This window comes from Callorhinchus milii, unplaced genomic scaffold (assembly GCF_018977255.1).
Source record: "Callorhinchus milii isolate IMCB2004 unplaced genomic scaffold, IMCB_Cmil_1.0 Scaffold17, whole genome shotgun sequence".
Taxonomy (NCBI): domain Eukaryota; kingdom Metazoa; phylum Chordata; class Chondrichthyes; order Chimaeriformes; family Callorhinchidae; genus Callorhinchus; species Callorhinchus milii.
Window position 1 is genome coordinate 4,090,668 of NW_024704758.1, and position 140,518 is coordinate 4,231,185.

The 140,518-nt window shown below is 49.8% G+C and overlaps 7 protein-coding genes across 15 annotated transcripts; 3 read left to right on the forward strand and 4 right to left on the reverse strand.

The window, feature by feature from the left end:
• Positions 1-759: 759 nt before the first annotated feature.
• On the reverse strand, positions 760-14,468 carry LOC121850337 (bestrophin-4-like). Its single transcript, XM_042341564.1, has 12 exons — positions 14,256-14,468; positions 8,942-9,057; positions 8,429-8,610; positions 7,242-7,336; positions 6,615-6,848; positions 5,327-5,481; positions 4,994-5,071; positions 4,330-4,482; positions 3,502-3,582; positions 2,901-3,052; positions 1,884-2,328; positions 760-1,851 (listed from the first exon to the last, which is right to left on the reverse strand). The coding sequence occupies exons 3-12, from the start codon at positions 8,578-8,580 to the stop codon at positions 1,168-1,170; spliced, it is 2,229 nt and encodes a 742-aa protein (XP_042197498.1). The 5' UTR covers positions 8,581-8,610; positions 8,942-9,057; positions 14,256-14,468; the 3' UTR covers positions 760-1,167.
• On the forward strand, positions 10,467-24,290 carry LOC103174857 (guanine nucleotide exchange factor for Rab-3A). Of its 9 annotated transcripts, none has more exons than XM_042341359.1 (11): positions 10,467-10,680; positions 13,078-13,262; positions 20,342-20,561; positions 20,703-20,798; positions 20,912-20,989; positions 21,291-21,500; positions 22,627-22,755; positions 22,882-22,973; positions 23,491-23,558; positions 23,796-23,862; positions 24,089-24,290. In XM_042341359.1, exons 1-11 carry the CDS (start codon positions 10,630-10,632, stop codon positions 24,237-24,239), a joined length of 1,347 nt encoding a protein of 448 aa, XP_042197293.1. In that variant the 5' UTR covers positions 10,467-10,629; the 3' UTR covers positions 24,240-24,290. The 9 variants fall into 9 exon arrangements, with proteins under 9 accessions (XP_042197293.1, XP_042197294.1, XP_042197299.1 ...); XM_042341360.1 differs by having other exon boundaries at positions 10,468-10,680; positions 23,487-23,586; positions 24,089-24,233; XM_042341365.1 differs by having other exon boundaries at positions 10,468-10,680; positions 23,487-23,558; positions 24,089-24,174.
• A 2,764-nt stretch (positions 24,291-27,054) lies between these two features.
• On the reverse strand, positions 27,055-37,952 carry LOC103175078 (eosinophil peroxidase-like). The gene is made up of 16 exons (XM_007887841.2): positions 37,905-37,952; positions 36,551-36,656; positions 35,038-35,131; positions 34,308-34,483; positions 33,670-33,802; positions 33,108-33,237; positions 32,362-32,568; positions 31,246-31,585; positions 30,885-31,045; positions 30,065-30,323; positions 29,387-29,557; positions 28,414-28,651; positions 28,135-28,346; positions 27,527-27,691; positions 27,270-27,363; positions 27,055-27,184 (listed from the first exon to the last, which is right to left on the reverse strand). The coding sequence occupies exons 1-16, from the start codon at positions 37,950-37,952 to the stop codon at positions 27,055-27,057; spliced, it is 2,664 nt and encodes an 887-aa protein (XP_007886032.1).
• Positions 37,953-52,910: 14,958 nt separating this feature from the next.
• Positions 52,911-92,012, forward strand: myrf (myelin regulatory factor). Its single transcript, XM_007887442.2, has 28 exons — positions 52,911-53,030; positions 58,596-58,658; positions 69,226-69,313; positions 69,643-69,966; positions 71,871-71,932; positions 73,361-73,595; positions 73,924-74,024; positions 74,431-74,554; positions 76,867-77,062; positions 77,898-77,974; positions 78,089-78,199; positions 78,407-78,497; positions 79,080-79,091; positions 82,651-82,851; positions 84,220-84,328; positions 85,307-85,416; positions 85,554-85,714; positions 85,871-85,943; positions 86,345-86,433; positions 86,707-86,772; positions 87,396-87,484; positions 87,760-87,942; positions 88,315-88,551; positions 89,336-89,423; positions 90,333-90,407; positions 90,837-90,945; positions 91,419-91,493; positions 91,926-92,012. Exons 1-28 carry the CDS (start codon positions 52,985-52,987, stop codon positions 92,010-92,012), a joined length of 3,282 nt encoding a protein of 1,093 aa, XP_007885633.2. The 5' UTR covers positions 52,911-52,984.
• A 4,863-nt stretch (positions 92,013-96,875) lies between these two features.
• tmem258 (transmembrane protein 258) lies at positions 96,876-100,862 on the reverse strand. The gene is made up of 4 exons (XM_007887443.2): positions 100,724-100,862; positions 98,886-98,995; positions 97,486-97,635; positions 96,876-97,104 (listed from the first exon to the last, which is right to left on the reverse strand). Exons 1-3 carry the CDS (start codon positions 100,724-100,726, stop codon positions 97,509-97,511), a joined length of 240 nt encoding a protein of 79 aa, XP_007885634.1. The 5' UTR covers positions 100,727-100,862; the 3' UTR covers positions 96,876-97,104; positions 97,486-97,508.
• A 2,636-nt stretch (positions 100,863-103,498) lies between these two features.
• Positions 103,499-113,233, reverse strand: LOC103174860 (acyl-CoA (8-3)-desaturase). The gene is made up of 12 exons (XM_042341506.1): positions 112,988-113,233; positions 109,521-109,631; positions 108,736-108,933; positions 107,842-107,943; positions 107,217-107,345; positions 106,869-106,929; positions 106,047-106,123; positions 105,606-105,703; positions 104,785-104,881; positions 104,549-104,628; positions 104,161-104,286; positions 103,499-103,770 (listed from the first exon to the last, which is right to left on the reverse strand). Exons 1-12 carry the CDS (start codon positions 113,171-113,173, stop codon positions 103,719-103,721), a joined length of 1,317 nt encoding a protein of 438 aa, XP_042197440.1. The 5' UTR covers positions 113,174-113,233; the 3' UTR covers positions 103,499-103,718.
• A 6,141-nt stretch (positions 113,234-119,374) lies between these two features.
• Positions 119,375-137,121, forward strand: LOC103174861 (acyl-CoA 6-desaturase). The gene is made up of 12 exons (XM_007887445.2): positions 119,375-119,603; positions 124,836-124,946; positions 128,169-128,366; positions 129,759-129,860; positions 130,138-130,263; positions 130,389-130,449; positions 130,926-131,002; positions 131,446-131,543; positions 132,790-132,886; positions 134,044-134,123; positions 135,192-135,317; positions 135,925-137,121. The coding sequence occupies exons 1-12, from the start codon at positions 119,397-119,399 to the stop codon at positions 135,974-135,976; spliced, it is 1,335 nt and encodes a 444-aa protein (XP_007885636.1). The 5' UTR covers positions 119,375-119,396; the 3' UTR covers positions 135,977-137,121.
• The last annotated feature ends 3,397 nt before the right edge of the window (positions 137,122-140,518 follow it).

The window sequence follows — 140,518 nt, forward strand, 5'->3', positions numbered from 1 at the left end:
GCTGTCTCAGTCTGTGCTAGAGCAAGGACAGATCAACACTGAAAAGCACCTAGAACATAAGAATTTGCTGGGCGAATACACCTCACAGTGCATCTCACTCCATCTTCAAGCCTTTACCTCTTTCTCCCTCTGTCCATCTCTGTCCTTCAGGAACTCTTTCTCTCCCTCTTGGCATTTCATTGTCTTTCCATCTCCAGCCTTCAGTCTCTGATTTGTTACTGTACAATGCATTGACCATTGTGCTGCTAACCAGTGTCTCTGCTACATCAAAAGTGGGTCTATTTCTCCTAGCACTTTGCTTCCCGTGGTCAAATTTGCAGTCAGTATTTAGTGAGTGAGTCTAAGTAAGTGGGGAAGCATGTTAGTGTGTCAGTTAGTGATGGGAGGACATAAGTGGACATTTTGTTTTGGTGTTTACGTTGAAGGACTGTGTTGGGGTTTATTGTGCTGCTTTGTGTGGGAGTGAGCGCTTGCCAATTCACTGAGCACCCAGGCTCTGTCTCGGCCTCAAAACCACCTCCTCATGAACTGAAGATAAAATGTAAGATGGTGCCAAATTTTGGAAAAAAAACGTTTTTAATCCGGGAGTTGTTTTTCTGCAGCTATCACTGTCTGCCAAGGTTCCAGCTGCTTGTCCAGCTAGGACCACCCTACCTACTAAGGCTTTGGCTTGCAGAGTTAACAGGAACTGACAGGGAGGATTCCCTGCCATCAGTGCATGTTGTAGTCTGATAGCTGAGATCATTAAGGTGGGTGAGGGGAGTGGGGGGAGTGGAGTAGTGACAGGGAACGGACCCTTGATTGAAATGAGCCTTGAGACTTTAACCACCACGAATACTGTAAAACCCTCAACAGTATTCATGGTTTTACTCTGGCTCCTCTACTCTCTAATGAACTCTCCCATCAATGGTCTTATGCTATTGATCGGTGAAGCCGATCAATAGCATAAGACCATTGAAGAGAGGTGAGCAGCGGCGTTCTGATACCATGACTCACATTTTGAACTGGAGCTTCACTAAGGCTGGGTATTGGAGACCTTGTGACAGTCCTGGGGTGGGGTTGGGGGACGAGGGACAAGTGAGTCTACACAGAACGGAATCTTGCCCGAGTCCAACTTCCCAAATCAGGATGATGGTGGACAAGCAAGGAAAGGCACGGATGGAATCCTCAGTGTTTTGTCTCCGCTCCCTGAGAATCAGTAAGCTGATCCATCTCGGTCTTCCCACCATCGGGGCTGTTCTCTGCTGTCTCCATGATAATCTCCATGAAGTTGACTAGGTCTCCTTCGATGAGAGAGACTCGTGTATTAGTTGAGGATAGGGGCTGGCTCTGGCTGGCCAAGGGCGACTTTGTGTTGGCATCGGTGGGGCATTCTGAGGTGAGTGTGGGCAGCCCTGGCATACTGAAGGTCTTGGAGGAGATGCCCGGTTCGGTAGTGCCCGTTACCCTCTCGTCGCCAGTGAAGACCAGCCCACTGTGGCTCCTTATCGGGGCTCGTTCCAGCAGAGGGGAGGCCATGGGGGTGAAGGAGAAGGTGGAGCTTCGCCCCGGGGTGTTGATGGCAGAGGGGATGAGGGCTGGGCTGGGCAGGTCACCACTGCTGATGTGCCGGAGGGACTCCAGGGTGAGCCGCGGGTGCTTGCGGGCGCGGAACCCATCCCCCATGGCCAGGTTGGGCTTCACTGTGTCCGACAAGGCTTCCCCGGAGGAGAAGCCATGTGGACCCTCGGGAAGGAGGGGGTAGTTGCTGTTGCTGGTGGAGATGCCCAGCTCCCCGGTGGGCTGGGGTTCGGCCCCAAGGCTGGCTCTGTCCGGCTCATCTGCCCTGGCCAAGGTCAAGGGCTTCTTAATGGGGAGCCGCTTGGGGGGAAAACCATGGGCACGGAGTGGATGGGGGTCTGTGGGGCGCTGTAATAGCCCGGCCGTTCGTAGAACGAGGAGGAAATGAAGCCGTCGTATTCGGGGACCTCGGGGTCACCCAGGGGCCCGCAGCCCTGAGTGGAGCCCAGTGGGGAAGTAGAGGAGGAAGACGCTCGGTGAAGACGGGCAAAGGGCCGGTTGGGGGGCAGCAGCGCCCCCCCTGGCTTGTGAAAGCCGTTGGGTGTGGAGTCGGAGCTGAGGAAGCTGTACAGGGGGCTGGGGGACAGGGGCCCCGCTCTCTTGCGCAGGAGGTTGATGCGAGGTGTGGATCGGGAGATGTTCTGCAGGTTGGCTGTGGGCACCCCCAGCAGTCGGCCCAGGTTACTGAGCAGGGGCGTGGCGTGATTCACTGCCTCGTTCTCGTTGATCTGCTCCAGGGGCTGGAACTCCATTTCCTCTTTCAGCATGCTGTAAGGTACACACACACAGCACAGAGTAACCTCACCCTCACCTGATACACACTGACACTCAGGGCTGCTGTCCGCTCAGCAGGCTCCGGCCTGCCCCATATCCCCCGCCCTGCCCGCCCCACCATGGGTGGCTGGACCTTCAGCCTCCACCCTTTGGATCTCCATCCCACAGTCCCTTCGGCTCGCCCCTTCCTTCGCCTCCTTCAAGGCATCAAGACCTTCCTCTTCAACCGCGCCTTCAGTCACCCTCCTATTTCCACCCTCCATGTCCTCCAGCCCTCCTGATCCCAAACCCCAGCTCGGCAAATCCTTGACTGTCCAGCGCCTTGGGACGTCCTCCCGATGTGAAAGGTGGTTGTGTATATGTAATTTATTGTTGTTGTTGCAGTGAGGACAGTGAGACTGAATTCACCAAAACACACTGGAGAAGTCGGGAGAAATGTTTTACGCTCAGGGATATTAGGACATGGAACATCCGACCTGAGTGGAGCAGAGTCAACAAGTCACTCAGACCCCAGCCTGGTCACTGCCCCCGGTCCCTCCCCCCAGTAAGTCTCTCAGACCGCTGACCTGATGTCGAAGGTGGAGCCCAGGAAGGAGGATTTGCGGTGCTCGTTGGCTGCAGCTGTGTACGGTGGTTGTGGCTCATTGTTGTTCCAGTATTTATCCTTCTCCAGAGCCGGAAGGTTTTGGTGCATCTGATCCACGGCCAAGAGAGAGACCTGGAGAGGCAAGAGCATTGTATACACAAGGAGTGACACTCACTGTGACTGCGGTCACTACACACACACCAACACATACACACTACACACACACACACACACACTACAAACACACACACTACAAACTCACACTATACACACACACTACACACACATGCACATACTATATACACACACTCTACACACACACATATACTATACACACACACATTTCATATACACACACACTACACACACGCAAACACACACACCCTCTCTTTCTCTCTCTCTATATATATATTTGCACACGCACACACGCATACAATCCCCCAGATAAAATTAGACACTCACTCCATGGTTGTTTGTGGGACGCTGATGGTTGCCGCATTTCGCTCACAAATACAGAGACACTACACTTGACAATATATATATATACTAAATACAAGGATTATTATTATTATTGTTGTTACCTGCAGGTTTCGGTCAATGAGCCAGTTTGCCTCAAAGTCATCATCGTCCTCACCAAAGGGATTAATCAGCTGTTCGGCCACCTGAGGTCCAGATGTCATAAGAAAAATTCTCAGCTGTAAACCACGTTAGATATACAGACCTACTTCCTGGTGTCTGTCCGAAACCTTTCCATCACACCCTGAACTTGTGCCCTGTCAGCTGATCTGACATATCTGACAATATTGATCTGGATTTATTTTTCTCTATCCTGATCTCTATCTCACTGAGACGTCTCTTTTCAAGCCTGATGAAACATGATTTATCTAGTCTGCTCTGTCTCGAACACTGTGATCAGCCTTGTCGCTCTCTCTGTCGCTCCTTGACCTCTCTGCTGCCTTTGACAACATTTGACCACTCCAACCTCATCCATTGCCTCTCCTCTCACCTCAACCTTCACGGTTCTGTCCTTGAATGGTTCAGATCCTACCTCTCACACTGCCTACATTTCATCTCTCCACAAATGGTTTTGCCTCTGGCCCCCGGTGTTCCTCAGGGTCCTGTCCTTAGTCTCCTCCTCTTCAAAATCTACCTGCTCCCTCTTGGCGACATCATCTGCAGACATGGGGTCAACGTCCACATGTAATCGGATGACACCCAACTCTACCTCCACCGCACCAGACTCCGTGACCCGATCACCCTATCCTCGCCCGACTCCACTGGCTTCCCATCACACAGAGGATACAGTTCAAGCTCCTGGTCCTCACCTTCAAAGCCCTCCTTCATCTTGCCCCCCCCACCTCTAACATAAGGTTGACGATGTCTCTGCATCGCCTCTGGGGAGTCCATACCTTCAGCCAGCCGGCATAGAAGAAGAACTGGAGCAGAGTGAAGGCTGGGATGTACAGGTCGAGCTCATGGCCGGGGTAACCTTGACTGGGATCCAGGAACTGGCGACCAATCAGGCAGGCGAGGAAGAAACTGTACACTGCGATCGTCACCACCTGGGAAAGAGAGGGTGTGGTATACAGCAGCTGGATCCTGTCTGACATTCTAAATCACTCTCAAATAATGATTAGGTTGACGATGTTTGAAGGGAAACATAAGAGTCATTTGCATGTCCATCAAACAGCGATGACGTGAATGCCCGATCTTATCTGTGTTCATCACTGTGTTCGGGCTAGTGTTGAGTGGCTTCGGCTATAGTGTTGAGGTGGCTGTGTTTCAGGCTGTAGTGTTGAGGTGGCTGTGTTTCGGCTGTAGTGTTGAGGTGGCTGTGTTTCAGGCTGTAGTGTTGAGGTGGCTGTGTTTCAGGCTGTAGTGTTGAGGTGGCTGTGTTTCAGGCTATAGTGTTGAGGTGGCTGTGTTTCAGGCTGTAGTGTTGAGGTGGCTGTGTTTCAGGCTATAGTGTTGAGGTGGCTGTGTTTCAGGCTGTAGTGTTGAGGTGGCTGTGTTTCAGGCTGTAGTGTTGAGGTTGCCAGTTGGCGAGCTTGGTGGAGAGCGGGCAGCGCTTACCTGGGTGTAGACCAGCGGCACACTGATCCAGTCATAGCTGTAGAGTCGCTCACACTGACTCCGCAGAGTGTTCACCTCCTGCAAAGAGATGCAGCCATTGTTGAGTATCACTGCGATCCTCTGCAGTGACCCCAAACCCTCCCTGTTATCACAGGGTCAGAGGGCCCTGTTTATCACCAACATGCTGTTGGCCCCAGACACAGAGAGGTTAAGAGCCAAGGACAGAACCACAGCCTGTCTGAGGCCCAGATTCATACTCTCATCACTCTCTGCCTTACACACTCCTCCTGCCAAACCCTTTCACCTTCCAAGAGCTATCCAGAGATCACTCACTCGAAAGATGTGGGCCAGGGACACGTAGTCACTTATCCGCTCTTCCTTTTTTGCTTTGACCGCCAGGTTCACAAACCAAACGCATGGAATCCAGAACTTGTTGTGCGGCGATTTCAGACTCTCAAACTTCTGGTACTCATCCTGCGTCATGAAACCTGGAGAGAGAGGGAGAGAAAGGAGGGGGGGCGGAGAGAGGAAAAGAGAGAGAGAGAGAGAGGGGGGGAGGAGACGGGACTCCTTTTTTCAGAGGTGCACTCCGAGAATCTACCCCTCATACAGCCTTCTCCCGTCTCGCTCACCCACCCACCCAACCCTAGTGAGCAGTCACTTTAACTCAGTCACACTCAGCACCACATACGCTCTGAGACACAAAATTCCTCGGATCATAGATTCCCACCCCATCAATGTGAGGAGAAGCAACTCCTACATGACTCAAACATCGATCGCAGAGACACAGGTTCACGGCCTGGCCTGGCTGAGCCCAGACCGGGGACATGTCTCTAAGCCCAGTGACTCGTTGGCTCAGGGAAACACGAATTTGGCTCAGGGTAACCTGGCCTCAGATCACTTGACTGCACTTCATTGGCATTTTTTTCTACACTGTTACGTAAAATGAGTTAATGTGTGAGGGACACAGAGCCTGAAGTGCCTCGGTCTCTGCCAGTCAGACCAGCTTAGCTCACAACGAAAGGTGCCCCCACATTGTGAAGCATTCTTCAATTCAACCTGAATTTGGAAGCTGGTTTGTTTGTAAGATGTGCGGAAAGCCACCCTTTCCATATTATGATCCAGCTGACATTTTAATTGCTGATAGGCTGAGACTAGTTGGAATTTTGGGCACCTCAGGGGATTATATTACGTGAGTCTTCAGACTCCCTGCCCCCACCCTTTGGAATCCATCCCACACTCCCTTCGCCTGGTTCCCTCTCTTGCCTCATTCAAGGCTCATCTCAAGACCCTCCTCTTCAACCGTGCCTAGGCTCACTCTCCTACCCCACCCTCCTTGTCCTTCACCTTCCCTGATTCCAACCCACAGCTCGGATCCAAATCCCTGACTGTCCAGTGCTTGGGACTTTCTCCCGATGTGAAAGGCGCTGTGTAAATCTAATTTGTTGTTGTTGTTAGTCACTAGGGAATTTCAGGATGACCCTCAGGAACATCACTCCAGGCTCTGGGAATTCCAGAGATTCGGTCCCATCTGGGAATTCTCCAGTTACAAATCTCGCGTGTGGGTTGTTTTGCCTGCGGTGTGGTGTGGCCTGGACTGTGCGTGGGGCTGGCTCCTCACCTGCCTGCACCAGGTGCCTGAGGGTGGGGAATCGTTTGTAGACGGCGGTGCTGACCGAGCGGAAGATGAGGACGGACGACAGGTTGACGTAGCGCATCAGTGTGCGGCGCAGCATGCGGCCATACTCGTCTGTGCCCTGCACATGGCAGGAGATCACACACATCAAGTGGTCTAACCACGGCATGCTCTGGTACTGATTCCACCATCGGGAAACCACCAGCGTCACATAAAAACCTACAGGGGGTGGAGAGAGAGAGAGAGTGGCGGGAGAGACAGGTGTGTGGGGAGGTGGAGGGAGAGGTGTGTGGAGGAGAAAGAGGGAGGGGGGAAATCAAATTCAACATGTGCAAAGCAAATGGAAGCTTGTGTGAAGACTGTCATAATAATAATAATAATCCTTACATTAGATGTAGCACCTTATCTCATTATTGAGACATCTCAAAGCACTTCACATATCGTAAAGTGGATTGACTGTGTGTATTGTGGGCGAAACGCGGTAGCCAATTGCACACAGCAATATCCCACAAACAGCTATGTTCTCTCCCCTGTCCCTGTCCCTCACGTCCTGTGGCTTTCCCCACTCCCATCCCTCCCCCGGCCCACAACGACAATGTGTATGAGTCTCACCCAGCACAAAGGACATGGGGATCAGGTCAGCGTAGTTGTTACAGTTGATGGCAATTTGCTCAAAGACTCGTTTCTGGCTCTGATTCAGCAGGAACCTGAGAGAGGAGGGAGCACAGAGCATTAGATCAGCAGGAAATGTTCTGTGTGGTCTCAGTGGCCCGATACCTGAGCCAGACTGGCTGTGCTGTCATCAGGAATTATAGTACCTGAGATCTTAGACTAACACACGTAGGGGTTATGGGTGTTTGATCATTTTTTAATGTGAGGTTCACACTGAACGTGTCCTCTACCACACTAAGCTCCGTGTGTCGATCACCCCCACCCTCGCCCAGCTTCAGTAGCTCCCTATCCCCCAAAGGATCGAGTTCAAGATCCTTGTCCTCACCTTTAAAGCCCTCCACGGTCTTGCTTCTCCCCCTCTGCCACCTACTAAAACTTCACCAACTTGTCCGCTACCTCTGTTCTGCAGGCACTGCCCTGCCTGCTCCACCTTCAGCCTCTCCGCCCCCACCCTCTGGAACTCCATCCTCCTCGGAGCCTCCCTTGCCTCCTTCAAGGCCCATCTCAAGACCTTCCTCTTTTGACCGTCCCTTCGGTCATCTTCCCTCCTCCACCCCCCCCACCCTTGCCCTCCATGCCAACCCACAGCTCTGTATAAATGCAATGTGTTGTTGTTGTAATGCAATGACTGATCAGAAGATGGCATCATCTTCTGCTCTGATATAACATTTCTCGTCTGCTTTGCGATGTGATCCGCCCAGTGATATAACATTTTCGGGCCGGGCAGAGAGTGGATTTTGACGTTCTTCTCACGATCCAACCCCAGAAATGAACTATTAAAATCAAAAGCAACTAAACCGCAGCCTGTAAAAAAAATAATTCCGGATTTAAACTAAAAAAAAGCCATTCCAGGGCCTGAAATGTGTATAAACCATTTTTTTTTAAAAAAAGGTCGGGGACGGGCACACTGAGATTGGAAAGGCAAGAAATCCAGAGGATTGTGCTGCCTCCTACAACAACAACAACAACTTGCATTTATATAGGACCCCTCACGCAGGGCAGTGTCCCAGAGCGCTTGACCGAAGAGTGACCTAGTGATCGATACAGAATTACCCCAGAATTAGAGGTGATCACTGCCCGCTCGCTGCCCGAGGGAGGGCAGTGATGGGCTGTGAAACGCCTCTTACCTGTAGATGGAGCTAAGGCTGAAGTAAAGCAGCGTGAAGATGAGGAACTCCTTGTACAGGAGCTTGTAGATGCTGCCCTTCCAGCGCAGCAGCAGCTTGGAGAAGCCACACAACCGGGCATTAGCCACTCGGCTAGTGTAGGTCACCGTCATCCTCACGCCCTGACCCCCAGCGAGGGTACTCTGTAACACACACACAATGTGAGGCTGTAACATACACAGCGTGAGACTGACACACGCTGAGTGTGAGGCTGTAACATACAGATAATAACACACAGGCAGTGTCGGTGTGCTACAGTCTGACATAACCCCAACTCCAGCCCCAGCCCCAAACCTAGCCCCAGCCCCAACCCAACCCCAAACCCAGCCCTAACCCCAAACCAGCCCCAGCCTCAACCCCAAACCCAGCCCCAGCCTCAACCCCAGGTCCAACCATAGCCCCCAGTCCCAGTCCCCAGCCTCAACCCCAGCCCCTGGCAAGTCCCCACATATCTACTGCCAATCTGGCTCTCACCTCCCTACACTTGCCGAGCTTGCACTCTCAGGCCTAAGACACCGATTCCTTCTTTCCGTCCAAACTCCGGGCTCCAGAATGTTTTCCACGGCTCATTTTTTCCCGTCGTGACAACTCTGGTAACAGAGAAGTGAATGGAATTTCCTAACCTTTCCAAGAGAGGCGGTCACTTGACCAGCTAATCCACACAATACACAGCGCCGCTTTGTCTCCGCGTTAATCTCTCCCTCAAATCCTGTTCACTTTGCTCCGCACTGGGGGGTAGGGGGTGGGGGTGGGGGGGGGGGTGGGATGAGGCAGTCAGACAGCAATACCTAGTCCTGTGCCTTGCTCACCTCACCCCTGCTTCATGACAACTACAGCAGGGGTTGGGGTTGGGACGGGGAAATGGAATATAATAATAACAATAAACCTTGCATTTGATATAGCATCTGACCACATAGCCCCAAAGCGCTTCACAGAATATATTGTAAAGTGTATTCACTGGGTAATTTTGTGGGTGAAACATGGCAGTCAATTGCGCACAGCAGTATCCCACAAACAGCCGTGGATTGAGTGACAAAATTTCCTTTTGGAAGGATTATTTCCATCCTAAAGCGTTCTGCCAATCGACTAACAACTGGGTTCCTATTTACTGCTGGGTAAACAGAAGCGTGTAGAGAAGGAAATGTGCCTAAGGTTTAACCCCACCTGGGAATCAATAGTATTGGCTGATAGGATGGCCACTGATAATGGAGTGGAGGGGCTGAGAGGCATACAGGAGGCCAGAGCCAGCCGAGCGGAGGTGGCGGGTAGAGGGAGTAGGGAGTAAGGAGATTCAGAGAAGTGCCAGGGCGTGAAGAGATTAATGCATAGACGTGTGGATGAAACAAGGTGCAGTCTGTCTGCTCAGGTCACAAAGTTGCTATGACGCCTTTAGAAACGGCATTCATCCCGGAATTTGGAAACTGTTTATTTTTCGAAGCTCTGGAAACAAAACAAATTCCGAAATGGATTTTTCCATCTCCGAATTTTGCGCCGTTTTACGTTTTAGGACGAAATGCTCTGACAGCCTGAGACTGGGGGGACTTTCAGCAATTTTTTCGCTCGGCCTCGCTGTGTCAGCAGATTAACAATAACAACAACAAATTGCAGTTCTGTAGCATTACCACAGGAGAGTAGCAGTGAGCAGTGAGACACCCTTACAGCACACGGTTTGTGTTAGTAACAGCGAACTTACACGTGCCTTCACTCACAGGCACAGACGGGAGGTTAAGGGTGTAAAACAAACACAAGTCAGAGATTTTTTCCAGGGGATTTGGAGGCAGGGCGCGAGGGCCCGAGGCCGAGGGATTTCGGGAGCTTGTTGTGCCCCAACCTCCTGTAAATTGTGATTACGCCATTACAGCAACCACAAATAATAACAATAATCCTTGCGTTTGGTATACGCCGTTATCACATCTTCGAGACCTCTCAAAGAGTTTCACGGAATATCCTCTCTCTATCTACATTTCAGGACCTATTTATATTGATGGAGTTTTAGATAGTGAAAGGGTGTGAGACAGGACACATGCTGAGGAAGTGTTTCCGCTGATGGCTAATTTGAGGACAAGAGGATGGGAGGTTATAATTATCATACAGAGCGTGAAAGGGGAAGTTAGAGAGAGGGAGGGAGTTCCTGAGGTTAGAAACTGAAGCTTCCGACACTGATGGTAGTGGGGAGAGGGCTTGGAACAGGTCATCGCCTGGTTTTATTCTCAGTGAGTTGTGGAACTCTGGAACACTCTCCCCCAATCCCTCCGCCTTTCCCTTCTCTCCCCTTTTTCAAGTCCTGCCTAAAGACCTTCCTCTTCGACCGTGCTTACGGCCACCACCTCCACCCCCACAGCCCCCACAGGCGCGGAGTCTGGCTCCGCCACTGTTCAGTGCTCTGAGACACTACCTGCGTGGAGGGCGCTATGTAAGTGCAAGTTGTTGTTGTCCGGCTGTGGGTGTGGGATGATCTGCCTGGATCAGAGGCCTGTTTCAAATGGGGCAGAGTCTTTGGCCCTGAACCTCGGGAACTCCCTCCATCTAACTTCCCCTTTCATGCTCTGAATTATATAATCTCACACTCCCGTGGGTTTGAGGCCAGGATACTGGCCACTGTGATGTAAGAGGCTGCTCGAGGCAGTGCAGAGGAGAGCAACGAGGCTGATCTCCATATTTGTGAAGTCCCCAGCATTTTACAAATGTGATTTTGCTGTTGTTGTAATAGAGAAATGAGCTGTGAGCAATGATTATACAAGCAGCTGGGGCTCTTCGGTCTAGAGAGAAGACAACACAGAGGGAACAGTAGAGGTATATATAATTGTTTTTAATGGGAATGAAAAAGTAAACCCAGATCAATCCTTTAGGATATATCATGACAGTAGAACAAGAGGACTCAGGTTTAGAGTTGTAAAAGCACAATTTTAGGACAGGCAATTTTAGGACAAGTATTTATTTACTCAGAGGGGAATTAATGACTGGAACAGTTTGCCAGGAAGTGTGGTTGAGGCTGGGAAAAAAGCAGTTTGATGCTGTGATGGGGATGGGGGGGGTAGCGGTGATAGTGTGGGTGTTCTGGAGGGATGGGATCAGATGAGTCGAAGGGCCTTCTTCATCCTAACAGATGTGGAGAGCCCTGGTAACACAGGATACACAACGCGGGTTACACTGTGGGCACGAGTAATAATAATAATAATAATCCTTGCATTTGATATAGCGCTTTTCATGTCTTCTCGACGTCTCAAATTGCTTCGCAGAATATGCTGTAAAGTGAATTGACTGTACACTTATGGGCAAAATGCGGCAGCCAATTGCGCACAGCAGTGTCCCACAAACAGTCGTGGATTGAAAATGACCAATTTATTATTGTTTTGGAGGGATTATTATTAGGCTCTGTGTGGAGTAAGTAAACTTGCCCAAGGTTTCGTCTTGCCTTGTGTGGTGCACATCCACAGATATGAAGAGACATCAAGGGACCGTGTTGTAAGGAGGCACATGGTCAAGATGCCTGCCTGGACGTTACTTCTTGCCCAGGAAATGAAGTTAAGAACGACCATCTTTACTATGAGTATGGGTGGGTGGGGGTAGGGTGTGAAGCTGGAAACGCTGCTGTGATTGGGTGTATCAATGTGATCTTTCTGATTCAGAGTTTGAGACCCTGATACCTGGTTGCTGACCTCTGCCAAAGGAATTATGTAGTAATACGGCACGGAAACAGGCCATTCAGTGTGTGAGCCTGTCCGTGCCGGTGCTTTTACTCCACCCAAGCCCCTGCCCCCTTCTCAACCCCTCTATTGCCTCCCCTCTTTACTTGTGCAAGAAAGCAGATACTGAGGGAGAAGAGGAAGTCCTGGGGATGAATCCAGTATTATAATGTCGTGTGTTGCAATGTGTGGTTTCACAGGATCACTGTGACAATAGTAACTGTGTTTGTAGAGAACTGTAGCAACCACAAGCCGGCATGGAGGGAGTGACCCATTTTATCTGGAAGATTGTAGGCCAGGACAGGCAGGGCGGGTGGGGGTGGGGATGGGGGTGGTTGCTGTACACCAGCAGATAATTCCCCATCAGCCCCCGCCCCCCCACCCGGGGCCCCCTCGCTCTCTCTCCTCGCCCCGTGCCGCGTTCTCTTGCTGCCCCAGGGTTAATCATTACAGGACACAAATTCCACTGAGTCGGCTTCTTGGAGGAGAGCGTGGCTGGTTCCAAGGGTCGAGCAAGTGCGAGTGAGTCCAAGAACCTGTGCCTGGCCCAATCTAACGGCCAGTGAGAGGGAAGGGAATAGAGGGGGATTAGGAGGGCTGGGGGCTTGTGGAGAGTATAAACACCAGCACGGAGTGGCTCACACACTCACACACTGAATGGTTTGTTCAGAGGCAGGCGATTGCTGAGACGGTGAGAACCTACCCCCACCCCCCATCCCCCCCCCAGGGAGGGGACTAGGCTTTGCTGTGTGGAGTCCTAAGCCCCTGCTTAGCCGGGGTGGACCTTACCCTGTGAGAGGTTCACCCTTCAAGAGCTCTCTCTATCTTACTCTCTCTCCCTCTCCCCTATCTCCCCCCGCTCCCTCTCTCTTTCTCCCTCTCCCTCTCCCCCTCTCTCTCTCTCTCTCCCCCTCCCTGTGGGAGATGGAGTCACTTGAGGGAGTTTCCCAGGTGACCGGGACCGCTATGACATCCCAGAGGAAAATCTCGGATTGTGAGCTGCCTGTAACCGGGAACACGCAGACCCCGGGGGACATGGACTCCGGCACCGACAGCCCCCCGCCTGGGGGCAGCACACAGCCCAGCACAGGGGGAACGCTCATCGAGAGGTGAGAGATGAGGGGGTTTTGAGAGCGAAGTGGGGGTGGGGAGATGGGTGCAGCAAATTACCACAGACACAGGAGGAGGTCATTGAGTGCGCTGCTGTGCGCAAGTAGCTGCCGCGTTTTGCCCACAAAATATACAGTATACTCTGTGAAGCGCTTTGAGACATCTCGAAGACATAATGAGTCACTATATCATTTATTATTATTGTTGTGGCCTGTCTGACTCTTCGAGAGCTCTCTTTCAGGGCCCATCCTGTGAAGCTCACTGTGTTACACCGCACAGTGTCTGAGCAGCACATCCCCAGAGCAGCCCACATTGTCAACATTGACAAGCTCCCAGTCTCAAACCAGACAGAAAATAATCCTCCCATTTGATACGGTGCCTTTCACATCACACGGATGTCTCAAAGTGCTTCACAGGATCTACTGTACACACGACAGCCAATTTGAGCGCAGCAAATGTCGCACAAACAGCCACGAAGTGAGTGACCGATTTTATTTGGGGGATTGTCGGCCAGGACACCGGGAGAGAGAAACTCGCTTCTCTTTCTGAATAGAGCAGTGGGATCTTTAACGTTCACCTGAACAGGCAGACGGGGCATCAGATTAAACGTCTCATCTGAATGACAGTACCTCCGACAATGTAGTGTTCCCCCACAGTGCTATCCTGGAGCGTCAGCCCAGGCGGAACCTACAATCTTCTGACTCGGAGGCGAGAGTGTAACCACCCGAGCCAGGCTGACAACTGACAGAGCAGCTCTACGGACAGAGTAACTGATCTGCGGACGTGAGATCCAGGGCATTGTGTGTGACACTCATACTGGCACAGTGATTAATAATAGTAATTATAATAATCCTTGCATTAGATGTAGCGCCTTATCACATCTTCGAGATATCTCAACGCGCTTCACAGAACATACTGTGACTTTACAATTCATTTAAATTAATTTATTAACCCATGTTGTGAGGTGTAAGTCATATTAAAACTCCACCAACCTGTCTGCTCTCTCTGCTCTGCAGGCTCTGGCCTGCTCGACGTCCCCTGCCCTGTGTGACTGTTGCCTTTTCCCACGGGTCATCGTGTGTTCCTCGCCTGTGTTTAATGTTTCTGTTCTGTGCAGTGTTTATCTCTGTGGTATCAGGAGGTTAGATTAAGGGTGAGAAGTGGCTGACACGTAGGTTATTTCCGCTTCTCCACACTCCTCAGTTACACAGTTGCTCCTCCAATGACCTATTTGCTTTTCAAACCAATCCATCGCTTTTACGTGACTTTACTGATTGTTAGCTGGACTGTGGCCAACAGAGAGAGACAGAGAGAGATGTCAACAGTGTCCCAATCGTTCCCTCTGCCAGCCAATATTTACACACACATCCATCACTGCCCTGGGAGTGCGGACGGGCAGTGTAACGTCAACGACAAACTGTATTTGTATAACACCTTTCACATCGGGAGGAAGTCCCAGGGTGCTGGACAGGGAGTTCGTACCTGAGCTGGGGCTCGGGGTGGAGGAGGGAAGATGACCGAAATGCACCTTGAAGGAGGCATGGGAGGGGGCGAGGCGGAGGGGCTCTGGGAAGGAGTTCCAGAGGGTGGGGGCAGAAAGGCTGAAGGCCTGACCGCCAATAGTGGAGTGGGCCAGTGCCTGCAGAGCAGAGAGAGCAGACAGGTTGGTGAAGTTTTAATATGACTCAAAAGTAGGGAGGAGCAAGACTGTGGAGGGCTTTAAAGATGAGGACCAGATTTTAGACCCTCTCTCCTCTGGGGGATGGGGAGCCTGAGAAGCCGGGCGAGGATGGGGGTGATCAGCTCAGGAAGCTTAGTGCGGGTATAGAGGGAGCTTTACTCTGTCTCTAATCTGTGTTGTCGCTGACCTGAGAGTGTGGACGGTCAGTTCTATTTGATAGATAAAACACAGTAGCTACATTTTCATATAGCAACGTCCCTTAAACAGCCACAAAGTGAATACCCGATTGTTCATCTGGGGGACTGTTGGTCAGGACATCGGGAGAAATTCCCGTCTCTTTTCCAATAGTGTTGCGGAATCTTTAACATCCACCTGAATGGACAGATGGGAGGGGGGTGGTGGGGGGGTCAGGGAGCTGGCCTCACTCTGTGTCACACAGCCAGTGTTTATACTCCACACCAGGTCTTGGAAGTCTATCCTCTGAGGGGGTGGGGGGGAGGGGGGGGAGACAGTGGAGTCGGGCGAGGATGGGGGTAATAGGGTCACGGAGCCTGGTACGGAAGAGGACAGGATCTGCAGAGTTCTGGATGTTCTGCAGCTTGTGGAGGGAAGAGATGGGACGGCCGACAAGCAAAGGGTTGACGTCGTTGAGCCCCGATGTGTGGATGAGGGTCTCATCTGAGGAGAGAGGCAGTAGCAGAGTCGGTCGATGTTGCAGAGCTGGGGTGGAAGGCAGAGTTGTGGGGGGGGTTGCGGGAGTAGTGCTTACATTTGATAAAGCGTCTTTCATATCAGGAGGGAGGGAGATGAGGGAGGGGAGCTGGTGCCCTGTGTGCGCATTGGTGGGGAGAGGATGGGGGTGTGTGATGGGGGCTGAGGGTGATGGGGGCTGTGTGTGTTGGTGCTGTGTTTGGGGGGAGGGAGAGGATTGGGGTGATGGGTGTGTGTGTGTGGTGCCCTGTGTAGGTGGTGGTGGGAGGAAGAGGATTGGGATCATGGGGGGCGTTGGTGCTGCGTGTAGGGGGGGGGGAGGGGAGAGGATTGGGGTCATGGGGGGTATTGGTGCTGAGTGTAGGGGGGGAGGATTGGGGGGGTGTTGGTGCTGTGTGTAGGGGGGAGATTGGGTGATGGGGGGGTTTGGTGCTGTGTTTGTGGGGGGGGAGAGGATTGGGGTGATGGGGGGGTTGGTGCTGTATGTAGTGGGGGGAGAGGGTTGGGGTGATTGGGGTGGTGGTGCTGTGTGTAGTGGGGGGAGAGGGTTGGGTGATTGGGGGGAGAGGATTTGGGTGATGGGGGGCAGAGGGTTGGGGTGATGGGGGGAGGATTGGGGTGATGGGGGGGGTTGGTGCTGTGTGTGTGGGGGGAGAGGGTTGGGGTGATGGGGGTTGTTGGTGCTGTGTGTGGGGCGGAGTGGGTTGGGGTGATGGGGGGGTTGGTGCTGTGTGTGTGGGGGGAGAGGGTTGGGGTGATGGGGGAAGGGTTGGGGTGATGGTGGGGGAGGGTTGGGGTGATGGTGGGGAGGGTTGGGGTGATGGTGGGGGAGGGTTGGGGTGATGGTGGGGGAGGGTTGGGTGATGGGGGGTGGTGGTGCTGTGTGTGGGGGGGAGAGGGTTGGGGTGATGGGGGGGTTGGTGCTGTGTGTAGGGGGGGAGGGTTGGGGTGATGGGGGAGGGTTGGGTGATGGGGGGAGGTTAGGGTGATGGGGGGTTGGTGTTGTGTGTGGGGGAGGTTGGGTGATGGGGGATTGGGGTGATGGGGAGTTGGGTGATGGGGGGGTGGGGTGATGGGAAGGTTGGGGTGATGGGGGGGTTGGGGTGATGGGGGTTGGGGTGAGGGGGTGGTGTGGGGGGGGGTTGGGGTGAGGGGGGGGTGAGGGGGTTGGGGGTGTGGGGGTTGGGTGAGGGGGGGTGTGGGGGTGTGTGGGGGTTGGGGTGTGGGGGGATTGGGGTGAGGGGGATTGGGGTGAGGGTGTGTGTGTGTGGGGGGGTGGGGTGAGGTGTGTGTGTGTGGGGGGGTTGGGTGAGGGGGGTGTGGGGGTTGGGGTGAGGGTGTGTGTGTGTGTGTGGGGGGGGGGTGAGGGGGGGGTGGGGGTGTGGGGGGGGTGAGGGGTGGGGGTGGGGGGTGTGGGGGGGTGAGGGGTGGGGGTGGGGTGTGTGGGGGGGGGGTGAGGGGTGGGGGTGAGGGTGTGTGTGTGTGTGGGGGGGGGGGTGTGGGGGAGTCATGTGAGTGAGTGTCATGCGGCACTGTGTGGCTGTGGCTGTGCTGATCGCGGGCGGAGCCGCTGCGGAGCGGAGACTGTGTGGTCGGTGTCCGCGGGAGGAGAGCGGAGCCGCGATGTGGTAATGTCTATCCCTTTGCTTCACCGTCAATGTCAACTACACATAGCCCTGTCTGTCTGTGTCTGTCTGTCTGTGTCTGTCTGTGTCTGTCTGTCTGTGTCTGTCTGTCTGTGTCAGTGTGTGTGTCAGTGTTTGTGGGTGTCTGTCTTTGTGTCTCTGTCTGTGTGTGTCTCTGTGTCTGTCTGTGTGTGTCTCTGTGTCTGTCTGTGTGTGTCTCTGTGTCTGTCTGTGTCTCTGTGTCTGTGTGTCTGTGTGTGTCTCTGTGTTTGTCTGTGTGTGTCTCTGTGTTTCTGTCTGTCTGTCTGTCTGTCTGTCTGTCTGTCTGTCTGTCTGTCTGTCTGTCTGTCTGTCTGTCTGTCTGTGTTTCTGTCTGTCTGTGTCTCTGTGTCTGTCTGTGTGTGTCTGTGTGTGTCTCTGTCTGTGTCTCTGTGTCTGTCTCTGTCTGTCTGTGTCTCTGTCTGTCTGTGTCTCTGTGTCTGTCTCTGTGTCTGTCTGTCTGTGTCTCTGTCTGTCTGTGTCTCTGTGTCTGGCTGTGTGTGTCTCTGTGTCTGTCTGTGTGTGTCTCTGTCTGTGTGTGTCTCTGTCTGTGTCTCTGTCTGTCTGTGTCTCTGTCTGTCTGTGTCTCTGGATCTGTCTGTCTGTGTCTCTGTGTCTCTGACTGTGTGTGTCTGTCTGTGTCTCTGTGTGTCTCTGTTTGTGTCTCTGTGTCTCTGTCTGTCTGATGGCGGGACCTGGAAGGACAGACCAGTCACTGGGAGCAGAGAATCCCCCCCTCAGCTCCTGTTACCCCTCAAGCCAAAGCCCTATGGCGTAGGGTGGTTCTAGTTGGACAATCCGGGGGAAAGCTTGTCGGGGCAGCTATGGCAAGCCATGTATTTTTGCTGGTTACCCTCCAGCAGTTACCCCAGCGCACACCTAATTCTTTCCGGAATTGGGTAAGACGAAAGTGCCCCTCCAGGGGGAGAGAGAGAGAGCGCATTCCATTCCAACAACATGTCCGGGATTTCCATGTGTCGGTGGGATGCATGGAATTTGGTTCGGATGCTGTTAAGCACGGTGATGGGTTTCCGATGTGTCAAGACGCCCACCCGGCTGACAAGAAAAAGTACCCTGTGCCAATGTGTGGTGTGTCAGCTTGGCTCAGGCTCTCGTCTCTGAGCTAGAAGGTTGTGGGTTCAAAAATGGGACTTGAACTCGCGTGCTCTGAGATGACACTCCAGTGCAGCGTCGGGGGGGGGGGCCCGGGTTGTGTTGCTGGATTGTGCCGTGCTTCGGATGAGACGTTGAATCGAGGTCCCACATGTCTGTTCAGGTGGGACGTAAGGATCCCATGGAAAAAGAGAAAGGAGTTTCTCTCTTCCGGTGTTCTGGTCCACGAATAAAATTGGTCACAGTCCACGGCTGTTTGTGGGACATATGCTGTGTAAAAGGGTGTAACAGAGCCAGTCAGCGCTGTGCAGCGAGAAGGGCCCCCAGCACGAAGCAGAGGAATGTGGAAAACAAGGGAAGGCAGCCGTGGTGGCTGTTGCTTTTGGCTGGGTTTTACTTTCACCAAATCTCCTGTTACATTGAAGAAGCGAGGGTGTAACAGTCAGTCTGGGGCAAGCAATGGAGATAAACAGAGCAGTCAGACTGTGTCGCTGGCAGCCTGGAACAGCCTGGAGGGTGAGGGGGATATAGGCTGTGGTGATTGGGGGGGTGACGGTCTTGATAGACCCGTAGAGTAGTGGTTAAATCTGACTACAAGCCCAATGTTTGCTAACCTTGTGTTGTGGGGCTGTCTGTGTGTGTGGTAATGTGCTGTGTGTGTGTGTGTGGGTGTGTGCATTGCTACTCACTCAAACTGTGTTGATGGACATTGGGCCTGTGTTCAGTCAGGAGGTGATGGAGCGTGGAGACCTGCAGTGTAATGGTTTGAGCACTCGCCTCACAAGTGAGAGGCCCTGGGTTTGATTCCCGAGCAGGGCAAAATGTTGGGCAAATTTCCTTACTGTACACACTGTTCGCCTCGCAGTAAGTAGGAACCTGCCTGTTAGTCGAATGGCGGATCGCCTTTCCGGGGATAATTATCCCTTCAAAAAAATAAATTAAAAAATAATTTGGTCACTCAGTCCACAAGTGTTCGTGGGGAGCTGCTGTGCACAATTGGCTGTGCGTTTCGTCCACAAAATATACAGTCAATGCCCTTATTTGACAACTCACTTACAGTATATTTTGTGACGCGCTTTGAGACGTTTCCCCCCGAACCCCCCCACTCCGCGCCCCCCACACCCAGCCCCCACCACATGGATTCAAACCCCTTGTCGGGAGTTGGAATCACATAGTCTAAGCCTACATTCCAGTGCAGTACTGAGGTTGTATTGCATTGTCGGAGGTGCCGTCCTTCGGGGGAGACATTAAACCATTTTCCGACTGCCTGTTCAGGTGGTTGTTAAAGATCCCATGGCTGTTTGTGGGACCCTCACTGTGCAAAATCAGCTGCGTTATTCACCCACAAAACAGTTACTGCACCTTGCAGGATAACCTGGGAAGTGCTTTGGGATGTCCTCTAGTGAAATATAAGAATTATTTTTAATTTCAAGATCCTCGTTCCCACCTTCAAATCCCTCCACGGTCTCACCCCACCCTGCCTGTGTGACTTCCTACAACCCTGCCGATCTCTCTATGGTGTGGACAGTGTGGCGCTTCACTCTGTCTCTAACTCGGGCTGTCCCTGACCTGGGAGTGTGGACGGACAGTGTAGATGGAGCTTTCCTTTATCTCTAACCCGTGCTGTTTCAGACCTGGATGGACAGGGTTCGGAGCTGTGTGAGCTTGCACGATCTGTTGACTGATTTTTGTTATCACATCTCCACAGTTGTACATGTTGTGTATCTTTTCATTGTAGTTTTCCCTACTTCCTCTCCAGTTTTGGAGGTTACTGCTGTTTGTGATGGTGTGACAACAGACGTGTGCATGTGTGAGAGAGAGAGAATGTATGTGAGAGACTCTCTCTGGTCAGATGGTGTTACACGGTCTCTTTGGATGGTGTTACAATCTCTGTCTCCCTGTGTCTCAGGAAGCCGGTGGCCATGGGGAGCCAGTGTGAGGGTAAGGTGCCTCTGGATGTTTGGCCTTTGCCGGGGTCCGGGCCGGGCTCGGAGCTGGAGGCCGCGGGAGCCATGAGCCAGGAAATGCTGAGGAACGCCTACCACCTGTCCCGCCTGCGCAGCTCCTCCCTGGAGATCAGAGAGAAGGGCAGCGAGCGGCTCCGAGAGGAGCTGGCCAAGGCCCAGAGCGTGAGTCACCATGGGGGTGGGGGGGGGGTGGGCAGACGTGTAAGCGCGGTGGGGATGGGGGCGTGCGAGGTGGGGGGAACGGGTGTGTGCAGGTGGGTGGGGGCAGGCACGTGTGAGACTGTGTCTGTGATGCTGTTGCAGGAGCTGAAGCTGAAGGATGAGGAGTGCGAGAAACTGTCCAAGGTTCGGGAACAACTGGAGCAGGAGCTGGAGGAGCTGACGGCCAGTCTCTTTGAGGTACAACTCGACTCCGGGCCCCAAACCCCTCCCTGCCGCCCACACTCATCCCCCCGCACTCGTACCCAGTGTGTCGGCCTGTATTTAGCCGGTGTCTATTCTCCTCTTGACAGGAAGCGCATAAGATGGTGCGAGAAGCGAATACAAAACAGGTCGTGGCTGAGAAACAGTTGAGAGAGGCCCAGGGCAAGGTGCGTACGCGCTCCCTCTGTCTCTCCGTCAAACATTCTCTCTCTTGTTCTGTCTCTCCGTCACACATTTTCTCTCTTGTTCTGTCTCTCCGTCACACACTCTCTCTCTCGTTCTGTCTATCTCTCTGTCTGTCTCTGTCACACATTCTCTCTCTCGCTCTGTCTCTGTCTGTCTGTCTGTCTGTCTCTCTGTCACACATTTTCAGGCTTGCTATCTCTCTTGCGTCCTCTCTCTTGTGCTCTCGCTCTCTTTCTTTCTCTCACACACACAGATTGATGTGCTGCTCTGTTACACACACAGATTGACGTGTTGTTGGCCGAGGTTAATGCTCTGAAGACACTGGTGCTCACCTCCACCCCGTCCTCCCCCAACCGGGAGCTGCACCCTCAGCTCCAGCCGGTGGGGCGCCCCGTCTTCCGCAAGGGCCACGGGCGACACCGGAGCACGAGCAGTGCACTGCCCCCCGGCCCCCCCACCCCACTCCAGCCCGTTAGCAAGGAGAGTAGAGAGGTAAGTTACTCAGCAGTGCACCCCCCAACCCCCACCCCTCCGTGATGGTCTCTCGCCCGGTTCCTGAGCCAGGCGGGTCCACAGTATTCCAGAGCACTGCTGATGACAGCACAGCCTGGGTCATTGGCTGGACTTGAAAGGGCAGACCAGTCCCCGGGGGCAGGGAATCCTCCCACTCAGCTCCTGTTAACCCTGCAGCCAAAGCCCTAACGGGTAAGGTGGTCCTAGCTGGATAAGCAGTGGGAAAGCCTGCCGGGCTGTGCTCTCAATGGCACTTACGGTTAGCTATGTGGTCTCAAGCTATGTGGTTTTAGCTGGTTAGACTCAGTTCAGCAGTTACCCCAACGCACACTCTGGGGTCCCCGAGTCTTGGCTCTTGTCAACCTGCACCTAATACTTTCTGGAATTAGGTAAGCAGGTCTGTCCCTCCAGGGAGGGAGTCCACATTTCTATTCCAGTAACCTATCTCTGGGATTTCCGTGTGTTGGTGGGATGATTGGAATGCTCAGATTGGTTTGGATACTCTTAAGCATGGTTTTAGCTCTGCCTTTGCTAAGCAGTGCAGCGTAACTGTGCTGTGTGCGTCGCTGTGTAATCTTTTCCGTGGTGTGTTGCTGGGGTGGGTGTCCTCGCTGTGTGTCTGTGTCTCTTAACACTAACACTGATCTCTGCGTGCTCTCTGCTCTCGGAGGCTGATGTTCCCACTCTCCTCTCTCTGCTTCTCTGCATCGTGCCGGCCAGAGCTGTCTATGTCACCCCTGAGCCCTGCCGTCTCCTGGGCAGGTCCTCGCTCTCTCCTCTCCGCCAGGTACGCTCTCCCCTCCGCTAGATCCGCTCTCCGCTCGCCTGCTCCCCAGGCCACCCCAGTCCTCCTTCGCTCTCTGCACAAAACATAGGCGTCTCTTGGGATTTGCTGCTCAAAAATTCCTCCTGAATAATAATCAGCATCTATAACTGACTTATAAGCTCTAACATGCCTCGGAGCCTGCTCAAGTAGTTACTGTGAAGTGTAGTGACTGTGTGTTTTTATAGGCAGCCAGTCGGGGTGGGAGGTTGACTGATTCTGCGACCCCCTGATGGCTGACGTTGCCCCCTGATGGCTGACATTGCCCCCTGTCCCCTGCAGATGGACGCTGTGTTGCTGGAGGAGTTCCAGTCGTGGCGGGAGGCCCCGAGCCTGGCCAGGGGCTGCCCTTTCCTGGAGAGAATCTATCGCGAGGACATCACCCCCTGCCTGTCCTTCAGCAACCCCCAGGTGAGGGGCCGCCGGAGGTGGGGGGGTGTTGGGGGAGCACCAGCAGCGAGGGCTTGTGTGTGTGTGTGGGGTTGTGTGGATGTCAATATCACACGCTCTATCTCTCACACGCTCTCTCTCTCTAAGCTGACGGAGGCTGTCCAGGCTGCGGTGGAGATGAACACACTGAGTATTGAGCCCCTCGTCAGCCCCTCTCTACAGGCGGCCACAGACTTAAGGTAATAGCGGGATTCCCCCCACCGACCCCCCCCCCACCGCCACCCGCTCCTCTTCCCCCTCACTCCTTCCCCGCTTGAACTGTATGGTGTGTCTATTGGTCTGTGTGTGTGTGGGGGGGAGAGGGAGAGCACGCCTGTGTGTGAGGGGAGCGTGTGTGTGCAGGCCCTCGGTTGGGCGGTATTGTCACAAGTGCGTGTGTTTTTTTTTTGGGTGGGTGGGGGCCTTTGTGTGTATTTTGTGTGTGGGGCGGGGGGAGGGTGCGTGCAGTGTTGAGTTGCTGCCCTTGGCGTTCCTCAGCAATTGCAGATTGTGGGAATATTTTCCGTCATTAGGACGACATTCCTGTCATTCCTGTGGATGTATTTTGGCGCATCAATGTGAATTTGTGTTTCAAAGCCTCTCTCACCCTGTGTGTGTGTGTGTGTGTGTGTTTTCTCTCTCACCCTCTGTCTGTCTCTCATCCTCTACGTGTCTCTAATCTCTCTCTCACACACTCTCTCTCTCTCTCGCAGACAGTGTGCTCTCAGCGGCCGCTCCCGAGCGTGCAAACACCGCCTCACGCTGGGCGACGCAGAGAATTACTTGTACGTGTCACCGTCCTGCAGGTCCAGGGTAGGAGACTCCTCGCACGCCGCTTACAGCGTTACCGACTTGCTGCCGGGGGCGGCGAGGGGGTGGGGTCGCGGCTGAGGGTACACGGTGCCTGTGTGGGCAGGCGCGAGGGGTGGGGGGGTGGTGACGGGGCAATATGGCGGGAGAGGTGGGACTCGGTGTTTGACCCTCTCTCTCGCTCTCTCCCTCGGTTTCTTTATCGTTATCAGATCACCGCCGTTTGCAACTTCTTCACCTACATCCGGTACATCCAGCAAGGCCTGGTCCGTCAAGAAGGTGAGACTGCGGGGGGCGGGGGGGTGGGAAGGGTTTCTGGTGGTGGGGGAAGGACATGAGGGCGGGGGGAGCGGACTGAGTGCAAGGGGACGGGACTGAGGGAAGAGGTTGATGGGCGAGAGTGGTGGGGTGGGGGTGGTGGTGAGGCCGGGGTGGTGGGGTGTTGGGGGCGGGTGGGGGTGTGAGATGGTACGGTGTCAGGCTGACGCTCTCTCCTCTCTCTCAGTCGAGCAGATGTTCTGGGAGGTGATGAAGCTGAGGAAGGAGATGGCTGTGGCCAAACTGGGCCACTTCACAGAGGAGGTTTAGAGAATCTCTTGTCCCTTTCGCTGCCCGCCCCCCCCACCAACACATTGCCAGCTTCCCTCCCCACATAGTGTCAGCGCCCCCCACTACACACACACATAGTGCCAGCCCCCACTATACACACACACAGTACCAACCCCCCTATACACACACACAGTGCCAACCCCCCTACACACACAGTGCCAGCTCCCCCCCCACACAGTGCCAGCTTTCCCCCCACACAGTGTCAGCGCCCTCCACTACACACACACACAGTGCCAGCCCCCCCCTATACACACACACACAGTGCCAGCCCCCCCTATACACACACACACAGTGCCAGCCCCCCCTATACACACACACAGTACCAGCCCCCCTTATATACACACACACACACAGTGCCAACCCCCCTATACACACACAGTGCCAGCTTCCCCCCCACATAGTGCCAGCGCCCCCCCCCACATACACACACACAGTGCCAGCCCCCCCTATACACACACACAGTGCCAGCCCCCCTTACACACACACACACACACACAGTGTTCATAGAGATTTGGACCTGGAGGAAATGGCTGTGTGGCCGGGTTGCCCTTCCTGACATCGAAATTCCGGACATGTGAGGAATGATCGGAGAGGAGTTACACACCCCAAGAATTATGGAGCCCGGCACCACATCACCTCAGAGCAATAAGTATTCCTGGGAAAACCTCTCCACCACCCCCTCCCCGCCACCCCCACCCTCCCCCTCCTTCACACTCCTGAAATCCCAGAACATTCCTCTTCCCCATGCAGGATCCTGGAGAAAAGGAAACTGGGAGCCAGTGTTTTACCATTTAATCTTTGACTATAAAATATCTTGATGTGTAACCTTCAATCTATTCCTGTTAGTATTAACCCTGTAAACAGTGAGCGAGTGTGCGCGTGAGCGGCTGAGTGTGCGAGTGAGTCCTCATTTTTATACATTATCAGAGACTTTTCACAGGTAAAGTGTTTGGCAACCAACTGGGCTCTAAAGTGCCACTTGAGCTAATTGCCCACGGGGGCTAACTGTGCCCAAGGTATCTAAGTTTGTTTTGTAATTAACACATGAAATGTCCAGTTGTCCTCACTGGTGACAAACTGCGGCAAAATCACCCTGCCCCTGCCTCACTTTTCCTGAAGTTAAGGCCTCTTTAAGCTGCATGTCGCCTGTTTTATTATTTCAATGGAACGTTTCACGGGAACGGACCGCTTCTTGTGAGAGGGAGGCTTTAGACCGCTGGCCAGGGCTGTCTATCTGCCTTTGTCTCAAATACATTTCTACATTGTATACTACATTACTAAGACTGACCGCTCATTTCTAGTGAATAAAAGCACATTTTATTATAATAACCACCGGCTAGTGCCTGAACGAGGGGTTTGGGGGTTGGTTTTATATATATATATATATAGATATATATATAGAGCTCATAATTATATCACGTCAATCATAAAAGATAACACAGCACTATACAGAGTTGGTGTTCAATGCTGAGCAAGGAACAGGTTCAAGAGGTGGGCTGGCAGATGGATTTAAAGACCGATAGAGAAGGGGTGACATGGAGGAGTAGAGGAAGGGAGTACCAGAGGTTAGGGGTGTAGTGACTGAATGCTCGGCCACTGATGGTGAATGTTGCTGAGAGGGCGGGGGATGTGCATCAAGTCCAGTAGTCCACAGGAGTGTAGTCAGCTACAGCAAAGCAGGGGTTAGGATGTGATGAGATTTGCAGTGAGGGTGAGGACCGAGAAATGGATCAGTTAGGAGACTTAGAGAGAGGAGCCTGGTGAGGAAAGGGTGACGGGTGTGTGGAGTTTGGTGAAGATGACGTGGAGTTCTGGCTGAGCTGGGGTTTGTAGGTGGTGGACCTGGGGAGACCGGCGAGGAGAGCGTTTGAGAAAGGCATCTCGGAGCTAAACAGTGCTAAACAGCGATGCTGAGGCGGTGAGAGGGGAGGTGAACGTAAGCACGGTCGAAGAGGAAAGTCTTCAGGTGAGATGTAAAGATGGGCAAGGTGGAGGGATTGAGGTAGGGAATTGCAGAGGGTCGGGAATACACGTGGATTTGTTGAGTTGTAATATTGACAGGTTGTGATGAGTCAGACTAAGGTTTGCCGTGTGATATTTTATTGGAATTTATACATGATAAAACGGCAGCAGGACAGACAGCAAGACTGAATATCGATGTGAATTCTCCGTAAATTGTATGTAACAGCAGCTCAGGGAGTGGATAAGATGAACGGTTTGGATGATGAAGGCCTGTCTAACAACACCGGTGCAGTATGGAGCTATTTCTTGATCCACCATCCGGTTCCAGACACCCTTCCTGGTCGCCCCATCCATGTGTCCGGTCCCTCTCTGTGTAAGGGAATACTTCCTGGTGCCCCCTCTAAACTCGCTCCTCGAACAATGTGTGAGGGCAGCGATCTCATCCCAACAAGAAATAACAGTATGAGGTCAGAGAACGGGAATGTCACAGTGAGATTAGTACTGAGGTCACAGATATCCTCATATTGGACAGCGTCTTGTTTCCTCCATTACAGCAATTATTGGGTGATTGTGGTGTCTGGACACTGGCAGAGGTGAGAGGAGGAGATACGGGAGCTTTAGGCCAAAGGTCATGAACTTCACTCAGGATTAAGCCGGACGCTCCTGTGGACAAATGCCACAAAAGGCCAGAAGTGCCGAAACTAACCACTGACCCGTGTCTGTGCCGCAACTTTCTAGAATTTCCGTTTCCATCTTCAAGCACCGCAGAAGATAGCGGAGAGGTGGGAGCCAGTCAGGCAAGTGGGAATATCTGGAATGAGCAGTAAGTGGGTGAGAGTGGGCATCGTTGGCATGGAGAGGCGGAAGGAAAGGTCCAGGGCAGAGGCAGGAGGTGCTGTGTCATGTGGACAAGGCCACGGGGCCAGGGATCTCCTCTGCACGGTGACCCCGGCCCTCTCCCCCGCTCCTGGAGAACAGTCTGACACACAGCCCCACCTGGCATCCCTTCCCCTTGTACCTCCAATGATATCTAAACAGAAACAGAAGACAAGATATTCTTAGTGTGTGATCTCAGGTCCAGTGTGTGATCTCAGGGATCAGTGAAGCGAACTCACCTGAGTCCTGTGATGAGGAGAGCTGTCGAGATGACAAATCCACACACGGTGACCCCGGTGCTGATCAGAGGGATCAGGCTCTTAGACACAACCTCTGTGGGATAGAGTGAGAAGGTGTACAGTGAGAGACAGGCTGTGTGTCGGGGGATCTGGATAGACAGTCTGTGAGGGGGCAGAGGGGTGTTGGGGAGGGGGGATATTGGGGAGGGAGGGGTTGGGGAGGAGAGATTGCGGGGTGGGTACGGGGGTGTGTGTACCTCGGCAGGTGGGGGCAGGGGAACTCCAGGCCCTGGTGGTGGAGTTACAGGTGATGAAGGCTGAGCCGAGCAGCCGGAGGCCGGAGTGACACTGGAAATGGACGGTGTCTCCGCACAGGAAGAGGTGAGCCCGGGGCACTCTGGGGACCGGCCCACACAGAGTACCTGTGGAGACGGGAGGAACATAGTCACGCATCGGCGTCACACACACATTGTCTACAAATCCCTTCTTGCCCTGGACCTCCCTACTCTCTGCCCTGCTTACTCCCCCATCCACTACTTGCCGCCTCCACTCAGCTGGCTCCGGCCTCCTGCTTATCCCTGGTCCCCTCCGCTCCACCATCAGCAGCCGCACTTTCAGCCACTAGGCCTTGAAGCCTTGGAACTCTCAGCCTAAATCCTTCCTTCTCGTACCCCTTCTTCCCCATTTTCAGAAAACGCCTGAAGACATTCCTCTTTGCCCGTACCGACAGTCACCTTCCCCCAATTCGGTGTCAGGCTCCGCGCTGTTAAGTGCTCCAAGACTCTCTTCCCCTGTGTGAAGGCCGCTGTGTAAATGCCAGTTGTTGTTGTTGATGTGGGTGTGGGCAAGGCTGCCGTGCCGTTACCTGTCAGCTCCTCTCTCCAGGCACTGAGGTTGAGGCTGGGCAGGTCCGGGCTGTCACACGGCACAAAGTCCCGGGGATAGTGGTTCAGGGAGAACACGTCCACGGGAATCCGTCCGATCCCGGTGTTGTCACAGACGATCCTGGACAGAGTGACTTTGCGGAGTTCCTCTCTCTGCCGCCTGGTGAACACCCCGTCGTTCTCCCACCAGAATCTGCAACAGAAACCGAATTCCATCAGCCCGGCTCAGGGTGAGAGTGACAGTAACCGAGTGGCTTTACCTGTCTCCGTCTCGTAAGGCCCTGAATTGCCGGCCGAGCAGACAGGCGAGGAGTGGTCCCACGCGGGCCCCGGGGAGCAGAGGCTCTGCGATGGCCCCGATCCACACATCCACGTTCCCTGGGGTCTGGTACACGGACAGCAACTTAGTGGCCAGGTACGTGCTGTTCAGCACCAGCTCCAGATCCGAGAGACTTCTGGGCTCCTGCAGCCCACAGAACCGTCTCCAGGCTCCGTAACCTGGGGAGAAACACAGTCCCTCACTCCCAGCCCCACAATCCCAGCCCCTCCCTCACTCCCAGCCCTTCCATCACTCCCAACTCCTCCCTCATTCCCAGCCCCTCCCTCACTCTCAGCATCACTCCCACCCCTTCCCTCACTCCCATCCCCTCCCTCACTCCCAGTATTAAAGCCCTCTCTCGTCATAAAAGCGCTCCTATTCGTTACCCGATCTGAAGGGCGCTGTATAAATACAAGTTGTTGTTGTCACTCCCAGCACAGCACACTCTCCCAGCGCTGTTACACAGTCCCCCCAGACACGCACAGCACATGCTAATCCACACCAACCCACACCCCATGGCCCCACCCCGGAGGTGGAACGATTATCTGACAAGAGATTGTCGGCCAGGACACCGGGAGTAACTCCCTTCTCTTTCCCAATATCGCAGGTCGAAGGGCCTGCATCTCCGGCAATGCAATGCTCCCCCTGCCCTGCCCTGGGGTGTCAGCCCCCTGCCCTGCCCTGGGGTGTCAGCCTGGACTGGCGGCTCCAAATCCAGACATATTGAAACCGGAACGGGAAGCGAAAGACGAGCCAGTGCTTATAGAACTCACCGTAAGTGGCCAGTGTGTCCCAGCCCAGACATGTGACAGTCACACGGGTACCATCCCAAGTGTGTTACAGTCACCTACCTGTGTCCTGGCCGTGGCGTGTTGACGGTCACGTGTGTCCTGGCGGTTGCGTGTGTTACTCACCGGGCAGCCCGTGGTCGCGGCCTCGCTGCAGGTTGAGGGAAGCCAGGTCGAGCGCCAGCGACTCCTCGGGCTGAAAGAGGCGCTCGGTCAGCTCCGCCGGCATCATCTGTGTTTGTGTCTGCAGCTTGGCCGACTTCAGGATCACTCCGCGGAGAATGGGGTCGATTCCCCCTGCAGGTCACAGGTCACGGGCTGGGTTACGGCGCGGAGCTGGGGTAACAATAGTAATCCCCTTGCATCTGATATAGTAGCGCCTTATCACGTTGTTGAGACGTCTCAAAGCGCTTCACTAGATATAGTGTAAAGTGCAGTGACTGTACTTTGTGGGCAAAACACGGCAGCTGATTGCGCACAGCAGAGTCCCCGCAAACAGCTGTGGATGGAGTGACTGATTTTATCTGGGGAATTATTAGCCAGGACACCTGGAGAGAGAAAGTCCCTTCTCTTTTCGAATAGTGACATGGGATCTTTAACATCCACAAGAACAGGCAGACGGGACCTCTGTTTAACATCTCACCTGAAGGACGACACCTCCGACAATGAAACCCCCCCCCCACCAGCACTTAGACCTGATGAGTTGTAGGTGCACAACCTTCTGACTCCGAGACGAGAGCGCTACTGCTGAGCCAGGTTGGAAACTGCTGAGCTTTGGCCTGCTCCGCTTTGCGCTGGCCTCACCTTCCTGTATGATTCTCCAGGGGGAGAAGAAGGACTTGTGTAGCGAGACGCTGGGGTAGTCGGGGCTCTCCGAGTAGTTCTGGTCCAGGCGGAACAGGACGGGGTGGATGGTGACATGGGCGAAGCGGAAGGCAGCCGTGGCGAACACGTTGGAGATGCGGGGATCGGCTGTGTCCCGGTAGCCGGTGTAGCCCGGTAGGTGCTCCTCGGTGGCCTCCGGTCCCAGGATCTTAGGAATGTAGTCTTTCCAGTTAATCACCTGCGTAAACGAGATGGTTATTTACCTCATCACCCCAGTTCCTCGCCAGGCTCCACGGGTTCCCTATCACAGAACGATTTCAAGATCCTCACGCTCATCTAGCAAATCATTTCATGCCCTGGCACCTCCCTACCTCTCAGACCAGCTTACTCCCCACCTGTCTCCGCTCGGCTGGCTCCAGTCTCCTGTTTGTCCCTCGTCCTCTCCGCTCCACCATCAGCGGCCGTGCTTTCAGCCACTACGCCCCAAAGCTTTGGAACTCTCGCCTTCAATCCCACCAGCTTGCCCCCTACTTTCCCTCTTTACGACAAAAGACTGTCATCTCCTAATCGTCATTGAAGCATCTCAAAGCGCTTCACAGGGTATACTATAAAGTGGATTCTGTGCGTGAAACACGGCAGCCAATTGCACACAGCGGCGTCTCACAAACAGTCGTGGACTGAGCGATCAAAATTTTTTGTTTGTTGTTGTTGAATGGCCTCATCGTGTGCCATAAGTTTCTCTGTGAATCGAGTTGTAAGTGTGACCGAGGAAGGAACAGCCCCTGTGCAGGGCTCTCACCTGGTGATAGGCCCCAATGATCTTGCGGCTCTCCTGGTACAGGGTTTCGCCGCTCCAGTGGGGATTCAGTCGGTGTAGTTCGGAGGCCACGCGGTTGTGCTCCCGTAAGAAGATAGTGTGCAGCACGGTCATCCCTAGGTGCTCGTTGACTCGGGAGTCTCCTGCGGAGGGAAAGAGTCGCGTCTCTCACTGCCTGCTCACCGCGAGCTCATAGGGTGGTGGATTCGAGCTGTGGGCAGGACCTCAGCTCACAGCTGGTGGCTGACATCTATCAATTGTGACCGTGCTTTTGGTTATCCACCCACCCACCCCAACCCACCTGTTATCAGCTAAGCTGTGAGAGCAAGTGCGCTGGACCTACCTGCCTGGAAGCAGGCGATGTCAGACTGGTTGGTGGCCTGAGAGTGGTTTTTGGTCATGGCGCAGGGATTGACAGGCCTGTTTCTTATGAAGGGGAGGTGTGGCCGGCCGTGGTCGCTGTGGTCCTGGTTGGTGGCCAGCAGGCCCAGCGGGCTGGACAGGTTGCGGAGGCTGCGAGCTAGCGGCTGGCTGCTGCCGTACACCATGCTGGCGTCTACGAAGGAGGTGATGCTGTTCAGCTGCTCCCGGGGCCCCAGCCCCCCGCTGCACCCCGGGGCCGAGCGGAAGAAAGGCATACACGCCTGCTCCTCCCCGCAACCTCGCGGGTCACCCACTGGGATCTGTGGAGAAACTGTCATCAGGATATGGAATACACGCGGCTCAGCCAAACATCCCCCAGGTTGTACTTCATGTCCGGCCACACTGAGTGCGGCCTGGCTCAGTCTCAGTCAGAAATAATAATAATAATAATCCTTGCATTTGATATAGTAACTTATCACGCCGTTGAGATGTCTCAAAGCGCTTCGCAAGATATACTGTAAAGTGTAGTGACTGTATTTTATTGGCGAAATCCAGCAACCAGTTGTGCACAGCAGGGTCCCACAAACAGCCACGGAGTGACCAATTTTTGGGGGGAATTGTTGACCAGGACACTGGGAGAGAGAAACTCCCTTCTCTTTTCGAACATGTGGCGTGGGATCTTTGACGTCCGCCTGAACAGGCAGTAGGAACGTCGGTTTAACGTCTCATCCGAAGGATGGGTTCTGATCGGCACTTTGAATTCACACAGTCCAGGATCACACTCCAACTGTGCAAGTGACTGAGCCAGGCTGACAATTAAAAGTCTGGTTGAATTATATCTGAGTTCAGTTCCTTCCACCTTGCTCTCACTGAGCAAATATTTCATGCCTCTGTTATTGGGTTAGGTTCTGCCCATCAGGACAATCCCAGACCCTGACCTGTCTCTTTGGGAATCTGTCTCTTTGCCTCACTGTAAGCAGGACAGATGGCCTATCAGTACAGGGAAGCCCACCTGTATGGGGACAGTCCATCTGTATAATCCGTCTGTAGAGGAAGCACAGCCATATGGTGAGGCACACCTGTGAGTAAAACACACCTGTATGGGGAAGCAGGGGCTCCTGTTGTGGCAGGAGGTGGAGCAATCTCTGCCGTCGAGGAAGGAAGTGGTGCTCGCGCTCTGCGGGGTCAGGTCCATGTCGTGGTCAATCCACTGCCCCCACTCCACCAGCATGTGTGAGTACCGGCCGTCCAGAGAGATGTTCTCGTTACAGGTGTACAAGATGGCAGTCGAGACCGTCCTTGCCTGGAAGAAACACACAGAATGTAAGAGGTCCTCACAACACCAGCTGCCCCCCTCCTCACACACCCATTATAGGCTCAACCTGCAAGTCTAGGCTGATGCTCCTGTGGAGTGTTGGGGGAGGGTTGCATTGTCGGAGATGCCGTCCTTTAGATGAGACAACCTGAGACCCATCTGCCTGTTCAGGTGGACGTTAAGCATCCCAAGGCACTATTGCAAAAGAGAAGGGAGTTTCTCTCTCCCAGTGTCCTGGCTGACAATTTCCCAGATAAAATTGATCACTCACTCCATGGCTGTTTGTGGGACACTACTGTGCACAAATTAGCTGTTGCGTCTGCCTACAAAGTACACAGTCACTACACTTTACAGCCTTTCCGTGCAAAGTGCTTTGAGATATTTCTATGTTATAGGTGTGATAACAAAACACAAGGATTATTGTTAATGTTGATTGATCACAGCTGCCCACAGGCAGATACTACACTAGTGATTAGTGTGACGGGCAGTGAGAGGTGTGGAGGTGCTGTGGGCACGTTCTTACCCACCAGCGGTAATGAGAAGCCGTTATGTTTCTTCGCATCGTCCCAGCCTTTGGGCAGCAGAAAGCCATCCTCGTACTCTGCGGGGAGCCAGCGGGAGTATACGGTGTTGGCGGCCCCCCAGGCTGGGTGCTGCCTGTGGGGAACGCACACACCTGATCCTGGCGCCGGGAACCAGCCCTGCTCAGCCCTTCCCAAGGGCTTATTTACCACCCCACTTGCCTCTCTTTCTCTCCCTCTTTCTCGCTTGCTCCTGTGTCTCTCTCTGTGTCCTTGCTCTCTGTTTCATGTTTCTCTCGCTCTCTGTCACGACTCTGTCAACTCTCTCCCTCTCTCTGTTGCTCCTCTGGGTGTGTGTGTCTATGTGTGTATCTCTGTCACGACTTTCTCTCGAGTCTCGCTCTCTCACCCTCTCTCTCATTCACTCTCACTGTCATATCTCTCTCGCATGTCTCTCTCTCTTTCTCACTCTCTCTCACACGTTTTACTTTCTCTCACACCTCTGTCTCTCTTGTGTGTGTGTATCTCTCTCTCCCTCTGGCCGGGGTGAGTGAGCGTGGCTCAGTACCTGTTGTTGCAGACTCCGGTGACGCTTCTGTATTTGTTCATTAAACAGGACGAGGAACAGCTCACCATCTGTAGCTGAGCCGTGCAGCCCGTGGCCTGGGCTAGAGTCTGTAGCTCCTGGGCTCCCAGCAGCTCTGTGCGGGTGGAGAGTGAGAGAACCAGCACTGAGCCAACATGTAACCTCCCTTCCCATTCCGGGGTCTGACCATCACTGTACTTAAGAGTCTCCAAACCAAGCTATGAATTCCATGCATCCCACCTACACATGGAAATCCCAGAGATAGATTGTTGGAATGGAATGTGCCCCCTCTCTCCCTGGAGAGATGCATCCTGCTTACCAAATTCCGGAAAGTATTATGCGCAGGTTGGCAAGAGCCAAGGCTTGGGGGACCCCAGAGTGTGCATTGCGGTAACTGCCGGAGTCTAACCAGCGAAAAACCCAAAGCTTGTCATTGATATTGCTGTCTGGTAAGCTTTCCCGCTGCTTGTCCATCTAGGACCACCCCACCCATTAGGGTTTTGGCTTGCAGGGTTAACAGGAGCTGAGTGGGAAGATTCCCTGCCCCCAGTTGTGTGACCCCTTCCCCCCCCACTGAGGTTCTGCCCCCCCCTGTGATCTCCGTGGAGGACGGCGGGTACCGGTGCTGTTGCGGTCAACCTTGTCCTGGGTGTAGACCATCTGGCGGATGAGTTCGATGGTGGTCTCGGTCAGCTCGGCCGCTCGCACCGCGCTCCGGGTCTCGGGCTCCGGCTCCTTGAAGAAGCTGAGCAGGTCACTGGCTGAGGCCGAGCCCATGGCCAACACAGCGTCACTCCTGCGAAACACGGGCGCACAGCAGGGCATCACATCCGCTCGCCAGGCATCGATTAGCAGATGCTAGGAATGGCTCGATGGTTAATTGACTAGTTAGTTGATTAGTTGGCTAGTTATCTAGTTTGTTGACTAGTTATTCAGTTGGTTAGTTGTTTTGCTAGTTGATTGGTTTGTTGATTTCTTCGTAGCTAATATATTAGTTGGAGAGTTAGTTAGTTCAGTTAATAATAATAATCCTTGCATTTGATATAGCGCCTCATCATGTATTCAAGACGTCTCAAAGCGCTTCACAGGATATACTGTAAGTGAATTGACTGCATTGAGACAATTAGATCATTTGTTGAGATAGTTCACTGGTCAATCAAATAATTAATTGTCCAGTTGGTTGATCAGTTGGATAGTTAGTTGATTGTTTGGCTTGTTGGTTGGCTACTTAATTGGTCGGTTGGTTGTTAAATAGTCAGGTGGCCATTTTATTAGTTAGTTGGCTAGTTAATTGGTCAGCTGGCTAGTTGTTTATTTTGATGCTGTGGTTGTCAGCCTGTCACCTCTTACCGCTCTCCAGACCTCTTGTACGCGGCGTTGAGGAGGTGCGTTGCCTGTCGGAGGGCCTCACTGACAAACTGCCTCCCTTGAGGAACCTCCAACCCTCAATCACACAAGCAATGGTTCAAGAAAAGAAACAACAGAGAATTATTTCTAAATTACCGGAAGTAACTTAGACAATCACACAATGTTCCAGCACAGAAACAGATCGCCTGGCCCTTTGAGTCCACCTTGGTGATTTCTTTTCCCCACCTCCCCCACTCACACCCTCTAACACTGCTCCTCTTCCTCAAACACCTGCCATGGTGTGTGGCCACTGCCTCAGCTTTGGCTTGTGACAGAACGACTGGCTCAGTCGAGTGGTGGTTTCAGTTGTCTGGCTCCTGAGTGAGGCGGGTCTACAGAACTCCAGGCTGGAGAGAAAGCGACCTGGGGAAGAGAGAGACCTGGAGAGAGAGAGAGAGAGGGGGGGACCTTCCAGTCGGAAGCCCTGGAGAGAGGGAGAATAGTTGGAGAGAGAAGAGAGCAGAGCTGGAGAGAGAAGACACCAGGAAGGGTAGGAAGCCGGGTGGACCAGAGACCCGGAGAGAAGAGCCAGCAATGTGTTGTCATTGTTACCTGGTTGTGTCGGGAGCATTTGTGCCAATGAGACGGTGGAGCTGAGATACACCAACAGGACAGAGGGCTGTAGGGTTCCTGCCCCCAGCACCTGGAGGTTGAAAAACATTAACATTGAGGTGACCAACCGGTCTGTGCAACTGTCAAACAGGTTAGTAGCTTTGCTGTGGCTGACATGGGAGAACTGAATAGACAGTGTGATGATGGGGCAATGCGGTGGACTGAGCTGTTTTGTGCTGTCCCCATCGCCCGGTCTCAGGTCACCTGATACTATTAAGTCGTGTATCACCCCCAGCTCAACCCGTGGTACCGCCCTACAGGTGAGACGTTAAACTGAGGTCCCGTCTGCCTGTTGAGGTGGACATTAAAAATCCAATGGCACTTTTGGAAAAGAGAAGGGAGTTTCTCTTTCCCGGTGTCCTGCCAACAATCCCCCAAATAAAATTGGTCACTCGCTCCTTGGTAGTTTGTGGGACATTTTCTTTGCGTAAATTGGCTACTGCGTTTTGCCTATAAATACAGTCACCGCTCTACACAGCAAGTGTGAAGCAAGTTGAGACATTGGGAATTCTAAGGCTTTATATAAATGAATCTTGCAACAACAACTTGCATTTGTATAGTGCCCGTCACACCGGGTAGAGTCCCAGAGAGCGTGACACGATGCTAAGCCAGGGGAAGACTGATATTCAAGACTGAGGTTGATAGATTTCTAAAGGATAGAGGGATTAAGGGATATTGGGATAGGGCGGGTAAATGGAATTAGGTTAGAAGATCAGCCATGATCTTATTAAATGGTGGGGCAGGCTCGAGGGGCCGAATGGCCTACTCCTGCTCCTACGTCTTATGGAAGGTAACAGTAAGCACAGTGGAAGAGAAAGGTGGGGAAGGAGGGGGTACGGCTTACCATTCTGTACAGCTTGAGGGTCCCGATTGTTGGTGAGGGTCTTAATCGATAGGCTGGAATGCCCAGTGCGGATGCAGAATTCCTGGGTCTGGACTTGGATTCTTTGCTGCCGATATTCCCGCAGGGAGAGCTGGATTCTGAGCGCTGTGCCTGATCCTCAGCACCTCGGTCAGTGTGTGCCGCCCAGTGTGTCTGGCGTGGACACCTGCAGCCTATTTATCTGCACCTCCAGCAGATTTCACCACCACACAACAAAGCAAAGACACAATGGCTCCATTCATGCAAAACTTCAAACAGATTTTCAGCTCAGACATATCACCAGGTTGTGGTTTGGGCACAGGTCAGGCCTCAGATAGGCAATCTCTCCATCAGAGAACAAGCCACTGCCAAATCCTTCCCAGCTCTACGCAGCTCAGGCCCACACCACCTCCATTCCATAATTACTGACTCCAACACTGCAGTGTGTGTTATATCATAGCACACTCTGTGTGACTGGCTCTAATTATTTTGGTCTGCTGGCTGTCTGACACGTGCGGAAACCCATCACAGTGCCTCAGAGTATCCGAACCAAGAATTCCATGCATCCCACCTACACGTGGAAATTCCAGAGATAGATGGAATGGAATGTGCACTCTCTCCCTGGGGGGAACGTATCCTGCTTACCTAATTCCAGAAAGTATTAGGCATAGGTTGGCAAGAACCAAGGCTTGAGGATCCCAGAGTGTGCTGGATTTTAACCAGCTAAAACTGCATATCATGCCATTGATATCGCCGTGTGGCAAACTTTCCTGCTTCTTGTCCAGCCAGGACCACCCTACCTGTTCGGGCTTTGGCTTGCAGGGTTAACAGGAGCTGAGTGGGACGATTCCTTGCCCCTGTGACTGGTCTGCCCTCCTATGTCATGCCTATCAGCAGTGATATTTACGATGAGCCATCAGCAGTGCCCTTGAGTAGTATGGGCCGCCTGCCTCAGGAACTGAGACCGCCACAAGGGCTGGCTCGATTCTGAAATTCCATTGCTAAACATGTCACCTTGGAGCCAGTTCAGCCCTGAGGAGACCTCGCTTACCTCCCCACTGTCAAGGAGGCTCTTACACTGCAGTGTGTATTATATAATGGCTGACACATTGTGCCTGATACATTGATTAATACACTGTGACTGAGACACACTGTGATCGAGACACACTGACCGAGACACACTGACACACACTGGAGTGTGACTGACACACACTGTGACTGACACACTGTGACCGACACACACTGTGAGTGTGACACAGTGTGACCGACGCACCCTGAGTGTCTTGACATGCCGTGTGTGTGAGTGATTGTTATAACGTTACTCTCTCCCTCTTACACTCAGACTGGTGTTGTGTGAAGCCGGTTTCTTGTTCCAGACGTACATCTCTGGTCCAGGCTGCTGTCAGCACCGGCCCGGGCACACAGCCAGTGTCAGGCGGCCTGTAATAAGAGGTGTGGACAGGTGGAGGGAGAGCCGCTCGCACACCCCCAGCCTCACACCAAAGGCTGATCACTGCCCCATCCCACTGCCCGCACTAACATCAAAGCCAGGCTCTGGGCACGAGCTCCAGGCCCTTGAGTGAGGGCAACAATGAGGGTTTGTCCCCAGGTTCTGGTGTTGGAAACCCAATACCAGCACACGTCAATGCTTACACATTAATCTGCGCTCCCTGGCGATTCTCTGTCTATTCAGAAAACTGAAGTATTTTACTTCAATCTGCACAAATTGTGCTCATTACACCCCCGGTGAGAGAGAGTTAATCTGATCTCATTCTCTCGCTCTCTCGCACGTTCTCTCTCTCGCTCTCTCTCTCTCTCTATTTTACTCTCAGTGATTTGACCTTCCTATTCTCAGGGACGCTCCGTGTTTCCTGCTCATCGGAGAGAGTGAGAGAGAGGGGGAATCATAGAATCATACAGCACCGAAAGAGGCCATTCGGCCCATCGTGTCTGCGATCCAACAGAGCAATCCAACTCAATCCCACTGGCCCGCTTTCTCTCCATAGCCCTGCAATCTTGTCCTCCCCAAATACCCATCTACTTCTCTCTTAAAAGTTGGAATGTCGGGATCCGCCGGGAAACACCCATCACCGAGTGGGGCTGCGGAGGCTCCGAATTCCACCCAGTTTCAGCCTGTCACACCGTCTTATATTAAAATCTGAGATGGGGGAGAACAGAGCAAATTATCAAATTGAACCTTCCCTCAAATGTCCCTTCCCTCAGCTGCCCTCCTCTCCCTGGCTGGGTTTTCCCGCCCTCGAGATGGTTTCCCTCTTCCCCTGGCTGGTGCCCTCTCTTGTACCTCCCAGCTAATTCCCTCCACCTCCCACGCATACACTTGCCTGCACTGAGATAGCTGAGGGACTGAGACAGATATTCAGACAATTCAGTTCAAGCCCAACATCAGGGAATTTGAGTTCAATGCAGTGCTGGGGGGTGTTATTTTGTCAGAGGTGCTGTCCTTCGGATGAGACATTAAACTGAGGTCCCATCTGCCTGTTCAGGTGAATATGGCACTATTTAAAAAAAAGAGAAGGGAGTTTCTCCCTGTGTCAAGGCCAGCAATCCCCCAGGTAAAATTGGTCACTCACTCTGTCCTGTAGCATATAGATTAGAACACTCGCCTCACAAGAGAGAGGTCCCAGGTTTGATACCTGGGCATGGCAAAACTTTAGGCAAGTTTCCTTACTCCACACACCTCCATTTATATAGCAGTAAGTGGGAACCCGGTTGTTAGCCAATTGGTGGATTGCTTTCTGGAGGTAATGGTCCTTCCAAAAAAATAACAAGTTGGTCACTCAATCCTCGACTGTTTGTGGGACACTGCTGTGCGCAATTGGCTGCCGCATTTCGCCCACCAAATATAGTCAATCCATTTTACAATACATCCTGTGAAACGCTTTGAGACATCTCACGATGTGATAAAGTGCTACATCAAATGCAATTATTTATTAATGTTATATGAATGTCAAATTATTCAACCTTGGCTGATCCATAGTTGACCTGAGTCGATGTTTGATTGGAGTCAGTTTTGAAAAAGAGCATTTGCTTCCAGAGTTAGTTACTGGCAGTGTCAAAAACATTCATAAAGCGATGCCTATCCACCAGGGGACAGCACCACACTATAGTGGATACGATGGATTTACAATGTACTTGCTTCATGTTCACGGACATCTACTCAGGGTATGAGAGAGACAGAGGAGGATTCTTTCAGTCTCTTATTGTGGGTTGGGGGTGGATGCGGAAGAATTTAATCATCTGTTGAAATCGGTCACTACACATGTCCAACATGAAGGAGCAGGGATAAGAAGGGTACGAGAGGGAGTAAGATGCGCTCACATTTATACATGCGGTGTTAAATACTGGCATGGATGGACTGGATCAAATAATATTTCCATGTTGTACAGTTCATGTAAATTTAACTTGTGTATCATGTAACTTTCCTGTCTGTGGAATGCCAGCACAGACACACTCCTCATTGATAAAGATCCAGATTGAAATGGAGCCCTGTAGCTTATTGGTTAGAGCTCTCACCTCACAAGCGAGAGGACCCGGGTTTGATTCCCGGCCGGGGCGAGTTTCCTTACTCCACATGCCTCTGTTTACCTAGCAGTAAGTAGGAACCTGATTGTTAGTTGATTGGCGGGGTAATAGTCCCTTCAAAACATTTATAACAATAATAGTTTGGTCGCTCAATCCATGACTATTTGTGGGACACCGCTGTGTGCAATATGGCTGTTGCCCACAAAATACACAGCCAATTCATTTTACAGTATATTCTGTGAAGCACTTTGAGACGTCTCAATGGTGTGATAAGGCACTATATCAAACGCAAGGATTATTATTGTATGATTGCATGATTTTTGGCCAACAGGTGGCATCACCAATCTTAAACACAGGTCACCTATCACTTAATTTCACTGTCAAATGTCATGATTGCATATGCGTAGGCAAAGGTGGCAGGTAATCTATATCACATCGTCCTCAACCTCTTCAACCTCTGTCAGGTGGAGACTGTGGAGGGGATTTTAGGATGAAAGCGAGGATCTTGAAGCCATGGAGCGAGTGAGCAATTTTATTTGGGGGATTGCCGGCCAGGATACCAAGAGAAACTCCCTTCTCTTCAAATAGCACCACGGGATCTTTAATGTCCATCTGAACAGGCAGATGGCACCATGGTCTAATTTTCACGACTCCACCTCTGACATTGCAGAGCTCTCCCAGCACTTCACTGGAGCGTTAGCCTAGACTATGAGCTCAAAGTCCTCACATGGGACTTTGAGCTCACAGCCTCCTGACCCTGAGATGAGAACGAGTGACTGAGCCACAGACTGAGACCCATCACGATGGGGGGAAACGTAGTAAATGTAGAGAGAGAGAGAAAGAGAGCGAGACCATCAAGAAGGGAAGATAACAGCCTTCCCCCTCCCATGTTAATCAGCATCACTGACATGTCAATCTCAGATCAATCAAACCTGTTTTTTAACCTAAAATAACTACAAAAGAAAGGCTTTCGCCAGCCTTTATTAAACGGGCACGGTGGCTCCTGAAAGTCACAGAGCGCTGCGAGTCACGGGGATATGACCGCGGAATCGGTCCCTTTAACAGCCTGAGGGTGTCACAGGCTGCACCCTCTCCCTGTGCTGAGATCATCCTCGAGGTCGGGGTCTGTGTTGGTATAAACTTGACTCATTCGATTCCCAATGAAGCAATTCCCAAGCCCGGGCCCTACTTTCCTGGTGAACTCTCGACCCCGCATTCTTTTGCCTATTTCCTGGGTGTCTGAGCCAAGCCTTATCGGGCCGCAGCCCGAGTTATTTACATTTGCGGCTCTGGGGAAGGGGGGGGGGAGGCAGTTTCTGTTGGAAAGGAATTGGGGCCGAACCGGGGATTTAATAGGAGTGGAATTCCTGCCCCACACTCTAATCTCCCCGCAGCTCAGAGCTGTCAGGCTGGAATGTTCCTGAGCATGAGGGTCTCCCAAGCCCACCCCTCAACCAGAGGTCAGCCATGCCTGACGCTCACTGTGTGTGTGTGGGGGGGGGGGCGAGGGAGTGGCCACTGACTGACTGGCGGAGAGTTCCTATATGGCCTTTAAACCCTGCAGCTTAGCAATGAGCTAAGGTCTTTTGAAAAGGCCTCTCTGATTTCCTCACGCAGAGCGTGGTGATAAGGTATCCCCATAAAACACACAGGCAGAATCACTGCCTGACGCTTAAAAGGAAGACAAGGCAGATAATACTACTAATAATCCTTACATTTTGATATAGCACCATTCACCTCAGAAGGATGTCTCACAAAGTTTCATAGGATTTACTGCGACTGTGTATTTTGTAGGGAGACAGTCAGCAATACCATAAACAGCCCATAAACAGCCATAAACTGAGTGATCGATTTTATCTGGGGGACTGTAAGTTAGGATATCGGGAGAAACTCCCTTCTCGAATAGTGCCATGGGGTCTTTAACATCCACCTGAACAGGCAGACGGGACCTCAGTTTTACATCTCATCCAAAAGATGGTACCTCTGACAATACAGTGCTCCCCCTAGCAATGCACCAGAGTGTCAGCCTAGGCTGTGAGCGCAATGTCTTGACATGGGGCATGAAGAACAACAAAAAATTGCATTTGCACAGGGTCTTTCAAGTCACGATGATGCCCAAGACGCTGGACAGTCGAAGGTTTGCACCCGAGCTGGGGGTTGGAATCAAGAGGAGCAGAGGGCAAGGGGGGGTTGGTAGTGGGAAGGACCAAAGGCGCTGTCGAAGAGGAAGGTCTTGTGACAGGGTGGAAGGAGGAGACAAGGGGGGGCGCGGGGGGTGGGGGGGTTGAGGCGGAGTGGCTCCGGGAGAGAGTTCCAGAGGGTGGGGACAGAAAGTTTAAAGGCCTGACTACCGCTGGTGGAGCGACCAGGGTGGGGGACGTGGAGCAGGTCAGTGCCCGCTGAGCAGCTTGTCATGAGGATTTAGGAGATCTCAGAGGTGGGGAGGAGCAAGAGCGGGGAGGGCTTTAAAGGTACTGGTAGCAGCACTCAGGGGCTGTGGGACAGAGACAGGTGCCCAGCACAGAGAGGTCAATGACACCTGTCTCATGACCCCAACGCTTGCATCACTCCACCTGGGCTGTGCTCCGTGTATACAGTGCACAGGACACTGGGAAACCTGATAGATTTGCGGCAAAACACAGGATAATGAACTTTGGGTAATGACTAACTGGTTAAACATTTGCTCAAGCCCTTCCCTAGCACAGAGCGATAACAGAACAAAGCTCTTTGATGGCGGCTTGCCTTGTGTCCGAGAGAAAAACCCTTAAAGGGGAAGTTACGGCTAACAAAACACATGAAGGTCTGCGATCGAGAAATTAAACCAATAAATCGTAAAACAATACCTCTGGCTTCTCCACCTCCAACAACAACAACTTGCATTTATATAGCGCCCCTCACATGGGATAGCATCCCTGGGCGCTTGTATTGTCTACCAACACAGAAGAACAAGTGGTCATAAGTTCAGGGTTGCAAAGGCCAATTTAAAGGACAGATACCAGGAAGTTTTTCTTTACTCAGAGGGTGATTAATGACTGGAACAGGCTACCACCAACAATTGATACACCGTCCTTCATGTGGGTAAAGTCTTGGAGCCCTTAACAGTGGCGTAGTTTGACAACGAGCTGGGGAGAAAGGGGAGGTGACCGGACACCGGACACATGGTTGAAGAGAAAAGTCTTCAGCCGCGATCTGAAGATGAGTAAAGAGGGGGTGAGGTGGAGGGATTGAGGCGCGGAGTTTCAGTAGCACCAGCAAGGGTGGTTGAGGGCAGAGAGCGAGACAGCGAGCGTGAGGAGAGTTGCACACAGGGTATTCGTTGCTTGTACAGGATACATATACTGTAACATACCCAGGGTTCAGAAGCTGCCTCACTGGCCAGTGAGTGGGGAATGACTGGATATTATTTTAACAGCATCTCTAAAACCATAGCGTTTAAATTACACGGAGGGTTATGAAGATGTGGAATCTGACAGACACACTGGTCAGAGCAGAGTCTATGAGCTTTTAAAGGGGATTAGAGAAATATTTGAAACGTGTGTGTGGGGAAGGGGAGGAGGGGAGGGATGGACGGAGCGCTATTACAGAGAGCTGGCCAACGGCACTGGCACCGTGAGCAGCAATGACTGTCTGCATAAACTGTCTGGATAAACTGTCTGCTGAACTTGCCCCAGATGCTCCCACAGACCTGTTTCAGCCACTTAAAGGTCATTTCAGCCACCTTCAATAAATGTTTCAAGTAAACGGAAAAGATTAGACTAATGTCAGGCCTGTGTGTTTGTGTGGGCACATGAATGTGTGTGCACGTGTGTACGTGTGTGTTAACTCTCTTCCTCAATCCTTCCGCCTCCCATGGCAGTATTGGAAAAGAGAAGGCAGTTTCTCTCTCGCAGTGTCCTGGCCAACAAACCCCCAAATAAAATTGGTTCATGGCTGTTTGTGGGATACTGCTGTGCGTAATTGGCTGCTGTGTTTCACTCACAAAATACACAGTTACTACACTTTATAGTATATCCTATGAAGCGCTTTGGGCCATCCTTCCTATGTGAAAGGTGCTATAAAAGCAAGGATTAATATTATGAATCGGGTAAAACAATGGAAAATATTTGACACCCCCTCCCTTGTCTCCACACCCTTTCCAGAACTATTCTCTCCTCCACATTTTCCAATACACTGGGCAAGTCTGCTCAATTGTGCCCTGAGCTTATCTCAGCTGATTTATAAGTTGAAGTGTGTGGTATCAGTAACAGGATTATTGTTATTTCATTATCGTACCTCCCTGCAGTTCTGGCTCAGTCCAAATGCTACAAGGCATAATAATGCTTAACAATAATATTTGTTATACAGTAACTATGGCTGTTTGTGGGACCCTGATTATTATCAAAGATTATTATTATTTATTATTACCAGGATCCAAGCAGGGCATTTTTTTAATGGAATTATCACTGGTGGTGATTGAACTCAAAGGAAGACTTTTATCCCACACCCAGAAGCATTAAAAACAGATTTCTATAGATGAAGCAATGCTTCATGTATTTGTTTCAAACCTTAGAATGATTAAAATAATGTGAAAGCAAGAATTTAATAAGTAATGATCATACAGCGTTTTTAATTATCAAATAATATTGTTTAAAATTTGCCTAAAGTTCTGCAAAATCTGAGGGGAAGTAGCAGACAGGTTGGTATGGAGTCAGCAGGTCACAGAGAAAGGGAGGAGCAAGGCTGTGGAGGACTTTGAAGGCAAGGATGAGGATTTTGAACTCTATCCTGTGTGGGATGGGGAAACTGTGGAGCTGGGCGAGGAGGGGATGATTGGCTCACGGAGCTTATGGTTATCTATCTCTTCCCCCTTTCCATAACTCGGCCTCCAAGTCTGTCCTTGTACAGAGGAGTCCTGTAGCTCAGTCGTTAGAGCACTCGCTTTGCAAGCGAGAGACCCGAGTTCAATTCCAGGCAGAGGGTGAAACCTCGGGCAAGTTTCCTTACTCCACACAGAGCCTAATAATAATCCCTCCAAAACCAAAAACAATAATAAATTGGTCATTTTCAATCTACGACTGTTTGTGGGACATTGCTGTGCGCAATTGGCTGCCGCGTTCGCCCACAAATATACAGTCAATTCACTTTACAGTGTGTTCTGTGAAGCGCTTTGGGATGTCCTCCCGACGTGAAAAGCGCTATATCAACTGCAAGGATTATTATTATTATCTCTGAGATGCGATTCCATGTGAGGGGCGCTATATAAATACAAGTTTCAATGGTTGCCTACCCGCCCCCTCCTCATCCTGGAGTGCGAACTTACAACCATCTAACCCAGAGGCAAGAGCAATAACCCTAACGAAAAGAGTTTGATTCCTGACCTCGGTGGAATTTCTCTTAAAGAAGCTTATTTTGAGATCTTCATCAATAAATGATTGTTTTGGCAGCTGAGGAGCCAACAGAGAATGACAACAGGCCTGCGAGTGTCCCAGTGTATGTGTCAGGGCTGAAATCACCAGTAATATATTCACATCACCAGCCCCAATCAATCACTGAGCCACACATAACAACCCCGGGATTCATACATTCCACAAGAAATAAACACTTGTCAAAAAAGGCTTTATCTGGGATCTGAAACAAGTGGATGTGTTGGGAGCTCAGAGGTTGCGTTATTATGTAAGAGGATGTTCTCTGGTCAATGGATTCTTCAGTCATAGAGAGAGAGCTGGGGGTGGGGGAACAATAATACAGGCAGTGAGAGAATGCGTGTGTGTGTTTAGACAAAGAGCCTGGCTGACCCGCTATATGAGAAAGTGGACACTGTGAAGATGGTTAAATATTATGCCAGTCAAACAATGTTGCACAAAACGACATCCTTTATGAAGATATTATGACTCTGCTCCATCTTGGACTCTGTTGTTGACTCTGGCCCTACTGTTATATTAATCCTGTAATAACAAACCTTGCCTTTTTATAGCACCCTAGAGCATTGAAACTAAACGCTTCACATATAAACGTGGTGGTTGTGTATTTTATCGACAAAATTGGCATCCAATTTGTGCATAACAATGTCCCACAAGCAGCCATAAAGTGAATAAGCGATTAATCTGGGGGATTGTTGGCCAAGACACCGGGAGGTGGTGGGGGGTGGGGGAGTAACTGCCGTTACAATAATTTTAGCATCCCCTGAACAAACAGCAGGACCTTGGTTTAATATTCATCCAAAGGACGGCACCTCTGTCAATGCAGCATCCAAGCACTGCACTGGAGAGTTAGCCTGGACTGTGAGTTGTGGGTGTGTGAACGTGGGTTGATGGATACCTGTATGGCAGGTCCTGTCCCTGCTAACAGTATTCGTAGAGAACAGCTCTTGATTAACACTAATATACTGTGATCAGGTTCAGATTGTGCTGCGCACTCTTTGTAGTACTTTAGAGACACGCTCTACTTGCGTTGGAAGGTTGTGGGCTGCAGCCCAACATTGGGACTTTGAGCTCACATTCGGGGCTGAAACTCCAGACAGTGCTGGGGGGCACTGCATTGCTGGAGAAATGTTAAACCGAGGTCTGTCTGAGCCTGTTTGGCTAAAGATCCCATGGCACCACTCAAAAAGAGGAAGGAGTTTCTCCTGGTGTCCTGGCCAGCAATCCCCCAGATAGGTTACTGACTCATGGTTGTTTGTGGGACTGTTTCTATCAATCAGTTTGCAAGAGTCCAGGTTCCTGACCTCCACAACGTTTCCCATGATCTCATTCCATTAATTATGCCTGGTGAAAAGATATACTTCCTGATATCTGTCCTAAAGGAGCCTGTTACACCCCTTGCAGGAGGGGAAGCTGAAAGATATCTGGTGGTATTAGTTGACCTGTCTCTCACTATGTTAAAACAGTGTGAGTCAGCAATAACTAAGGGCAAATAGGACTGCGCTATATTGTTAAATCAGGAGATGTGATAATCAGACTGTACAGTTGTGGTCAGGCGGCACCTAGAATACTACTTACAGTGCTGGTCACTGTGACATAAGGGGCTTCCCTGGCCCTGGATTCAGTCAGAGGAGAGCATCGAGGATGTTAGAGGAATGAGCTGTGAGCAACGACTGGACAAGCTAGGGCTCTTCAGTCTTGAAAAGAGATGTGCCAGATGGGATCTCACAGAGTTGTTTAAGATTCTAAATTGGATTGAGAAAGGAAACCCAGATAAAAACACCAGAACAAGAGGGCTCAGGTTCAAGGTGTGAAGAGCAATTTCAGGACAGATACCAAGATTCATTGGAATCCCATTATTGGATCACAGCGTACGATTCCCGGTTAGGTGGACACCAGTTGTTTACTAAACAACCTCAGACTCATTAACTGATAACCCACTAATTGGCAGACATGATCCAACTGTACAGCACAGACACGGTCATGATCATAGCCACAGTCGGTGAGTGGATGGGTGGGTGGGTGGGTGGGTGGGATGGATGAGGACATCTCCAGGTACTTTCAGTGAGATTATGTCTGGATTATGAGATTTTCAGTGAGTGTATATACAGGGGATATCAGAAGTTCTTACTCAGGGAGTTTTTAATTATTAATAATGTTCTTTTTTTTAAGACAACATTGGTGGAGATTATGCAGCTATTACAGGAGATCTTTCATCGAGTCCGTGAAAGATTTTGTCACTGAGTTGATATGTGTAAATGTCTACATGGCAATGTAGTTTGAACATCTTGGATAGACCCATGAATCACAACTTTGATTCACCTTGAATAGCCTCAGGCAGGAGCTGTACTCAGACTATTAACTGTACAGGTTTATTTTTTGATCGTCTACCTAGCATTAAGTAGGAACCTGTTTCTTGGTGAATTAGTGGCTCACTTTCCAGGGGTAATAATCCCTTTTAAAAAATAATAGTTGGTCACTCAATCTACAACTATTTGAGCGCAATTGACTGCCATGGTTCATCCACAAAATGTACAGTCAATTTACTTTACAGTGTATTGTGTGAAGTGTCTTGAGACGTCTCAAAGACATGATAAGGCGCTATATCAAATGCAAAGATTATTATTATTATTACTACTACAGGAGCTCAGGTGATTGAATTGGCCCATTTTCACCTGGGTACAGAGAGAGAGAGACTGGACACTGAGCCTGACCAAACCTAGGGAGAGGACTTCGTGAGCATCATCACATCACAACAAAGATCTCAATGATATGGCAGAGGCACTGAGGCTGAGCGAGTGAAGCCATCTAGCTGGTGAACAATAATAATATAGGCTCATTGTTCGGGACTCACTGTAGGAGCTCCAGCATCGCAGCTGGATTCGGGCACATAATAAACCTATTGCTATTGGCTTGTGATTGGGCAAGTGTTGAGGCTGAGACTAGGGCTCGCTGTGTGTACTCACATTGTGCTTCCACCAACAATGAGCACTGTGTCAGCACAGCAGCACCCTTTGTCCTCGCACCCATGTGGTTATGTTAAAGGGGCAGGAGCACTCCTGTCAACGTGTCGTATCGGAATTGTATTAGGAGCGATCCTCAAATTGGCCTGAGGGTCCACGGTGGGGTGAGGGGGAAATGGAGTTCAGAGTCAACTCCTGAATGCTGACTAGACCTTTGAGTGTATGAGACCTTAAATCCCCCTCTATCATCCTGAGACTGATCTCTCTCTCACTTTCTCTCTCCAACTTCCACCCTCAACACCTCTGTTTCTCTCACTTTATTTCCAGACCCAGGTTTTTCCCCTTTCTACCCTGAAGACCTGGGTATTTCTCAGCCTCTCACTCTAGAAGCCACACCCTAGAGGCAGTGTGTAGGATCACTCTCTAACTATGTGCACATGAGGACCTCCTAACTCTGCCAGTAACGTGACCAAGGTTAATAAGAGACAGTGAATGGAATTGGAATCAATCTCTAGGCAAGCAAGATCGTCATGAAACATCTCAGTTACAGCAGTGTGGTGTGTTAAAACCCCACGTAGGTATTTTGAACTTAAGTGGGGTCTCCTTGGAGCTGAACTGGCTCCAAGGTGACATGCTTGGCAAAGGAATGTCGTAATCGAGCCAGCCCTCTGTGATGGTCTCTAGTCTGGTTCCCGAACCAGCCTGATCTGCAGTATTCCAGGACACTGCTGTTGACAGCACAGCCCAGCCTGGCTCATCGGCAGGACGTAGAAGGGCAGACCAGTCATTGTGGGCAGGAATCATCCAACTCAGCTCCTGTTAACCCAGTAAACCTGGGTAGGGTGGTCCTAGCTGGACAAGCAGCGGGAAACCTTACCAAACAGCAATAGCAATGGCAAACTGTGCGGTTTTAGCTGGTTAGACTCCAGCAGTTACCCCAACGCACACTCTGGGGTCCCCAAGCCTTGGCTCTTGACAACCTGCACCTAATACTTTCTGGAATTAGATAAGCAGGATGTGTCCCTCCAGGGAGAGAATCCACATTCCATTCCAACAATCTATCTCTGGGATTTCCATGTTAATGTGCGATGCATGGAAATCTCAGCTTGGTTTGGATACTCTTAAGCATAGGGATGGGTTTCCTGACTGACACCCCCAAAAAAGAGGCACTGACAGGAACCAATCAGGAGGGCCTCAGTCTTGTTGACGTTCAATTGGAGACAGTTATCTCGCTTTCAAGACTTGATGTCTGACATACATTCCCTCAGGACAAGCAGTGGTCCTGGAGTTGAGGGTGGAGACAGAGCGATAAAGTTGGGTGTCATCCGCATCCGCGTGGATGTTGACCCCATATCTGCGGATGATGTCACCAAGATTAAGTATGTAGATGTTGAAGAGGAGAAGACCAAGGACAGAGCCCTGAGGAACGCTGCACGAGACGGTGCGGGGGCTGGAGGCGAAGCTGTTCGTGGAGACAACGACAAAGTCGAAGGTGTGGAAGGAGGGATAGGTAGGGGCTGCAGTTGGAAGGGCAGAGGCAGCCGAGCGGATCCCCTTGATTTTGGTCTCAAGGAAAAGGGAGCGGAGGTGGCTGTTTAATATTATATCACTATTAATATCAGACTGCATAGAGATGCCATTTTAATTTCAGACCATATACATGTGTCACTGCTAATATCACTATTGAATTGATATGTCGCTGTTAATATCAAATATTACATAGTTACCATGCATCATTCATCGCAGATAACAGGTCAATGACCCGGTATGTTTCGGGGATGTTGATCAGGACATCAGGTGAAATTCCCTTCCCTTTTTGAATTGTGTAGCAGGGTCCACCTGTATCTTGTTTTATATCTGAAGGATGGAGCCTTTGACGACACAGCCTTCCCTAAACCCCCCTGAGTGCCGTGCTAATGTTTTGGCAGTGAATCCCGATTTGTGGCAGTTTATTTACAGAAACTGTATTTTTATTGAGTTTCCTGTTGTTGGAGCCAAAGCTAAGATAGGGCTTATCATACATTCTGGTGTCTTGTGAAATGACTTATTCTCTCGGCTGTTTTTGTGATATGAACTCTGAGGTGTTGTGACTTTGCAGGTTTGTGTTGGAATCAGAGTAATGTGTTAAAGTGTTGACGTGTTTGTGAGGGGTGGGGGGGTTGGGGTGGCGGGGAGAGAGAGGTTTGTATAGTACAAACTCTACGATGCTGGAGAACAAGCATTACCTCATCAGAGAGCTTGCTTTACACCAGCAAAGTCAGCCTTACACCAGCAGAGTGTATTAATAATAATCGTTTGACTAATTTACTTTACGGTGAAGCACTTTGAGACATCCTCCTGACGTGAAAGGTGTTGTACCAAACGAAAGGATTATTTTTATTTGGATCCGGCATCAATAACATCAGAGCAATCAAACACTTGCTCTGAAGTGTAGTGACTGTGGGCAGACAACTTGTGGTGTCTTACAAACAGCTATAGAGTGATTGACCCACTTTATATGGAGGATTGCCAGCAAGGACAGCGAGACAATGTTGGGTTAATATCACACCTGAAAGAGGTTGCATAACCTGTAACTGACCGAGGAGTGTTTGATGTAGAACTCTGTGTTATGATTGAGTTGGATTGTTTGATGGGTAATAATAATCATCCTTGCATTTAATATAGCGCCTTATCACATCGTCCAGAAGACTCAAAGCGCTTCACAGGATATACTTTAAAGTGTAGTGACTGTGTATTTTGTGGGCAAAGCAGTGATCCACAAATAGCCATGGAGCAAACAACCAGTTTTATTCAGGGATTTATTGGCCAAGATACTGGGAGAGAAACTCCCTTCTCTTTTTGAATCATGTCATAGGATCTTTAATCTCTACCTGAACAGGTAGAGTTCAAGAGAAGGGAATTTCTCTCTCCGGGTGGCTTGGCCAACATTCCCCCAGATAAAAGTAGTCATTCACTTCATGGCTGTTTGTGGGACACTGCTGTCTGCAAATTGACTGCTACGTTCATCCACAAAATACACAGTCACTACACTTATGTGATGTGATGTAATAGGAGTAGAAGCCAATAATAATAATCCTTGCATTTGATATACTTTTCACGTCTTCTTGATGTCTCAAAGCGCTTCACAGAATATACTGTAAAATGAACTGACTGTATATTTGTGGGCGAAACGCGGAAGACATTTGCGCACAGCAGTGTCCCACAAACAGTCGTGGATTGAAGTAACCAATTTTATTATTGTTTCTTTTTCTTGAAGGATTATTATCAGGCGTGAGGAGTAAGGAAACTTGGCCAAGGTCTTGCCCTGCTGAGAATCAAACCCAGGTCTCTCACTTGCGAGACGAGTGCTCTAACCACTACAGGAATCCGCAGATTGTGTGGATGCTTTGAGGAGAGGATATTCTATTTATCTAATTCCATTTCTGGAACCGCATCCCGGAGTCCCTACAACTTGCTCCCTTCTTCCTCTTTTTCTAGGTCCATCTTACAACGCAGAAGGGAGTTTCTCTCTCTCGGTTTCCTGGCGAATAAATCCCCTAAACAAAATTGCGTTCAACCACAAAAAGACACAGTATTTGTATCACAGTATATCCCGTGAAGCGCTTTGAGGCATCAAGCGATATTCATTGATTATTAGTGTTATTACCTCTTTGAGTTACATTTTCCCTCCCCCACCCTGCCCTCGGCTCCTTACGCGAGGCGCTTGGAGACTGCCTCCTGCCGCGAAAGCCGCCGTATAAATGTAAACCGTATGGCGCTTTGAAAGATAACCCTCGTTTCATCGTGACGGACTCGTTAATACAAACACTTTAATACAAATATATAAAATAGCACACCACACACTTGACTAAAATCACAGAATCAGTGATAAACCCAAGAGGTTGAGTGACATCATGTGCAGGAGCTGGCCTCACATTCATTAGCCAGTGGAGGGTAGCAGAGTGTGAGTGAGTGAGTGAGAGAGAGAGACACACACACACAGAGAATGGGATTCACTGCCTTCTCTCTTCGCAGCTCCCTTCAGCGAAGGATCTTTTTAAAAATAAGATAAAAGTCAAGAAAAAGAGAAAGAAAAAAAAATTTAAGCAAAAGAAGAGGAGGAGGAGGGGGAGAAAGAAAGAGAGAGAGAGAGAAAAAGAAAGAAAGAGATTTAAACCAAGAAATTTGACATGTATGGGTTTGTCTTGGGTGTGAGATTGACCAGAGTGTTAAGTAATTGCTGGTGAAAGATTTCTCCAGGTGAGACTGGGGAAGGTGGCAAAGCTGTGGATTATTGGAAACTCGTCTCTTCCCCCCCCCCACCCCCTTCCCCTCCCCACCCCCCAATCCCCCTCTCACCCTTACCCCCAACTTCAAGTGCTGTGTGTCTGGGGTGGGGTGAGGGTGAGGGGGTGGTGGTGGGGGAGAGTGGGGGCTTCTCCTGATGTCCTGAGGGTCTGGCAAGTGGGAGAGGAGAGGAGGTCCACGTTGCATGGCTGTGTGTGTCTGGAAGGTGGCACTAACTGAGAGCAATGGAAGTGGTGGATGAGACAGAAGCACTGCAGCGCTTCTTTGAAGGTAAGAACCTGGACAGTGACCCTCTCTGTTATTTGTGGGAGACTCAGATCCGTTAGAGAGAGAAAAAAAGACCACCCCCACCCCCCCCACCACCCCTTCCTCATACACCCCCCACCCCCATAAAATAAATAGCTAAGATCTGCAGGATAAAGAGAGTGAGATATAACTTCTCACCTTAGACTCCCACTGCCTTTAACACTCTGCTCAGGGCTTTAATATTCCTTGTTATTTGTTACCTTTCTTTGATTTGGTCAAATCGCTTTAGATCAAGTTTATTGAATTCTTAAAAAATGATATCCACATGTACATACATATATTTATACGAATTATTTTGTTTTCCTGCAAGTTTTGATTATCCTCTTGTATTTGCGTTGGGATTATTTATTTCTTACGTTATGTTTTTTTAATGTTGGGATCTTAGTTTTTACTTCGTTTTGTTCAGTATCTCGTTTTTTGCTGTGAGTATCAGATGGGGGGAAAACACAAATCAATCCCTAAAACGTTTGTTTAGTTCTTTTTTTAACACCAAACTGTTTTGTTATTACAACTGATTGGAATTTTACAAGGTGGACTTTCATTTTATAGACACAAAAATTATAGGATGGTGTGTGTGTGTGGGGGGGGAGAGGGGGTTATGGGTTGGGATGAGATTGAACCAAACAAAATATTATACTTACTGTGTTTTTTTTAATAACTATTTATTTGTGTAATTTTACAAAAAAAATTAAACCACGAATCACAACTTTATAACTCTTAAATGATGCTTGACATTGTGCCGCAATGAGCTATTTCACCTTTCTGCAGAAATAACATGATTTTGCATTTTACTTTATTCGCCATGTTTTGCTCCTCCTTGTCGTCAATTGTGAATTTGATCCTTTTAGTAGGAATCCAGGTCGAGAACCTTTTTCCAAATATTTATCACCAGCCCACCCCCACCTCACCGCCGTCAAATTAATCTGCTTTGAAAAAGTGTTGGTTGCTGTAGGTGGCTGGTACCGAGCTAGCATATGACTCAGTTCCCTGCCTCCCACACACTCCTAATCCCTTTCCACCCCTCAGAGGCTCTCACTGTTAACCTCACTGCTGTAAGGTGAGGTTCCCTTGCAATATAGCGAGATAGAATAGAGCCCACACCACCATCCCATCCGCTTTCTTTTGTGGAATTACTTTGTGAATAAGATTTGAGGTGTGATGTGCAGTCACTGGCCGCTCAGTTGCGTGCCATCGTTTTTCCCAATGTTAAAGCAAACTTGGTGGACACTTGGTAGACGCAGTGTTATCTACAGAAAACGGCTACACACAGTGTTAATGGTGGCAGCCTGCCTCAGGCGGTAGCTCTCTCACCTCCCAGTCAGAAGGTTGTGTATTCCGATCCACAACTTTGAGCTCACGGTCTAAGGTGAGATTCCAGTGCAATACTGGGGGAGTGCTGCATTTATCAAAGCTGCCATCCTTCATGGGAAAATATTAAACTGAGGTCCTGTCTGCCTGTTCAGTTGGACATTGAAGATCCCATAATACTTTTTGGAAATGAGAAGGGAGTTCCTCCCTGTGCCCTAGCCAACAATCCTCCAAATTAAATTAGTCGATCACTCCATGGCTGTTTATGGGATATTGCTGTGCGCAAACTAGCTGTCGTGTTCACCCACAAAATACGCAATCACTATATTTGACAGTAAATCTCGAGAAGCGCTTTAAGACATTTTGACGATGTGGTAAGGCACTATATCAAACGAAACGATTATTTTATTATTTAAATCCATAAACTAGTCAGACCACAGTGTTACATTTATAAACAATGAATGCATCAAAATGATGAAACGTTTCAAAGTGATTTACAGGTAAAGTAATTGTGTATTGTAGTCAAGGGGAGTAATCAATTTACAAACAGCAAAGTCTGACAAACAGCAATGAAGTGAACGATCAATTTAACCTGCGGGATTGTTGTCCAGGTCACCGGGAGAAACTCCCTTCTCTTTTATGGAAGTGTTACATGAGCCTCAAAATCTACCCAAATAGACAGACTAGACCTTGGTTCAGCATCTTATCTCAAGATGACACATCCAACAATGAAGCGCTCCCCCCACTGCCTCACTGAATGTTGACTTAAATTCCCAATATGGGACTTGAATCCACAACATGGTGACCAAGAGAACGTTACCAACTGCCAGGCTGGCACCTTCCCACAGATGGCGTGAACTGTATACACTAGTTACACACAGCATTAAATGTATAAACTGGTGGAATTACAAAGAGAAAATATTACCAATGTTAAAAAAAAACTGGCAAGGTGTTCCAGAGGGATGTTAGTAATCAGAGAATAGCTAAGACAGGAATAGAACCACTGGGATGAAGTAGGGTAGCTCACTGGAGACGATAAACCACTGAAATACTAGACAAATGCTTTATCTCAGTTTTCACTAAAAAGACTGACAGAAAATATAGGCATAATACATGGTTCAGGGAATGAAATCACAGCAACTACGATTGGGAGGAAGGGGGTTCTTGATAAATTAGCCCAATTTAAAGATGACCAGATCCAGGCAAAAAAGATCCTTAGAGAAGCTAGGGAGGACATCACTGAGGCTCCAGGATATATGTTTAGGAACTCAGTAGAGAAAGGAATTGTGCCAGAGAACTGGAGGGTGGCAAATGTTAGACCCATATTTAGACAGTGAGATTGAGTTCTCCAGCAAACTAGAGGCCAGTTAGCATCACGATTGTGGTGGGGAGCCTATTGGAGTGTAAACAAGAAAGCAGAATAACCAGGTGTGTCGAGGAGGAGACTGTCATCAAAAGTAGCCAGATAGATTAATGAAAGGAAGATCATGCCTCACCAACCTTAACAGATAAAGTAAACAAGGGAAATGCAGTGGATGTGGTGTACATGGACAACCAGAAGACCTTTGATAAGATGTCGCATAACAGACTTCTGACTAAACCAGGGCATGTGGAGTCCAGGGAGAAGAAGCAGAATGGATCGAGAGATAGCTGGAGAATAGAAAGCTAAGAATAGGAGTAAAAGGTAGCTTCGCAGACTGGCAAGAAATAGGTAGTGGTCAGAGATCTGTACAGGGAACGCTACTGTTCACCATGTTCAGAAATGATTTGGATTTAGACATCGGAAGTTTGGTGTTGGTACCAAATTTCTGTACACAGTGATGACATCAGATTGGGGGGGGGGGGGAGGATTGTAAAATGATGCAAAAGACCTAAAGAGGCTTGAAGATTGGACGGACAGGTAGCAGATGAAGTTTAATATCGGGAAATACGAAGTGATCCACTTTAGTAGGAATAAGGAAGCTGAGTATTCCCCGGATGGTGGGAACCTGGGCTTGATGGAGGAACAGAGGCCCCTGGAAATTCAGGTTCACAGGACTTTAAATGTAACAGCACCGGTGGACACAGTCATAAAGAATGCAAATAGAATCCTACACTCTGTCACCAAAGGAATAGAGTTTAAGAAGTAGGGAAGTGATGATAAATGTATATAAAACTTTGATTAGACCACATTTGGAATCCTGTGTACACTTCTGGTTATAGGAAAGACATGATAGCATTATTATAGCATGAGAGAGAGTGTAGATTGGTGTAGATTGGCAGTGTTGATCCCAGCCTGAATGGCTGCAATGTCAGGACAGAGTGACCAGCTCACAGTTTCTCTGGAGCTGAGAGGATTGGGAGGGAACCTGATCGAGAGGGTTATCATTAGGAAAGGATTTGATAAGGTGGATATTGATAGGTTGTCTCCACTTGCTGGTGAGTCTGTAACTAGATGGGTGTAAATATAGGCCAATTAGTAACATCTTACAGAGTTTAGGAGGAACACCTTCAGGCAGAGGCTGGTGAAAACATGGTTGATGCAAATAGCATCAATACAAGAGGAAGCTTGACGCCTATATAAGAGCAGGGGAACAGGAGGGGTAGGTGCTTGTGTGCAGGTTAAACACTGGATCGGACTAGTTGGGTTTAATGACCTGTTTCCATGCTGTATCACTCTATGTGACTTTATGTAATAGCTGCACACAGTGATAATTAGATAAACCAGTTACACACAGTGTGAAATAGCAGTTTCCTGGCTATACTGTACATTCTGAGCCCTGACCCCTTACAGTTCAACACCTGATGTTGATGAGTTTCATCTGTTCACCTTTTCTCAGAATGATCTGAAATATTTTCGTCTTTGACTGATGGTGACATTAATGGTGGGTGATAGGAGGTGTGAGCAGGGCTCCAGCCTCAGGAGACCCCACCGCTCCATTCCCCTCTCCTACCCCCTCTGTTCCCCTCTTCTACACTGTTCCATTCCCCTCTCCTACACCCCTCTATTCTCTTCTCCCTTATGTCTGAATCAACTTTTTTGCCAAACACACTGAATACTATTTGCTTTAACTACGGCTTCCAGCAGTGAGTTGCACATTCTCATCAGCCTCTGTATTAAGATGTTCCTCCTAACCTCTCCAGTAGCTCTGTTACTGACTATCTTATAGTTATACCCTCTGGTTTCAGATTCACCACAAGTGGAAACAGCCCAAACATTCACCCTATTGAATCCACTGATAATCTTAAACTGGTGCCATATTGTCACTGTAACAGAGGAGACCCAACAGAGACATTCATTGAAAATAATTCTATTTTTATTTGTAAGATAAATAGAGAGAAACTAATTTTGCTGCTCGGTGAGTCAGTCACTGCAGATCACTGGGTTAAGATCATCACTAAAGCCACAGGGTTGGGAGATGTTTATTGTACAGGCAGGGCTGTTAGGAGGTGGAATATCACAGACACACTGGTAGGAGCCTAGTCTGAGAGCTTTTAAAGGGGATTAGAGAAATATTTGAAAAGGAGAAATCTAAAAGTGAGTGAGGGGGACAGCGGAGTGCAGATGGGCTGAATAGCCTCCTTCTCTGCTCAAATATTTCCTGATTCTGGTGGTTTGACGCTGGCCTCTCTCACTCTCCCCCTCCTCCTGCACTGTCTGGCAAGCTTTCCCGTTGCTTTTCCAGCTAGGACCACCCTACCCATTAGGGCTTTGGCTTGCAGGGTTAACAGGAGCTGAGTGGGATGACTCCTTGCCCCCAATTTCTGGTCTCCCCTTCCGAGTCCTGCTGATGAGTGGGCAATTGAGCCGAGGGCAGGTGCACCTATCTCCGTCTCAGCTCGGCTGTCAGGGATTAAGTTCAGACAGTTCTTTGTCTCCACTCAATGGGCACTCGAGCGACATTAACGAGGGGCAGTCACAAGGTCACTCAGATGAAGAGGGCCCTTCTGATCTCTCCGCCCCATCCATTCTGCCCACCTACCATTTGTGTTTTTATACGAGTCCCAGTGTCCTGGCCACAACCATCCTTTCTGGCAACCCAGTCCCAGTAGTTAATTACCCTATAGGTTTAAAAAAAACTTCCTGGGGTCTGTCCTGAAATTGCCCCTTTCAACTTTAAATCCATGTCCTCTTGTTCAACTGGGGAGTGGGGGGGGAGGGAGGAAGGATGTAATCCCTTTGAATTCCAAACACAGATGAATGTTTGTTTTTCTTTACCGTTTCTTCTCACTTGCACACAGAGCAAGAGGTAGCTCACTCCAGAATGACGTACGCAGAAGGTCCCTTCAGGCAATACAACACAGGTCAGCAACTCAACCCTACTCTTCGCTGTCTATCCTGCACTACTGTTCCTCCAGCTCTCTCTCCACTGAGCCAGATGGAGCTGAGCGTCACACACTTACACATGGGAGGTAAAGATTGCGACCTTTCTTAACCTGCTCCTTGTGTGACTTAGCACGAGAATCTGGATAGGAAAGGATTCCCTATTTTCAAGACAATGTCAAATTGGGGAAAGTCATTAAATTCAGCCTGAAATTAAGATTGAATTTAATAATTTTCCAGAATTGTGTCCCATCTTGAACTGTAAGGTAAGCTGGTGTTACAAGCTGTATCCAGATGTGATTCGCAGCCTCTGGTCTTCAGATCATTATGTTTAAGGTGCGTCTTATGTTTGAACCTCTGGCAACTTCTGATAGTTATGCTAGATCTTGTGAAAGTCTCCAACTGATTACGATCAATTGTAGTGACTATGTATTTCTACAGAAAAACAACACTAACAACAACTTGCATTTATATGGGACCCCTCACGCATGGTAGCGCCTCAGAGTGCTTAAGACGACAGCGTATTGTGCACAGCACCGACCGCAAACAGTCTGGAGGTGAATGACATATTTACTAGACCTGGGTTCGATTCCCCGGCAGGGCAAAATGTTAGGCAAGTTTCCTTACTCCACATGCTTCTGTTTATCTGGCAGCAAGTAGGAACCTGGTTGTCAGTCGATTGGCGGATCGCTTTTCTGGGAGTAATAATCCGTTTTTTAAAAAAAAATGTTTGAAATAATTATTTGTCATTCAACCCATGACTGTTTGTGGGACACTGCTGTGCGCAATTGGCTGCCAAGTTTTGCTCCCAAAATACACAGTCAATTCACTTTACAGTATATTCTGTGATGTGCTGTGATGCTCTCGAGGACGTGATGAGGCGCTATATCAAATGCAATGGTTATTAGAGACCTGGGAGTGTTTTTGTTGTGGACGAACTGTGTACAGAAAGCTTCACTCTGTCTCTAACCCATCTTGGCGCTGACTTGAGAGTGTGGACGGACAGTGTAGAGGGAGCATTACTCTTTAAGCCTTGCTGTAGATTGGGTTGGTGGGAATATTTGCTTGCTGTACTGACGTCCTTCACTGTGGTTTACTAGATGGACAGACAGAGCGAGTCCGGCCTCACCACGTGTAGTGTTGTGGTGAGTGCCGAGGAGAGTGTGGTAACAGATCCCAATGCCTGATAGACAGGAGCAGCTCAGTGTGGCCCAGCGCAGAGTGCTAGCAGGAACTGACGAGCTTATTAAAGATTAACACTGCATAATGTCATATCTGCAGCGAATGAAACCGTTCTCTGTCCTTTATCAGTCAGTTAGTCAAAGCCTTTGTTTGTTCAGATGTGGCTTGTACCACTGATAAGGTGACTGAAGGAGTGCTGCAGAGGCTGGACTTCTAATCAAAGATACAGACAGTCACATTGAATAGTGCTGGTGCTCGCTGCCCACTAAAGTCTAATTTCTCCCACAAAATGTACAGTCAATTCACTTTACAGTATATTCTGTGAAGTGCTTTGAGACGTCTCAAAGACGTGAAAAAGTGCTGTATCAAATGCAAGGTTTATTATTATTATAATCCTATTCCCCTGCTTAGTCCCATTTAAAATCTTATCATATAATAATAATCTTATCATTTGATATTGTGCCTTTCACATCTGAAGGACGTTTCAAAGCGCTTCACATGATTTACTGTGAAGGGTAGTGACTGTGTATTTGTAGATGAATGCGGCAGATAATTTGTTCACAGCAATGTCCCACTTAACTTCATTAAGTGAATAACAAATTTTACTACTACTAATAATAATCCTTGCATTTAGTGGTAGATTGTTGGGCAGGACACCGGGAGAAACTCCCTTCTCTTATTGAATACCGTCCTCCCGACGTGAAAGGTGCTATACAATTTTGTAATTTTGTTGTTGCTCTTATGGGATATTTAACATCCACCTAAACAGGCAGACGGATCCAAAGTTCAACACTCTCCCAGGACTGCATTAGAGTGTCAATGTAGTCTAGTGCTTGAACCCACAGCCTTCTGACTCAGAGACAGCACTCCCTGCTCTAACCAGAAAGGGTGGTGAGGCCATGTCAGTAACAGCTTGATGCTGTAAGGTGGGGTTTCTGGAAGGATGAGATCAAAGAGATTGTTCACCTGACCCTCTCATGTCTTGTTATTTTTGGGGGATGAGAGGGAGTTGATAGCTCACACAAATCATTCATGGTTTTAATGAGCAGAGACATGGCCCTGGTCATTATATTTTATTACCCTTCGATTATGGACAGGAGCCTTTCCATGGTAACGCTGAGATGTACTTTGAGACGCAGTCTAGGTATCAGTGTCAGGCTGGCTCAGGCGCTAGCACACTTAACTCTGGGTCAGAAGGTTATGGGTTCAAGGCCCATGCTGGGACTCCGAGCTCATTCTCTAGGCTGACTCTCCACTCCTGGGGGAGTTGCACTGTGAAAATGTTTCACGTGGAGTTATTGTGAAGTGCAGGGTGTAGGCAAATACAGCAGCAGGTTTTGACACAGTAATGTTCCACAGCTATGGAGTGAGTGACCAATTTAATTTGGGGGATTGTTGGCCAAGACATGGGGAGAGGGAAACTCCCTTCCCTTTTCCAAAAGTGCCACAGATTTTCAATGTCCACCTGAGCAGGCAGACAGGACCTCGGTTCAACATCTCATCCGCAGCACGGCACCTCCTGACAATATAACCCCCCCCACCCCCACCCCCTTCCCCCAGCACTGGACACTGCATTGGAGTGTCAGTTTAGATGATATGGGTCTTGAACCCACAATCTTCTGACTCAGAGGCGAGAGCGCTCTTGACCCCACTGAGCGGCCTGATGGTAATTGTTCTGGCATTGTCTCTGTGATGTGCTGGGGGAGGGGGGCCACAGAATGTTCTGAGTTTCAGACGTGTGGGTTGCGAGGGGTGGTGTGTAAACCACTTAATGAACACGACACAGCCTTGGACTTTGAGCCACGCGCTGGATACAGGAACTGGTGTCTTGCCACGGTCGGTGCTCAATGATTAACTCCGTGTTTGTTCAGCACAGATGAGGGATTTCCTCCTCCTCAAAGCCTTTATCAACTGAGAAAAGCCCCGAGTAACCCACCTGGGCTGAGCTCTGTCACTGGTTGCTGATCCTAGGCTCAGTGTGCCAGCCTGGCTCAGTGGTAGCGGTCTCGCCTCTGAGTCAGAAGGTTCAAGCCCCATGGGTTGGGACTTGGGATCATATAGTGTGGGGCTGACACTCCAATGCAGTGCTGGAGGAGTGTTGCATTGCCAGAGGAGCTGTCCTTTGGATGAGACGTTAAACTGAGGTCCCATTTGTCTGTTCAAGTGGACATTAAAGATCTCATGCCATTATTCGAAAGGAGAAGGAAGTTTCTCTTTCCCGGTGTCCTGGCCAACAATCCCCACCCCCCCCACCCCCCCAAAAAAAAGTTGATTTCAAAAAAATTGTTGCTCTGTGGTTGTTTGTGGGACACTCTTGTTCACAATTAGCTGCTGCGTTTCGCCCACAAAGTATGCAGTCAATCCACTTTACAGTATATCCGCTTTGAGATACGACGTGATAAGGTGCTATACCAAATGCAAGGATTATTATTATTATATCATAGTGAATTAGGAATTAGGGAAGCAGGATGCGTCCCTCCAGGGAGAGAGTACAACTTCTATTCCAATAAACGTCTCTGGAATTTCAACGTGTTGGGGGTGTTGCATGGAATTCTCAGCTTGGTTTGGATTCTCGTAAACATGGTGTTGGGGTTCGGCATCTGTCAGATACCCGGCTGACCGGCAAATCAGAGGAGAAGCCAAGCAAGATTTATAAATCTAGTCGTGGCTCATTTCATCCCGCTGCGTTTTCCGCTCGGAAGCCAGTCTTGTGTGTGATGGGATATAGTTGTGAGCGAGGGAGGTCCTGGGGCTGGGAGAGATGGTCAGCATGGACAGGGCTCTTGAGCTCTGTTTGCCAATCACCTGCAATGTCACTGGAGAAATGACTGAGGTTCAAACTCGGACGTTTTGAGAGATTTTGAGCAGAGTTGATTTGAGATGATTTCCCTCATTCCCTCCTCCCTCCACCCCCCCATAACCAACCCACCCAAACTGGCTACTGTTCAGATTCCCTACTTTTGTCTACAAAATGTGCAGTGACATGACGGTGCAATAATAACTGCAAGGATTTATTATTATTAATATTATTAGCTTTCTTTCCTCGTCACATCGAAATGGCTCAAGACAGTTCACAGGAAATCACTGCTGAGTGTAATGACTGTGTAGACAGAAAATTCTCAGTGTGGACCTGAGAATTTGCACTCTGAGGTCCCTCTGTCTTCTTCCACTCCACAGTTTTCCCCCTTTAAGTTCCAAATGGCGTGTTTCTGAGCTGGACATTCTCTGAGTAGAATGGAATTTTACATGTTAGGAGTGAATGAGTTGAATGGGACTCAGATTGAGTGTTGGAGTTATAACCTCAGTGTTTAATGCCTGATGGTATCAGTGTTTAAGGTGTGGGTGCTGTCAGCAGGCCACTCTGTACACAGGGGAAATGTTTAACCAAGCGGAAATGTCAGGCTTGGCTGCGGGCACTGATTCCCGGCCACGGTGTTTGATGGCTCCCGCTGGGCACAGGCTAAACACACATCGGGCAGCAGTCAAAGAGCTGACCTGCTAATAGCTTGTGACCTGGGCTCTAATCAGAACTCACTCTCACTCATTCTGCCATTCTCCTGTGAATGTGTGTGTGTGTGTGTTTGTCTATCTGTGTCTATCTCTCTCTCTTGGTCCGTCTGTCTTCCATTCTCTCTCTCTCTCTATTTCAGTCTCCTCCCCCTCTCTATCTCTATCTCAGTCACCCTCACTCCGTATCTCAGTCTTCCCCTCTCCCTCTCTATCTTAGTCCTCTCTCCTCTCTCTCTCTCTCTGTGTCTCTCTTTGTCTTCCCGACCCTCTCTCAGGTCTTTATGCCATATTAATCGTGTCCTGTCTCCAGGCTGGCTTTCTGTAAGCAGCTGGGATACTTCACAGTCATAGGCTGGACTTGCTTCCTGCACACACAGCACATTTCCAATTACTCCTCGCTTAATCTCTTTCTCTCTGCTCACTGACTGGAAGCTCTGGTAAACCGTGCAGACATAGCAGCCTGGACTTGGACTTCACACCAAGACTGAGATCTCTGCCTCACTGGCACCATTTGATTATTAAATTATCCCTGCCGAGCTATAAAGTTTTATATTAAAAAAATACACAAGTGATAATAATCCTTGCACTTGATACAGTGCCTTATCATGTTGTGGAGGACATCTCAAAACATCTCACAGTGTGTGCTGAAAAGTGCAGTGAATGTGTTATTTTGCAGCCAATTGCCCACAACAGTGTCCCACAAACAGCCATGGAGTGAGTGACCGATTTTATTTGGGGGATTGTTGGCCAGGACAGGCGGACAGAGAAACTCCTTTCTCTTTTCCAACAACCCGTGGGATCTTTAACATCCACCTCAACAGGCAGACGGGGCCTCGGTTTAATGTGTGATCCAAAGGACGGCACCTCTGATGTTGCAGCACACACCCAGCACTGCATTGGAGTGTGAGCTTAGACAATGTCATTCCACAACCTTCTGATGTGTACACACACAGACGTACACACACAGAGCCTGGCTGAGACAGGCGTTCGCCTACAAATACACAGTCACTCCACAGTAAATCCTGTGAAGTGCTTTGGGATGTCCTCCCGACATGAATACCAAATGCAGGGATTATTATTATTATTGTGGACTCTGGTGAGGTGCTTTCTCGTTCTCAATCTCTTCCTCTCTCTCTTTCTTCATCTTTCTTTCTATTTCTTTTATTTTTTCATGCTTTCTCTTTCTTCTCTCTCCCAGTCTTTTTTTCCCCCCTCTCTCTGTCTTTTCTTTTACACTCTCTTTTCTCTTTTCTCTCTCTCTCTTTGCCCTTGAACACGTGGAAGTAGTTAGTGAGGCTCCCGGTGAGGGGTTGAGCGGAGGGGCTGGAGAGGCGGTGGTGGTGTGGGGTGGGGGGGGGGAAGTGCAGTGTTAGGGAATCTTGACACCAAAGGCTGGTCTGGGGTCAACTCAGGAACAAGACTGATGGTCCTGTGATGAATTAGCTCACTCCACTTTCTCACTAGGATCAAGTGTATCCAATCTCCCCTTATTACCCTAAGGACAAAAACGTTAAGCAAGTTTTGTTACTCCACACGCCTCTGTTTACCTAGCAGTAAGTGGGTTGTTAGTTGATTGGCGGAGCGGTTTTCCGGGGATAATAATCCCTTCAAAATTTTAAAAAAAAGAATAGTAATAACAATTTGTCACTCAATCCACGACTGTTTGTGGGACAAGGTTGTGTGCAATTGGTTGCTGCATTTCACCCACAAAATATATAGTCAATTCACTTTAGAGTATGAGACTTCTTGAAGACGTGATAAGGCGCTATATCAAATGCAAGGGTTATTATTATAAACTACCTGACGTGGGGCTTAATCCCAATATTGACAGTCTGACAGATTGCGGGAATCACTGAAACGATTTCATTCTTCCCCGAGCAGCTGTGTTATTTACAGAGGGTGAGAGTATAGGGTGGCCTGTATAAACACCGGCATTCCAGTCATTCTTATAGCTGTGTTCAGGCTGTTTACGCCTCGTGAACAGTCCCATTCCAGTTTGTGTACAGCCCTTACTACACTCTCAGTACAAAACTGTGTATATCACCTGTACATCCCCATGTCCAGCCTCTCCACTAACTCCGCCTGCTCCATGTCTTTCACTCATGTGAAGATGTGTAAGTGTGAGTTGTTGTAGATGTTGGCTGCGTGGGCAGACATGGAATACTACAACAACTTACATTTATACAGCGCCTTTCATCTTAGAAAGACGTCCCAAGGCTGTTAAAGGGGTTGGAATCTGAGCTGGGGTTGGAATCAAGAGGGGTGGTAATGCCATATCACAGGGTTTCCAGGGGAACTGGACCAGTGATTACCAGAGCATGGCCTGGCTCACAGACTAGATCTCCTGCTGGTTCCCCACCTTAGCACTTTGAGCTCACAGTTCAGGCTGACGCAGTGCTGGGGAGGAGCGCTGCATTTTCCGAGGCGTCATCCATCGGATGAGACGTTAAACTGAGGACTGTCTGTCCTTTGAGGTGGACGGTGACGATCCCGCAATGCAATTGGAAAAGAGGAAGGAGTTTCTCCTCATCTCCTGGCCATTGAAGCTGATGGATTGTCACTCACGTCATGGGTTGTGTGTGTGTGTATGTGTGTGTGTTTGTGTGGGACATTGCTGTGAGCAAACTGGCTGTGTGCTTGCTTGTAATCACTACATTTAACAGCAGTTGCTCGCATTTTGAAGTCATAGGCGCTGATCAGATGCAGAGTGTAATATTGTAACAGTCACTCCACTTCCCTGTGTGCTGCACATTTTGACGCTGTAACGAGGGGAAGGATATTGGAGCTCACGCAGCCCTCGGGAGAGAGAGAGTCCTCAGTGTGGACTCTGCCCTCGGCTGCACTGCTGAGCAGGGCTGAGATGTGAGGCTCCTTGTACCCTAATCCCATTGTCCCGCTCTGATCCTTTTCCATGTCGCTGCCCGAGCCCGATCAGCAGACTCCTGATGCTGGAGTGAACGTTAAGTATTTAATCCCAGCGTTTAACTCCCGCTCCCTGTTCTCAGCCTCTGCACTTCCCAATAATGTGTGTCAGCCAGACGCTTGCCTCTGAATCAAGAGGTTGTGCTTGCAACACCCAGGTCGAGGCTTGGAACCCATATGGTCTCGACTGACGCTCCAGTACAGTGCTGGGGGGAGCTCTGCATTGACAGAGCTGCTGTCTTTCTGATGAGACATTAAACCAAGGCTGTGCCTTTACAGGTGGATGTTGAAGCGCTGTTTGTAAAGAGAAGGGAGTTTTTCTCTCCCGGTGTCCTGGCCCCCAAATCCCTCAAATAAAATTGGTCACTCACTTCACAGCTCTTTGTGGGACACTGCTGTGTGCAAATTAGCTACCATGTTCACGTACAAACACACAGTCACTACCCTTTACAGTGTATCCTGTGAAGTGTTTTGATACTGTTGTATGAGTGTGTAAATGTAAAGATTATAAAAACTGCCTGGTGCATATTTCTTCTCTTGCTCTCATGTTCTTTCTTTGTCTCTCATTTCATTATATATAATAATAATCCTTGCATTTGATTTAGTGCCTTATCACTTCTTCGAGACCTCTCAAAGCGCTTCACAGAATATACTGTAAAGTGAATTGACTATATTTTGTGAGGGAAATGTGGCAGCCAATTGCACACTGCAGTGTCCCACAAACAGTCATGGATTGAGTGGCTAAGTTATTATTTTTTTTAAGGGATAATTCTCTGCATGTCTTTCTTTTCTATCTTTCTCTGTCTTTCCCTCACTCTTTCGTTTCCCCCCCTCTCTTTCCGTCGCAGCTTCACCCTTTCTCTCCCTCTTTCTGTCTCATTCCCTCTTTCTCATTCGCTCACTCACTCTCACTCTCTGACTCACCCACTCTCAGCCTTTCTCCTTGACTTTCTCTCACGCACTCTCAGACTGTCACTCTCACGCACATTCTCTCTCTGTCTCTGTCTCTCTCACACACACACACACACACGTACATTCGCTCACTACCCTTTACTGGACGGTGGAGCGAGAGGCTGGGTTGCAATGGAATGTTAATGGAAGCTGTATACAGCACGGAGCACACGCCATTCATCTGCATGTCACTTGAGTGAGCAGTGGAGGGAGCGGGAGTGCCGGATTATCAGCCCGGTAATAACTCATCGACACTCACGCCCCAACGCATTCCTGCAGCACCTTAACCCTTCACCTGTCACTGAGCCCTGCGCAGACACTAACCATAGCGCTCGCTGAGGTCCCGGCTTCCTGAAATTAACACTGGTGATAAATTCTACAGCTCTCATCCCGGAAAAAAAGATAAATTTTTTCACTTCTGGAATCTGGCTACTCCCTCCACTCTATCCCAGGTCGGTAAGCAGGGTCTCCTCGTGGCTGAACTGGCTCCGAGGTGACATGTTTGGCAACGGAATGTCGGACTCGAGCCAGCCCTCTGTGGCAGTCTCTAGTCCGGTTCCTGAGCCAGACAGGTCCGCAGTATTCAAGGGCACTGCTGATGACTGCACAGCCGGCCTGGCTCTTCGGCAAAACATGGAAGGGAAGACCATCACTGGAGGCAGGGAATCAACCCACTCAGCTCCTGTTAACCCAGTAAACCAAAGCCCTAACGGGTAGGGTGGTCCTAGCTGGACAAGCAGCGGGAAAGTTTGCCAGACAGTGATATCAATGGCAAGCTACGTGGTTTTAGCTGGTTAGACTCGAGCAGGTACCCCAATGCACACTCTGGGGTCCCCCAAGCCTTGGGTCTTGCCGGCCTGCACCTAAAACTCTCCGGAATTAGGTAAGCAGGGAGAGAGGGCGCATTCCAGACATGGAAATTTTCATGTGTAGGTGGTGTACTTGGGACTCCCAATCTGGTTTGGATATTCACTTCATGGCTGCTTCTGGCATTTGGTCGTGTGCAAATTGGCTGCCACATTTGCCTACAAATACACAGTTACTACACTTTACAGTAAATCCTGCGAAACGCTTCAAGATAATGTGATAAGCGTGATATAAGTGTTATTATTATTACCTCTCAGAGAGCTGCAGCTCTCATTCCCTCCACCCTCCTCCACGATTATAGATTTATAAACCCTGAGCTCGGGCCTCACCTGACCAAACCTTTTACACGGCCAAGCTCCTACTGGTTGGCTCAGCGCCTGACTCGCTCTGTATAAACAGAGGCCCAGCCTCACACTGCAAGGCAACTTTGTGATGTCAATGCAGTGCGGCCTGGCCATAAACGGAGTGTTAAATGGAATGATTGGCTCCCATCTGATGCCGTATGGTTTGTGTGTATCAGTTCCGGCTCCCGTGTGTACAGTTCACACCAGGAGTCCCGTAGCATAGTGGTTAGCTCCCTCACCTCGCAAACGAGAGGACCTGGGTTCGATGTCCAGGCAAAGCGAAACCTTAGGCAAATTTCCTCACTCCACATGCCTCTGTCTACCTAGCAGTAAGTAGGAACCCGGTTATTAGTTGAGTGGCGGATTGCTTTCCAGGGATAATTATCGCCGCAAATGAATGCTTGGGTTTGCCTGCAAATACACAGTGCCTCCAGCTGAGGAGAAAGTGATTGCCTGTGAGACGCTGTGAGATAACCCACCTGCCTCTCTCTCTGCCTCGCTTTCTATGCCTCGACAGGGCGAAACCTTGGGCAATTTCCTTACTCCACACGCCTGATAGTAATCCCTCAAGAAAAAAAACAATAATAATTTGGTCACTCAATCCACGACTGTTTGTGGGACGCTGCTGTGCGTAATTGGCTGCCGTATTTCGCCCACAAAATATAGTCAATTCACTTTACAGTCTATTCTGTGAAGCGCTTTGAGACGTCTGGAAGACATGAAAAGCGCTATATCAAATGCAAGGATTATTATTATTATTATTTGTGTCCAGGACACGAGATGAACGGAGCCCTCGATACCTCCAACATCGACACGAGCATCCTGGAGGAGTACATTAGTAAGGAGGACTCCAGTGACATGTGAGTGCTTCATGCCAGCCCGGGGGTGGGTGGGGGTGGGCCGGGCTCAGGCACTCATACCCCGGTGGGTGGGGGAATGGGGTGCCGGGGATGCTGATATTCCTAGGACACTGACGTTTCCTGGTGTCCTGGTTCTCATGTCTTCCCATCATTATTATTCTCTTCGACCACGCTTACGGTCACCTCCTCCCTTCCCCGTGGCACAGCGTCGTGCTCCACCACTGTCCAGCGCTCTGAGACGCAGCCCCGGGTGAAGGGCGCGAAAGAAATGCAAGTTGTTGTAGTTGTATTGCCGTTGTTTATCCCCCTTTTTTTCCCCCTCTTCGCAGCTGTTTCCCGGAACTCCCGATCACGGTCACTTACTCCAACCCGCAGACCTGCAACAGCGGCCCCAACCCCCACAATGTCCATGGCACCATGGCGACCGCTGGTCACGTGACCAGCCCCACTGCAGTTGGCCATCTTTGTCACCCGGGGGGTCCGGTTGGGGGTGGGGCCAGACACGGGGGTCTCGTGGCTTGTGGCCCGGGGCTCCCCACCCATGTGACTTGCCCAGCGACCAGTGGGATGCTGCCCAAAGGCTATCCCAACCTGTGTATGAACAGTAACGCACCAGCCATCAAATCAGAACCAAAGCCATCATACGCACCCGGGTAAGTCACCTGACCATAAAACATTAGCCCGTCAGCAGGCTTTGGTAGCCATGTTACTCTGTCTCTAGCCCATGCTGTGGTTGACCTGGGAGTGTGGAGGGACAGTGTATAGTGAGCTTTACTCTCTCTGAGCTCCGCTAGAGAAATGCAAGTTGTTGTAGTACTGCTGCCGTTTATCCCCCTTTCCCCTCTACCCCTCTCCACAGCTTTAAGTGCTCCGAGGCACCGTCCGGCGTGAAGGGCGCTATATAAATGCAAGTTTTTGTTGTTGTCTCTCAGCCCTGTTGCAGAAAAATATCTCAAATGGCTTCACAGGTGATTCCTATCAAATGTAGTGACTATTTGTAGACAAGGCCTCTGTGTGCGTGTGTGTGTGTGTCTGTGGTGAGCAGAATGGGACGCCTGCTTCCAGTGTGGTCTGGCAATGCTTTCTATAGGTGTTAGTGATCGGCTTCAGTGTATACTGTGAGCTGCACAGGGAGCCTCCCCCACTGGCTGAGGCCCGGAGATTAAGTACTTTTCGGGCCGCCTTGGTACAGCCTTGCACCTTGTGTCTACGCTCACGCTCACCAAATAAACATTGTTGGGGGGAAGCCTCTCATCTGCCAGTGCCTGCCGCATTTTGCCCACAAAACGTATAGTCAATTCACTTGAACATATATCCTGTGAAGCGCTTTGAGATATCTCAAATGCAAGGATTATTATTGTTATTAGAAGGAGAGCACGTGATCTCACAGTGAGGCTACACACCAAGAGATACTTTGAGGACCTCTCGATGCCGGCGAGTGGGCACGCACATCAAACCTGACCTTTCCTAATCCTCTCTGCTGCAACCCTGAGAGTCTATAAGAATAATCACCACAAGATCACGAGATTGGTCTGGAAGAAGAAGGCCCTTCGGCCCATCTGATCTCCTCCCTCCAGAACACCCACCTGACCACCCCCCCCATCACTCAGGCTGTGCCTATGTATCCCTCAACACTATTCCCAACCAGCGGCCAAAAAAACAACTTCCAAGTGTAGGACTGAATGAGATTCACACACGGCCTTTCGTTTTGACTCAAACATCGTCCGTCTGTATCAACCACACCTCTCAGCACAGCCTTCGACCATCTCCCAGTTACAGTGACTCCGTTCCAGCTGTCAGCCTTTCCCAGACAGAGCCCCAGCGCCTTCACTCATTCGTTCCCTCTGAATCCTCTCCCATATCTTAGTGCCCTTGGAAGATTATTTGTTTCCAAACTCCACACAGTAGGGTAACGCTGTCACTGAGTCAGAAACAAGTGGGTTCACGCCCCATGCTGAAGGCTTTGAGCTCAGAGCCCGGGCCGACACTCCAGTGAAGTGCTGTGGGAGCTTTGCATTGTCAGAAGTGCTGTCCTCTGGAAGTGATGTTAAACAGAGGTGTGTATGTTTCAATGGATGTTAAAGATTTCGTAGCACCATTTGACCAACCTCCTCCAGAGGTGAAAGGATATAAATGGAATTTGTTGATGTTGAAAAGGGAAGGGAGCTTGTCTCAGAAGTCTTCCCAAAAATCTTCCCCACATAAATGGATCATTCCCCTCGTGGCTGCTTTTGGGAGCGAATGGTCCCCGTGTTTGACTCCACGCACTCCACTGTGGTGTACTTTGCCATTCTCACAATGATTGTGAAATGATTGTGAAATTGAGCAGTGCGCTGCCCTTTAAGAGGAGAGTGGGATGTTTGCTGGAGCGTGTGTGTGTGTTAGCAGGCGGGTGGGAGTGTGAGGCCCGTATGCCAACTGACAGAGACTGGCATTTGGCCGCGGGAGGAGTGATTATGGGACGACAGCCTCCTCTCCGTGGCCCACAATACTCACTGGTTCCCGCTAATGCTCCGAGCTGCCTTCCTGACTGTGTTACCCTTCTTTGTCTCCATAGCACTTTACCTGAATCTCCGCCCGACTCTGGCTCCGAGCCGTACTCCCCTCAACAGGTGAACGGTAAGTCCCCACCCTCCCCCCACAAACAGCCATGGAGTGAGTGATCAATCTTATCTGAGGGATTGTCGGCCAGGACACTGGGAGTGAGAACCTCCCTTCTCTTTACCAACAGCGCCATGGGATCTTTAACCTTCACCTGAACAGGCAGACGGAACCTCGCTTTAAAGTCTCAAATGAAGGACGGACCCTCCGACAGTGGAACACACTCCCCCAGTGCTGCGTTGGAGCATCAGCTTAGACTGTGTATTCAAGTCCCAACATGAGTTGCGAACTCACAACCTTCTGACTCAGAGGCGAGAGTGCTACCACTGTGCAAGGCTGACACACAGTCCGACTTTCATTGGCTAGGGTTCCAATGAGCTCCTGTCTGAGTGAGGGCGTGACCACATGCCTGACATATCTGCGGCTTTTATTTGCCAGCTGCACATCGCTGGGATTGGGTGGGGGGTGTCTGGCTGGAGAGAGATTGTCAAAGAGTATCGATCAGGAGCCTGTGTCAATGGGCTAGTGTTTCCTGCAGTCTCTCTGGGCTGGGGTCCCGGGATCTTATCCCGCGGCTGCCGACCTTTCCTGTTGTCAGGAGATCCCGTCAACTTCTGGCTGCTGGGAATTCCCTCGTGTCTGTGATTCTCACTTTTGGGGGAGAAGCAGATTCTTGAGTGGGAGAGTGAATAGGAGAAAGAGAGAGAAAGGGCGAGAGATAGAGTAAGGGGAAGAGATTTTTTTTTGGTCAGCCGGGCGTCTGACAAATACGGAAACCCATCACCATGCTTAAAAGTATCCAAACCAAGCTGAGATTTCCATGGGCATCCCACCTACACATGGAACTTCCAGAGACAGAATGCTGGGGGAAGAGATAGAGACCAGGTGTGGGGGAGAGAGTTGAAAGGCTGGTTACAGTGTCTGGGGAACAGATGAGCTGGACTACAGGTTGAGTCACTGATGATCTCTTTGCTGATGTGACTCCAGCTCCCTCGCACTGTGGGACTCAGTCTCTCGTCCCGGCAAGTGCTCTGTGATAGCCATGCTTGATAGCCTCATGCTTCACACAGTTCTGTAGCGTAGTGGTTCACGCACTCGCTTTGCAAGCGAGAGGACCCGTGTTTGATTCCCGGGCGAGGCAAAACCTTAAGGTGACTTTCCTTACTCCACACGCCTTGGTTTACCTAGCAGTAAGTAGGATTGGCTTGTCGATTGGCGGACCGGTGGTAATAATCCCGCGAAACAAAATTGGTCACTCAATCCATAACTGTTTGTGGGACATTGCTGTGTGCAATTGGCTGCGCAATTTCACCCACAAAATACACAATCAATCCAGTTTACAGTATATCCTGTGAAGTGCTTTGAGACGTCTCAACATGACATGCAAGGGTTATTATTATTATTATTATAAAGGGACTAAGACTCTCTCTCTCCCTCTCTCCGCAGAGTCCCACCTGCTCCGCACCATGACCCCGGAGCACGTGTGCCACCTGCCCCCACCATCGCGGCTGGAACCGGGGGCTGGGTCCCACCTGCCGCCCGCTCCCCACTACCCCGGGCTAACTGGGCGTGACCTGTACCTGAAGCCAGAGCTGATGCCCCCATACCCGCTGGCCCCCACCGACCTGCTGCCCCCCCAACCGCCACATGTACTGCATCAGCTCCTCCAGCACCACCCAGAGTAAGATCCACACACCACACTCAATCCTTCTCCTTCTGCCCCACTCACTCTCGTTCTCTCTACCCTGCTCGCTCTGTCTTGTCTGCTCTCTCTCCCATGCTCTCTCTCTCTCTCCTTCTCTCTCTCTCTCCCGTTCCTCTCACTCTCCCCCACGATCTCCTCCTATCACTTCTCTCTTGAATCGCCTTTCTGTCTCCCCCTCTTTCCATCCCCTCCCTCCTGGTCTCCATCCCCCCTCTCTCTCTCTTTCCCCTCTCCCTCTTCCCCCTCTCCCTCTTCCCCCTCTCACCCTCTCTCCTAACCTGGGAATCTCGCTCTCTCTCCATAGTGGAATCCCCATTCACGCAGCAAAGAAACGGAAACACTCGGACTCTCCTCCCAACACGCTCAACAGCCAGATGCTGAATGGCATCATCAAACAGGAGCCAGGTAAGCCACACACAGCACAGCATGGACCAGTATAGTGTGGTACACACACACACACACACACACATCTGTCCTACACTGCATCCCCAAATAACAGCTGCAATCGATTGGGGAATGTCGGTTGTCTGGCTCAGTCGCTCGCACTCTCAACAAGCCATGGTGAAGTCTCATTCCAGGCTGACGCTCCCGTGCTGTGGGAGCTCTGCAGGGAGGCTGCCTGTCGGAGATGCCGTCCTTCGATCGATACATTAAACTGAGGTCCCATCATTATTATTACCTCACTATGTGCCTCGTCGGCTACTGTGTGTTGTGTATCGTGCACTGTGTACGATATGCCGTGTGCCCTGTGCCGTGTTATCGTGTGCCGTACCCGGTGCGGTGCTCACTCCCTCGCCGCTCTGATCACCAGGGCTGACGCAGGACACCGAGAGCCTGAACAGTTCCTACCTGGACCCCAATTACCAGTGTATCAAGTGGCAGCCGCACCAGCAGAGCAAGTGGGTCAGTCTGTGCGACATCAACTGCAAGGATCTGTGAGTAACACCAACAGTGACCGGGGTGGGGGTGGGGGAGCAGGAGAGAGCAGGGCTTGGCAGAGTCCGTCAGTTCTTGTAAAAAGGAAGTTTGTGTGTAGGGGTGGGGGGAGAGCATCATTTGATATGGACCTGATAGGTCAAACGGCCTGTTTCTGCTCCAAAACATACCAAATATTAATAATATAATAAAATTATATAATCCTTGCATTAGGTACAACACCATTCACGTTGGGAGGAGGTCCCAAAGCGCTTCATAGGGTTCACTGTGACTGTCTATTTGTGGGTAAATCTAAGATTCTCAATATCAAACTCGCATCATGAAAAACATCAGATTCAAGCTGATCAGGGAGGTCTACTGTGGGCTGAGCAAAGCCTCCTCTCTCCCTCACGCACTGTGCATTAGCACAATCTCTATCTATATAATGGACTGCCCCCCACCACCCCCCAAACACACACACCACGATCGCCCCCTCTCACAGCAGTCAGACACTGAGCTGGCAAAGATGGAAGCAAATAAATCTCGGCTATTGAATGTCAGGTCAGATATTCTAGCCTTGGCTTTGTAGCTGCGGGAACCATCCCTGACCCCTGGCCCAGGGCCTCTCTATCTCACTGAGCTGCCTGCCTCCATAACACGGCATTGGGGGCTCTGGGCTGGCGACCAGGGGCAAGGGGCAGGTGGCTGTTGGCTGGGGGCTCTGGGCTGGGGGCTGGGGGATGGGCGCTGTCGCTGGGGGATGGGGGCTGGAAGGATTTACGGGGGGATTAGAGAGTGGGTTGGCATGAGCGGGGGCCTCTGGGAGGAATGTGTATAACAGGGGAACAGGAGTCTTTCTGATTCCTGTGTGTGGGGTTGTGTGTGGGGGCGGCTGTGTGTGTGTGTGGGGGCGGCTGTGTGTGTGTGTGTGGGGGGTGCGGCTGTGTGTGTGTGGGGGGGTGCGGCTGTGTGTGGGGGGGGCGGCTGTGTGTAGGGTGGGGGGCGGCTGTGTGTAGGGTAGGGGGGTGCGGCTGTGTGTGGGGTGGGGGGGCGGCTGTGTGTGTGGGGGGGACTGTGTGTGTGGGGGGGGACTGTGTGTGTGTGGGGGGGGGGCTGTGTGTGTGTGTGGGGGGGGCTGCGTGCGTGGGGGCAGTGTGTGTGGGGGGCGTTAGTGGCTGTATGTGGGGGCGGGGAGTGTCTCTGTGTGTGGGGGGTGGTTGTGTGTGCGTTGGGGCTGTGTGTTGGGGGGGTGCGTATGTCGGCGGGGGCTGTATGTGTGTATTTGTGTGGGGTGTGTGCGCGGGGTGGGTCACAGCTTTGCTCCCGATGAGATCTCTGGCTGAGAGGGAACGCTGAGCAGGGACAGTGCATCAGCTGCCGACTGACATTAACCACATGGAGCTGAGCTGTCTGTCCGTGCCATGCTGTGCCGGGCCGCTGTGGGCTTGGCCGTGAGCTTAACCATTCCCCACACCCCCCCCAGAGCTCAGGGAAATGCCGAGAGCGGTTTGTGAGCCTAAGAGCATTCCTCTCATTCCTGGGGCAGGGGGTGTGTGTGGAGGCATCCCTGGAGAAATGGGATCTGAGTCGTGTAGCCACACTAAACAGCCATCTACATACATCATCTCTCTCCCCACCTCATCCAAACCATCTCTTCCCCCCACCTCATGGAGTCCCGTAGTGTAGTGGTTAGCACGGTTGACCAGATTTCGATTCCGGGGTTGGGGGGGTGAAGCTTAGGCAAGTTTCCTTACTCCACACGCCTCTGTAAACCTAGCAGTAAATAGGAACCCGATTGTTATTTAAATGGCGGATCACTTTATGGGGGGAATAATCCCTCCAAAAAAGAAAAAAGTTGGTCATTCATTCCACAACTGTTTCTGGGATGCTGCCCACAACATACACAGTCATTCCACTTTACAGTATATTCTGCGAAGTGCTTTGAGATGTCTCAATGATGTGATAAGATGGCATATCAAATGAAGGGATTATAATTATTATTATTATAACAATCTCACCCCGTCCCCCACCCCATCCAAACCATCTCCCTTCTTCTCTATCTAAAGCATCTCTCTCCCCAACCCAGCCTCTCCTCAATACCTATAGTCCTGCACACATCCTCATGAATCTACACTCAATCCTCTCAAAAAGTCTGCCTTTCTATGGTGCCTCATTATGTCACTCAAACCTGCACACAATATTCTAGGTCCAACCACCGCCAACAACAACTTGTATGTATATAGCGCCACTCACGCAGGGTTGCGTCTCAGATGGCTTATGAACTGATGTCTTCTAAACACTGATCGTGGTTTGCTGTCCCTGTGTCTCTCAGCCCCAGTCCCAGTTATAGGGTGGACGCTGACAAAGGCTTCAACTTCTCCGTCCCCGACGATGCCTTCGTCTGCCAGAAAAAGAACCACTTCCAGGTCACGGTGTACGTCGGTATGATCGGCGACCCTAAGTACGTGAAGACACCTGACGGGCTGAAACCCATCGATTGCTTCTTCCTGAAGCTGCACGGGGTGAAGGTGGGTCAAGGGGGTGGGGTGGGGGAAACCTTACAACAGGCTAGCCATGGACTCTTCAATTCTCTCTGCCCAAACAGTGACTATCTTAAGGAGATCCATGCTGCACTGGCTCCAACGTGTTATGTTTGGTAATGGAATGTTAGAATCTAGCCCACCCTCTGTGATGGTCTCTAGTTAGGTTCTTGAGCTAGGCCTGAAGTATTCCAGGCACTGCTGGTGACTGTACAGCCAGCCTGGCTCATTGGCAGAACTTGGAAGGGCAGACCAGTCACTGGGGGCAGGAAATCCTCCCACTAAGCTCCTGTTAACCCTGTAAGCCAAAGGCCTAATGGGTAGGGTGGTCCTAGCTGGACAAGCAGTGGGAAAGCTTGCCAGAGAGCGCTCGCAATGGTAAGAAATGCGGTTTTAGCTGATCAGACTCCAGCAATTACCCCAACACACACTCTGTGTCCCCAAGCCTTGGCTCCTACCAACCTGCTTCTAATACTCTGTAGAATTAGGTGTCCCTCCGAAGGGAGAAAGTTCACATTCCATTCCAGACACTGGGAAATATCCATGAGTAGGTAACATACAGGGACCACTCAGGCTGGTTTTGATACTTTTAAGGAACCATTGTTGAGAGATATTGAGTGATATGGAGAGCTGAGGGGTTTCTGCACTTGTCAAATCTCAGCTAACCCCCAAAAAATCAACTCAGGTACTGAATGTTGTCATTGAGCTTTCCCATCTAGGAAACTCAATTCCAGCAGTGCTTTGGGTGGGACGAGGGTTGGGCTGTGACAGGGACACGGAGGGGTGGAACACTCGCTGATTATTTCATTCTGATGTTCACTAGTTGGAAGCAATGAACCAGAGCATCAACATTGAGCAGTCACAGTCAGACCGCAGCAAGAGGCCCTTCCACCCTGTCACGTAAGTACAGGTACTGAGTGATGGTGAGAGATGGTGAAGGATATTGAGGGAAGGTGAAGGATGATGAGTAGTGGTGAGTGGTGATGATACAGTGGATAATCTTGTGTTCCACAGGGTTAACATCCCTTCTGATCAGGTCACGAAAGTCACGGTTGGAAGGTTACATTTCAGTGAGACAACAGCCAACAACATGAGGAAGAAAGGCAAACCTAACCCAGACCAGAGGTGAGTAGTAGTGAGGGTGTCAGTGAGGTCTCCATCACTAGCCACAAGCTGGTAACTCAAGCGTTCTGGGACGTTACCCTGCATGAGGGGCGCTATATAAATTTAAGTTGTTGTTGTTGTTGTTGTAACTCCCTTATTATTACTCTCTCAAACCTTCTTCCATTTCTCTCTTTTTTCCGTGCTCTCGTTCCCTCTTTCCTTTCCCAGGTATTTCATGTTGGTGGTGGGGTTACAAGTTCAAGCTCAAAACCAGAACCACACGGTGGGGGCTCACGTCTCTGAGCGAATCATCGTCAGGGTAAGGGCCTTGTAACTCCCAGGCCATGTATGTGAGGTGTGCGCACACGTGTGTATTGTATAGAAGTACAGAGGCCAGTCCAGGTCAGACACTGCCTGACTCCAGCTTTCAGGGACCCTTTGGTCAGTGCTTTAGTTTGAAATGTCAGGGGAGATTGGGGCTGACATTGTTATTGTCAGCATTCACGAGGTACCTGCTCATTGGATGGTTAAAGACATTATGAACAACTCCGTAACAATTATTATCAATGATGGATGGATATAATTGTTACTGACAATGAGCAGTTACTAATCGAGAATCATACTAACCATGAATAGTTACTAATAGAGAATTATTAATAACCATGGATAGTTACTACTAGAGAATTATTACTAACCATAGACAGTTACTATTAGAGAATTATTAATAAGCACAGACAGTTACAATTGTTATTGACAATGGATGGGAACGGTTATTACTGATATTTGATGGCAGTGTTAGTTAGTACCGATGGCTGGCTGCTGAGATGGATGGGAACTGGTGCTGGTTTGTCTCAGTCTGTTCTCGTGTGTAGTCTCAGCTTTCTCTGTTCTTCATTCACAGAACACGGCACAGGTGAGCCATTTTATTGCTTAACACTGACACAAAAGGAGGTATTACACAGCCTAGGTACAGTGGAGCTCTTTATTATCAGTAGCTGTGCAGAAGGAGGTAAGTTTGAGCACTGAGACAGGAGGGCAGCGATGCCAATGTAGAGGGTGGGAGAGGGGGTGAGAGTGCCCAGAGAGGCCAGGGGTTGGTGCAGTGTTAGAGGGACACCGTACAGAGCCGGAGGGCCTCACCTCATTGAGGATCTCAAACTAAGAAATTGGAGTGTTTACACTGCCGTTCAGCCCAGCGATAAGCCAGACTTCTTAGCTCAGTCTCCAGATACCAGCCAGAGGCTGATAATAAACTGGCTCCACTGTAAAGGTTAACACTGTTCTTGAGGCATTTCGTTCAAGGTTACTTGCACGTGTCACATCCTCTGGCCTGACGCTGCCAGGCTAATTCATCCATTAAATTCAAAATCCGCACCAAATTCCACACCCTCGTCACCCCAGTCCCTGCCAGACTCCACTAACTCCCTATCATAGAACAGATCAATTTCAAGAACCTCACAATTGTGTACAAATTCCTTCACAACCTAACACCTCCCTATCTCTCCGACCTGTTCACACCCAACTCCACTTCCCGTCACCTTCACTCAGCTGGCTCTGGCCCTCTGCACATCACTCGTCCTCTCCGCCCCACCATCGGCGACCTTGCTTTCAGCCAATGTCTCTGATCCTCTGTCACTCTCAGCCACAATCCCTCTCCCTTGCCCCCTACTTCCCTGTCTTCAAATCATGACTGAAGACCTTTCTCTTCGACCGTGCCTACGGTTACTTCGCCGGCTTGGTGTCAGACTCTGCCGCTGTTAAGCGCTCGAAGACTCTACCCTGCTTGAAGGGTGGTACATAATTACATGCCTCTCTCACCCTCTCACACAATCTTTCCATTCTCTCCCAATACATATCATTTCACTCTCTTAAGATCTCCCTCTCTTTTCCTTCTCTCCTACACTCTCTCCTTTTATCTCGTTTTTTTCTGCTTCTCATCTTTATTCTCACTTTCTCTTTCTCACCCCTCTCCTCTATCTCACCTTCTTCTGTTCTCCACTTTAACTCTATGATCCCACTCTCTCTCTCTCTTGCTGATGCTCCCTGGCTCACACATGCTGTGTTTGGCAGTCACGTTGTATCTGTTATATCAGTGTGCTCTCTTCTCTCAGCGGGACGTTCCCAGCCCCGCGCTCTGCCTCTGATGACGAGACAGGGCCATTCAAGCTGCACAATGAATGACCAATTCATTTGGGGGATTGTCGGTCAGGTTACCAGGAGAGAGAAACTCCCTTCACTTTTCATGGGGTGTTTAATGTCTCATCTGAAGGACGGCACCTCTTGTCAATGCTGCACTCCCCCAGCAATGCACTGGAGCGCCAGCCTGGACTGTGAGCTCAAAGTCCTGACATCAGGCTTTAACCCACAACCTTCTGACCCAGAATCGAGGGCAATTTCAGCGGAGCCAGTGAGATTGCTGGGGAGCAGGTGGTTTCTGGAGTTTTCCAAGAAGTGGTGTCGGAGAGAGCTGCGCTAACGGGTGAGAGAGTTAACAGGATCCAGGATGGATGTCTACGGGTGGGTTTGAAGGGATTTTGCTAACGTTGGAACCTCCACCAGGCGAGTTTAACCCTTTCGCCACCTGATGCCTGTAGCTGTTATTATCCAGGCTTGAACAAAATGCCTCAGAACTGTGTTAACATGCAGCTCAGAACAGCGATGAGAGGAGTCTGCAGTCTCTCGTGGGATTTTTAACGTGTGTGTGTGTGTGATACCCAAACCAAAAGGCATCCCATCATTTTCACTTCCAGTCGATAAACTTTAGACATATAACTCTGATCTCCAGCAGCCACAATGTCTTTTAAAGGGGCAGTGATTTTACGAAAATCTGTCTAGCAAAACCTTTCGTCTTTTGTATCCAAGCGATGGGAGGAGGGGAGAGGCTGTTAGCGCTGGGCGGAGGGTGGGAGGAGAGAGTATCAGCACCGCTTCTATCATATCACACAGGCATCGAACGCGTGCCACAACCACAAAGTAAAAGTTTTAACAAAGATTCTCCTTCCGCTTACGACAGTGTGTTTTTTTTTGGCTGGAATAGGGGAGGGGAAGGGGTTGGTGGGGGTCCCAGGGCAAGAGATTGACTGCTGATGTCTCCGACTGGTCCATATGTGAGAGGCGAGGACACAGTGGGGGAATGTGTCATAGACAGAAGCTCCCTCTGCACTGTCCATCCACAGGTCAGGGACAGCACGGGTTAGTGACACTGTAAAGCTCCCTCGACATTGTAAGAGTGTCACAGCGCGCCCTGGTGTGTCAGGGTGGGATATCCTAGTTCCTGCACCAAATCTGTAGGTGATTTAGAAACAGGTTTATGATGGATCAGTCCGTTCAAAAACACATTTCGTATGACATAAACAAAGATAGAGATAAGAATGTAGGTGCGCACCTGCATATTTTGTTTAATTCTGGGGCACAGGTCCAGAGAGCATTGAATAAGTTGGCCTTTACACAATCGGTTCTGGGCCCAAATTCCAGGCAGTCTTAGCCTGTCAAGGTTTAAAGTTCAAGTCGTTCAGGATTGTTAAAGATTCTTTAATCCAGTCTTACATTAGAAAGCGGATTCTTTTTAAGAAAAAAAAAGGCTTCCAACCACCACAACAACCACAGGTTACATTTTTATAGAGCCTTTCATGTTGGGAGGACGTCCCAAGGCGCAGGACAAGGATTTGTACCTGAGCTGGGGTTTGAGATCAGGAGGGGTGGAAGGCAGGGAGGGTGGGGATAGGAGTTTCCTAAATAAAAATAAATAAAATATAGTTTATTGTTCCAGCTCTCAACCGAATTGGAGAATTTACATAATTTAAATGTTAAATCACGATAGTCTTACAGGAAAACTAGGCAGTTTCAGGAGTCTGGTTTATTAAAGGATGTGAGTGCTGAGCCCTAGTGTGGAGTGTTTGTGTTGAGTTTTGGGTAATAAATGTGTTGACAGACTGATGGACGGATGGACCTCAGAGAGCATCCAGGGTCTATGGGTATCCAGTGAAATTGTGTGTGATCATGTCAGACAATGACTTTGACAGTGAGGGATGGGTGTATGAACTATGAGCGTTAACTGTGCATATGTGTGTGTTTGTGACAGACTGAGGTTGAGATCAGCCACTCAGTACAGAGAAAATTGCCACCAAGGGTAGTGACTGTATTTCTAGGCAAGAGTATTGACCAAAGCCACAAGAAGATACATTTTGATGTCTGATGGGGCGGGATGTGTGTCAATGTTAATTGTTCAGTTTTAGTTGGTTAAATCCGAGCAGTTACCCCAATGCACACGCTGAGGTCCCCCAAGACATCTCAATTACGTGATAAGGCATATATCAAATGCAAGGATTATTAATATTATTATTCGTTGTGTGTTTGAGCTGTGTGTTGGAGTATGTGGGCTCAGTGCAGTGATAGCTGTGTGTTATGTTGTGTGACTGGGCTGTGCTTATGGCTGTGTCTGACTCCCCCCTGGATGTGGCTGTGTCTCGCAGGCCTCTAACCCCGGGCAGTTTGAGAGTGACACGGACGTACTGTGGCAGCGAGGCCCGCTCCCTGACACCGTCTTCCACCACGGCCGCGTTGGCATCAACACCGACCGGCCCGACGAGGCCCTGGTCGTCCATGGCAATGTCAAGGTCATGGGGTCGCTCCTGCACCCGTCAGATGCCCGAGCAAAAGAGAACATCCAGGAGGTGAGCAGGGGAAGGGGATGGAGCGGGCAAGGGGATGGGGTGGGCAAATGGACGGGGTGGGGCGAGGGGATGGGGGCAAGGGGACAGGGGTGGAGCAAGTGGACAGAGCAAAGGCTACAGTGGGGTTGGAGGTAAGGGTGGGACAAGGGGTGGAGGGAGAGGAAGGTGGAGTTATTGGGAACCTCGGTGAAGGTCTTTGAAATTTGAGGGTCTGACAACAGGCGCATGGTCACGAGTTTGAGTGAGCGACAAGAGAAGTTAATATGATTGCCAACTAGGGTGAGGGGATGCTGACGGAAGCTCAGGGGAGAGATGGAGTTGGGTGTCATCTGCGCACAATGTGGAAGTGGACCCTAGTCTGAGGATAATGTCACCAAGTGGTAGTATATAAATGGTGAAAAGGAGAGGATCAAGAATAGAGCCCCGAGGAACTGCGCAGAGGGTGGTGGGGGCATTGAGGCAAAGTGGAGATGGTGGGACAGGAAGGAGTGATACCAGTTAAGTCATTGGAGGTGGATCAAAGAGGAGAGATGATGGAGAAGTTTGGGTGGTCAGCAGTGGCTAAGGTGGCAAAGAGATCAAAGAGGATAAGGAGATATCGAGAGCCCTGGTCACAGACAGAGAGAGCCTCTGTCATTGGTGAATAGCAAAGAAGCTATTGCACTGTGTTCTGAATAGAGTTCTGGTTACCATATTACAGGAATGATGGTGTAGCAACAACGACGACTTGCATTGATATAGCGCCCTTCACACAAAGCAATACCTCGGAGCTAACATTGGAGAGAAAGAGAGTAGATATACAGAGCTGATCCCAGACTGAATGACTAGAGTGTCAGGACAGAGTGGCCAGCTCACAGCTTCTTCCTTTGGAGCTCAGAGGATTGGGAGGGGACCTGATCGAGGGGGATATCATTAGGGAAGAATTTGATAAGGTGGATGTTGATAGGTTGTCTCCATTTGTTGGTGAGTCTGTAACTAGAGGATGTAAGTAAAGGCCAGTCAGTAAAATCTAACAGAGAGTTTAGGAAGAACATCTTCACACAGCGGCTGCTGGGGATGGCAAAGGGGAATAGAGGGGTGAAGAAGAGGGAAATGGGAGGAGTGGAGGTCGAGTGGCAGTTTTGATGCTATCGATTCCATGTATTGTGTGGGGAGGATGGGGGAGCAGAGTTGGAGGTACAGGGAGTTGGGGGAGAGGGATGAGTGGAATGGGAGCCAGCCCGATGGAGCCGGGGCGGGAGGTGGTAGATGGAGTGACAGTCGGGAAGGGTCCAGTGGAGTTGGATGTTTTGCTGCGGGGGATTTTGGGGGTGGGGGTGGTATTGGGAACGCCAGGGCCGAGGCCTGAGCTGTGCTCCTCTTGTGCAGGTGGACACGACAGAGCAGCTGCGGAGGATCACTCAGATGCGACTGGTTCAGTATCAGTACAAGCCAGAGTTCGCCTCCTCTGTTGGCCTCGAGGACACAGCAGAGACAGGTACAGGCTGAGAGGCCCCTCGCTCGCTCACTCACTCGTTCCATGTACATAGTCCTGGAGTCCTGTAGCTCAGTGGTTAGAGCACTCGCTTTGCAAGTGAGAGACCTGAGTTCAATTCCAGGCAGGGCGAAACCTTGGGCAAGTTTCCTTACTCCACACGCCTAATAATAATCCCTCCAAAACTAAAAACAATAATTAAATTGGTCATTTTTAATCTATGACTGTTTGTGGGACATTGCTGTGCGCAATTGGCTGCCGCGTTCGCCCACAAATATACAGTCAATTCACTTTACAGTGTGTTCTGTGAAGCGCTTTGGGACGTCCTCCTGACGTGAAAAGCGCTATATCAAATGCAAGGATTATTATTATTATTATTATTATTATAGGAACAACAATAAATTACAGAGGAGGAAGTTAAGAATGAGTTATACGCTGGAATCTTGGCAGCTCAGAGCTGGGGAACCATGTTTGATTTACCTGTGGTGGAAAAGTGACCGCAACAAACAGCTGAGAGTTACAGGCTGGAGTCAGGGGATGATTGACACAATACAATACAAAATAATATTTGTATAGTGCCTTTCATGTTGGGAGGATGTCCCAAGGTGCTGGACAGTCAAATGTTTGCACCCGAGCTGGGAGTTGGGATCAGGAGGGGTGAAGGGTGCGGAAGGTAAGGGGTAGGAGGGAGATCGAACGCGTGGTTGAAGAAGAGGGTTTTGAGACGTGTCTCAAAGGAGGCAAGGGAGGGAGCGAGGGAGAGGGACTGGATGTTGAGCAGAGATCAGCCATGTATGCAGTCTAGATTATTGATTAAATCAGATTTTCTACGACTTACAGTTTAGTTTGCCTGAACTCAGACTTTGTGTAAGTCATATTAAATGTTACTGTCCCGACTGATACGGCTTCTGTGAGTTTTACTGTGCGAAGGTTTGCTCTCGCCCACATTGTGGTGCCTCTCTCTCTCTCTCTCTCCCCCAGGGGTTATTGCTCAAGAGGTGCAGGAGATCATGCCGGAGGCGGTGAAGGAATCGGGAGACGTGGTCTGTGCCAACGGAGAGACCATCGAAAACTTCCTGGTGGTGAACAAGGTACAGAGCGCCTGCTGTCGGGAAGGAAGCAGATAGCCAGCGCCCAACAGACACCCAATTCCACCCAGGCTTAGGCTGTGAGACCGTTTGGGTTTTAAATTGTAAGAGTTGTATCAGCCTGATCTCTGTTGTCTCAGGAGCGTATCTTTATGGAGAACGTGGGAGCAGTGAAGGAGTTGTGCAAACTGACTGACAACCTGGAGACTCGCATCAACCAGCTGGAGACCTGGAGCCGCAAACTGGCCAAACTCAAACGCCTGGACAGCATGAAGTCCACCGTGAGCGGGGGCACCCTCAGGTACCCGGGGAGGTACACGATGGGGGTGGATACATGGGGGAACCCAAAGCCGAGCCACGCAGCAAGTTGGTGGGAGGGGGTGACTAAGGGTAGAGCCTGGGCAGGTTCCTGTGAAGTCTTTTCTCTCCCTGTAACACTCTGTTTGTCTGTCCGCAGTTTAACAGGAAGCCATTTCAGTCGGGCAGGAAGTGGACCATACAAGAAAAGGCCACCAAAGGTTGGCAGTAAGGTGAGTGTGTGACTCTCCTCTCCTCGTCATGCAGTCACACAACTCTGCCTTGTGTACAGCCACAGCTGAGCCTCAGTCACTCACACTCTCCCCTCTGGGTGGGACAGTTGTCGGATCAAGTCCTATGTCAGGATGTGAGCTCAGAATCAAGGCTGAGGCTTTAGTGCAATGCTGAGGTTGCCTTTTCGATCACAAGGTGTACACAGGATTCACTTTACAGTATATTCTGTGAAGCGCTTTGAGACGTCTCGACGTGATAAAGCGTTATATCAAATGCAAGGGTTATTATCATTATTATTATTGCACATGTTTGTTAGGTGTGATGTTGCAGGGCCTGGGGTTACTTGGTGCCTGCGGGTGGGACAATTGTGCTGTATTAACCCTCATATCTCTGTCCTCAGACTCGCTCCAAATCTCCTGAGCCGGGCTGCCTGAGCCATCGCTTCCTCCAAGGCACCATCATCGCTCTGGTTATTATCATGGCGTTCAGGTACGGGGAGGGCCTGCGTGTGTGTGGGGAGGGCCTGCGTGTGAGGGACAGGGGAGGGGGTTCGTGTATGGGGGCAGGGAGATTCCTAGCGCCTTGTGACGTGCTCCTAACGTTAATGGTGCTGTACAATTGTAATTTGTTGTTGGTGTTAAATCCGGGAAGTAAGGGCTGGTTCCAGACGCCATGTTATGGGATATTTCTGCTACCGGGTGTGGGCTCAGTCGGAGCTGATCTCTCTCTCTCTCTCTCTCTTTCTCTCTCGCTCCCGGTCAGTGTGATATCCATGTCCACTCTGTACGTGTTGAACCTACGGAATGAGGACGGGACAGAAAGCGATGGGTACGTGTCACGGTAAAAGCCAGCCTCTGTTGTCCATTGCGTAGAAATCAGCCTCTTTCGGCTTTGAGTTACTAACTTGTCACCACTTGCCCACACTCCAGCGCAGTGCTGGGGGAGCGCTGCATTGACGGAGGCGCCGTCCTTCACACGAGATGTTAAACTGAGCTCCTGTCTGTGCCTCTTCAGGCGGACGTTAAAGATCCCAACCAGGTTTCTCTCTCCTGGGTGTCTGACCAGAAATTCCCCAGAATAAATTGATCATTCACTTCAGGGCTGGTTGTGGAGCATTGTTGTGTGTTAATTAGCTGCTGGGTTTGTACAGGAGGTTTTAATGAAATGGGAAATGTCAACCAGGAGAGAAGAGAGCTCGTGTACACAGTTGCCTGAGATGTGATGCTGGGCTTCAGGACATTGTTCTGATGGGGAAAGTCCTGGCAGTCTACAGAGGACAGGAGCCTCACCCCCAGCACTGTCCCTCCAGATGGGTCTCCCCCTCTTCCCAGGGTGTAATTCCACACAAAGCCATCGCTGCTGGTAAATCTCAGACTACAGTGCACACCTCACAGCCACTCACCTCGCCTTGTGGAGCAGGTCAGAACCTTGATTGTCTGTTTGATGTACAGGTCGCTGGGGAACACGGAGCAGTATTCCACCAGCAACGTCCCCATCACCCACCCAACCACTTCACTGGGTGGCCACAGTCAGCGCACAGGTAGGTCTCTCTACCCCACACAGCACAACACAGACAAACAATCCTCCACCACAACAGGAGGCATGGTGCCGGGGATAGACACACAGGGCAATGGGCACACACAGTGTGATAGACACACACACACACAGTTTACTGGTTACCCTTACAACAGTGTAATGGACACATTCACACAGACACACACACACAATTTAATGGTCACACGCACACAGTGTAATGGACAAACACCTGAGTCATTGAATCCAATCAGTATATAAATGTCTCCTCTCCGTTTACAGAAGGCTTGACCTCAGTTCCTGACATCTCTGTCTCTCCTCCTCCTCTCAATCTGTGCTACACTCCACCATGTCCAACTGTGTGCTGCTCCCCGAACACCACAGCTCTGCCAGTCAGCAGTGTCCTGACAGCTATCTCTGTCTCAGTCACTCCACCTTCCACCAGTGACGGCCACTCCACCGCTGGTAAGTCTCCGTCTCAGCTCTGTACAGCGTGTAATGTGACTCTCTGTTTAAACTCTCCCATTTACAGCCTGGCTCAGTTGGTAGCACTCTCCCCTCTGAGGCAACTAGAATTGGTCACTCACTCCATGGCTGTTTGTGGGCCACTGCTGTGCGCAATTGGCTACTGTGTTCACCCACAAAATACACATTCATTACACTTTATAGTGTATCCTGTGAACCACTTTGAGATGTCTCGACGATGTGATAAGGCGCTATATCAAATGCAAGAATTATTATTATTATTACTGTTATTTGTATTAATTCTGATTGTCATTTTTATTATTGTTTTATTGTGATTATTATTGTATTATTATTTTATGGTTGTTGTTGCAGACCACACTGGCTTGTCCATCACCAGCATCAAAGCCAAGTCCCGAGTGAACGAGAAGGCAAACAGCTATAGCCGCAGGCAGGAGACCCCCAACTCAGGCTCACATCACCTCAGCCCCCCGCCTCTGCTCACCAACATCCACGGGAAGTCTAAGCTGCCCCCGGGATACTCCAGCACCCAGAACAGCCTGCCCCACAAAGTCCCCCGCAGACACCGCAGGCACACCAGTAACCCCGACTGTGAGTAACTGGAAGCTTGCTGACCCCCACAGGCCTGAGCCACACACACACACATCAGATCAGGGGGAGCCCAGTGTCTGCGCTCAGTGATCTTGTAGAGTAGTGGTTAGAGCACCCGCCTCGTAAGCGAGAAGACCCGACTTTGATTCCTGGCAGCATGAAACTTTAGGCAGATTTCCTTACTCCACACGCCTCTGTTTACCTGGCAGTAAGCAGGAACCCGGTTGTTAGTCGATTGTCGGATGGCTTTCCGGGGGTAATAATCGCTCCAAAAAATGTGGTCACTCAACATTGTTCACTCACTTGATGGCTGTTTGTGGGACACCGCTGTGCAAATTGGCTGCTGAGTTCACCCACAAAACACGCAGTCACTTTACTTTACAGTACTGTATATGCTTTGAAACTCTTTGGGACGTCCTCCTGACGTGAAAAGCAGTGTACCAAATACAAGGATTATTATTATTATGTTATTACAGTTTAAATCTCTCCGTAGAGGTAATTTAATGGGTTTCAGTGATGATCAGGCAGACATATGAATGGATGTTACTTTGAGTTTTCTAAAATATCTACTTTTTGCAAGAGTTTGATGTTTAGCAAGTTTTGAATAGTCTTAATAAGAGTCCCAGTTTCACCAATTATTATAGGAACTATGTTTGTTTCGCACTATACATAATTATTATTAATAATAATTATTACTATGTACACACATACATTCACACGCTCCCACTCATACACACAGGTGTATACCCAGCTGCAGGTTGTGTAAGAGTCTGTGTGTTTTCAGGGTCGGACACGACTTTGAGTGGGATCCAGATTGTGGAGAGTAAACTGTCAATCACACAACGTCACTGCAACTCACTGACTCCCTGCGGGTAAGACCTACGCAAACCAGGAGGGGTGAGGGGGGGCTTTTGGGGGTGGGATTGGTGGGGGGGTGGCTGGTATATATACATCAAGGTCAATCTACACTGGGTCAGTGAGCTGGGAGGAGGGAGAAGATGACTGAAAGCATGGTCACAGAGATAAATCTTAACAGGCTTTAAAAATGTGGGGAGGCCAGAGGTGGGGGGGGGGGAAACACTTGGATTCATTGCGTCTGTGGAATGAGGCCGTGCTTTCGCTGAGCAAAGGGAGCGGCCACGTCAGTATGGTTTGAGGAGGTCGCAGAGGGAGTAAGAAGGTGGAAGGATTCAAAGGCGAGAACAAGGATCTTGCACTTGATCCTCAGGGGACGGGGAGCTGACGGAAGCTGGCAAGGATGGGTGATGATAGGTTGGTAGAGACCCCAAAGTGGGCAGGACAGTGCTGAGGGCTGGACAGTCTGTAGCTTGTGAAGGGACGAGCTGGAGAGTCCGCGGAGCGAGGGGTGTTGATGTAGTCAAGCCTGGACAATGATGAATGTATCCAGTTGGGTCTCGGAGACCAAGAAGGGGGAAGTGGCGGGGGCAAGCTGTATTTCGGAGTTGAAGGAGAGCCTGGATGTGGGGTTTAAAAGGCCAGTTGGGAATTGGAACAGTGAGTTTAACACCAGCTCTGAGAGATGTATCAATGAGATGAAATGAGAAGGCACTGATGGGAGCCAAGCAGGAGAGCCTCTGTCTCTCGTTGATATTCAATGGGGGCTGAACTGGTATGGAGTCCCAGCGGGCTGCTGGTCACTGTGCGGCGAGGGCTAACCCTCTTCTCCTCTCCCCCCTTTCCTCTCCTCTTCTCCTCTCCGCCTCTCTCCTCCTCTCTCTTCTCCCTTCTCCTCCCCTCCCTCCCCTCTCCTCTCTCCACAGGCCGGCCACATATAACTTCTTCATTCCTGTCAGTCAGACCACACCGCTGGATGCCACCATCACACTCCAAATGAAGTGAGTGACTGCCTTTTGAGTCTCCCCCCTTCCCCCTCCCTGGGTAAAGTGCGCAGACCAGACAGGGCTTCGTTCTCTGGTCAGTGAATATTTTGTAAAATGTTGTCCAAATTTACATATTAGGACAAGGGTCTTGAAGGCTAAGCCCGTGGGAAATTGAGGGCTTTTGAAGAGTGATGGCCACTCACTCCTGTGAACGAGGCTGTTAGTGTCTACTCTGGGCCAAGAGCTCTGCGTAACCTTTCTGACACTGTCACTGGGCATCAACCTCACCACCTATCACCAGTCTGAACCACAGAGGAGAAATCTACCCCCTTCGCTCCCCCCCACTCCCCCCACCATAGGCTGACACCCCCCCACTTCTGTGGGCTACCCCCCTCCCCCACCCCATCCCCGTGATCCCCGCTGACATTTGCTGTTTGTTTACAGCACCTCCTCGCCTCTGGTGGTTTCCCTGTGCAGTGTGAGGCATGGGGTGCTGTGTGGGCCTGCCTCAACCTCAACCACAGGACACAGCGAGGGCACAGCTCACACACAGGTAAAACAACAACATACACCTAATAATAATAATCCTTGCACTTGATATAGCACCTCATCACATCTTTGAGACGTCTTAAAGCCCTTCACAGAATATACTGTGAAGTGAATTGACTGTATATTTGGGGACAAAGCATAGGATAACAACAACAACAAACAGGACAGGTACAGGGATGGTGCTGCGATGGGGAGTGGATGGGACAGCTCTACTCCTTGTACACTTTGTCTCCATTGTGATGGTGTACGTGTCTGTGTTTGTGTGTATATCAGTGTGTTTGTGTGAGATCTGTGTGTATGGGTATATCGGTGTGAGTGTGTTTCTGGGACTGAGTGTGTGTATCTGTATCTGTATGCATGCATGTGTGTGTGTACGTGTGTTTGTGTGTGCATGTGTTTAGGGACTGAGTGTGTGTGTGTGTGTGTATGGTTAAGTTTAACCCCTTGCTCTCAGTACCTAACGTCTCTCCGCTGCAGGGAACCTCTCACCTCTGGGAGCTGATGGTGGCTCCCTATCACCACATCACCTACCACTTCCGTGTGGCCGACCCGGTGAGTAGCCAGCGCCTGTCTGCGCTCACCGTGTCATAGCCGGCACGCTCCGCCAAAATCCAGCCTCCCTCAGCCCCCCGGCTACCGGTGTCTTACATTCACACAACACGATGTCTGTGACTCTCTCATTGTGTGTGTGTTGTGTCTCTCTTATTCACTCTCTGCGACTCTCTCTCTTGATGACTATCTCTCTCTTTGTGACACTCACAGTCACTCTCTCTCTTACTCTCTGTCACTCTCTCTCACTGTCACTCTCTCTCGCTCTGTCACTCTCTCTCGCTCTGTCACCCTCTCTCGCTCTGTCACTCTCTCTCGCTCTGTCACTCTCTCTCGCTGTCACTCTCTCTGTCTCAATCACTCTCTCTGACTGTCATTCTGTCTCTCTCTCTCCCTCTTTCTCTCCCCACTGACGCTCTCCCTTTCCCTCCTCAGAGCCGAGCTTCCTGTGACAGTGAGAGCAGCTTCGCCGGCCAGACCTTCACTGATTACAGCCTGAACTTCTACCGCACGTGTCACTGAGGGTGAGAGGCACTGCCCGCCAGTGCCACCCCCCCACCCCCCTCACCCCCCCCCGCAGCTCAGTGCCTGGTGATGGTGTGTGATATACTCACCGCTCACTGACAGGCTTGCTGAGCCGTTCCCCCACCTTCGACCCCCCCCCACCCCATCCTGCTGGCTCAGGACGTCTCTGGCACAGGCGGGGGTGGGGGGGTGGAGGTTTGAGGGTAACGAATAAGAACAACAACTTGCATTTATATACTGCACCTCACGTAGGGCAGTGTCCCAGAGCCTTGTGCTGTGCAGTAGAAAGCCTGTTACACAGTGTGGGTTAGTGGCCGACAGACACAGATTCCACACCTCAAGCTTTTCATCAAATCAGAAATATGACAGTGACAACAGCCCCCCACCCCCATTCCACGCCCCCCCCCCCCACCCACACCAGTACTGAGTGAGCAACAGCACAGCAGGGTGGGGGCTGGAGAGAGAGCGCGGAGAGAAAGAGGAGGTTGTTATGGTACGTTTCTTTAAGGATCATTTTCTCCATTTTCGCTGATATTTTTGCTGAAAGTCAATGGGTGTTTAATCCCAAAGTACAATAAGTGAGCTTTGATGTCAGTGTCCGGGGAGGGATCTCCCATTGATCTCCCCGGCTGTCTGTCTGTCTGTCTGTCCGTCCATTTACCCCCAATTTCCAATCACTGGAAAACATGAGACAGACAGGCTGTGTTGATGAACACGTATAGATACTCACACACACATACAGATACACGCACAGATACTCACACACATATATAGATACACAAACATATAGATTCTTACACACACATAGAGATACACAAACATATAGATACTCACACACACATACAGATACACAGACATATAGATACTCACACACACATATAGATACTCGCACACATACATACATAGAATATCATAGAATGCTTTATGTATTATGCTCCTCATGAGCCTCAACCTATCCTTCCTTAACTACATACACACATACAAATACATACGCACGGACAACTACTTAAACACATATATGTTCGTACATATACACACATATACACATGTACACACGGAAACATATTGGCACACACGTGTACACATAGTCTACTGGTTTCTGGGGTAAAGGAAGTCACTTTATTTGGGTTCACCATTTCCCCCCTCACCCTGGGGGCTGTTCCTGGTGTTGCCCAGAATTCCCGGTGACATCAACACAGGCATCGCAACCCCCAGAGGCGGGGGATATGGGGGAGAGACAGGTGGCAGTTGCTGTGACAAGTCCTGAAGCAGCAAGTGATAATGATAACCTTCCCATGTTAGACACACACTGGTTTCAGCTCTTGGAATGTGCTCCGTGCTGGGATTTGTGATCCCCAATTCCCCCCCCCCCCCACTACCCCACACACACACTGGTTACACGATCAGTTCCCGTTCAGAACGTGAGCTGAATATTGGGGGATATTTTTCGCCCTCTGACACTTTATGATAAAATGTAAAATTAACTTTGTGAAAACTGGATTGTGCCAAACTGTAAAAGACGCCCCCACCCCACTGTGCCCCCCCACCACACCCGATCGATCAGCTGTGAGCTGCAATGTACATCCCTGCAGCTCACACAGCCTCTCAGTGGTAACGCAAGCGACTTAAACCTCCCAATAACTGGACGTTCAGTAGCGTTACACATCGCAAACTAGCTCCAAGCTCCCTGTAAATATGTCCTCTTCTCCTCGCTGTTGCAATCATTTCTAAAAGCACTAATTTTTTTATATCCTGGGGGGGGGGTGGGTTGGTGGGTGTAGCAATAATGTAAGACTGAGACCACTCTCACAGCACCTCAGAGCATGCGATTAGATAGCGCTTGAAGTCAGTCTTAATATTACCTTCTGGTGGTTTGTGGGACATTGTGTGCAAATTGGCTGCATCACACTTAACAGTGATTACCTTTGGGAACATTCATCATTCTAGGTGTTGATCAACAACAACAAATTACGTATATTTGTGTAGAGCCTTTCACATCAGGAGGACAGCCCAAGGTGCTGGATCAAATGCCAAGGTTAGAATAATAATCCTATTTAAATAGCACCCTGTCGCATCGTCGAGACATCTCAAAGGATATTTTGAAGCCTTAAAAAGGATCCCACAAACAGCTTCAAAATTGAAGAGTGAAATTTAAGATTTGGTCCAATTTTGGATGCTCCGAGCTGCTAGTGTGAAGCAGGTGGTTCTCTCTTCCCCCGTGTGTCCTATTGGCTGTGTTTGTATTACTGTTTGATAGGGGATGTCGGTTCCTTTGTTTCACGTAGGCTTAGCTTACGGAGGCGTTTCTGATAGCTTCTCGTCTCGCCTGTATGTGTTCTAAAAGTCCTTTATATTATTTTGAAATATATTTATTATTGTTCTGAAAGTCTTGTCTGTGGACTCTGGCCATGGGGCCCGGTTCACCTGTGTGTCTGACTGACTTGGGAAGTGGTGTATTAAGAGAAAGAGAGAGAGAACTGGAGACAGAATCCACCTGGCTAGAGATTTCAAAGTCGAGACTGTTCAACGATTTGCCAGAATTCCACATGCTCTGAAACGCGACTTAAATTAGAGTAAATGCAGGTGCGGGTGGAATGTCTCCCTGTTAAGTGTGTGGCAGCAGCAGGGATGGAATGGAAGTATATGTGGGGGGGAAGCGGTAAATGTTACATGTTAAAAGAGGTCCCCTTGCCAATAAAAAGGTCCTAATTTGCCAGTTGTGTTAACCATGTGCAAAGAAGCAATTACAGGTTCCCTCCATTCTTGTAGCTAAGCTAAATGTGTACAACCACAGCGTCACCTACAGTTAGCATTTGCAAACAGAATCCCGCAGTCACTGCGGGCTTAGGTTTGACCAAAACTGGACTGTTGAGAATTCACTTCGGCTGGCTCCTGTCACTGCTAGATTGGCGGGGGGGGGGGGGGGAGTGGGCGGTGGTTGATGGAGGTTGGAGTGCTCCAGATCTATAGAGCTGAGTTGAGACGAGGTGAGAGGTCTGATAAGTGGGTTTTGGAGACAGCTCATTCAGTGTAAGCTGCTCTCCTCCTCCACCCTCCTCACAACTTGTCGCCAGTTCCCTCAATCCAGCTCCTCTGCCCCAGCCAAGCCCACCCCATCCCCATTCCAGCCCTGTCTCCCTTGCTGACTAATATTGGGGATAAAACACACAGGGCCTTTGCTCCGGGAAATCGCCGTGCTTTGGTTTTGGGGAGGGATGATGGACAATGTGTGTCCAAACTGATCAAGACATTCACCTGGATGCCTGGAAATGTGCCTTGTTACTGTGCCAACCAGCTCCCTCCCTGCTGTTGCCAAGCTCCGTGAACCGTATTTTTGACCAAACTCGCTGTGACCGTTGAATTATGTTGTGTTTTTTTTTACCAAATAGCACTTGCGCTGTTAATATGCAAAGAGCTTGTGGTGACCCCTTGTTCCCTCACAGCCCGGCCCAGCCCGGCACTGCGGAGAGGTTCCAGGAGAAACACACCACAATAGAGCTTTTTTTACACCTCTTTTTGTGATAAAAAAGTTTTAATTCAAAAAACGTTAATTATGAAAATTGATCTGTATAATTTTTTTACTTGCATTTAACAATAATAAAGCATATTATCTATGTAACCGTCTCCTGTTTCATCCAAACATCCTTAGAACATGGATGGTGTCCTGACCAGCGCTCACACTGAGAGCTCTCTGCTAACGCCCTCCTCTGGTAACCATGTCCTCTGCTCCACTGCTTATTCCGCGTTCATCGGCAGCCGGGCCTTAAGACAAGATGTTCCCGCGTACTGGAAATCTCTTCCAAAATGCCTCCTCCTTGCTCTTTCAAGTGGAGAACAGTTTGGACACTGGCCTTATATACCAAGAGCTTGACCTGCATCAAGACTTTGTTGTCCTTGAAGACAGACGAGCATGACCATTCTCAGCAGTTGTTCATCTCCAAGCCCTACTGGAGCTCCCGGGTACCAATAAGAATCAACAATTGGGACTGATGCCCCTTGTATCGTGCACCTAGTAAGGGTTCAATATCCAGTATCAAATGATCTATTGGTGACTATTCTCTTGGGTGGCGTGAGGGGGTGGGGGGAGTTAGGAGGGGTGGTAAATGGGGTCTCCTTGGAGCTGAACAGAGAAGCTGGGGTTAATAAAAATCAGACTTAAAAACAGAGGTAGCAGAGACCCAACAGACACAGGAACGACAATCAGACACAGCAATGGGCCAATCAGCCTCCTACACTGAAAATTTGTGTCTCATTCTTCCAGAACGTCGCCCCTGTCCTCTCATCACAGCATTGAGCTGTTCCTTTAATGATTCATGTTCTCAATCTACCATTCCTGGCCACACTGTTCCAGTTGCCATTCAGCCTTTGCATAAGGAAATATTTCCTTCCTGAAGTTATCCTTCACACCGTGACCCTTCTACCTCAGTGTATCTGAAAGTGTTGGTCAGAGTTTATTTTGTCCATTTTATTTAGCACATTACATATCCCTGTAAGATGTTACCTTGCATGATACCTTTTTCCAATCTGAATAGCTCGTCTTAAAATACAAATTTATATTTACGTAGCTCTTGCAGGTCAGGACGTCCCAAAGCACATAATACTGGCTGGGGACCCGAGCTTGTCTAATCGTTACTAAAGAATAGCTCATTCCGCTAACACTGGCCCCCCTCTCTGGTCTGGGAAGCCACCTTATTTGCAGTGGCCAGACCTGTATGCAGTTCTCTCTATGTACGGGCTGACTAGAGCACTGTTCAGTCTGGGGATCTGAACCGATTAGGTAAATATAGCCCAGAAGTGCAACACACAAACAGGACTTGCAAGGAAGGGCTGAGCACAGATCATTTACAAAATAAACCACAGTTTATAACAAGGATTTTATTGTTTGTACAGTCCCCCTCGGTCACTTTGCTTTAGTAAACATCTGGTTGCTGCTCGATGCTTCCTGAAGAACAGCCGCCAGGGCTGTGAGAACCGACCAGACCCCAGGTGGCTCCACAGACAGCATCAGCCTCAGCTGGGGGTCTGAGCCGATAGTGTCTGTGCCAGGGGTCTGAGCGGATAGTGTCTGCAGGCCTGGTCCCTAGTGTCCCTGAGGAGGAAAAATAGAAAACTTCAGAAAAAGCTAGAAACAACCTGCTTTTTTTAATATAGAGCCTCATCACGCCACAATGTCTCAAAGTGGTCATTTATGTCATGCGTAGTGACTGTTGGCAAATGTAGCAGCCATGTGCACCAGTAACAGCCTCGAGGTGAATTAATTATCTGGTCACCAACCAGGAAAAACTCCCTTCTCTTTCCCAATTACGTGGTGGGATCTTCAACATTCAAGTTAATTAGGACAGTGTGAAAATGACTGCTTCAGAAATAGATAAACCATAGATGTGTGACATGCCAATCATATCTTGTCTACTGTCGGATGTTGATTCATAACCTCCTCCCCGGCCCCACGATCTCCATAAAGAAGTCTTACCTCTCCACACACCCCAACTGCTGTCATACGTAGATGCCCACCCATAGGAGAAGGAAAAGGACTCCGAAACCCATGAACAGAGAGGCGACCAGTGAAATCAGGAGCTCCTTGTAGATATCCCGTGTGTACTTGGTGGAGGTCACTTCATATCTGGTGGAGCAGTTAAAGAAAACATTCCCTCTACATCCTTAAACCAGCAGCTCCTCCTTTCCGAGAGTTCCGAGAGCACTGTGCTCCCGATTTCGACGGATGGCGAGCTCCCAGATTTTTGTCTCTAATTTTCTCCCCACTGGTAAATGTGTCTGCTCCTATCCTGCCTCCTCTCCCTGCGGCGCTGTTGCCTTCCCAAGTTTGAAGGTGATCTTAGTGAGGTGTTCTAAAATGATTAAATAATGAAGGGATTCAATAGGGTAACTACAGAGAAACTATTTCCTTCGATGGAGGATAAGGGGGCATCATCTTAAAATTAGAGCCAGGCAATTTAGGAGTGAAATCAGAAAGCATTTTTCACCCAAAGGGGAGTGGAAATCTGGAACTTACTCCTCCCAAAAGGCTGTGGATGCTGGATATACTCACATTTTCAAGACTGAGGTGGACAGATTTTTCTTAGGTCAGGGTAATCATGGATATGGAGCAGACATGGGTAAATAGAGTTGAGGTTCAGAACAGTCATGATCTAATAGAATGGTGGAACAGGCTTGAGAGGCTGAATGACCTCCTCCTGTTCTTTACCTTGGGAAGGCTGGGGCTAATTCAGTTGCTCCTGAAGTCCCAGCTGAGATCAGCAAACTCAGCCCTGACCAGGATACAATCCTGCGAGCCTCTGGTGTATGAACGGCTGTCAACCACCCCCAGCGGGGCTACCCAGCTCAAGGTTTTGATCCAGAGACAATGAAGCACTGAATGCAGATCAGAGGCAATATGCCACAACACTGAGCCAATGTCAATGACCTGAGTTACAGATCTCAGAGCTTTTTATAGTACAATCCTGTCACACAGTGGAGTTGCTGGTCACAGCAGGAGCTGTTGGTCACAGCAGCACAGTAATACAGGGGTTAGATGCAGATTAAAGCCTCTCTGCTCTGACCTAATACTGAATTGATTTGGCAGCCTTGTGGCACTGAGCTTGCAGAGTAAATCAGTGGAGCCGGTAAGTCACACTGGAGCCTCCCCCCACACCCGAGGAACAACAGGTTTTAGGAGCTGTGAGTTCAGCCCCCGCAGCAGCTAAACTCAGTGGGATCACACTGGCCTCCATGCTCCCCTGTCCTCCCAATGCTCGGCTGAAAGCACCCAAGAACCCTGGAATTCAACCCACTGGAAACTGTGTAGACAGGACAGATGCCAGGCCTGAGCAGCCGAACCCCCAACACGTCAAGCATGATACAGGAACAGGATACACAAAGAACCAGGCCGTGAAGAACATCCCGATGGCAAGCAGAACCACCGTCAGATGTGGGAAGACGGCGGGATTGACGGGGCTGGTGTATCTGGTCATAGCCTCGAGCTCCTAGAGAGGCACAGAATGGGCACAATTAACACATCAAAGAGCAGACAAGAGTCCTCAGCGCTCAGGCCTTCATTCTGTCTCTGTATACCCTCTATGCCCTCGCTTTGCCTGTTTCACCCACAAAATACACAATCAATCCACTTCACAATATGTCCTGTGAAGCCCTTTGAGATGTCTCAACAACTCTATCAACTGCAAGGATTATCTATTTATTTTATTCCGTAAGCCTAACTCAGGTGGGTGGCAGTATTCTTGTCTCGAGTCAGAAGGTTATGGGTTCAAGCCCCATGTTAGGACATTGAACGCACAGTCTAGGTTGACGCTCCAATACAGTGTTGGGGGTGCACTGTTTTGTTGGAGATGGTGCACTTTTGATCACCTTTCCCCCCTCCACCGATTCCTTGCTAGGGGAAGAACTTAGTGAATATAAATGATTGTTGTTCAGGTGTTGCCAGTGCAGGTTCTCTCCGCACAGTGTATTTCTGGTGTTGGGAGTGTTAAAAAGCACTTCAAGTGAACAGGCAGGTGAGACCTGGTTTAATGTTTCATCCGAGGCACGGCACCTTCGACAATGCAGTCCTAACCCCACAGGTGCACTAGTGTCAGCCTAGACAGCGAGTTCAAAGTCCCAATGTGGCATTTGAACCCACACCTTCTGACTCAATATTTGTGGTCAGCCAGGCGTCCGACTGATATAAACACGCATCACTGTGCTTAAGAGTATCCAAACCAGATACGAACGGTAGTCCCACGTATACAAATCGCCCAGTGTCTGTAATGCCCACTCTCCCCGGAGGGACGCATCCTGCTTACCTAATCCCAGAAAGTTTTAGGCGCAGGTTAGCAAGAGCCGGGGCTTGAGGACCCCAGCGTGTGCGTTGGGGTAACTGCGTAGCTTGTCTGGTAAGCTGTCCCGCTGCCAGTCCCAGCTTGGGGGGGTAACAGGAGCTGAGTGGGATGACGTACTGTTCCCCCAGTGACTGGGTCTGCCCTTCCAGGTCCTGCCGACGAGCCGGGCCGTGCTGCCCTGTGATCAGCAGCGAGTGCCCTGGAGTACCCGCGGACCCGCCTGGCTCAGGACCCACCCGGAGATGGAGACCCTCACGGAGGGGGGGGGCGGCTCGATCCCGACATCCCGTCCCCCAAAGCCCGAGTAACGACGACGACCACCGCGACGACAGCCCCTTTGCATTTGAAACGGCGCCTTCCCCGACGTGTCAGAAGAAAAGCGCTTCAGCGAATACGCTGCGAAGTGTAGTGACTGTACCTTTGGTGGGCGGAACGGGGCAGCCAATTAATTGCGGGGAGTGACCAATTTATTATTATTATTATTATTGATGATGATAATATTTCCAAAGGGATTATTAACCCCCAGAGAGTGATCAGACGATGGAGTGATGACCGAGTAAACACGGGCTGGTGTGTGGGGTCAGGAAACTTACCCCGAGTCCCACCCCCGCCCGGGAACCAGACCCCTGGGAGACCCCCCCGGGCCCCCCACCCCCGGGCCCCCTCCCCAGGCCCCGGGCCTCCCCCCCGGCCCCCCACCCCGGGCCCCTCCCCAGGCCTCCCCCCCGGCCCTCCCCCCCGGGCCCCCTCCCCAGGCCCCCTCCCCAGGCCCCCTCCCCCCCCGGCCCCGGGCCTCCCCCCCCCGGGCCCCCTCCCAGGCCCCGGGCCCCCTCCCCAGGCCCCGGGCCCCCTCCCCAGGCCCCGGCCCCCCCCCCTCACCATGTTCCGCTGTGTCTCCGTCTCCGCGTCTCTCGCTGTGAAGTTCTCTTCTCCGCGACACGTCGCCCAACCGGAAACCGCGCTGCACTCTGGGTAACCGCTGTTGGCCGCCGCCGGAGTGCGACTCGGAGCGACACCGCCCCCCGGCGGCCCCTGAGCAGCACTGCACACACACAGCGCTGCACACACAGTGCACTGCACACACACACAGCACTGCACACAGTGCACACACACAGCACTGCACACACACACACACAGCACAGTGCACACACACAGCACTGCACACACACACAGTGCACACACACAGCACTGCACACACACAATGCAAACCCATCCACAGTGCAAACCCACACACAGCGCAAACACACAGCGCACACAAACACAGTGTAAACACACCCATAGTGCAAACCCAGAGAGCACTGCAGCAATTACACTTGAGCACACACACCACTGTGCACAAATCACGTTTATAAAGTCAAATACAAAAGCAAATACAACACCAGAGCCTTATCAACCGCACTCAAACCGCTAACTAAAATTGAAAGTAGAAATCACATACAGGGCTCTCCAACACAGACCTCAAGCAATCCCGAGATCTTTATTGTTAATGTAATCAAGTGAAACACTTCCATTGTTTAATTCATTTACGAGAGACATACATACAGGCCTCGCCTCAGTACAATCAGTGTTCAGGGTAAATCAATGGTAAATTGCTAATGACAGGGAGATGAAGAGCTTCACAAACACCAGGTTATTACCCAGGGGGCTCCTAAATCTCCATCATTAGCAGCACAAGGACATTAGTTGGCACACAGAGCTCACACAGCAGCAGCAAAATAACCTCCCCCCCCCCACCTTTCACCTCCCCTTCCCCTATTTATTGCCCCCACCCCCCAATAATGTTCCCATCAAGATTGCCAAAGAAGTTCCGGGAATAACTTTCCAAAGGAATCCAACTGTGACAAAGCACATCATCTCCAGGATGTCAGAGCGGCTAAACCGACTTCTGATTTTTTTTGTGGAAAGAATGGGGTCAGCGAGGCTGCTCCTAGATTGTACAAGGTGAACGTCCACCTGGTTCCGGAATACAGTACAGCCAACAGTTTACATCTGTTCCGAAATGCACAAGAAGCCATAGAGCATATGAAAAGGGGTCAGAAACCCTGGGCCATCCTCTGCAGGTTAGTAATGCTGAGAACATTTGTGGTTCCAAAGGACTGAAAGACCAATAAGAACCCTACAGTCGCTTTCAATGGGTTACCAAATTCAACTGACTAGTAGCTGGTTCTCTAGTGACTGTGGAACACCGAATCAAGACTGAATTTAAGAACTTCACAGTTTTTGGGTGATCATTACAAGCTAAAACAAAATGGTTCACAGGCGAAGATTAGGTCCATTTTCAGATTTTTTAAAGGGTACTTTGAAGTTCCACACGTGAGACTTTTACGAAGGTTAAATCTCATGGAATTAATGGTGTGTTGGCTGGTTAAATTGGAAATGGTTTAACAATAGGAATAGCTGTCATGGAGGGGTTAGAGATTCATAGAGTCAGGGCCCCTCTCTGTTCTAAGACCCCGCTCTTCTCACGATTCTTTAATGATCAGACTTCCAGGCAATGTGGAGCTGCTTAAGCAAAGTGGCTGATCCGTACCTCAACTCTTTCCAGACGTGATCCTAATCCTAACAATGGAGCGAGCCAGAGATGATGTGGGTGTAAAGTTCGTGACATAGACTGTGAGAACAGACTTGGGTTTAAAATAATAAGATTCAAATCAGACTAGAAGTTAGAAATGTTTCCACTGAATAGTGGATATTTTGGGCAGACATCCAGCAGTATGCAGTGCATAGTGTGTCAACTCCAAAAGACTTGTTCTTGTCACAGCAGGAAAGGTCCCACTTGGCATTGCAAACTGAGCACGCACAGAAACGCAAAATCCCCCCAGGACCCCCAGCATCCCCTTCCCCACCAACCCATTCCCTAAGGGAGCTGAGACTCAATATAATGGCCACAGACTCAAAACACTCCTCCTTGCGAGCCCATAGCGACCATTCGGACACCATTCACCTGTCATCACCTCCATGTAACACCTCCCCTCTCGGGATTTTCCCACTTTTTTCTTTAAACTCCACGGCACATAATAAAGCACCTCGCTCGATGGAGACTTGTGGTCACAATGCATGTAGTTACAGTACGAGCGAGCTGCAGATTATTCGAGCTTGGCTTTGCACACTGAGTAAGCACGAATTGTGCGGCTTTGGAAATAGATACAAATGTTAAGATGCCAGAACAGCAATTTGAAATGATTCGCACTTTCATTAAAACCTCGTTTGAATGAAAGAGCGACGGCGACATGAACAGGTGATTTGCTCCAGCCCCTCCCCACCATGCTCTCACCTCCCCACCATGCTTTCACCTCGCCTGGGAAAACAAACACAGCACATTACATTTTCTCACTGGCAGCTAGCAAGGAAAGCAGGGCCAGATGATGAGCTGGTAGTTGAGCCTGGGCACCCCTAAGACCTTGGTACAACAACAACAAATTGCATTTGTATAGCGCCTTTCACGTCAGGAGGATGTCCCACGGCCCTGGACAGTCAGGGATCCGCACCTGAGCTGGTGGTTGGGATCAGGAGGGGTTGGAGGTGGGGGAGAGGGTAGGGACAGGAGGTTGACCAAAGGCGCAGTTGAAGAGGAGGGTTTTGAGACGGGTCTTGAAGGAGCATAAATGGACCCGGTTTAGTTGTGACTGTCCCACCCCACCCCCCCCCACCCCCACCCTCGCTGGCACCAGGGAACATTCTCTTCCATATAACCAGGGCTGCAGTCTGGCTGGAGCTCAGCCTAGGGCGGTAGTTAGCCCCAATGGTTCCCAAGCTCCCACTGCGGTGATGGTTACATTGATCCTGTAACGGGGATCTGAGCCCAGGCCAGGGGGAGAGGTTCCGGAAGCTTTTTTTGCAAGGCAGAGGCGACGGTTAGCAGCTCCTGCACTGATCACTTGTGCAGGTAAGCGTCCAGCCACAGCTCCCCCGACTCCTTCAGCGAGCTGCAAGAGAGGGGGTGGAGAAATCAGCCTGGCACAGCCCCCAACCCCAGCTCCCAGCTCCAGCCCAGTTCCCAACCCCCTCCCAGGCCCCCTCCCCAGCCCAGGGGACATTAAACCAAAGCCCTGTTCAGGTGGACCCTGAAAGATCCTATGGAAAAGTGAAGGGAGTATCTCTCTCCTGGTGTCCTGGCCAGCAATCCCCAAATAAAATTGGGTCTCTCACCCCATGGCTGTTTGTGGGAGATTTGCTCAAACTGGCTGCTGTATTTGCCCACAAAATCACTACACTTTGGTGAAGCGCTTTGAGACGTCTTCCTGACATGAGAGGCTGTATCTTTGGGTGCTGGGGGAGTGTGTTTGTGTGTAGCGGGTGGGGTGGGGGTTACTTACTGCACTATGTCTGCGAAGGCCATCAGGAGGGGCTTGGACTGATAGTCCAGCCCGTGCTTGGCACACAGTGACCGCACCAGAGGCGCCACCTTGTGGAAATTGTGTCTCGGCATCGTGGGGAAGAGGCTGCAAAAGACACAGGAGCTTGTGATGTACAGAGGCCCAGCAGACTGGACATAACAGGGCACCCCTTCCCCCCCACACCTTGACCACCATCCCCTCCTTCCCCATATATACCATTCCCCCCCTCCACCCACCGTGTACACCAACCTCCTCCCCCCATATAAACTATTGCCCCACCTCCTCCCCCCCACCCCCTCCACCAGTTAGACTGTACGTCCTCGGGGGAGAGGGGGAGAGAGAGGGAGGGGATGAGCACTGTACTTACTGGTGTTCTATCTGGAAGTTGAGATGACCTGTGAACCAGTCGTTGAACAGGGACTGATGTACATTGCAGGTAGCGTGTAACTGGAGGCAAAGACAAAACAGCGCAACACCATTAACTCCAACGACGCCAAATAGAAAAATCCTGCATTCCAGTAACTGACTGCCCCACCAATGCACTGGGTACAATCCATCTCCCTACCCCCAACCCCCCCACACACCTATACTGGCGTCTCTTACCTGCATGGTCAGCCAATCTTCCTTCTGATCGTGGTCAATGTTCATCGGAATGTGGTTCATTTGTGTCACCCACACAAACCAGTTACTCTCTATAAACCTGAGACAGACAGGGAGAGAGTGAGCCCATTACACACACAGACAACACACGCATACATACCGACAAAACACGCCCACACACAGACAACACGCACCCATACACAGACAAAACACACAGAGACAAAACACACCCACACACAGACAACACGCACATACCTACTGACAAAACGCACCCACACACAGACAAAACACACATACCTACTGACAAAACACACCCACACACAGACAACACGCACATACCTACTGACAAAACACACCCACACACAGACAAAACACACAGAAACACACACACACACGGGCAACACACAAGCCCTCACTGACCATTTCACAGGCACAAAGTGACAACAGCAACATGAGAGAGCTTCTCACTAAAATACACCTCCAGTACAGTAACCACACCAACCCCCCCCCCGCCCACCAAGACTGCTTGCCTGTATATCTGTCTGCTGCTTCCTGTCTGCCCACCTGCCTGTATGCTTGTCTGCTTATCTCTCTGTCTGACAATGCAGTGCTCCCCCCAATGCTGCCCTGTGTCAGACCAGACTGGGACCTGAAGTCCTGACATTGGAGCTGAGTATCCAGACAGCCTCGCTGACAGGCGTGAAAGCTGTCCTGACACAACCCACCTCACCGTTCAACGTTTACAGATCATTTGCGGACCTGGGCTGTGATTCTCGGCGGTGGGGGTGGCGGAGCAGGGGTGGGGGGGGGGGAGAAGGCTGTACCTTATGAGGAAGAACATCACCAGGAAGCTTTGGATCCCGAGCAGCGGGATGTAGGTCAGGCTGACACGGATATAGAATGAGATCATCCAGGCCAGGTCCTGCAGGGAGCAACACAGTGACCCCACATTACACCCCGCGCTCCGGGATAACCCGCCGCCCCCCCCCACCAACTCAATGCACCCCGAGAATCCCCCGCCCGCCCCCCCCCCACCCCGAGATCCTCCTGTGCTCCCCCCGCCACCCGAGACAGCCACCCCCAAGACAGACTCTCCCCCCCCCTCCCCGGGACAGACACCTCCCCCAACCCAAGACAGACCCCCACTCTGGGACAGACACCCCACCCCCTCACACCACTGAGGCAGACATTCCCCAGCAAAATCACCGGTCATGACAACCCCCCCCACCCCATCCCACCCCCCGGGACTCCTGTGAGATACTCACCGCCCACTTTTTGCGCTGCACAGCGAAGTAAAAGATATACCACTGAAAATACAGGGGCAGCAAAGCTGGCGGCCCGACTGCAAGAGAGAGGACAGACCGGTCATTGCTGAGCTCAGCGTCTGCGTGGGGTGGGGGGGGGGCTGCTGTGTGTGTGTGGGTCATCGTGTGTGTGGGTTGTTGTGTGTAAGGGGCGCTGTGCGTGTGCCGGGCGAGGTGTGTGTTGGGGGGGGTGCAGCTGTGTGTGTGTGTGCTGTGAGTGTGAGTGTGTGTGAGTGTGTACCAGCCAGGCGCTGTGTGTGTGTGTGCGCTGGGTGCTGTGTGTGTGTGCGCTCGGTGCTGTGTGTGTGTGTGTGTGTGTGTGTGTGTGTGCTGGATGCTGTGTGTATGTGTCGGATGCTGTGTGTGTGTGCGCCGGGGGCTGTGTGTATGTGTCGGATGCTCTGTGTGTGCGTGCCGGGGGCTGTGTGTATGTGTCGGATGCTGTGTGTGTGTGTGTGTGTGTGTGCGCCGGGGGCTGTGTGTATGTGTCGGATGCTGTGTGTGTGTGTGCGTGCCGGGGGCTGTGTGTATGTGTCGGATGCTGTGTGTGTGTGTGTGTGCGCCGGGGGCTGTGTGTATGTGTCGGATGCTGTGTGTGTGTGTGTGTGCGCTGGGTGCTGTGTGTATGTGTCGGATGCTGTGTGTGTGTGTGTGTGCGCCGGGGGCTGTGTGTATGTGTCGGATGCTGTGTGTGTGTGTGTGTGTGCGCCGGGGGCTGTGTGTATGTGTCGGATGCTGTGTGTGTCTGCGCCGGGGGCTGTGCCAGGCTGGGGCTGAACTCACTGAGGAAGAAGTATCGGTGCTGGTGCTGGTACGGCATGTGCCTCATCTTCTGCTTTCCCACCTGTCACACAGGGCGAGGACAACAGTGTCACATCCCCATACTGGACTCTTTCCCCCTCCCCGCCCCGTCCCCCACCCATTCAGGCCCCAGTGTCCAGGGCCGCTCTCCTATGCCCGGACCACTCCCCTTGTGCCCGGGGTCCTCCCCTCTTATTGCCCCCCCCACCACTCCGGAACCCAACTCCGCTGCCAGACCTCTCCCACTGCAACCTATCCCCCCCACTCCCCTCCCACCCCTGGGTCAGGCCCTACACCCTGTGATTGCCAGGTTGGGGGAGCTACACTTGCCTCAACGGAGAGCTTCTTGCCCAGGACGAAGAGGAGGGGGTGCATGTTGATGTCGGGGTCCTTGTGGTAGCAGTTGGGTTTGGCGTGGTGCTGGAAATGCATGTGGTTCCACCAGCTGGCAGGGGCCCCCTGCCCCGGAGAGGGAGAACGTGGAACAGAAGAGAGTGGGGGGGGTGGCGGGGGGAGAGAGAGAGAGAGAGTGAGAATGACAGAGTGAATACTTTCCCTGAGTTTTCACGAAGGAAACTGATAAAGAAAATTTATTAAGAAAGGTCAGGGTCTAAAATTGCAACAGTTAAGCTCGGGAGAAGGGAGATACTAGATAAATTACACAAGCATAAAGGAACAAGGCACTTGGCCCAGAAAGATGGTCCCTAAAGATCCCTAGGGAAACTAGAAGAGATAGCTGAGGCTCCGATTACCAGCCTAGACTTAGTAACTTCAGTTGTGGGCAAGGTATTAGATTCTATAATACGGGCACGGACTGATTGGGCCGAGTGGCCTGTTTCTGCGCTGTAGAATCTTTGTGTGTCATTTTGTATGAGAGAGTGAGAGCGACAGAGGGAGAAAGAGAGAGTGAGTGAGTGAACAGACAGAGAGAAGCAGTCAGGGAGACTGTGCTCACCTTCAGGTGGCCAATGACAAACTGGTGGACAAGGTGGTTCCACTTTGATTTACTGAAGACAGAGAGGTGCCCGAAATCGTGCTGCAACCAGCCAGCCTGAGCCTGTATAATACACACCACGTTATATCACATGCCACACACACACACAAACAGCATTATATTACATGCCACACAGACATGTGCAGAATATTCGATCACGTCTAACACACAAAGCTCTAGAGGTTGACTGCACAAGCTGGATATCTGTGAGCAGGGAACAGAGAACCTGAGGCCATGTGCTGCAGTGGGGCATTAGTGACAGAGCGAAAGCCTCTTTCGCACACTGTAGAAGCTGTCTCTGGCAGTCAGAACGCAATCATAATCCTGACATTTGATACAGCGCCTACAATGTCAACACATATGAAAGTGTTCACTGGGGAATTAATAATGATAGCAATTCTTGCATTTGATATAGCGCCTTATCACGCCATTGAGATGTTTCAAAGCGCTTTACGTGATATATTCTAAACTGGATTGACTGAACATTTTTTTTTGAAGGATTATTATTACCCCCAGAAAGTGATCTGCCAATCAACTAACAACCAGGTTCCTACTTACTGCAAGGTAAATAGTGGCGTGTGGAGTAAGGAAACTTCTAAAGGATAGAGGGATTAAGGTATATGGGGATAGGGCGGGTAAATGGAATCAGGTTGGAAGATCAGTGATGATCTTATTAAATGGCGGGGCAGGCTCGAGGGGCCAAATGGCATACTCCTGCTCCTACGTCTTATGGTCTTATGGAAACCTGTCTAAGGTTTCTCCCTGCCGGGTCCTCTCGCTTGCAAGGCGAGTGCTCTAACCACTACCCTACAGGATCCCACAAACAGTATGGTGCCTGAATTGCCTCACACCTACCTGCACGGTGCCCAGCAACAATGTGCTGATCAGGAAGGGTAAATAGGAGGTACCGAAGTACCAGAGGGTGATCCAGGCTGTCACGTCTAACAGCAGGATGTGCGCTAGCATTCCTGCGAAGAACAGCTTGTTGGGGCTGAGGAGGTCAGAGCTCTCCACCACGGCACGCAGCTCCCGGAAATCTCCCGTCACTGAGGCCTGAGAGGTAAACCACCGTTAGGGCAAAGATCAGAGCTTCCCTTTCACATTCAGCCCCCTCACACTGTCACTCACTCCTCCCGGCCAGCACTGGGATAGTCACTTACTATCTCTACTAGACCAGTGGTGACCAACCCATGGCCCACTGAACATTCGCACCGAACTAGTCTCGGTAAGTCTGTGTTAATCAATGGTTTCCAGTAGCTACTGAGTAGTGATCATAAAATGGTGTGGTCATAAAATCAAGAAATATTCAATCAAGAAAAATGTATTTGGTTGGCCGTCAAAAAGATTGGCCACCACTAGCTGGGCTCACAGACCCTAGACCCCATGGTGTCTGTTCACGACAGTCATGGAATGTGTGCGTAGGGAGGAAAAGGCAGGGGAGTGAGAGTGCATGGATTGCTCTCACGTGCTGGCACAGCTATAATGGACTGCTCTCCCTGTCTCATGGATTGCTCTCCCTGAGCTATACATTCTCAGATTGTAACATGTCTCTTGGTGTATCACAAGCCCCTGGTCCTAAGCTCTCTCTCTATCGTTCCCAGTGAGTGATGGGCAGAGAAAAGGCTGGATTGGGTACTCACACTTTTCCATCGCTCCACGCTGGGCTCGGCTGGGGCCAGCTCACCAATCAGCAGGGAGCCCAGGTACTTGCTCACCAGGCTCTGGTTAATGTGGAACGCCGTGAACGGGTCCTAAAGGAAGAAGCAACAAAGCAACACTTACACAGCGTCTGCCTGTCCCAGAAACATACATTCCAATGAACACTGGGTTTCTAACCCTGGAGTCAGTTTCAGCACCGATGGAAGCCATTCTGCCCAACCCGCCAATGCCCCAACTCTGTATTGTCAGCTTTAATACACGCAAAATAGAAACTCTCGAAGCGCTTAGAATCATAGAATCCTCGGCCACAGCAGAAAAGCGCCATTCGACCCATTGTGCTTGTGCCGGCTCTTTGAAAGAACTACCCATCGATCCCACTCCCCTGCTCTTTCCTCATAGCGCTGCAAACTTTTTCTGTTCAACTAAATATCCTACTCCCTTTTGGAAGTTATTGAATCTGTTTCCACCACCTTTCATACAGTGCATTCCAGATCGTAACAACTCGCTGCGTAAAACAATGTCTCCTTGTCTCCATTCTGTTTTTTTTGCTTCACAGGAGACTAATTAGATATAATTAGCCATGGAGCGAGTGACCAATTTTATTTGGGGGATTGTTGGCCAGGACACTGGGAGAGAGAAACTCCCTTCATTATTCGAATAGTGCCTTGGGATCGTTGACATCCACCTGAACAGGCAGGTGGAACCTCAATTTAACATCTCATCTGAAGGACATCACCTCCAACAATGCAGAAGCGCTCCCCTGTCTGGTATAAAGCACGCACGCTCTCTCCCTGGAGGAAAACCCCCTTCTCACCTATTCCCGGAAAGTATTAGGCACAAGTTGGCGAGAGTCTAGGCTTGGGCTAACCCCAGTGTGTGCACTGGGGTATGAACAACTTAATCTAATCCCATCTCCTGCTTTAATTAATCTCCAAACCGTGTAATATTCCTCTTTTTCAATTCCTCTCTTTCCTTTGGGAAAGAATTGCACATTCCAACCTCCCCTCCCACCTCTCTCGCAGCTTCTAGAGTTAGTCAGTCCCACACAGGTGGTCGATGTGTACGTGTTTACTGCAATTGAAAAGCTAACATGGCCTGTAGCCAGACTTCTCCTATCATTGGTCCTACTGAAAATTACAGCCAAAATTGACTCTTCATTTACATACTGGCTGAAGGATTGGCTGTGTAGAGCCTATGACATAATTCTGGGCTCAGTCTACTGTCAGTGAAATGATCAGGAGAGTGTGGTGTGACTGGGACCAACCAACGGCAGCAAACAGGGAAAGGCAAGGAATGAGCCAGCGACCTGCCAGCACACGTGTGCTGAGACACATCCACTCACATACACACAGACACATATATGTGTGCACTCATATGGTAAAGAGTTGCGCATTCCAACCTCCACTCCCTCATTCATTCACTCACACGCACACACATGCATGCACACCGAAAAATAGACACGTGCGCAACATACGCAACTCGCACATCCTCACAGATACACACATGTACAGTAGTCACACACACGCATGCAGTAAACACAGAAACACATATAGGTGTACATGTATGTGGTCTGCTATAGCAGACCGTGACAGAGGCACACAGCGGACACTCAAGAGAAAAAGTATAAACCAGGGAGGAGAGAGACACACTATGCACATCACAGTGTGGTGATAGAAAACACTGAAAAGGAAATTTCTAAAAAGTACAACGAACATTCAGTTTGAAAATTGCAGAACCACATTTTGAAATGTAACTGACTGAGCGACCAGTATACAGGGAACTGGTGGAGAGCACCGCATCTCTGACTGGGTTTAGGATTGGTTTCTCTTGTGTGGGGAAGTGAGGGAGAATGGGGCTTCCTCTTGGTAGGGGTTAGAGTCGACATAAGATAATATAACTCCCCTCCCCCACCCCCAGGGACATACAGAAAGTCACACACAAAGAAAAGAGTGAAAAACACACACACAAAACATGTAAATAAAGAGACACACACAGGAACCAGCAGTTTCTCCAGACACCCAATGGTACTAGAGTTGCATTCTACATCCCCCGGATAAAAATGGTTGCCCACTTTATGGCTGTTTGTGGGCTATTGCTGTGCGTAAATTAGCTGCCATTATTACCCACAAAATACTCTTGGTAACAAATCTTGCGAAGCATTTTGAGATGTCCTCCCGACGTGAAAGACTCTGCATCAAATGTAAGGCTTATTATTATCAAAGTTATCAATGGCTAATTGTTAATCTCTGTGTTTAACAATTTCTCTGATGGTCAGTCTGTCATTATCAATGATGTGGGATTTAAACCAACAACCTCTGACCCAGAGATGAGAGACATAATCTATAAATATTGATCGGCAACGTTAGTCCTGATTGTCCTACGTTACTGATCACTAATTTTGCAAGCTCTAAGTTTCTCTCATTGTAAATCTGCGACTTTTGAATGATTATTGATCGGTAATCTATTAGATTATTGGTCTCTCCAATTATTGATTTTTCACTTCTTTGATTATCTGTTTAGACTATCGATTACTAATATATCTGACTGATCGTTGATTGGGAATATTGTCTTCACGCACCCAGATTATTGATCAGGCATACAATTTCTGATAATAAACGTAATAATCCTTGTATTTCGTACACTGCCTTATCACCTCAGAAGGACATCTCACAGTGCTCCACAGAATTGAATGTGAAATGGATTTTCTGCGTACTTTGAGGCAAACGCGGCAGGAAAATTCAACACCAGCGTCCCACAAACAACCGTGAAACGAATGACCGATTTTATTTGGGCGATTGTCGACCAGGACGCGGGGAGAGAGAAACCCCCTTCCCTTTTCGAATAGCGCCATGGGATCGTTACCGCCAACCTGAACAGGCAAACGGGACCTAAAGTTTAACGTCTCATCCAAAGGTACGGCATCTCCGATAATGCAGAGTTGCACTGTAAAGTATATAAAAACGTGGAATTATGTTCGAATAACATTATGTTTTAATCATTTCTATTGATTTGATCGAAATCTTTTTTTATAATCCCAACACAATAAAGACAGCAGAGATTAGTAAACAGCTGAGTCTGAGGACCTGTTTGACTGTGAAGAGCTGGACCGACATCGATCAGTGATCAGCAATGCCATCTGCTTCACTGATCCTTGATATCGACGCGAGTATCGATCCCTGATCAGAATGTGACCATCTATCATCCTTCCTGGGATGGAAGGCTGAACCCAAACCTCGTGGATTTACTTATCGATTGAGGTGTACCGGTGGCCGAGGGTGTCATTAATCATCTCTGGCGGCAAAGTGATTATCGATCTCTTATCGATCCCCGACAAGAAGAACACGAGTAGTATCCATCTACGACACACATCTCCAGCAACCGGTGGGGCAGCGCCTCGGGAGCACTATCGATCCCTCTCTCTCTCCCTCTCTCTCTCTCTCTCTCTTACCGTGGCGTCCTGTCCGGCGTAGTGGCCGATCACCCGCGACCCTCCCGGGTGCCTGTGGCTGAACTGACTGATGTCGTACACCTTCCTGTGGATGACCAGCCAGCGGTCAGCGCGGCTGCTGTGCCTCTGCACCTCCTCCCAGGTCAGCAACCGGGGGCAGACGCCGCTCTCCGTGCCCGCGCCCATCACTGCCCGACGGTCCCGGCGCCGCTCCTCGCCTGTCCCCGGGGGCAGCGGCGGCGTCTGTCCCGGTGCGGCTCGGCCCAGCTGATGGATTAGGCTCCGCCCTCCGAAGGGGGGGGAGGGGCGGGCTCTCGAGACCCCGCGATCCCATTGGTCGCTCCTTTTATCAATGGGCTGCCGCCGCCATTGGCTGCTCCCCGCCTTCCATCACGACGCCTGCGCTCCGATTGGCTGCCGCGCCTGTCAATCGCAAACGGGGGCGGTCGCGCCCGTCTGTCAATCGAGCAGGCGGCACCCGGGCGCCGATTGGTCGGCGGCCCCGTCAATCACACTCACCTGTTCGGGGGGGGGGCGCGGCCTCCCATTGGTTGGGAGCAGACAGCAGATGTGTTGCTCGTGACTGTACTCCTGTGTGGGGGGGGGGGCGGGGTGGTGCTAAGTGGGGGGTTGTGGGGGGGGGGGGTGATGGTAAGTGGGGGGTGTGGGGGCGCGGGTGGTAAGTTGGGGGGCGTGGAGGGGACGGGGGTGGTGGTAAGTGGGGGGGTGGGGGGGGGGTAGTAATTGGGGGGGGGGGCGGGTGTGTGGTAAGTGGGGGGGTGGGTGGGGGCGGGTGTGGTGGTAAGTGGGGGTGGGACGGGGGTGGTGGTAAGTGGGGGGGGGGGGGGGGGGGGGGCGGGTGTGGTGGTAAGTGGGGGGGGCGGGGGTGGTGGTAAGTGGGGGGGGGGGGCGGGTGTGGTGGTAAGTGGGGGGGGGCGGGTGTGGTGGTAAGTGGGGGGGCGGGGTGGTGGTAAGTGGGGGGGGGGGTGGGGGCGGGGGTGGTAAGTGGGGGGGGGCGGGGGGGTGTGGTGGTAAGTGGGGGGGGGCGGGGGCGGGTGTGGTGGTAAGTGGGGGGGGCGGGTGTGGTGGTAAGTGGGGGGGGGGGGGGGGGGTGGTAAGTGGGGGGGGGCGGGGGGGGGTGGTGGTAAGTGGGGGGGGCGGGGGTGGTGGTAAGTGGGGGGGGCGGCGGGGGGTGTGGTAAGTGGGGGGGGGCGGGGGTGGTGGAAGTAGGGGGGGGGGGTGGTGGTAAGTGGGGGGGGGGGGGCGGGGGTGCTCCTTGGATCTGAACTCGCTCTGAGACGATATGTTTGGCCAAACCAACTCCTTGTGTTAACTTGTGGGAACCTGCCTTCCAAATTGGAACAATGGAATGATTTTCCACAATCCTGTCCCACCCTCAGTCCCTCGAGGCGTAGCTCTGGTTTAGCCGCGACTAACCCGACAGCTTCACAGGGTTATCCTTCGAACAGTCTCGTGCTCATTGCTCTCCTCCGCACTGGCCTCAAACCCGGGGCAATCACACCTATGTCAAGGTGACCAGAACTTGTTGTGCGGTTAAGAGCGTTTGGCAGTCCAGCCCTGTATCCTGTTTCTCTTGACGACGGCTTACCTCACGCTGTTTTTGCTGCACAAATCCTGCGGTGCTAAACAAAGTTGTTCATCTCAGTTTCTGCCCATTTGCAGGCAGCCGGTCGGCTTTTTCGTTTTACTGGTGCGCTCCTCTGCCGGAGGCGAATTGAGTTCAGTTCAGTTTGTGTCTAATCAGTTGGTTTATGGTGTCACGATGCCCATTTTATATTTAAAATTGAGGAATTCAAATAATACAGGCCCGGGACGCTTATTGAATGTCTGAGCATCCTGTGAATATCCTAAAAATAGCTTTGCTGGGCCGGCCCTGGTATTTGAGTGCACTCTGTGCTTTACACAAATCCTGTCCGCGTTACACAGCAATTAATCTGCCAGCAATTATTTACAACCCAGCTGATAATTATACTACATACTGAATAGGAGGTTGTTGGGTGTGTGCTGAACATGCCACATTAGCCAATAGCTTAGAGGTGTCCTCTTATGTGTAAGGTGCCATTAAAGTCCCCATTTTTTTGACTTCTGTGACCGCAGTTCCAATTATCCCTCCCCAAAACTCGGGTTCCTCCCTGATGGGTAATGAGTTTCGACATGTTTTCCTGACATGATCAGCGCTATATAAATATAAATTGTATTGTATGTTTCTCTTAGGGCAGTTTGTGACACTCTTGTAGCCCCATTTCAAACCTTCCTTTTCTATCAAAGGTCATGGAACAAGTCTCGCTTCCCGGCTTTGCTCTTTCCCCGCCCAGCGTTCGCTGCATGAACCCCTCCAATCTGGGTTTTGTGTTGCCCAAAGCACAGAGACAGCCCTGGTCAAAGTGACAAATGACATTCTGTCCACCTGTGACCAGGGCTCTCTCTGTCCCCTTGTCCTTCTCGACCTCTCGTCCACTTTCAAAACTGTTGACCACTCAATTCTTCTCCACCGCCTCTCCTCTCACCTCCACCTCAATGGTCCTGTTCTGGCCTGGTTCCAATCCTACCTTTCCCACCGTCTGCACTTTGTGGCCACCAATGGCTTCTTCCCTAGCCCCTGCACTGTCACATGTGTCATCCCTTAGAGCTCTGTCCTCGTTCCCCTCCTCTTCAATCTATGCATGCTCCCGCTCGGTGATATCATCGGCAGGATGGGGTCAATTTCCACATGTATGGGGATGGCACCCAACCCTATCTCACCTCCTCCACCCTTGACTCCAGGACCATTGATGTCCTGGCTAATAGTCTGTCTGACAGCAAGTCCTGGACGAGAGCCAACTTTCTCCTGCTTGGTGCATTGCCTCCTCACCTCAGCTGCTGACACTATCACCGTTCATGGCTGCACTCTTCACCTCACCAAGCCAATCCGAGACCTCAGTGTCCTTTTCGACCATCAGCTATCCTTCAAACCCCACATTCGTGTCATGACCCACAAAATGGAATTTCCGTACCAGCCTTCTGGTACAGTTCTGTTCATTAGCCTTAAACAGTTCTCAGTGTCTATCCTAAACTTGCTCTTTACACCTCCGATCTTGAATCCTCTTGCCCTGCTGCCCTGCATTACCCGATAGTATCGTTCAGGGTTTACTTTCTCCCTTCTGAGACGCCTCTTTTTCAAGACTGCAGAACCCTGATTCATCTAATTATTACTTGTAGCTCATCTCTCTCACATTGGGAATCAGCCTCATTGCCATCCTCTATCCCTGGGGCCTGGGCAGTGTCCAACATTGCATACAATCCTCCAAATGCACCACTTGAGTCTGATGTCTGTGTTCCTAAGAATTGACAAACTCTGCCTCAACTCCGCAGTGTGGCAGAGAGTTCCCCGTTCCCACCCCCAGGAGTTAAATGTATGTTACTCGGTAAGTCACTCCCTGCTGTAATCGTTAGACAAGCCTCAGCAATCGATAACTATGTTATGTGTTATGAAAAGTCTTGCACTGGGAGCGAGGTACTTTTCACCAACAGGTGGAACTGTTGTAAAGGAGCTGGAAGTGGGAGCTCAGTCTGCTAGGCTGGCTCAGGGCGGCCGCTGAACGCGCACACTGCAGCCATTTCACTGACACCAGGCGTCGGAGACGTGTCAGATGGCATCCAAGCTCATCCCAGCTTCAGACAAGAGGTTGAGTTAACTCTTTAGGGTTTGACAGTCTAGGAATGGGGGGGGGGGAGAGGAGGAGAGTGACTCTCATGTTTCTTGAATATTCTTGTTTAACCTGTGTGTTGAGTCAGCAGCGCGGGGAATTGGCGAACAGGAGGAGTGATTGAGCCCGACGGCGCGAGGGAAGTGGAGTCACATCAATTCATACATGGCCAGGTTTGAGCCAGATGGCTGCCACATGTGGAAACCCATCAAGAGCAGTTAAACCAGACAGAGTTCCGTGTCAGTTACACATACATGGAAACTTCCACGTCTGGAATGCAATGTGCATTCTCTCCCCCCACACCTAATTACAGAAAATATTAGGTGCAGTTTGGCAAGGCTTGGGGACCCCCGAGTGTGCATTGGGGTGACTGCTGGAGTCTAACCACTGTCCGGCACACTTCCCACTGTGAAGAGAAGTGAAGATTGCTTAGCACTTTATGAAGGAAGGTAACGTTCACCTCCTTTGTTTCCTCCACCATCCTCAGAGGGCAGCGCTCATACAGGCTCACTCCGCACCGTCTGTATGAGCAGAAAGGCTGCCAATTACGCAGGCTACAGACCCCCCCCCCCACCACCACCACCCACCACCACCCACACATGCACTCTCACAGCAACAATAGGTCTCGGGTATTCTCAGTTGCACTTTCTCATTCACCAAAAGACTTCAGTACAATTGAGAAAGAATAACCTGATAGGGAAATATTTTAATAGGAAGTGATCACGACACCACATGCAAATGCTCTATTCTCTTTAAATGTATCATCAGTTAATGTATTTACAAAAGGAGTTGAGTGGTATGAGATCATCCCACTGCCTCAGGAACTAGCAATATCAACAGACACCACCTTCCCCAGGGTACTGAGGAAATCTACATGAATTAGTACATACTAATGCAGACATGCAATGTTATACATACATCACATATAATTACATACACATTATATACAGGTGTGATGTGTATGTAATTCTATGTGTGTGCAATATGTACAAATTTCCATGTGATGTGTATGTAATATACACGCAATGGTATGAGATGTGCATGTAATAGTATGAGATACGTTTCTCAGCCACACTGAGACTGATCTCTCAGCAATAATGGTACGTTTTCCCCAGTGAGGGTCTTATCTGCTGGGAATGGGGAGAGAGTGGGAGAGGGGAGTGGGATTGAGGAGGGAATGGGAGAGAGTGGGAGAGAGATGGAGAGAGGAGAGTAGGATTGAGGAGGGAGAGAGTGGGAGAGAGATGGAGAGAGGAGAGTAGGATTGAGGAGGGAGAGAGTGGGAGAGAGATGGAGAGGAGGATTGAGGAGGGAGAGAGTGGGAGAGAGATGGAGAGGAGGATTGAGGAGGGAGAGAGTGGGAGAGAGATGGAGAGAGGAGAGTGGGATTGAGGAGGGAGAGAGTGAGAGAGAGATGGAGAGAGGAGAGTGGGACTGAGGAGGGAGAGAGTGGGAGAGAGATGGAGAGAGGAGAGTGGGATTGAGGAGGGAGTGAGTGGGAGAGAGATGGAGAGGAGGATTGAGGAGGGAGAGAGTGGGAGAGAGATGGAGAGAGGAGAGTGAGATTGAGGAGGGAGAGAGTGGGAGAGAGATGGAGAGAGGAGAGTGGGATTGAGGAGGGAGTGAGTGGGAGAGAGATGGAGAGGAGGATTGAGGAGGGAGAGAGTGGGAGAGAGATGGAGAGAGGAGAGTGGGATTGAGGAGGGAGTGAGTGGGAGAGAGATGGAGAGGAGAATTGAGGAGGGAGAGAGTGGGAGAGAGATGGAGAGAGGAGAGTGGGATTGAGGAGGGAGAGAGTGGGAGAGAGATGGAGAGGAGGATTGAGGAGGGAGTGAGTGGGAGAGAGATGGAGAGAGGAGAGTGGGATTGAGGAGGGAGTGAGTGGGAGAGAGATGGAGAGGAGGATTGAGGAGGGAGAGAGTGGGAGAGAGATGGAGAGAGGAGAGTGGGATTGAGGAGGGAGTGAGTGGGAGAGAGATGGAGAGGAGGATTGAGGAGGGAGAGAGTGGGAGAGAGATGGAGAGAGGAGAGTGGGATTGAGGAGGGAGTGAGTGGGAGAGAGATGGAGAGGAGGATTGAGGAGGGAGAGAGTGGGAGAGAGATGGAGAGAGGAGAGTGGGATTGAGGAGGGAGAGAGTGGGAGAGAGATGGAGAGGGATTGAGGAGGGAGAGTGGGAGAGAGATGGAGAGGGGGATTGAGGAGGGAGAGAGTGGGAGAGAGATGGAGAGAGGGATTGAGGAGGGAGAGAGTGGGAGAGAGATGGAGAGAGGGATTGAGGAGGGAGTGAGTGGGAGTGGGGAGAGAGGGAGTTGGGCGCCTGTTATTCGGGACGGAGCTGTCAGACCCGGTGGCTCTCCCACGCGGTGGGTGGATGGAGAGAGAGAGAGAGAGCTCCCGACCCCTCTCCGCTGGTTCGAAAGATCAAGATTAAGCCAATGCCGGCGGGAGTGGGCTGGGACACGGCGCCGCGATTGGTGTAGAGGGCTCTGCTGATCTCCTCGGCTCCAGCAGCCCATTAATGGTTAATCGGGAGCCTGGCGGCGTGTTGCGGGGGGTCGGACCCGCACAGCAATCAGCAATCAGCGGATGCAACATGAGCTGCTGAAGGCAGACAGGTGAGGAGAGAGGGAGAGAGAGAGAGGGGGAGGGAGAGAGAGAAGGTATCAGGACGTGCAGCGGAGAGAGGGAGAGAGCATCCACGATGGGGAAAGGAGGAGAGAAGGGTGAGGAGGACGCACAGTGTCAGACGCAGCCCCTGTGCTACACTTGGGAAGAAGTTCAGAAGCACAGCAGCAAAGCGGATCAGTGGCTGGTGATTGACAGGAAGGTCTACAACATCACCGAGTGGGCGAACAGACACCCCGGAGGCCACCGAGTCATCAGCCACTATGCCGGAGAGGAGGCCACGGTAAGCGGCTCAGCGGGGGGCCGGGGACCGCTCGTCTGGGACCGTGTGCACACCAACATACAGCCATCATACACCGTAACATACAGCCATCATACACCGTAACATACAGCCATCGTACACCGTAACATACAGCCATCATACACCGTAACATGCAGCCATCATACACCGTAACATACAGCCATCGTACACCGTAACATACAGTCATCATATACCTGAACATACAGTCATCATATACCTGAACATACAATCATCATATACCTGAACATACAGTCATCATATACCTGAACATACAGTCATTATGTGCATCCACATACAATACCTTACAATAATGATATATACAGTAATTGTGTATGTTAACCCTGATACAGGTGTGTACATTAATGCACAGTAAATATGTACACTTTACTATACTGTGTGTGACTGTTCACATCAGTATCATCTGACTACATGAATAGTGTGTACATTAATACACCCCACTATGTACACTAATGTACTGCAATGGCACATCATTACACTGTGTACAATAATGTACTGTCACAATGTATATTAATACAATCACTGTGTGTGCATCAATAAACAGTGACTGTGTACAGTAATAATAATCACTGTATACAGTAATAATAATCACTGTGTACATCAATAATAATAATTACTGTGTACATTAATCCACTGTGTATACATCAATAATGATCATCACTGTGTGCATATTAATGCACTATGTGTACATTAATGTAGAGTGGCTGTGTGTATTAATGTAGAGTGACTGTGTGTGCGCATTAATGTAGAGTGACTGTGTATTAATGTAGAGTGACTGTATTAATGTAGAGTGACTGTATTAATGTAGAGTGACTGTAATAATGTAAAGTGACTGTATTAATATAGAGTGACTGTGTGTGTATTAATGTAGAGTGACTATGTGTGTAATAATGTAGAGTGACTATGTGTGTAATAATGTAGAGTGCTGTGTGTGTGTATTAATGTAGAGTGACTATGTGTGTAATAATGTAGAGTGCTGTGTGTGTGTATTAATGTAGTCTGTGTGTGTGTATTAATGTGCAGTGACTGTGTGTGTATTAATGTAGAGTGACTGTGTGTGTATTAATGTGCAGTGACTGTGTGTGTATTAATGTAGACTGACTGTATGTGTATTAATGTAGACTGACTGTGTATTAATGTAGACTGAATGTATTCATGTAGAGTGACTGTATTAATGTAGAGTGACTGTGTGTATTAATGTAGAGTGCTGTGTGTGTGTATTAATGTAGCGTGACTGTATGTATGTATTAATGTAGCGTGTGTGTATTAATGTAGCGTGACTGTGTGTGTATTAATGTAGAGTGACTGTGTGTGTAATAATGTAGAGTGACTGTGTGCGTGTAATAATGTAGAGTGACTGTGTGTGTATTAATGTAGTGACTGTGTGTGTATTAATGTAGAATGACTATTAATGTAAAGTGACTGTGCGTGTATTACTGTAGAGTGACTGTGTGTGTGTGTGTGTGTGTGCGTGTAGTATAATGGGATCCTCTGACGGTGTTTAGAGAGCTGGTGAAAGCCAGCGAGTGAGAGGCAGACAAAGATTGAGGCAGCTTCATTTTTCACCTTCTGTGCTTTGTGTGTGTTAGTGTGTGTGGGTGTGTATATTCGAAGCGCTAATTTAAAGCCGGACTCTGCAGGAATAGCTCGGCCATCTCTGGGGAGCCGGTCTCTACCCCCCCCGTGTGTGTGTGTGTGTGTGTGTATATATGTGTGTGTCCCATTGATGAGGTTACTGCAGGTCAGGATAGCCGGGTTTCTGTCGGTCAGGCTGTGCAATGGGAAGCTGCGCTCGGCTGAGACTCACACAAAGCACATCGCACTGGGTGCAATACCCCGACTTGCAATCCGCCGCGATAATACAGAGCAAAGATGGTTAATATTCCCGACTGAGCTGCCGAGAATCTCGGTTCGGCGTAAAGATTATCAATCAACAAGCTGCAGGCAAGGGCATTTGCAAGCGGGCTACACGTCTCCATTAATTTTCCTTACACTACAAGACACTGGTTGGAAAGAGGCTCTTTTGCAAATCGAGTCTATGAATTTGGTTATATACTGTAGCATTCCCCCACCCCCCCAAAAAAAAAAATCAGTGTCTCTGAATTGTTAGAGACACAGAGTAAAGGGTTATGTAGAGTAAAACACCCTCTATTGTTCTGCCCTGACATCATCTGCCACTCAACGCTATTCACTCAGTCTCTCCCACATTAGGTGTGACAGCCTGGCTTCAGTACAGAGAGTTCTAGACTCTAGGTCAGAAGTTTTGGGGTGTGGGGGGTGGGGGGGGGGGGTGTCTTTCCTGCTCCGTCTCTGCGTTCCTGCCCTTTCCTGATTTCACTTTTATTTGTCTCAGCAACTCTCCTTAGTCACGTGCGTCAACCTGACTCAGTGGTAGCGCTCTCGCCTGCGTTTCGGAAGGTTGTAGGTTTCAAAGCCCCACATCGGGATTCAGAATCTCACAGTCTTAGCTGACACTCCATTGCAGGGCTGTGGGGTGGGGCGGTGGTATTGTCAGAGGTGCCGTCCTTCGGATGAGATGTTAAACCGAGATCCCATCTGCATGTTCAGGTGTCACTAATGGAAAGGATAAGGGAGTTTTTCCCAGTGTCTTGGCCAACAAGCCCCCAGATAAAATGAATCACTCATTCCATAACTGTTTGTGGGACACTGCTGTATGCAATTGGCTGCTGCCCACAAATCACACAGTCAATCCATTTTACCATATATCATGTGAAGTGCTTTTGAGATGTCTCGAGGATGTGATAAGGGGCTATATCAAATGCAAGGATTATTATTATTTCTTTATTCAGCCAATCAACGGAAGTCAACAGTTTCTAGGAAGGGTGGCAGAGGCCAGGTCACATATAAGACTTATAAGAAAGATATAACATATAAGAAACAGCTCAATACTGTAATGGGAAGACAGTGGGTGGGACAGACCGTCAGTCATTGGTACACAGGTGGACGGGAGATCATTGTAGTGTCTCATCATTTGATATTTTTCACTAACATGGTCACTGCAGTAATGTGCACAGGTTGAAGGCATAGCCACCACTTACTTGGGTCCAGTTTGTACTTGAACAGGTGTAACCAAAGTGGCTCCATGGTAAGTCTCAGCCTGACTCAGTTGAGAGGACTCTCGCTGCTGGATCGAAGTTTGTGGGTTCAAGCCCCATGTTGATTCTTTGATTTCACAGTCTTGGCTGACGCTCCAGTGCAGCGCTGAACGGCGCTGAGAACTGAGACTCCGTCAGCCCATTCGTGTGGTTCTTAAAGATCCCATGGCACTATTAGAAAAGAGAAGGGAGTTTCTCCCGATGTCCTGACTGACAATCCCCCAAATAATATTGGTCATTGACTTCACGGACATTGCTGTGCACTTTCATTAATATAAAAACACTGCATTTTACAGAGACCTCTGTGAGGAGCTTCGAGACGTTTTGATGAGATTGTTATTTTCCAGTAGCAAGGCTTGTGTGTGATCACAGAGCAGGATCATCAGTATTGCATGGCTGGTGATTGTACAATGTGGCAGTAAAATAAATAATAGCTAAAATAATAAGGTTAAGCAGTGCTTTCAAAATAGAGAGGTGGTGGGGGGAAGGGAGAGATTATTTACAGTATTTTCCAGACAGCAGGTGCATGTCTTAGTGTTTAGCTGCGGGCTCCAGGTCACTGGGTTACTACAATAAGAGGCTGATTATTGGGACATGATATTAAAGCACTCCACACTGTGTGAGGCTTAACGCTCACCTGCAAAAGTGCAAGTCTTTAAGGCAGGGATTTATTTCAGTATCTTCTCGTCTCCTTGTGTTTTTAAACAAATTTAATAATATAATAATAATAATCCTTCCTTTTGATATAGCGCCCCATCATGTCTTTGAGACGTCTCAAAGAGCTTCACAGAATATATTGTCAAGTGAATTGACTGTGTATTTTGTGGACGAAACGTGGCAGCCAATTACGCACAGCAGTGTCCCACAAACAGTTGTAGATTTTTTTGAGGGATTATTACCCACGGAAAGCGATCCGCCAATCGATTCGCAACAGGGTTCCTACTTACTGCTAGGTGAACAGAGGTGTGTGGAGTAAGGAAACTTAAGTTTTGCCCCACCCGGGAACCGAAGCCGGGTCCTGTCGCTTGCAAGGCGAGTGCCCAATACACTATGGGACTCCAATCCATTGTACTGAGTGTATGGTATATTATAACAACAACAACTTGCATTTATATAGAGCCCTTCAAGCAGGGTAGTGTCCCAGAGCGCTTGACAGTGGCGGAGCACAACCCCGAGCTGGGGGAGGGGGAATTATCGTCTCAAATCTCAACAAAATTTCCAGGTAGATAAAGGTGGACCCCCTTGACAGACGGAGACGGACCCCTGATAATAATCCAGGCATTTACTAGAGCACATTTAATATTGGAGGGACATCTCAACCTGCTTCACACTACACAGCCTGCATTTTGGAAGCAAATGGAGCAGTCAATTTTACCCATAGCCATGTCTCACAAAACAACTGTGAAACGAAACAACTTTATCTGGGGGATTGATTTGCCAGGACACCAGGAGAAACTTTATACTTTTTCCCAATAGTGTAACAGGAATCTTTAACCTCCATCTGAATAGGCACAGGCAAATCTTATGTGTTCAAAGGCAAACACGGCAGCCAATTTGTGCACAGCAATATCCCACAAACAGCCATGGGGGATTGTTGGTCAGGACATCGGAGATAGAAACTCCCTTCTCTTTTTGAATAGTGCCATGGGATCTTTAATATGCAAGAGGGGCTTCGGTTTAAAGTCTCATCTGAATGACAGCACCTCCGACAACTCAGTGTTCCCCCAGCAGTGCAGCGTCAGCCCCGACTACATGAGCTGAAAGTCCCAATGTGAGCCATGAACCCAAAACCTTTTGACACAGAGGCGGGAGTGCCAACAACTGAGCCAGGCTGACACGAGGATCTAGTCTGAGGTTGCCCAGGACTCCTCCAGCTCTTAGAGGGTTGGAGGGGGTCTTAACCGTGGCTTCAAACCCAACCATCTTGACAAACTCAGGACGTGTTCACCTGCGGCCAGTCACAATGTTGAAAGGTCAGAATTTTTGGTGATGTGATAATTATCACATTGAATGATATATTTTCACTTCTGGTTGTTTCCAAACCCTAATAAAGGTCACTTGTGTTTTTTATCTCTTCTAGGACGCTTTCCAGTCTTTCCACCCCGATCTAAACTTTGTCCGGAAATTTCTGAAGCCTCTCCTGATTGGTGAACTTGCTCCTGGTGAGCCCAGTCTAGACAGGCAGAAAAAGGTGAGGAGAGTCTCAAGGTTTCGGGAAAGTATTGGCAACACAACATTTGAAATCCGTGGTGGCCATTTTCAGACACATTGCAGTTCAGCCAATTCCTGTGCCCTTCACAAGTCATTTCCTCCGCCCTACTCATGTCATTTCATGGGCTCTACTGTATCATTACTTGTGCCTCATATGTCTAAGAATCACAAGCCTATGACCCCCTCCTTGCTCGTATAACTATTTCCAAAATTAGTGTCTCACTCACTCATTCATTTGGGAAACGTGTGATATAAAATCAGTTTACTTTATTCTTGAGAATATTTTACTCTTTAAAGTGAGGGGTACAGAGTAAAGCTCCCTCTACACTGTCCATCCATACTCCCAGGTCAGCGACAGCACAGGTTGGAGACAGAATAACGCTCCCTCTATAGCGTCCGTCCAGCACTGCACCGAGCGTGTGATTGAATGCTGTCCTTACAGTGATGGATGGGAGGTACTGGAGAGTTATAATAATAATATAATAATCCTTGCATTTGGTATATTGAGTGAGCGGGATGAGAGGTATCCTATTGCAAGTGTAACATTAACAGTATAATGGGTGCAGGGTGTAAAGAGCAGAAAGCAGAGGCCAGGCTCGATTACTGGTGCTCGGGAGCTTCCAGTCTTACATTATACATGCTGCTGCCATCAGCAATGGGCGGACCTGGTAACAGAACACTAGTCATTCTTCCTAAGCTGTACAATAACAGGCCGATAAGTAACTGATCTCCACTGGGCTGCCAGCAGTGTTACAGAGCCTGGGTCTTAGTCTGCTCTATATCCCCAGGAGGTGAGGGCTTGTGCTCATTGAAGCAAGCACAGGTTAGAGACAAAGTAAAGCTCCCTCTGCACTGAGGAAAATCAGTTTTGACCCAAATGTTTTTTTATATAATAATCCTTGGCTTTGATACTGCACCTGATCAGGCCATTGAGACACCTCAACGGGCTTCACAAGAAGTTATTGTTGAAGTGCAGTGACTGTGTATTTGTAGGTGAACGCGATAGCCAACTTGTGCACAGCAATGCCCCACAAACAGACAGGGAATTATCGGCCAGGACACCAGAAGAAGCTCCCTAGTTTTTTCCAATAGTGCCATGGAATTTTTAACAGCCACCTGAACAGGCACATATATTCATGTCGCTTAACATCTCATCTGAAGGACAATGTAGTGCTTCCCCAATGCAGTGATGGAACGTCAGCCTGGACTGTGAGGCTTCCTCACAACTGTTCGGTCTGTTTGAAAGGATTCTGAGAGTGAGCCAGAGAGAGATTAAATATTCAGTACTGATGAACTGCAGACATTATTTATTAATACGAAGAGCTAGTTTTGTAGAATTGAATGTCCACAGCAATGGCCTCAATGTTCCGGAACGATGATGATACAGAAACGGAATAGGCCTCCTGTGACATGTGCTGCTCTGGTGTCACTGAAAAGGAAAAGCTGCTCAGCAGATCCAGAGATACCTGGTTGATGTCTCTGGTATATCGACCTTTCCCCTCCCCCCCACACGCACACACAGAAGGTGTTCTCTCTCTTCCATCAGAGCTCTGTTTGACAGAGGCAACTCTCTGACAGACAGGAGCAAATATTCGAGTCAGAAAAGCAGCTCCAGATATTCACAGGGAGCTCAACACCTCTAACTGCCTCTTGTATATCAGCTTGGTTCAGTTGGTAACACTCTCGCTCCCGAGTCAAAAGAATGCGGGTTCAAGTCCCACATTGGGTCTTGGAACTCGTATTGTTTAGGCTGACACTTCAGTGCAGTGCTGGGTGGGGGTCACTGCTTGCCAGAGATGCTGCCCTTTGGGTGAGATGTTAACCAAGGCCCAGTCTGCCTGTTCAGATGGACGTTAAAGATCCAATGGTACTACAGTACGATTGGAAAATAGAAGGCAATTTCTCTCTCCAGGTGTCCTGATCAACATTCCCCCAAATAAACAATATTGAAGATAGGTGGGAGAGTAAGCTGTGAGGATGACACACAAAGAATGCAAAGGGAAATAGACAGGCTAGGTAAGTGGGCAAGAAGGTGGCAGATGGAGTATAACGTGGGGAAGTGTGAAGTTATTCACCTAGGTAGTAAAAATAGAAAAGCGGATTATTTTCTAGAGCGGGAGAGACTAGGTAGTGTTAGTGTTCAGAGGGATTTGGGTATCCTTGTACACCAGTCACAACAAGTTAGTATACAGGTGCAGCAAGCAACTAGGAAGACTAATGCCATGTTGGCGTTCGTTGCAAAAGGGTTAGAGTACAAGAGTAGGGAAGCCTTGCTACAGATGTATAAGGCTTTGGTGAGACCACACCTAGAATATTGTGTGCAGTTTTGGTCTCTTTATTTAAGAAAGGACATACTCGCCTCAGAGTGGGTGCAGTGTAGGTTGGTTCCTGGGATGAGGCGGTTGACCTACGAGGATAGGTTGAGTAAACTAGGCTTATATTCTCTAGAATATAGAAGAATTAGAGGTGATCTTATAGAAAACTATCAGATTCTTTAGGGTCTTTACAGAATAGATGCCATGAGACTGTTTTCCCTGGTTGGAAAATCTAAAACTAGGGGTCATATTCTCAAGATTAAGGGTCAGCCTTTTCGAACTGAGTTGAGGAAACATTTCTTCACTCAGAGGGCAGTGAATTTGTGAAATTCTCTTCCCCAGAAGGCTGTGGATGCTCAGTCCTTGAACATATTCAAGACTGAGATTGATAGATTTCTAAAGGATAAAGTGATTAAGGGATATGGGAATAGGGCGGGTAAATAGAATTAGGTTAGAAGATTAACCATGATCTTATTAAATGGCGGGGCAGACTCGAGGGCTCGAATGGCCGACTCCTGCTCCTACATCTTATGGACTTATGTTCTAAAATTGGTCACTCACTTAATTGCTAGTTGTGGGACTTTGCTAGGTGGAAATTGATGACTGTGTTCACTACAAAGTAAACAGTCACTGTAGCATGGACTTTGTAGAAGGAGCTTTACTCTGCCTTTAACCTATGCTGTCACTGACCTGGGAATGTGGACGGACAGTATAGAGGGAGCTTTACTCTGTGTCTAACCTGTGCTGTTACTGACTGGGGAGTGCAGATGGGGTACTAACAGTTTTCCCATTGAATACAAAATTCATGGAAAGAAAAAGTTATACTGTAGCCAGAAAGTTCAGAGAGAACGTGATCAGTGACTCTCAGTCTTCCCTCAATCCCTCAGCTGGAGCTGGCTGAGGATTTCCGGGCCTTGCGAAAGACTGCAGAGGAGATGAAGCTCTTCAACACAGACCTGGTCTTCTTCTCTCTGTACCTGGGACATCTCTTTGTACTGGAGTTCCTGGCCTGGCTCACGCTCTGGTACTTTGAGTCAGGTTGGATTCCAACCATCCTCACTGCCATTATCCTGGCAACCTCTCAGGTAAGGGAAAGCTCATTCCTGACAGCATGGAAAGTGCAGAAAGGCTTTCACCTGACCTTTACCTGACAGACTGGTTCCTATCTCCCTGCCTGCAGCTTCTAATTACATTTCACATAAGCATCCTGTGGAGCAGAGTATTTGATAAATCTTATTCCCAACAGTCACAACATTGTAGTTCAAGGAGTTTGGTGTTAAAGATACTGAGTTGAGGCAGCTTGGATCCAAGATTATGATAATGATAATCCTTGCATTTGATATTGCATCTTATCACGTCTTTGAGACATCTCAAAGCATTTCACAGTAAATCACGTAGGAGATTGGCCAGACTCAAACCTGAAGAATACTGATTATTTTCAGCTAATTACATTGTGTGGTTGTCCAACTCTCCAATATTGGGTTCAGCTTGTAACTCACTTCATGATCTTAGTGAGACTGGGGCAAGGGTGAGCTTCCTTCTTCCTTCGAGAACAGATGACAAGAGATTAAAGACATTCATAATCTAATGGTTGTTACAAAATGCGTCAACCATGGATTGAATTAACCACTGACCTCTTGGACCTGATCTGGCTACAAACATTAAGACGTAAACCTTTCTTTGAGAATAGTGTGGAGTCGGAAGCTAGTGAGCCCAGAGGGTAAGTCACACATTATAGCCTCCTATCTATTGACCACAGCCCTTGTTGTAATTGAACAGTTCAGTGAGGGAGATTCAGGAGGTTTAAATATTCTGTGACATTATGCAGTGCCGGGTTCACCTACACAGTCACTACACTTTACAGAATGCTGAACCGTTTTCGTAGTTGTATGAAACACAAGGATTATTTGTGGATTAATGCACTGTCTCCATGTAGCATGACAGCATAGCCAGCCTGGCTCATTGGTAGGACTTGGAAGGGCAGACAAGTCACTGGGGCAGAGAATCCTCCCACTCAGCACTCATTCACCCTGCAAGCCAAAGCCCTAGAGGTCTTAGCTGGGCAAGCAGCGGTAAAGCTTACCAAACAGTGCTCTCAATGGTTACTATGCGGTGTTAGCTGGTTAGACTCCAGCAGTTACCCCAACAAACACTATGGGTCTCCAAGCCTTGCCTAATACTTTCCAGAATTAGATAAGCGGGATGTGACATTCCATGGAGAGAGTGCGCATTCCTTTCCAACAATCTATCTCTGGGATTTCCATGTGTAGTTGGTGTTCATGAAATTCTCAGTTTGGTTTGGATACTCTGAAGCATGGTGGTTGGTTTCCGCACGTGTCAGACACCCAAAAATGTGGGATGAGTTAGAGATGATTTGAGAGGGGAAGCTTGGGGTGGGGGATGGCCGTTTGACTCGCTTGCTCGCTCGCTGTGCGATTGTGTTAAGGAGGCTAAAAGCCTCTCTCTGTCTGCTCCAGGCTCAGGCAGGCTGGCTCCAGCACGACTTTGGCCACCTGTCTGTCTTCAAGAAATCCAAATGGAATCACTTACTACACAAGTTTCTAATTGGTCACATGAAGGTAAGATGGAGGAGCATGGAGTGGAGTGGGGGAAGGGCAGGGTGGGGGGGCAATGGGGGTGGTGCAATGGATAGAAGAGAAAGAAACCCTCTAACAGTACAGCTAAGAGTTATTTTTTTCCTGCAGTGTGTTAATGCGTATGGAGAGTGTCTGTAACTAATGGAGGAAGGGTGGGGGGAGAGGGAAGATGGCAGTGATGGCAGTTGCCTGTAATATTGGTGTTTATAGTTTGGTCTCTGGATTAAATCTGACCGGACGTTCTCTGTTACAAACTCAGGGGGCGTCAGCAAACTGGTGGAACCACCGTCACTTTCAGCATCACTCAAAACCCAACATCTTCCACAAGGACCCAGATGTGAACATGCTGCACATGTTTGTGCTGGGAGAGACGCAGCCTGTGGAGGTACGTGAGTAACAGTGAATGAGTAACAGTGAGTGCACGATGTGGATCACAGTGAGTGAGGTCCCACAGTGAACGTAGAGACTGACCACGATGCCTGACCTGATTCTCTTTCTCTCTCTGAACAGTACGGGAAGAAGAAATTAAATTACCTGCCCTACAATCACCAGCACCAGTATTTTTTCCTCAGTAAGTGCGCTCATTTGCCAGCGCGGCTTCGTTTCCATTCCCCGTGACACAGACCTGACATTTCCTGGTGCTAATTATTGTCATTGAACATCTTAAATTATACCCTGTAATTCCCCTTCCTAATGATGTCACTCGCTCCCCTCGACGATGTCACTCGCTCCCCTCGACGATGTCATTCACTCCCCTCGAATGATGTCACTCGCGCCCCTCGAATGATGTCTCTCGCGCCCCTCGAATGATGTCACTCGAATCCCTCGACGATGTCAATCGCGCCCCTCGAATGATGTCACTCGCGCCCCTCGAATGATGTCACTCGCGCCCCTCGAATGATGTCACTCGCGCCCCTCGAATGATGTCTCTCGCGCCCCTCGACGATGTCACCCGCTCCAACCGTGGCGTTACCCCCCACCCCCTCCCCTGGTGATATTATTATTGTATTATTATGCTAAAGCTTGCTGCTCTGTGTTCTCCTGCAGTTGGGCCGCCCCTGCTCATCCCAGTGTATTTCCACATTCAGATAACGACCACCATGATAAACCGCCGGGACTGGGTGGTAAGTACAGAGGCGAGGGCCTGAACGCGAGCGCCACCCCCCCCCCCACCCTCTCACGCCGCACACTGTGTTATTCTGCATCAAGTATCAGACTCCCTGTCCAGCTGGTTAACTGAGCGAGCTGGTCACAAATTACTGGTGTTTATTATAAAAGTTCTTTGTACTTTATTTCATTTCATCATATCATACGCAAGGGGAAACATCAGTCATTTAGGAGAGCAAAACTTTCCAACAAAAGCCCTGCTCCCCACCCCCATACCCCCCCACCCAGCGCCGAACACCCACCCTTTGTCATGGCCAACAGCAGACATGGTTGATGATCACTGGCTTGAGCTGCAGTGATACTGTGACATATTTTACTGCAGGGAGGTGAGGGGAGAGATTCACAGCGTTTATAGATTCTAATTCCTTCACACTTCAGTCTGTGTCTGTCCCACTTTCAGGATCTGGCCTGGGCGATGACGTATTACATCCGCTACTTTTCCACCTACATCCCTTTCTATGGATTTTTTGGATCTATAGCCTTTGTCATGTTCGTCAGGTGCGTTCATTCTGGGGAAACTCCTTGTGCTGTGGTCTCAGCCTGGCTCAGGTGGTAGCACACTTGCCGTGGGTCAGAAGATTGTGGGTTGAAGTTCCAAATTGGTCCAGGCTGATGCTCCAGTCCTGGGGGACTGCTGCCTTGCCAGTGGAGCTGTCCTTCGGATCAGATGTTAAACTATGTTGTGTCTCTCTTTTCGTGTGGACATTACACATCCTGGGAAATGATTGGAAAAGAGAACGAGAATTTCATCCTGGTGTCTTGGCCAAAAATCATTCAGTTCAATTGGTCGCTCACTTCTCTTCACAGCTGTTTGTGGGACGTTGCTGTGTGCAAATTGGTCGCCTCATTTATCTCCAAATACACAGTCACTACACTTTACAGAAAATTCTGTGAAGTGAATGAGGTATTTTAACATGATATCAAATGCAAGGATTATTATTGTAATAGTCCAAACATTAATACTCAGTCACACAGGACACACTGACCTGGGCGGTGAGCACCTGTGAGGGTGTGAGAGTGTTTCACTTGGGCAACCAGCATCATGGCCAACATTAAATATAACTGGAAGATTGTTCGCTGGGACACCGGGAGAAACTCTCTTGTCATTTCTAGTCCTGTGGGATCCTTAACGTCCAGCTGAATAAGCACAGACGAGACCTCAGCGCTGTCCTCTTGGAGATTCTATGGGAGTTGAACCCATTTCAATCTGGATTCAGGCTTGATCTTTGGGTTTCTGAGGCCTGAATTTCTATCTCCACATAATCTTAACAAATTGCATTTACTTTACATTTGCATAGCGCCTTTCACGTCGGGAGGTCGATCAAAGGTGCTGAATTTTGAAGAATCTTAGACTCCATCTCCATCTGGAAACCTTACAAAGCCAACTTCCATATTAAGACAAAATTGAAGAATCTTCCAAAATTCTGGGCTGTCTTTAATTTGAAGACTAAATGCCCTGAAGGCTAAGAGCAAGTGGAATTTTGTGGCTGAGATGCTCTATGTCCGTTCTCTATGTGCATGCTCTATGTCCATTCTCCCAGAGCACAGGGTTGCAAATGAGGGGTTCATCTGTTGGATGGTCTCAGAGTAAATAGATTCAGGACATGAGGAAGGTCTGTTGTTCTACCAGCAAATAAGCAGCTGCTCGGGTCAGGCACAGCATGGCAGGTCATTGGGATTTGATAGCTGAGGGCTTAGCTGATGGGGGAACGTGACTTACTGATGCTCTGCTTCTTCTGTGTAGGTTCTTAGAGAGCCACTGGTTTGTGTGGGTCACTCAGATGAACCATATTCCAATGAACATTGATGATGAGAAGCACAAGGACTGGTTGACAATGCAGGTAACTTCAGCTCTGAGCTGTTTGATGATCCATCTCCACCCCTGCCCATGATCAGCCATGATCTACAAAAATGGAGGCACAGGTTCGAGGGGCTGAATGGCCCCTGTGTTCCTATATATGCCCTGCGTGACTATGCTTAGCCACCATGTTAGAAGGCTGAGCGAGGAGGAATGACTAGATAGATTAGTCCTGAAGAGAGATGTAACAGAAGTGACCATATAAAATGTCAAATTTGACAGAGAAACTAATACTTGTGGATAAGCAAAGGCAGCAGAACAAGAGGACTCAGGTTTAGAGTTGCAAATGAAATTTCAAGACGGGCATCAGAAATATTTCTTTACACAGATTAAGGACCGGAACACTTTCCCAGGAAGCATGATTATTTATGGACTCATTTTTAAAAAAACAAACAGCTTGATGTTGTTATGGGAAGATAGACAATTAGGGTGGGTGTTCTGGAAGGATGAGATCAGTTGGGGTGAATGGTTTACTTCACCTGAAACTCTTTATGAAGGTAGCTGACTCCCCACAGAAGCCCATTCACCCTCCGCATGTCGGAAGGATCACTCCCTCAGTCTCATCTGGTCTACATAAGGTTTAGAGGCCGAGACTGGTGCTCGGTTGGTAAAATAGTTTTTTGCATTGTTCAGTGGCCCCGGAGAGAACCAACTGGTTTCCAGGGCCAGCTCCTTAATGGGTGGCTTCCCCTCCTTGGTTTCATTATCACACTGAGCATCAATTATTTACGCAGGAGCCAGATTGGGGGCCGATTGATTTCAGGGTTGTGTTTCAGTGTATTGTTTTTCAGAATGTTATGAGTCCAGATGGCAAGTCATTAAATTGTTAGCAGAGGATTAATGTGTCTGTTATAATGAGCAAGCAGCTGCCAGAGTTACTTAGTCTAAAGTCGAAATGCCAGCCAAGGTTCACCAGGGTGACTGAACCTGCACAGAGCTGGAGGAGAGGTGTTACCCAATCAACTGGCATGACGTTCCATGGCCAACCAACTGACTGACTGATCCTTCCCTCGACCGACCAACCTTCTCACCATGTCCAGGGATGGGGCAGGGCATTGGTCAACATTGGGAATTGATCGTGTGGCAATGCTGTTAATTCTGCTGTTCAGCAAATGACGTGCAGCTCTGCTTGAATTTCAGTTACAAGCCACGTGTAACATTGAGCAGTCCGCCTTCAATGACTGGTTCAGTGGTCACCTGAACTTCCAGATCGAGCATCAGTAAGTAATAATAATAATCTTTGCATTTGATATAGCACCTTATCATGGTGTTGAGATGGCTCAAAGCAGTTCACAGAATTTACTGTAAGGTGAATTGACTGTATATTTTGTGGGCAAAACGAGGCAGCCAATTGCGCGAGGCACTGTCCCACAAACAGTTGTGACTAAATTTTTTTTTTGTGTTTTGTGGGCGAAATGCGGCAAACTGTTGTGGATTGAGTGAACAATTTTTTTTGAGGGCTTATTATACCCAGAGACCAATCCAGCAATTGGCTAAACAACCATGTGCCTACTTACCGCTAGTTAAACAGAGGTGTGTGGAGTAAGGAAACTTGCCTTAGGTTTCACACCGCCCAGGAATTGAACCCGAGTCCTCTCACTTGGGAGGCAAGCACGCTAACCACTACTCTACAGCCACCTTCTGGGCTCGGACCCCGGGGCAGGGAATGGACAGGATGGTGTCCTGCAGGCTGGGGAGACTGACATCCTCTCCTAGTTATGGTCCAAGTGAATGTTATCCAGAGCTGTCTGCGTGATGATCAAAGGGAATGATAGGTTGGCTCAGACAGTCAACTGTGCTATTGTCACTTCCCCCATCCCCCGACTCGGCATTGTGCTCGCCACTGTCAAGCGCCCTGGGACGCTATCCTGCATGAAGGGCGCTATATAAATGCAAGTTGTTGTTGTTGATTTTAAAGATCCTGTGGTGCTATTGGAAAAGGAGTTTCTCTCTGCCAGTGACCTGGCCAACAATCCTCCAGATAAATTGGTCATTCACCTCGTTGGCTGTTTACATTGCCAGATTGCTCGCTGTGCTTGTCTCTAACCTGTTTACTTCACAAATATCTGTGAAGTAATTTGTCGTTATCATCTTTATTGCATTGATCTGTCTCCACAATGACTTGCATAATACACACAATGCAGCGAGGAGAACCATTTAAAGCTGTACTGAGAGTGCGGACGGACAGTGTAGAGGGAGCTTTACTCTGTCTCCAACCCATGTTGTCACTGAGCTGGGAGTGTGGACGGGCAAGTGTTTATGGGCATTATATGAATTGTTTTTTCCAGTCTGTTCCCGACGATGCCTCGCCACAACTACTGGAAAGTCGCTCCTTTGGTAAAGTCACTGTGTGAGAAGCACGGACTGAAATACCAGGTCAAGCCTCTGTTCCAGGCTTTCAAGGATATTGTGGGGTGAGTATTGTAAACACAACCAGGAAAAGGGTCCCCCTAGCCCAATGCCCCCCTAGCCAACTCCCCACCCCAGTAAAACTGAGCCAGACAGATGCTTATAGTTATCTTAAATACTGTCACGAGGGTCCAGTTTGTGCTTGACTTAAATCTTGTGTACAGGATGACCACAAAGTCCTGTTACCCCCATGTTTTTTTTATACACTGAGCCGCCTACTGAAACATGTAGAAGAATCATGACAGTTGTATCTGGACATACTTAATTGTATTCAGTACAAATGTTTGACTGTATTTAGATGTCCATAAGATGGGTGTGAGTGAGCGCCATCATTTTCATGGCAGATAGTGATCAGTCGCCATGTTTGTTGAGACATCTTCTGTAGCATGATGGAGTGATGAGGCAAAATGTATCTCTGACAGCTCCTCCGTAGTCTCATATCGCTGCTTTATAACAGGATTTTGCGGACACCCTGTGAATGAGGGGAAGCTGTGGACACAGGAGCTTCTGAGGCTCCAGGTCACTGTGAGATCCCAGTCGCCTGAACATTCGGATCTTTTCTCTCAAGTTCGCTCCACACCTGATCCGTTCCTCCCTCATTTCTTTCTCTAGGTCACTGAGGATGTCCGGTGAGCTGTGGTTAGACGCCTATCTCCACAAGTGAGGGAACTTCAGAGTCCCCGCCCTCTCTGTGTGTTTCACTCTCTCTCTGTCGGTCTCTCTCTCTCTTTCTCACTCTGTCTCTTTTTCTCTCTCCTTTTCTCTCTCTCTCTGAATTCCAGTAAGTGGAGGGAGTGTTCTGGTTCTCTCAGAGTCTGTCTTACTGAGTGATTTCTGTAGTGTAAATGAAAAGCCAATCTCACCGCTGGCCATTGGTTAATATGACTACTAGTGGAGACAGGGTGAGACCCACACCACCAGTAAAGGGAAGGTGGGATTCATGCCTCAATGAAACATCTCGATTTGCCACTGATTATAATAGGAGCCAGCCCCACCCTCCACACCCCCCCCCCCGAGAAACCAAAAACCAAACATGGCTACATGGATTTTTAGGGGAACGACACAACTATTGTACAAACACAGTAATGGAAGAATTTTTTGTAGGATAATTCTTCTGCTACTTAAGCTCCTTAAGTTAAAAGCAACCACATTTGAGCCTGTAACACGGCAGGCTGGATTAGGAAGTGTTGGATTGACCCAGCATGAAGGAGCTGAGAGCAAGGTTACTGTTATAGAGAACCAATGGGACAAAGGTGAGATCGAGGGATCTCACTCGTGTCTCTGGGCAATGTCCAAAATCTGTATGGGATGGGCAATGGATCCTGCTTATCAGTGTCATCCCCTACACTTATTAAATATGCCAGTGACATCTTGTGGTGAAAGGCCAGTACTACACAAAGAACTGGAGTGATTGGGTGATGCATGACAGAAGAGAGCATCAAACCAGTCCGTACCATGGGCAAACAAATTCATTACATTGAATATAATCACCAAGTGGGTGCACAATGGCCCCCGCTGGTTCCTGCAATTCTGGGACGAGGCAGTGAAGATCTGGATGTGACAGAAAGGGAGTTGCAGAGCCGATTCCAAAGCATACACATATGGGAAAGTGGGGCAGTTAACCTAGAGCAGTGTCAGTGGGCAGGGGGAGGGAGAGGGGGAGAAAGAGAGGCTCCCCACACTCGGACTCCCTGCATTACAATGATTAGCGTACAAGATGGAGGTTAGATGTGAAACACTGAATGTTGCATTAGTTGCGGGTCTGGAAGAGGGGTGGGGGGTGAAGGAAGGTGGGGTCTGTGAGAGGGTGGGCTGAGGGAGGGTGGGCTGAGGGGGGGGGGGAGAGGGAGGGAATGAAGGAGAGCCAACCAGGAGTAGATCTGACCGGAAAGGTGAAAGGGAAAGATGTAGCAGTGATGGATGGATTTGTATCGGGTGGGGGGGAGGGAGGGAGAGAGAAGGAAGGGAGAAACAGTGGAGGATTGTAGTTAGAGAATCCAAGTCAGAATAAAACAGAACTTTTAAGTCTGAATTTATTCCACAAAAGATTGTGAGATTATAGAGTGAAGTCTCGGAATGGGATAGACACAGGTATTACATAGAGAGAGAGTCTTTGGTAGAATATGGATATTAGGAGATATAGAGAAAGGTGGAGAAATGAAGGAAGAGTTGATAGTCTTAAACGAGGAGTGAGCTTGATGGCCTGAATGGCTTCTTCCAGTTTCTATGTTGCTGTGATGTGGAGGCTGTAGGAATGGCTGAGGCCTGGAGACTGGGACTTTAAAATTCATCAAGACAGTAGGCCAAAAGAACATAGGTTTAGTTGTTGAGAATGCTCCTAGACACTACCTTGCATGAAAAGCATCGGATAAAGGCAAGTTGTTGTAAAGGGCAATTTCAGCACCGACACCAGGAAGTTTTTCTTTATGCAATTAACAACTGGAACAGGTTACCAGGAAGGGTGGTCACGATCAAGACACTAGGACTCATTTAAATAACAGCTTGATGCTGTAGATCGGGCAGTTGTTCTGGAGGGATGAGACCGGATGGGTCAAAGGGTCCTCTTCATCCAAACTAATCCAACTGAAGATGTGGGAGTGGTGGGGTGCAGTTGAGCACCAATTTGTTGGAGCTCTGGCACTGTTGTGGTGGGGGCAGTGAGGAAGTGGAGCAGGGCTGAAGATGAAGATAGAAATGGGGTAAGGCTACTCTCTGTCTTTCTCTAGCCTTGGTCTAGCAAGCACTGTCTGTCTCCCTTTATATCACACTTCTCATGTCTCACACAAGCTCTCACCCGCTGATCGCCTGCAGTGTGTTATCAGTATTAACCATGTGCCGCTCAGCTCAGTGACCTGCACAGTGAGCGGTTAAGCCATTGGCCACATGATGTGCAGAAACTGCACCAGTGGGACCTGCTGTTCAAGACTGAGATGGATAGATTTTTGATAGGGTATCAAGGGATATGGGGCAGAGGCGGGTAATTGATTGGAGTTGAGGTATAGATCAGCCATGATTTAAAAGAATGGCAGAACAGGCTCAAGGGGCTGAATGGCCAACTCCTGTTCTTATGTTCCGCTGCCCAGCACACCCTCACGTGACAGGAAGCAGGTGTGTGAGGAGATGCCACCAATCCAGTCAGTACACGCGTGGCACAGAGACTCTGTCCTTCAAATACCGTGGTCTGTGGTGATTGCGAGAATGTTAAAGACACTAGCAGGGATTTCCTCCTCAATGTTCAGAATTCAGACCCAGGTTACACACACGTCTTGTCACAGCGATGGCAGTGGCTGCGATGGTTACAGCACTTATTTGCAGTGATACAGAAGAGCACAAGTTGCTGGTTCAATCCCTGGTGTGTGCTGAGTTAGCTGGTCTCAGTTGGGGGTTACCAGAGTTAGGGAGAGAGATGACAGCCTGGGCTCCTGCTCCTCATTGCTATCAGGGGAGTGATAGGCAGGGAATGAGTAGGTGGGACATGAGGAGGAAGGGGCAGGAGGGAGTGAGGACCCTGGCGAGTAGATAGGATCCTAGGGGCATGGATCATGACCTCTTCCTCCCCCCCCCCCCCAACTAGAATGAGGGATCCGGGGAGGAGTGAGTAGCCGGCGACCATGGGAGTGGGGAGGGAGTGACCCTGGGAACATCGAGGAAAGAGCCTCTAACACTGTTTACATACTTTGCAAACATTCCAAATGGTGCCTTGTTGCCACATCGACACTCTCTGCCAGAAACTGTGCCAATCTCTTCTGCATGTCTCTGTCCCGCTTCCACCCCCCACCCCCCCACCGACTGCAACAGCAACAGCCTCACACTCGGAGGCCACTTTGCAGTCTTTCGTAACGATTTCTTAATTAGGAAATCCTAGGTGGGGACTATTCCAGGGGGAAGAGTATATGCGTTAGATTAAACAGGAGAAATCTTCGCTCCGAAAATAGACGGACCAGGAATCCTGGGAGTCAGCAATAAGGATTTCAGATTTCTTAATTAAGAAATATCGCAAATTAGCCCCTGTTGCACCAGTGTTTAGCAGCAAGTCATGGGGTGAAGTCTCACCCGGTCTGATAAGGTTTTCATTTAAAAGTCATAATTATAATAATTCTTGCATTTGATATAGCATCTTATCACATCATCAAGACGTCTCGAAGCGCTTCACAGGATATACTGTAAAGTGGATTCACTATGTATTTTATGGGTGAAACTTGGCAGCCAATTTGCACACAGCGGTGCCCACAAACAGCCATGAAGTGAGCGACCAATTTATTTGGGGGATTATTGGCCAGGAGACCACGAGGAACTCCCTTCTCTTTTCAAATAGTGCCATGAGATATTTAACGCCCGCCCGAACAGGCAGATTGGGCCTCGGTTTAACATATCATCCAAAGGACGACACCTCTGACAATTCAAGCCTCCCCCAACACTGTACTGGAGTGTCAGTGATTCCACGTCCCAATGTGGGATTTGAGCCTACAACCTTCTGACTTGGAGGCTACCACTGAGCCAGACTGACACACGTGTGTCATGTGAGTGAACGGCTCAGGATTCCCATAGGAATGAGAGGTCTTTTGGCAGGATAAGCTGTCCTGTTCGGAGCGTGGCTTGTGAGCCCGTCTGTGACCAGGATCTGTGGGGAGCAGCGTGCGTTACTCCAGAGAGCCTGGAACTCGGGAGATGGGGAAAAATAAGATGAGTTTCTTAACAAACACTAACCTAATTGAAAGAACTGTTTCGATTTCACCTCTTCCCAAGACAGTCAATGCCCCTGACTCTGGCTCAGTCACTCAGACACTCGCCTCAGGGTCAAACGATTATGGGTTCAAGCCCTACATCGGAGACTTTGAGCTCACAGTCCAGGCTGACGCTCCAGGTCAGTGCTGGGGGCAGCGTTGTACTGTATTGTCAGAGGAGGTGACCTTCAGAGGAGAGACGTTAAAAGTCATTATTAGAAAAAAGAAGGGAGTTTCTCTCGATGTCGCAGATTAAATATCTCACTTTGTGGATGATCATCGGTTTGCCTACAAATCCAGTCACTGCACTTGACAGCAATTCCCTGTGAGGAGCTCTGAGTAATTTGAGGCGTGAAATCAATTGGAAGAATGATATTATAAGAAGCCTTAACCCCAGTGTTTGGGCTCCCTCGCTGGTTTCTGCCTGCCTGCTGTATGTATTCTGGTTCCCACTGATACCTGGACATATATATTTTATAATC

Bases quoted from the DNA above. Each gene is read 5' to 3' on its own strand.
- LOC121850337 (XM_042341564.1), bottom strand. From the start codon at position 8,580: ATGACGGTGACCTACACTAGCCGAGTGGCTAATGCCCGGTTGTGTGGC. The intron at 4,483-4,993 runs GTAAGCGCTGCC...TCTCTTTCCCAG, and splicing joins TGCCGCTGGTCTACACCCAG to GTGGTGACGATCGCAGTGTA. The intron at 3,053-3,501 runs GTAACAACAATA...TTGCCTCTCCAG, and splicing joins TCATTGACCGAAACCTGCAG to GTCTCTCTCTTGGCCGTGGA.
- LOC103174857 (XM_042341359.1), top strand. From the start codon at position 10,630: ATGGTAGTGGGGAGAGGGCTTGGAACAGGTCATCGCCTGGTTTTATTC. The intron at 20,562-20,702 runs GTGAGTCACCAT...ATGCTGTTGCAG, and splicing joins AGCTGGCCAAGGCCCAGAGC to GAGCTGAAGCTGAAGGATGA. The intron at 22,756-22,881 runs GTGAGGGGCCGC...TCTCTCTCTAAG, and splicing joins TGTCCTTCAGCAACCCCCAG to CTGACGGAGGCTGTCCAGGC.
- LOC103175078 (XM_007887841.2), bottom strand. From the start codon at position 37,952: ATGTACGTCTGGAACAAGAAACCGGCTTCACACAACACCAGTCTGAGT. The intron at 29,558-30,064 runs GTGAGGCCAGCG...TGTGACCTGCAG, and splicing joins CTGGAGAATCATACAGGAAG to GGGGAATCGACCCCATTCTC. The intron at 27,185-27,269 runs GTGAGTTCGCTT...GTTTCTGTTTAG, and splicing joins CTCCTCATCACAGGACTCAG to ATATCATTGGAGGTACAAGG.
- myrf (XM_007887442.2), top strand. From the start codon at position 52,985: ATGGAAGTGGTGGATGAGACAGAAGCACTGCAGCGCTTCTTTGAAG. The intron at 74,025-74,430 runs GTAAGCCACACA...TCTGATCACCAG, and splicing joins CATCATCAAACAGGAGCCAG to GGCTGACGCAGGACACCGAG. The intron at 82,852-84,219 runs GTGAGCAGGGGA...CCTCTTGTGCAG, and splicing joins CAAAAGAGAACATCCAGGAG to GTGGACACGACAGAGCAGCT.
- tmem258 (XM_007887443.2), bottom strand. The intron at 97,636-98,885 runs GTATCCTGTTCC...CTGCTCCACCAG, and splicing joins TTCACGGCCTGGTTCTTTGT to ATATGAAGTGACCTCCACCA.
- LOC103174860 (XM_042341506.1), bottom strand. From the start codon at position 113,173: ATGGGCGCGGGCACGGAGAGCGGCGTCTGCCCCCGGTTGCTGACCTGG. The intron at 107,346-107,841 runs GTGAGCACAGTC...TCTCCGGGGCAG, and splicing joins TTGTCATTGGCCACCTGAAG to GGGGCCCCTGCCAGCTGGTG. The intron at 104,287-104,548 runs GTAAGTACAGTG...TGTCTTTTGCAG, and splicing joins AACTTCCAGATAGAACACCA to CCTCTTCCCCACGATGCCGA.
- LOC103174861 (XM_007887445.2), top strand. From the start codon at position 119,397: ATGGGGAAAGGAGGAGAGAAGGGTGAGGAGGACGCACAGTGTCAGACG. The intron at 129,861-130,137 runs GTAAGATGGAGG...TTACAAACTCAG, and splicing joins TTCTAATTGGTCACATGAAG to GGGGCGTCAGCAAACTGGTG. The intron at 131,544-132,789 runs GTGCGTTCATTC...TCTTCTGTGTAG, and splicing joins GCCTTTGTCATGTTCGTCAG to GTTCTTAGAGAGCCACTGGT.